The sequence below is a fragment of the Lissotriton vulgaris genome, chromosome 7, assembly GCF_964263255.1.
Source record: "Lissotriton vulgaris chromosome 7, aLisVul1.2, whole genome shotgun sequence".
NCBI lineage: Eukaryota > Metazoa > Chordata > Amphibia > Caudata > Salamandridae > Lissotriton > Lissotriton vulgaris.
The window spans coordinates 1,715,491,535-1,715,635,713 of record NC_141695.1 but is presented as its reverse complement, the minus strand read 5'-3'; the positions used below and the strand labels follow the sequence as shown (position 1 = coordinate 1,715,635,713).

General features: G+C 45.6%; 2 protein-coding genes across 3 annotated transcripts; both read left to right on the top strand.

Moving 5' to 3' along the window:
• The first annotated feature begins 27,550 nt into the window (after positions 1-27,550).
• On the top strand, positions 27,551-38,346 carry CD27 (CD27 molecule). Its single transcript, XM_086929074.1, has 5 exons — positions 27,551-28,600; positions 29,270-29,398; positions 33,562-33,693; positions 35,000-35,061; positions 37,558-38,346. The coding sequence occupies exons 1-5, from the start codon at positions 28,456-28,458 to the stop codon at positions 37,624-37,626; spliced, it is 537 nt and encodes a 178-aa protein (XP_086785200.1). The 5' UTR covers positions 27,551-28,455; the 3' UTR covers positions 37,627-38,346.
• Positions 38,347-45,105: 6,759 nt separating this feature from the next.
• Positions 45,106-107,159, top strand: TAPBPL (TAP binding protein like). 2 transcript variants are annotated; one of them, XM_086932882.1, is made up of 8 exons: positions 45,106-45,302; positions 62,989-63,234; positions 64,732-65,259; positions 66,195-66,533; positions 75,001-75,333; positions 76,406-76,498; positions 97,473-97,507; positions 105,860-107,159. In XM_086932882.1, exons 1-8 carry the CDS (start codon positions 45,215-45,217, stop codon positions 105,908-105,910), a joined length of 1,713 nt encoding a protein of 570 aa, XP_086789008.1. In that variant the 5' UTR covers positions 45,106-45,214; the 3' UTR covers positions 105,911-107,159. The 2 variants fall into 2 exon arrangements, with proteins under 2 accessions (XP_086789008.1, XP_086789009.1); XM_086932883.1 differs by having other exon boundaries at positions 97,656-107,159.
• The last annotated feature ends 37,020 nt before the right edge of the window (positions 107,160-144,179 follow it).

The window sequence follows — 144,179 nt, the reverse complement described above, 5'->3', positions numbered from 1 at the left end:
ACCCCTGGTGAACCCTAAGTAACGTCTATGGATCTGGGGATAATTCTGTGCAGCCTATCAGCTTTTTCGTACAGACGGCTTTAGCGGCTTGGTGATAGCTAATGCCATCACACACCAACACACAACAGACATACAAAACATGTACAAACATACATAGGCTACGTTTCTCTCCATATGAAAGATAGCGGGCTAAGGAAGTAGAAAAGGTGACTTTATTGGGTAGGACGGGTGCCCAGAGAAGAGGCTGTCCTCAAGTCCACTGTTACCTCCAAGAGTCCAAAAGTTACAAAGTCAAATGTAGTTCCTGGTGATAGCAGGTTTCAAAGCTGACTACCTATGCACAGGTAGAACACGGTAACACAGTTTCGTTCCAACAATAAATATTACATTAGACACCCCAAGTAAAATAGTAAATGCTGATACAACAACTTACACACCCAGAAAGGAGCGCTGGACATGCACTTTCACTCATTGGCTACTGTGTTCAACAAGTTTTGTCATTAGCTAAGCTGTCTGTCGTTGAGTATTGATAACATCCCTTGGCATTTTATGGCTGTAAGCACCTTAAAAGTAGTTTAATACTCGTAAAGAACCCTACCATCTCCCCGGCCTCAACACTGTGATCCCACTCTATTTATTAATCCCATCCTCGCAGACTTGTTTGTTGCATCCTACCATACCCTCCTCACGTTCCTTTCTTGAAACATTTTTTTGAACTGCTGCAGGCAAATGGGGCTAATAACAAAGGTGATTTACACGTGAGTAATTTATATGTGTAATTTACTCTTACACATTTGAGTAACTTTACTACTTTAGACTATTCACAAAATCAGATTATAAAGTTACTCAGAAGTGTAGTCTTACACTTCTCCACCCCCTGAAAAAGGGGATGGACACACATTTATGAGTGTAAGTTATTACTGTTAAACAAGAAACAGCAATAAGTCCAGCACTACACATTTCCAACCCCTGATACTGCAACCCCCAACCCATAGAAAATTATGGAGTTAGGGACTTATAATAAAACCCCACAGAAAAGTATGATACATTAAATCATTTAAAATAGTTAATATACATATCATTTAATGTAAAAAGAAAAAACCTATTAAAAAATAAAATTTATTTTTGAATTTGAAATTAATGAAACAATATTTTTTAGGGAAACATTAAACTACTTTTAGGTAACTATACATCACTTTTAATAATTAATGATACATAATAAAAAAATGTGTTTTACTTTAGATAGGAATTTACTCTTAAATTGAAACTTTAAAAACAATTACTTTAATTTATTGTATTGCAATTATTTTAAAATGTAATTTAAAATGAAGTTAATAGTGCTGTAGCATTCTACGATATTCTACATGTAAAATAAATGTATATTATTAATTTGTATTATTATTTAATATAAAACCTTCAGTGATGTTATTTGAGATAACTATAGTAATTTTATCAGTAATGCCATTTAACAAGTCATGAGTCTTGTAATGTGAGGTCATAAGCAGTTTATGGAGGAGCTATAGTTTGTTCAAGTATAATGTTATGTTTTATATTATTTCAACACATAACTATAACATCACTTAACTTTGTACCTTTCAGTGAATATATATTCACATATCTTACATATATAAATATTTGCTTAAAATGTTTGTCTGACTTTGTATGTGTGCATATATGTGTATATTTAAATATGAATATATGCATACAAAGATAGACTTAAATATTTTAAGCAAGCAACTCTGCTTTCCAGTGAAAGGTCGTTGGAATTAAGATCTCCCATTTCCTCTGATTTCTAGAAGTGACAAACACCCAACACTCACTGTCTCTGGGTGGGACCTTTCTTCTCTGTTTAGTAGGTCTTTGTAGAGCAAAGGTTTCAGGTGGTGTTCTGCGTCATGGTTTCTGTGGGGCTGACAATCTGAATGGTCAGTGATTTTAAAGGGTCATTAGTGGTGTTCTATGGCATGGTTTCGAAGAGGCAGACACTGTGAGTGAATCTTAGTTGATCAAAAGTCTTCTGGTATTGTTCAATGGCACATTTCTATATGGCTGACGTGTGTGGGTTGTATTTTGTCTGGAGTCTTCCCTTCATGTGTTGTTGAATGATATGGTTAATAAGACCTCAAAGATCAGAAAAATGGACTGCATGCTCTCGGTACTGTATAATAAAGCGCAACTCAAACATCTGCACGGTCCGACACAACACACGGCGGCCCTCTGGCATATAGCACAGGCAAGACTGGGCTGGAAAGGGAGGATCACCAAAATGACACCATTATGGGACACGAAATCACTGGGAAACCTTATTTATTTTTTTGGCAATTTTTAAAGCGCTGCAATTACCCGTGGGTGTCTCGGCTTAGAGGGTGTGCAGGGTTTGCACAGTGGAACTCTATAGGTATCTCCACGGTGGGGGACCTCTGGGACAAAGACACAGTAATACCGTTCCCACAACTCCAGCAGCAATATGGCCTCGGACCCACGGAAACATTTAGGTACATACAAATTAGGCACGCACTACTCCAAGCAATCCCAACGGGCTCTGATCTGCTGGAATCCTCACCACTTGAGGACAGACTATTGACAGACTTCATGCAACAGAGCGCGACTTCCCTCACATACAAAAAACTGATCAACAACTTAGAGGACCCCACACTGAAACTTAAAGACAGGTGGGAAGGGGACATAGGTGTGACGGACGAATCGGAATGGAACAAAGCTTTGGCCTCCCTGAGAGAAGTAGGCATCTCGGCAAAGTTCAGACTGGTGCAATTAAAAATTTTGCACCGCATCTATTACACCAGGACACTACTCCACAAAATCCATAGAGCGCCCCATCCCTTTTGCTTGAGAGGCTGCGGGGAGGAGGGAACACTATTTCATACACTATGGGACTGCCCACACATACAGGAATTCTGGAGGCAAATCATGCGCACAATCTCCCAAACGCTCAAGATTTCCATTTTACCAGAACCACGTAAGTGCCTTTTGAACATCTGGGACCCAAATCACCTAGATAGGTATGGGATAATTTGGACTACGCTAGCCATGACAGTGGCTAAGCGTGATATTGCACAGAAATGGGGGGCTCCGGATTTGCCCACTGCGAACAGATGGGCTAAGAACATGGATGTCCTGATGATCACGGAAAGAACTGTGTATGTCCTTCGAGCTTCCCCCCGCAAATGGAACAAGGTGTGGACAGCATGGAATGTTTATAGGGGTGAAGAAAAAAAAAAAAAGATCAGAAAAATATTATCAGACCTGTAAGTCTAGTGACTTGAACAAGCTACTCGACCTAACTGTAATGCACTTGGCCCATAAACTCATCTCAAATTGTGTGATCCTAGGCAAATATTTTATTTCACCAAGTCGCCATTTACTTCATAATTACAAATCAGAGCTCCTTCATAAATGTGAGTTCGACATGTCTGCTGTGCATAGAACTCTTGTTTGAGTTAACACACTAAACTATTGCTCCATGAATAATACAAATCTAGCCTGCATATGGGGTCCACATGACCCCTGATTAGGCTCCGAGTTCATTAATAGCCTTGTTATTGGGGTGGAGACAAGAATGCTTCTCAGTTCATATTTAAAAACTGTCACTTTTGATAAATATATTACCACAGCATGTGGTAGCACACTGCCATTTACAGACAGACATTTTCCTTTAAAATGGCAACACAAGCTCCACTGAGATGCAACTTTACTGATAAAATTTTATAGCATACAAACCATGTTTGGAAATCAGGTTTCAGCAAATATTTATCTTTTGGACATCACCAAGTAAAGATTTGCTTGACCTAAAATAAAAACATTCTTTCCATCTAAGTTCAGAATTACAAAAAACAGTGCTTTCCTAACTACTGAAATGTATTTTGAAATAGTTGTACACTTCATTCACAAGCTATTGAAATGTTGTTTGTTTAGCACACTTGTCATACAGTTCACTTTACAAAATCCTCTAACTTCACAGTCTGAGAAAGAAAAGTAAACGCCAATCTCCAGGATGAAACAAGCAGCAACTTTAAGAAGACATTTGATCTCAGTCTTTGAATACACACAGTAAATGTGACAAGATAAAAACAAAATCTAAAGACATCGTTATTGCTTATTCATTCCTGATGGAGCAGAGCTCCTCTTATAAGTCAGCTGGAGTTCACTGCCAGACCAGGCCAGTAGCCTCTAAAAATAGCTCATCCAGATAAAATCTGTCTCATGAGTGGGCGAATAGATTTCTCAAGGCCTGCGCGGGTTTCAGTGAGAAACACTCTGTGGCTTATTTACTAGTTTTTGACACAGGGCAGCGAAGCAACGCACTTTGCTGTGCTGCCCTGCGTCAAAAGAAAAGGGCAGGAATGCGTTGTATCTGTGAGATACAGCACATTCCTGTCCTCTTCCACTGCTCTGGCAACATCGCAGGCGCACTTGCAGTTAGGTGCAAGGGTGTCCAAGTTGTAGGAATTATTGTTTCCGTGCAGGAAGGGAAACATTCCTGAACAAACACAATCAATGGAGGCATTTTCCAAAGCAGCACACATAGAAGGAGGGAAAACAAGGAGAAATAGATTATTTCTCCTCGTTACATCTCTCTTGGGGAGGCGTAGGCTTTTGACACATTCTCGGGTTTACAAGTCCTTGTAAATCTGCGAATGCATCAAATTCCTTGGATTTTACGTGGGAACACCCATCGCAACACCCATGGAACACCTTTTTGATGCAAAGTAAAGCAACGCAGTGACTTGCGCTGCTTTGCGTTACTCTAGATCTAGGAGGCCATTAAAAGCAGCGTAAATTGTGTTTGTGTGGCCTCATGGATATGGGTCTGCACTCTGCACCACTAGTGCATCAAAAAAAGTGACGCACCAGTGGTGCATTGGGCTTGTAAATGAGCCCCTGTATGTGGGTTGTTGTTAGGCGGGTGCATTCATGTGTTGTTCTAAAGCAGTGATACTCAAAGTACGGCTCGGCCGAAGGCGGCCCTCCTGACCTTCACATGCAGCACTGGGCTGCTGTTCACGGGACTCAGCACTAACATTAAAACAATGTTAAATATACGGGCAAGCCTTTATTTAAAGTTTAATTGAAGTTGCAGCATGGATATATCTAGGTTGTCCTGCACCACTTAACTTTATGAACACCTTCATTTTCAAAGCCATCCTGCAGCAAAAGTGTAAAAATATGATACGGTTTCTTTGAAAGTTCAAAAAGTGTATTTCATTAACATGCAGAACCATTTCACCTTGGTATATCAGAATATAACTGTGTTTTGAGAAGTATTTTTTTAAGTGATAGCTTTCAAATATGGATTTAGAAGCATACATTCTTCCTCCACACTGACAACAGTGGCAATAGTGAACAAAGAGTCAATTCAGTTGTTATGTGCATTCTTAGGGTGGCCTCCTATGATACATGAACAGCATTATAGTTTATTAAATCAAACATAGCAGGAGGTTTTGTGCAATGTATTTCGAGGTCCTTTCATATGTGTTCATAAAACAAAAAGGAGGGAAAGAATTGCCTAGGATCACACAATTTGGTACAGTGGGAAGCTAGGATTAATCCCAGGTTTTTTGGTTTCACATTGTGCGATTCAGCCAGTTGATGTATATGCTTTGCTTCCCCGACACCCTCCATACCGCACCCCCCCCCCCCCCTCCACCCCACCCACCTCCTCGGATCTCCACCCTGCTGGCATCGATACGGCCCCCGGTCACATCTCAGGCCAAACTTTCAGCCCTTGGGGAAATGTCTGCGACTACCCATGTTCTGAAGCAGATTTCTGGTGGTTGACAGTGTGTGTTGATCATTTCGGGTCATGGGTCCTTAGATGGAATTTTAAGGCATGGTTTCAGATGGGCTGACAACATGTGTGGATCATGCCTGGGCAAGGGTCCTTAGAGTTTTTCGTTGTTGCTCTGTGGCATGGTTTCTGCTGGGTTGACACTGTATGCCGATCATTGCTGGGCAAGAGTGTTTGGCATGGCTTATGTGGAGCTGATACTGTGTGTGGACTATTTCTGATCAAGTTCTTCACTTGGTGATTTATGGCATGCTTTTGGGCTCATGTGGATCAGTGTGGATCATTGCTGGTGAAGAATCTTTAGGTGTTGTTCTACGAGACATATTTGCAGGGCACAGTGTGTGGATCTCTGCTGGTCAGGGGTCTTTGTGCTGCGTTCTAAGGCATGGTTTATACGTGGTTGACATTTTTCAAGGATCTTTCCTGGGCTAGGTTCTTTAATGATTACTCTATAGAATGGTTTCTGCAGGCCTCACAATGTGTATCAGAAAACCTGAAATGAATTGTTCGGGGTCCTGGCTTTGGTAATAGACTGGCCACAGTTGAGAAGGCCCATGGGGAATCTCCATTGTGGACTGTGTTCTCGCTGAAGATAAAAACATGTTTTTTAGATAAACTGAAGCATCTACCTAGGGGCTGCTCCCAGTATATGACTAGGATTACCTTAGGTTGCATTTAGTTCTACTGATTCCAGGGGTCCAATAGCCATCCACAAGAAGACAGGCAAAGTTCAGGAGGGATTATGGAGAAATATGGTGTTGTGGGGCTTTGTTATGGAGTTTGAGGTGTATGGTACGGCTTCATTGTGCAAACGAGATCCTGCAGTCTATAAGGTCCTGCTTCGTCTCCTCCAATACTGACATGGGCCATGGGGCAACTAACGTTCAACTGGAGAGTTTGTGCTTCAGCGCGGAGTCTGAAATATTTCCTCCCCTACCTGTTAAGAATTTAGTTTTGTGTCATTCACTGGAGCTGGTATTTCCAAAAACCATCACGTAATATCAATAACCGGCTTTATGAATGCAGCCAAAAGCCAAGAGATGGCTCTGTGGGAGTAACCTAAACTGGGCAAAGCAGGTAAGTTGCTTATTTTGTCAGTTCCCAGAGGCCACAGAACTGAGACTGTGGGAATTCTGCTGGGTTTTTGATACCTCTTTGATTCTCCCGGTAGCATTTGCCCTGCGGTAAACATGTAGGATCACAGGAATATGCTATCCATTGCAGCTTGTGGCCACTGGACACATCTGGGTTCACTCAAGGGAGTTGGAAAAGGGTGTATGCCTATGGAGATCATGTGTCATTTGGTGCTCTGCAAGACCATCTTTACCTCCATAGTGCCATTTCTATATTGCCACTGGCCACTCTGAAGCTCCTGTCCCCAGTGTGATGAAGCTAAATGGTGGGTTAGTCTTGGATGAGAATTTGGAGTTTTCTTGTTTTCCATGAGATGATATTACAGGCTAAATGTGCACATTGTTGGCTCTGCTCACATGCTGGTCATTCAAGTGAATGGGGGATATCCTTTCTTAAATTAAAAATCTATGATATTGATTAGACCAAGAGGGCACATTTTAAGAAAAATAAATTCATCATAGACCCTTCCAGCGCTAAATGAACTTGTCATCAATATCCGTTTCCTTTATGAAAGGTTCATGAAGGGAATGGACATTGATAAAAAGTTCATTCAGTGCTGGTCGGGTCAAAGATGAATTTCTTTTTCTAATGTTATTCTGTTGGTTTAACATATGTCATATTTCATAAATCAAGCAGTCACTCAAACACCATTTGTAAAGCGCAACACTGTCACCCCTAGGGGTATCTAGGGAGACCCTTTGGCTGAAATGGCCAGCAAATGTTAGAAGAAGGCTGAAGCCTTTTTTTATTGCTTCTGCAGTCCAGAGGACTTATGAATGCTTTAGGTCTAAATCATTAACACCCATTGTTTCTAGAAAGCATAGATTTCTTATTTCCCAGTCGATTAAAAAAAAAAAAATCCCACAAATTTCCAAGTCTTTAGAAATGTAAAGGTTTTTGGAGATTTTGCTCATACTTTTCATTGCTGACTGTATTTCAAGTCAGAGTGACAGCTTGCAAAAACACCACAAAGAAAGAATGATTGGGGCTAAGAAAAAGATTTCTTTTTTAAGTCATGAATGGAACCTTTGAAATAATCTCAGCCACTGGTGATAACTGAGAATTGCATTCCATTCCATCATTCTCGCCCACTAATCGACCAAACCAGCCATATACAAATCAGCCTTGTTCCAGTAGGACTAGATCAGTCCAGCCTGCCAGGCTAAGTGCTTCTGAGAGGGACCCAACCCCAGACAGATTAAAAGTTTCTGTCTATTTGGGCCTCATCTGTGAGGTGCAGCTTGAGTCCTATGTCCCAGCGAACACTGGACCAAGTCTGGGCACAGACGCTCCAATTAGGGTATTACACAGAGAAAAAACAAAACAGCTTGGAATGCTTGAACTCATCTTATGCACTGATAATTACTCAGAAGGGCATTCCAGTCCATCTTTTATTTTCGGTCTACGTTCAACTTCAGAGAGGAAATGGCTAAGTAGACAAAACCTACTTGTAGTGAGCACTGTTCCTACTGGAAAAAAGGACCTTTTCCAAAAATATAGAAAAACCTATTGGTAACTTAATCAGACCATAAATAATATAACATTTTGCGTTCTAATATTTAATTCTCATACATAGAACTTTTATGTAGCATAGATACATTAATACATTCTGTTCATGTATCCTGTTTATACATCCGTTCTAACTATAGAACAATCAACATGTTTTGCGTGGAGATGTAAATCGATACATAACAAATATTCTATTTACATGTTTCTAGACATTTGAGAAACCATGATTCATTATAGTACATAATTCAGTCTGAGGTGATTTTCTGAAGACACGATGCCCAATGCATTTCGGGACCAAAAGGTACCCTTCTTCAGGGGCGAAATCCTTGTAATTACATGCAATACGCCTTAAGATGGAATCCTAATGTTGAACTTGGACTAGCAACTTCCAAAATGGCCCATGTGGTGTAACCCTGGAAACTCGGCCTCTAAGGCACTGGTTGTCACTATGCGGAAATAGGAATTCTTCTACAGACATCGTGTGTGTGAGGTAACTTTGTTGTCAGGACCCTGAGTTCAGCCGGTAAATCAAATGGAACTTGGACTTTATCAAGTCGTTTCCCAAGGAACAGAATGTATTAATGTATCTATGCTACATAAAAGTTCTATGTATGAGAATTAAATAATAGAACACAAAATTTTATATTGTTTATGGTCTGATTAAGTTACCAATAGGTTTTTCTATATTTTTGGAAAAGGTCCTTTTTTCCAGTAGGAACAGTGGTCACTACAAGTAGGTTTTGTCTACTTAGCCATTTCTCTTCACTCGTTGTGCCAGCCAACACAATACCGTAGTGATGCACCCGTGGATGAAATTAGTTAAATATTTTTCCTAAGATTACATACCGAGTGCTCCTCTTACCCCTTTTCGCAACTTCAGAGAGGACCAAGTCACATGCAAAGTGTCTTGTACCTTCTCTAATAGAAACAGCCCTAGCCAAACTGCCTGTCCAGATCTCCTCTAAGGTTAAGAAACCTTGAAATGGTTTCAGCATATGTGAGACTCATCAGTAATGACCAGTAGCCATGATTATTTCAAGCGTCCAAAACTTTGTTCTTTGTTGAAGTAGATGCCCTATGTGTGACAGGGTCCCATGCTCACTGTATTTATTTGTTTGTGTATTTTATAAAGCATGCAGCTACCACAACGGGGTGTCCCGGCGCTGATTGATCAGAGGCAGATGGACCAAGACAGAGGCTTACAGGCTGAATAAAAAGGTTTTAAGGGATCTGCGGAATTCGGATTCCGATTGGCTCATCCGAAGGTACAGCGGAAGCTTATTCCAGCGTTGGGTGGCACATAACACAGCAGTCCATCTTAGTCTTCACTAATGAGGCCTAAATGGGCTAATCTCTGGTTGCTTGTGCTGCTGACTGGAGGGGACCCGACCTCTCAGTGCGCACTGGATTGTTCCTGTTCCTGAGATTTGCAGAGTGGTGGAGCAGCATCATTTAGGCTCCACCCTTTATAGGTAATAATTATACAATTATATATTCATATACAACATTTGTATTCAAGGTGTGGCTGAACTTTATTGACGTGTGATACATTTAAACCAATTATTGGAATGTAACCTTTGTAGTCATCAACAATCCATGCATAACAGTATCCGATTAATTGTTCAATGTAACCATGTTTTCTTTATATTCATTTCTCACATTTATTCTCAATATAAATGTGTGTATGCATAATCGTATAACCAAAGCTCGTGTTGACCATTTAGTTACCTAAGCCTGACTATAAGCCCTAACTGAAAATTGTGTTTTGAACCTTGCCAGTGTGTTGTTTCTTTCCTTTGCAGGTGCATGGTCATTTTTCTTGTTAGTTAGGGAAAGATTTATTGTTTGTATTTGATGACTGATAGTGAGGACTAAGGGGAGGAATCTGGCAATGAACTCAGAGAAACAATGGCCATCACGACCCAGAATGGTGGGGCGTTCACGATTGACCGCTGCAGTCGCTGTTTTGATGAGATGGGATCTTAAGGGCGTGTGGTGATGGTCTTCACAGTCAACAATTCGATTGGTTCCTGGTGGTATAAGGAGAGATGAATATATTTTTTAGGTTACTGTTCTATCCAATTGGGGTTCCATAGTTAGTAAGGCAGACTTTCCCCGAATCTGAGAGGGAACAGATGTCTCTTGTGGGCTTTTCCCTAAGTGTAAAAATTCCTGCTGAACACTCTTTTATTTTCCTAAACTTCAACTCAAGTTCAATTCTATGCTGACAACTTCTATGCTCCCTGGATAGAAATTCATTTCAGAGATTCTGATCTCTTATTTATGTTTAGAATAGAAAAGGGAAGTTTCTTTATGGAACACCTGTTTGCGACAATTGGCTTTATTCTCGTTGTGGCTGTTACCATTTTGTATCTGATATTATTACGATAAAACTTATTGAGACATTTCAGCCTGGAAATTATAGTGTTTTATTTTGTGACTTTATTTGTTTTCTATTTATATACTGGACTGATTTTATTCTAAAATAAACCCATTTAATCATAACTATTGATTCCTGGTCTTTTTTGTGGAGTCGCATTGGCTCCACGTGTTGTGAATGTATTCCTATTTTTATTTTCCATACGGGGCTTCAAGTCAAATAACAAAGGACCAAATGGGGAAATATATTTGATGATGTCCTAAGAGTTTGAGGTGTACATACCAGCGCGCCCTCAGCGGCCACTGGGGCTTCTGGTCATACCTTTGCCATAAAACACATGGGCACATTAAATTTCCAGTTGTGACAAACCTAGTGTTGCATGGCTTTATGGCTACCTGCAGATAGGTGGCATTGGGAGGCCTACTGGCACTGCGTCTGCCATACCAAGGTGGACAGATGGGAGCAGGGTGGTACCTCATCACCGCGCCATCCCCCTGCCATGCCTTAACCAGATGTGGCTGTCCACAGTATGTACACCTTTTACATCACTTGTAACTAGGATTGGGTGAAATATTTTTGGGGGATCCAGTGTTAACACAGGTCCTTGATGTTCATCGGATCGCCACCCGCCTACTACAGGCAAAAACAATAATATTGTGGACGACTCTTAACGCCTTAACTACGGCGGGCGTTCTAAAGGGTGGGCCGGGCTGCGTCGGCCAACAGTCGTTCGCAGCACCAGGGAGGGAGTGCTACCGTCGGCCGACTGGAGCACGGGAAGGGTTAAATGACCTTTTAACCGGTTCGCACATTACAGCCTAGAGATCCGCCAGGTTTGTGTATTTTAGCCCAATTTCTATCCATAAGTAGAATTTTAAAAAATTTGGATTTTACCCGGTTGGCCGTTAACCTAATTTTTTCACACAACCCTAGTAGTGAGTGCCATCTTTGTGCATGATGTCACAAATGGCCACACACTTTGTCAGACCCCCACCTCTTACTATTTTTTAACATCTGAAGCTTAATGGGAGCAAATGTTTAAAATGGCGCAATTGAACATACAATTAATTTTGTTAACCTCGAGGAACAATTGTTTGCAATCTAGTCAGAGGAAATTCCAGAGTCGGGACTTCTCAGTGACACATCCCTGTAAACCCCCCCCCACCCACCCACAGGGAGCCAGCACCAAACACACCTAACCGAGCAGAGCCTGGGGCGGTGAATCCCCGCCACAGACTCAGCTGTTGTCTTTAAACACAGACAGGGCGCGGGCTGTACCATCTCGGAGTGTTCAGGGTGTGCCTCCATTGTCTCCAGAGACAGCCTCTGACGTCTTCACGGGACTCTTTTGTTTTATTGAGGGCAGACTCCCGCCGACGCGTGCTCCTCCTATGTGGGCAGGTTCACCCGCCCTCCCTGCACCCCGCCTCTTGTTCGTGATTATGCAGGTCCGTTTTCTCGACTTCCTACGCACCAACCTCTTTCATTGTACCTGGAGCTGTCGATACCTCCCCCCACGCGCCCCCCTCTGCAAGGCGAGTCTCCTTTCAGGCTTTCCTGTCTATGCAGGCAGGGTCGGACTCGGACAGAAACATAGGTCTGGGCACCGAAATAAAAGTGGCCAACATTAGCAAAGCATATAGGTAAATAAGTGATAAAATATGGGAAATAAACAGAAAACACCGGCACACCTGGCCATAAAAACGCCCCCAAACTCCCAAAAACAAACGGCCCATACAGAATCTGTCACACTGGCCCATCAGGCACTGCCTGGTTGCCTTATAGGCCAGTCCGACTTTTCATGCAGGTTTAGGTCCCTTCACATTCGACCATCAGGCTATTCAGCCAGAGGGGTGGAGGGGAGTGGAGGGGGGAGGGTGGGAGGGGGGTGGCGGGGAGGGGGGGGGTGTGGCTGCTCAATCCACTGTTACCTTCCTATTTAAAATCCATGCACACGGTCCTAACAAGCACATCAACCCCCATAAGCAGTGATCTAAATGGGCCGGCACTTTTTTTGATTTTGAGAGGGAGGGTGCTGGCACTTCTCAAGCGAAATGTAATACTTTTGATTGGAGAGTACCAGCACTTCTCGGAAACAAGCAAGTACTTCTCAGAAACAAGCAGGCAGTAAATAAAAGCGCAGGTACTCTGTACCAGAGTGCCTGGCAGGCACTCTGGTACAGAGTACCTGCACTTTTATTTTTCCATTTCAAGCACTGCCCAAAAGGAACAGAACATCAAAAACGCAAAAACGCATAAAAGTGTGCTGCTTTGACATCCTGACATCCCTTCATAGTTGAAAGCTCACCTTTCGTACCTCTTACCACAGGAAATCACAACCCCAATTTCCAACAAATCGATCAAAAAGCTATATCATCAAGGAACGCAGCCCAGCATCGAGTAAGGTATTACACAATATTCACCCCCTTCTAACCCATGTTGTCCATAGATTGCTTAGGCATTTCTACCACTGCTGTTAATGCAACACTGTGCCTGGTTTCAGGCTGAAATTTAAGGAGCTTTTTCAGCCCCTTGAACACCGAGGCAGACAGGAGAGGTATCATTGGAGAGGGCAGAATCTCCCATTCCCAATGGTACCCCTCCCTAGTGGATCCCTGCTTGGGGATCGCGTCAGGCGGGCGATCCCCAAGCAGGGATCCACCCACTATGCACCAGGGTGGGGGTAGGGGCCCCTTGGGCAAAGACTTTTGCTCCCCTTATTATTTTGGGTGCATTAGGTCTTTCTGCCCCCCAACCCCCTCTGGATGTTATGTTACAATAAATAGGGTCAACCCAAAGAGTCACTGGGACCTGGGTATTTTGTGTTATAGAAAAGAGGGGTCCCAGAACATAAGGACTGATTTAGGAAAAAATACACAAATTCTTTATACACAAAACTTAATTTCATTTACTTTAGGAACACCATGTTGTTGTTTATTCACATAGTGTTCAAGGCATCCTCAATATGCATTTTCATTTGATACTTCACAAAAATTGGGTGCCCACAAAGGAGGGAAGGGGGTGGAGGTGAAGTGTTTGGGATTGGTGTAGTTAGGAGATGTGACAAGTCAAGCATACAATCTTTTTTGCAAAACAATAAATAGTGGCTTCACAGGGGAGCCCTACACGAGTTCATCAAATTACTTATTTCAAACGCCATCCTAAAATGGCCAGTGTTACAAATCACACTTATGCCAGGTGGCAGTAGGAAAACGGTCTACGTTTCGACCCTGAGGTGAAAGGGGTGTTATCCCTTACGGAGCGGGTCTTCTTCAGGACGGAGGGGGGTGGGCAAAATTCATGAGCGCGAATGCGCAAGTGCTCTGTTGCCTTTAACGCTGGAAAAATCCAAGAGGGGTCGGGCCTCGTCTGTCTTGAAGTGTCAGGCTAGGAGTGGAGGCGGTCAGGCGTACCGCATGGGCTGATAGAGAGACTCTTCTACCGATGCTCCAAACTGCCAAATGGTCCGCCGCTGTAGCGAGCGACCTGTTGCAGAGACCGTGGTTAACTTCCTGATTGGGCGGTCACCCCCACCCCCTTCCCTCCTTTGTGGGCACCCAATTTTTGTGAAGTATCAAATGAAAAAGCATATTGATGATGCCTTGAACACTATGTGAATAAACAACATAGTGTTCCTAAAGTAAATGAAATTGAGTTTTGTGTATTAAGAATTTGTGTATTTTTTCCTAAATCAGTCCTTATGTTCTGGGACCCCTCTTTTCTATAACCCCCTCCATGGAGGCAGATGGGGGCAATAGCCCCAATATGACCCCGGGGGGTGGGGGGGGGGCAGAAAGCACACTAGGCACCAGGGATTTATTTTTTTACATTATAGGGGTGGGGGCTGCCCAAAATGGGCCTGCCAATGCCCCCAGCCTTTCAAAATTCCATAGTCTTTCTGCCCCCCCCCCCGGGAGGCAGATGGGGGGAAAAGACCCCATCTGCCCTCTCTGGCGGGGGGGGGGGGTCAAAAAGAATACTAGGCACCAGGGATTTTTTATTTCTATGTATATAGCGGTGGGGGCTGCCTAAAATGGGCATGGCAATGCCGCCCTCCATAATTCGACAGTCTTTCTGCCCCATTGGGAGACAGATGGGAGCTACAGCCCCCGATCTGTCCCCCTGGGTGGGCAGAAAGCAGAATAGGCACCAGGGAGTTTTTTAATAATGTATATAAGGGTGGGGATTCCCAAAATGGGCATGCCAAAGCCCCCACCCCCCAAAAAAAAAATCCACAGTACCCAGGGGGCAGATGGGGCAATAGCCCCTGATCTGCCCCTGGGGGGGGGTGGCAAAAACCACACTAGGCACCAGGGATTGTGGTTTTTTTTTTTTATACATGGGGTGGGGGCTGTCCAAAATGGGCATGCCAATGCTACCACCCCCACAAAATTGCCACAGTCTTTCTGCCTCCCCCAGGAGGCAGAGGGGTGCAATACTTCTCATGTTTTTTTCATACGTAAGAGTGGGGGCGGCCCAGAATGGGTATGCTAATGGCCCCACACTCCAAAAAGTCCCCCCCCCCCCCCAAAAGGCAGATCTGGGCAATAGCCCCTTATCTGCCCTTCTGGGAGGGGGCAAAAAGCCCACTAGGAACCACAGATATGTTTATGGACATGTCAGGGATGTGCACCCATAGGCACGGGTGGCTCCCCTTTTTTTATGCACACACTTTAGCTGGTTGAGTGATATTTTTAGTCTCATCTACCCTGAAGCTGGGGCCTGAAAACCACTAGAAACCAGGGACAGTTTTTGTGTGTGTCAACTGGAGAATGGCTGACAGTCTGCGTGTGGCTGACCTTTGGCTGGCATTTAGCGGGTGGTGTGTGTGGGTTTGCACTTGACAAATGGTGTGTGTACTCTCACCCTGATGACGGTGTGTGTAGATTGGCGCTTGCCGGGTGATGTGTGTGGAGTGGCATTTGGCTAGCAGTGTACATAGACTGGTGCTTGGGTGATGGAGTGCATGGATGTTGCTTGGCTGGCGGTCTGCGGGGATGGTGCTTGGCTAGCGGTGGGCGGGGATGATGCTTGGCTGGCGGTGTGCGGGTATGGCACTTGGCTGGTGGAGGGAGGGTATGACGCTTGGCTGGCAGTGTGTGTGAATAGTACTTGGCTGGTGATATGGGTGGATAATGGTGTGCATTTAATGACTCTTGGCTGGTGGTGTGGCTTGCATGGATCCCCCAGCATTTTCTTACCCAGAATCCCCAGCAAACCTCCAATTTACTTACAAATTCACATTTGCCTCACATTTCTGTGTGGGTAAGTAGTAGGGTCTACGAACCAGCGGTCCCCTTGGTCTCCTGAGAAAAATGATACCTCACCTTTGTGGGTGCCCAAAGTAGCGCCAGCCTAAAAACATATAAACAAACTGCCCTTTTGGACCCGCTTTGGGCCCCCCTTGATCTGTACACATTTTTGTCCCTTCCATGGTATAGGCACTTGGCCCATCCACAGAAGTAAGGTATAATTTTTATCGGAAGACTGAAGGGCACGTTGAGTGGTAGAAAATGTGTGCTGTGCAGTGATACCACAGCTTTCCCACACAGATATTAGAGGAAAATTTGACTTTTCAGCTACATTAGAGGTTTGCAGTGGATTCTGGGAAGGAAAATGTTGAGGGATCAATACAAGCCACACCTCCCTGGACTCCCACAGGTGTCTAGTTTTCAGAAATGTCTGTTTTTCTAGGTTCCTCCAGAAGTCTACAAGCCCAGGACCAAAAACACAGGTGTCCCCATATCTATCACAAACCGACCTGGTTTTTCAAGGGGGGGTCACCTGCATTTTTGGTCCCGGGCTTAGCGGCCATCTAGGGAGACCTACCAAACCCAGACATTTCTGAAAACTAGACACCTATGGGAGTCCAGGCTGTGCGGCTCGTGTGGATCTCCTAACATTTTCCTACCCATAATCCCCTGCAAACCTCAAATTTAGCTAATAAAATCACATTTTCTTCACGTTTCTGTGTGGGAAAGTTGTGGGACCCCAGGCCGCCACAATTTCCCTGGGCTCCCCCGGGTGTCTCGTTTTCAGAAATGTCTGGGTTTGGTAAGTTTCCCTAGATGGCCGCCGAGCCCTTGCCAAAAACCCAGGTGACCCCCTTTGCAAAACCAGGTCATTTTGTGATAGGCCATTTTGATATCGCCTCAATATGTTTTGGACCCTTCCCTGCCGCGGGCACTGAGCTCACCCACACAAGTGAGGTACCATTTTTATCAGGTGACATTTGGGAATGTGGGATGGGTGTACGTTTGTGGATTCACACAGATTCCAGAACTTTCCATCACATTGGCTAAATCCTAGATCCCCTCCAGGGCAATCCACAAACCCAGGGTACATTTCAAATTCCTATGATGTTGGAAGAAAAGGACTCAAATTTGGCATAGATACCTTAAGTGGACAAAAGTTACAGGGGCCTAAGCGCAAACTACCCCAAATAGCCCAAAAAAGGGTTAGAACGGGGGTGGGGAGAAAAGCCTAGCAGCAAAAGAGTTAGAAATAAAAACATTTATTTTCGAAGGAAAATATGAAAAAAAAAAGATTTTTGTTAAAGTCTTGAAACCAGTAACCGATCAATCGATGCTAAGTGAATTCACAATATATGAGATGCACAATTTAGCTAGTTTGACAACCTTAGAATTAGACACAGAATTTTCAGAATCTGATTTTGTTGAAGAATTGCATATTGAAACATATTTAACCCTGGATAGGAATTTAACAAACAAAAGCTAGATTCATCCCAAACACAGGAGACGTTCAAATGATAGATGCTTTTGAATACAGCGTTGAATGTGAAAAAAAAAACTGGAGGAAAAAGGTCATAAAAATCTAAACAAAAAGGAAAAACCGACATTGGAAGATATAAAACACAATACAAGCATTGTGACAAAAAGAGCAGATAAAGATATAAATGTAATGCCGGATTTAAAGATTGGTAGAGGGTACTTCATCACAAATGTGATGGATATCAAGTCTGCCCTATTACAAGTACCATAGTGTATAAAGCATTTGTAATAAAGTGGATTGGATATCTGTCACATTTGCTAAGAAGTAACTCATCCGTCAAACCTCAAATCAGGCCCTTAAAATGTTTATGTATAACGAATTATGTAAAGACACCACATTTGAGATGAGAGTACGCACAAAGAAGTGAAGCTAGACCCCACGATCGAAGATTTCAAAATGCTAAATGATGTAGTAGATAAATGGCAGCAGAAAAGCATAATTTCTCAAGAAAAATGTGATTTCCTACTTTTACTAAAATTAAAATGAGCCAAATTTGATATTCTCCCGAAATGTTCAACACAGAAAGACTCCCATTGGTAAGACAGATTGTTGCGAGTATCAGCAACTGAGAATGTATGAAGGTGTGAGGATAATTTCTTGGTGCCCTTTGTCTTAAATCTGCCCTCGTACATAAAGGATACATCAGACTTATCAGAAAAGATCTATTGTATTGAACAGGGAAAAATATTTACTCTGGTCTCTATGGATGTAATGTTGCTGTATACAATGATTAATCTAGTTGATAAATAGAGAGCAGCCAGAAACCATCAATATATTAGGTCAGTAAGTTGTAGCGAACGCTCTGTTTTTTGTCACTAACAGCGTTTGAGTTGAAACACAACTACTTCATATTTGATGGGAAACGTTATATTAGGGGACTGCTACGGGTTATCACTTTGATTCAGTCTATGCATTTCTGATGTTTGGCTGGTGGGAAACAGAATATGCATGGTGCCATCGAGACTAATCTTTTCTAAATGTTGTAGTTATGTGGTTATACATTAAAGATAATATTTTTATCATATGGAAAAGGAGTCCAGAGAAACTGGATATGCTTGCAAACTTTCTAAATAAGAATTAATACAAAATCAAACTTAAGGTGAATCATAGTAAAGAAGAGTTTACTTCTTCGACACTAAACGGAAGGTAATGAACGGCTCCCAAGAAACTGCCCTTTAACCCCTCCCCTGCTGATGACGGAACCGCTCCGTCATCAGCTACGGTTGGGCTGTGCTGATGACGGAGCGGTTCCGTCATGGCCCGGCCGCCGCGCCTGCGCGGCGCTGATTTCGCGCCTGCGCAGCAGTTTTATTGAGCGGGGCGGGTCATGACGGAACCGCTCCGTCACCAGCACAGCTCAACCGCGGCTGGTGACGGAGCGGTTCTGTCACCAGCATGCGGCCGCCGAGCGGCCGCCCTGCCCACTTAGCGCTGCGGCGGAATAGCCGCCGCAGCGAAAGGGTTAAAGAAAAGGAATTATGGGCCAGTTGTAGGTAGCCCAATACCGGTCGGTAACGGCCGAAATTACTGAATTTCGTCCGTTACCGGCCGGTATTTAGGGTTTGAGATGTAGGAGGCAGGTTTAAGGATTCGGTAATTACCGATTCCTTAAGGAATCAGTAAAATACCGATTCCTTATTTTAAGGAATCAGTAATTACCGAATCCAAAAAGCTATGTAGGAGGCACTCAAGTGAGTTCCTTCTTGCATTCAGGATTCGTTATTTACCACCAACTACAGTTTGGTGGTAAATATCGAAAACCTTTGAAAAAGCAATTATGTGCTTTTTAAAAGTGCCATGTGGCAGACATACATGCCCTTGGGGCATGTATGTGTGTCACATGTGCACACATGCATGATTCAGGGGTGCAACAGCGTGCTAATGTGACACCTGCCACCCTTGAATATGTGCCCCCTATTACCGATTCGGTATTTACCGAATCGGTAATTGTGAATGGCTTCCCATTCATTCCTATGAGCCTCCAGGCCCATAGGAATGATTGGGAATTACCGAATCTGTAAATACCGATTCTTAAATACCGAATCGTACCGATTCGGTAATATTTACTGAATTGTTTCCTACATACCATTTACCGATTCTGAAATACCGAATCAGTAAAATTCGGTATTTTAGAATCGGTAAATGTAGATTACCTACATATGGCCCTAAATACCGCTGCGTACTCAACACTACATGCATCATCAAGTTATATTGAGATGAACTATAGAAACTATTCTTTAATGTGAAATCTAAGAACAGGGAGAAACTGTAGCACTGAGGCTGCTTTAAACAAAGAGGTTAAGAGAATGACAAAAAGATTTCTAGTAAATCATTACAAGATGAAATATCTGTGGAAAAGAATAAATAAAGTTAAAGCGCAAAGAAGGGAAGAACTACTTTTCGAAATAGAACTCAAAAGAATGAAGGAAAAATGTTAGTCAAGCAACAAGAATAGTTATAAATTACAACACTGATAGGAGATTGATTAGAAATATAGCTGAGAGATACTGGTACCTTTTGATGAAAGTTCCAGATTTGGATTCGACTGTAATTAAGCCATTACACCAGGTACCGTAATTGGGGTCACACACGTTTAATAAATCCTATTGTGGGATCACTGAAATAAGCTGGACAGAACACAAGCGGCCCTTATTGATAGAACTTGTGTTTTTTAGAGCAATGTGCATCAAATTTGGAAGTAAGGGCGAACTTCTGCTAAAATACCAGCACAAAATATTAGATTGCCTTCTATGTAACTTCATTTAAGATGGTTTATGAATTTTTATTTAATGAAATTAATTGTTACAGGATGGCTAAAAAAGCATAATGAAAAAAAAGTATTACCAGACTATAATGATTGCAATTACTGAATTATCGTGTTAATTTGTTCTACAATTAGTGAAATGAAAGTTAATATGCACAGTTGTGGAATTAGTTTGTGGGGAGAAATTACATGTAAGAATGTAATAATTCCACTAGATGGCAGAGTACACAAAATGTGACGTTGAGAAATATGCGTTAACTCCTGGATACTAGTGTGGCAGCTATAAGATTTACATATCTGTGATTTGATAATGTCGCTCTAATCGGAGATGTGATGCACGTGCATCATTGTAGTAACACTTTTTAGGATTGGCAGCCTGGTTTGGCTACCACTGCACTGCAGTAATACCCCAATGAAGGGCCCCGGATGGGCTTGAAACGTGGGTTGATTTGTAGTTGAGCATATATAATTTTAACTTTAACTTTAAAGAACTGAATCAATAAAGACATAATTTAAGATTATTGGTGAACAACTTGAGGAGTAGTGCTTGATGAGATCAGTGCAATACTTGCAGGGGTTGTAGCTATCAATAGTGCAGCAGGTGCAGTGGCACCGGGGCCCAAAGAGCTGAGCGCCCCAATTATCGCTGTTATGGGGGCCATTTTCCTTGCTTGCATTAGGTCCTGGTAAACCTTGGCTGCGTCGCTGTATAGCTGGAAGCGTCGCTGGCATTGATGAAACCAAACAAATCTGCAAAGGTGCAGGCCACTAAAACAACTAAGGCAGGGGAAGCCAAGATCTTCCAAACCATCAACCTAACCTGATCACATGACAACTCCATCTCAAGCATTAGAAACACTTGTACTGACAAGTACAGCACAGCCAGAAAAGGCCAATCCCCACAATTACTTAGCTCTGAACTACTTATTTTCAGAACAACTTAGGATACAGCCAAGCATTGTTAAGATCGAAGCACCTTTAATGACTGAAAGTTATGGATGTTTTGTTAAGGTTTCTGTTTTCAGTTTCTAACTTTGGAATACTCTGCAACCCTTTGGGTGCAGTTTGCACCATATAATATAAGGGATAAAGTACCCCCACTCTACATTATAAGGATATTGAAAAGTCACTCAGGAGTTCCATTACCATATAGAAGAATGAGGCCAAAGTTCATTTATAAGGTTATGGAACTCTGTGGTGACTTGCAATATCCTTATCATGAATGCAAGGGGGTACTTTATCCCATATAATACATGGTCATACCATCACCTTTGCCACAAACCACTTAAAAAACTCGGTGCATAGCTCTTTCATATGAGAGAGAGCCTGTTTGCAAACATAAAGATAACAAATAACAACTCTAGTGCAAAAGTAATAACCTGTTAATTGTTGCCAACATATTAGAAAGTGTTCAATAGATGTCAGTTTAAAAAAAAGCTGCACTTGCTCAGAATGTGTAGAAACATGCAGAATGATTCTAGTTTTTCTCTAATTATCTAAGGAGTGCAAAAAATAAACGTTCTCTCTGCTTGTTATTGTAAGCTAAAAAAGAAAAGCACAAGAAAGAGAAGCAACTTTCCAGTTTCTCTGTATTAAACAGCTGCTTCGATTATGCTCCGTGGCCTGACCTGCCTTTCACCATGGCTGCTGGCTCTGGCAGTAGGCATTGTGATGTCAAAACTGGACTGTAATAGATTATAATTTTCGAGTTCTGATGTCTCTTCTTGATAATCGGCGACTGTTTGCGTCACAAGTTGCCGATTACAAAGAAATTAAGTACAGAATCCCATGCATTACATATGAATAAATAAAGAGTCTTCGGGGCAGATCTGGTTATAAGCAGCCAGCGCTGGGCATGTGCGTATTTGCTTCCTGTATCTTACTCTCCCACCCCCAATATGCCCTCTATTATTTGGTTCAATGACCCCTACTCCTTACCCGCGTGTGGCGGGGGTCGAGTCACTGAAAGCTCAAGCTAGGCTCCAGCTAGATACCTAGCTCTTGCTGTGCTCAAGTTCCTCTTAGACAGAGCTTAATTTCTAATAAATGGAGTGCAAGTGCCCAAGGCTCTGGTCAGAAGCCTGTGGCTGGCAATATTACATGTTGGCACACAAAATACTAAGGCTGCTAATCTGGAATCCACCTAGTACCTCTTAAATCCACTACCCAACACTCCCTGCTCCTTTAAATCACGCGTGCACGTTCCTGCTTTCTCTCTTAGTGACTTTTTTTCTCCTATATTTCTATTCTATGGACTTTCCCCCAGTCGCGGCTGACATGTCCCACGGGCGGGGTGGGTGGAGCACACAGGGAGGGGGGTTTTAATTTAACAACAAAAAAAATACTTACCATTTCACCTGCTGGGTCCTGCGTCTTCTCTGCTCCTGCTCTCCTGCCGGGAAACATCCTTTACAACACAACTTTTACCAAGCAGTGCCTTTACATCGCAACTTTTACAACGCAAACCATTACAACGCATTGCACTGGGGGGCGCTCTAGGATAGGGAATAGATTTAATTTACTATCCAACACCTTCCCTACTATCCGCGGGGACTGGAGTTGGAATAGTAAATTAAACTATTCACTATCCAGCACCCCTCAACACTATGCGTTGTAACAGCATGCGTTGTAAGACTTGTGATGTAAAAGCATGCGTGGTAAAAGCATGCGTTGTAATGTCATACATACCTCCTGCAAGAATAGGAAGCAGGCAGCCAGGCTCCCTCTGGCCCCTCCCCAAAGTAAATCACAATGCTGCAAGCAGCGTTGTGATTGGTGGGGATGCTGCTCAGCCAAGTCCTTACTGGGCCACGTTCTCCAAGTAGGCTGTATTGCAGCCTTCATGGAGAAGGGCTAAGTGTGCGTGACCGGTTTGAGTGGCCCCAGAGGGCCGTCCAAACAGTGATTGCGCCCTCAGGAGTGGGCACGTCACTCCTCCCCTGCCCTGGCTGCTCGCAGAGCAGCATCACCCATCCGCCTGCCAGCATTTTATGTTTCTGCTTCTCACACTGGAGAAAGCAATGGGCCGACGCTCCTCTGCTCTAGTGAAGGAGCTGCCCCTGCTTTCCCCTTTGTGTGTTTACCTCTTTTTGCTCTCAGGAAATGCCCAATGCAGGAAATAAGTGGCAGTCCCAAAACAGAGTCCTAGGGGGGTCCACTGGCAACCACCAGCACAAATTAAGCACTGCTGTTAGACCCTTCATCTCAAAACAAGCAGAACTTTCATTGCCTGCCATCCAGACTGTAGCCTTCTGTGCCAAGAGTTACATTTAAAGCAGTAACCTGTGATGTAAAAGTGGCAATAGAAAGAGAGATTCATCCAGCAGGGGCCTCACTGTCATTGGTGCAGCAGGTGAAGTGGTATCAGGGCCAAGAGCTCTGAGGGGCCCTTTGAACCCTTATAATTGCAGTTTTTTTACTACCCAGACAGCAGCTACATCAGCCATTTTTCTTGCTTGCAATAGGGCTCTTGCCATCCTTACTAAACTTCTGTCTGGGATCAATCCCGGCTTCACCACTTGACCAAATTGTGTGATCCTTGAAAATATTTAACTTCTCTTTGTTATCGCATATGAGAGTGCCTTCAAATATGTGCGTTTAGGACGTGTGCTGTACAAAAACCTCTTGTGCATGGTTTAATAAATGATTAAGATGCTCCAGCAGTAATAAAGCCTTTGCCACATTCCGGGTACACATGGCAGCTGACTTGCCTCTTTATTCACTAATGGCACTGTCAGCGGGACGGGGGTGGCAAGGTGTAAATTTAAATTAATAAATGTAAATTAATACTTGTATAGCGCACTACTCACCCGCAAGGGTCTCAAGGCGCTTGTACGAATACCGCTGTGGAACCCATCCTGGCTTTCCCTGTGAGGCGTCCACTCCTGGGCACCCCCAAGGTGGAGGCCAGGCATCCTTAGCGTTGTGGGGGCCGTTGTGGAGATTAAGCAAGCTATTGCCCAGAGTTGCAGAGTGGGACTCCATGATTGGAATAGGCACCGAGGCGAGAATTATCAAGTCCGTGGAATTTTGAGCCCAGGACCCGCCGAGGTGGGGAATTGAACCCTGGTCCCGGTGATATAATCTGATGTACTAACGTGAAGAAGCGCATTTTGTTGAATTGTGAGACTTAATCATATTTTTTTTATGATCTTTGCTGTATGATTTACATGCTGCATACCTTTAGGGCTTGACTTGTGCACGTGCTGTTAGAGCCAACCCAGAATCTTGGCTCTTGCCATTCATTTATTGGCTCGCTCACCTCTACTCCCAAGCGAAGAGCTTCTCTGTGCTGGTCCCTGGCTGTGTTTCCCTGAGAGCAGTCTTCCTCACTTCAGAGAGGTGCAGAGTAGCCCCTCTGAGTCCATCTACCCTTGGCTCTGCTCTTCTGCTTTTTTTCTATGTTCATACGTGTCCCCTCCCCTCACCAGTGCTTAATTTGAGCCAGTGTTTGCAGGTGGGACCCATTGGCAGTTGTTTTTGGGGACCGGAGCACATTTTTAATAAACAAACTTGCATCCGGAGTGAGAGAGAAAAACAAACAATGGGAGAATATGGAGGAAAACAAAGGTAGAAAAACAGTTACAAAAGTGAGAAGGCAGGGATGAAAATGAACCTGCAAGAGTGAGCTAGAGATACAGAGTGTCTGGTGATGAATTAAAGAGACATAAGGCCAGGGGCGGCTCCTCCATTAGGGTGGAGGAGTGTCGCCCCATTGCTTTATCGCAGTACGAGAAGCAAAAACATAAAATGGTATTTTAAATACCATTTTATGTTTCTACTTCTTGCCCTGCGAGCAAGCAGAAGGGTATGCCTGTTTGGGAGCGGGCGGGTCAGGGTGGAGTGGCTTGTCCAATGCTGTGGGCCCTGACTGAAACCAGTCATGCGCACTCTGCATTTTCTCTATTTAGGCTGAAGGCAGCCGACGTAGAGAAAATGGCTTCCCCATAGGCGCCCGCCTGGGCACTGTCCCCACAAATCACAACGCTGCCATTGCCATTTGACAGTGGCGACCGGCATAGCTCGTGGGGGGTGGGAACAGGGGGTTGTGGGCGGAAGGGAGTGTGGGGGGTGGGCTCGATTACTGGAAGGAGCATAATTTAGAAAACATTTTTAATAACTTACCTTGCCATCGGGTCCTGCGGCTCTGCTCCTGATCTCCTGCCTTCGGCTTCAGGAATAGGAAGCAGGCAACCAGGTTCCCTCTCCAGAGCCAATCACAATGCTGCAATGCAGAATTGTGATTGGTATGAGTGCCGCAGGCATGGTGCTCAGCCAGGGGCTGGAGGGGTGGGCATGTTCTTCATGTAGGCTGTAATGCAGCCTGCATTGAGAACAGGGAAGTGCGCATGACTGGTTTTGGCGGCTCGAGAGGGCCGACCAAACATTAACTCTGCACTTAGCACTGTCCTGCTCAGAGAGCAGAGCAGCCCCGCCCACCCACCCGCCCGCAAAGCAGCACAAACATAAAATGACAATAACTGAACGTTATGATAATTTTATGTGTTTGAAAACAGTGGGGCGACACTCCTCCACCCTAGAGGAGGAGCCGCCACTGGTTTTTATCTTGTTCTACTTCCTATGTAAGAGATGTGCTTGCAGTGCAAGAATGCATGATTTACCTCGGAGTATTTCCACAAATATTGATTTCCTGGGAACTCACTAATTTGTATTTATTTAATTATTTTATAGCACTACTCATCCCAGGGTAGAGTTGCAGAGCGCTTTACATCTCAAACGGAATCACAATAAATCATACAAGTTTGAAAATCAATATACAGGTAAAGCTACATAAGACAATGGGGGTTATAAAGTGTAGGAATCACACGTCCTCCATATTTGTAGACATCATGTGTCAAGAGTGAATGGTGTAGAGAAACACAAAGTCAGGATAATAAACGGAAGTAAGACAGTGATTGTGGTTGTCTCCACTAAGAGGACCTTCTTACTCTCCAAAAGAATCATTCTTTGCAATGTTATATAACAACAGGCTGAGAATAAAACGAAAAGGCTTTAAACACGTCTTACAGTATGCATGCAGCCCCTTGACGCCAGTAAATAGGCCACTGAGCTATATTAGGAAGCTTGCAACCTATGAAATGGAAGTAACAGAATGTAGAACTCACGGAAAGCACATCAGAACCATGTGTACAGAAATACGTTTACACCTTGTAAATAAAATTAAAATAAAAAAATGTTTTGCTGAAACTGATAAGAAAGCCATTTACAGGAATATTATATATAGTAATGCTGCTATAAAAGGAAAAAAGAAAAAAAAATGTTTTTGCTGAAACTGATAAGAAAATCACGTACAAGAATATTATATATAGTAATGCTGCTACTCGCGCTGTATCACAAATGTTACGAATGTAACTGTGAAGCGCTCTGATACCCAAGGGTCATGTTTGCGCTATATAAAACTCTATAAATAAATAAAAAATAAATACAATTCCAGTGTCAAAAGCAGCAGCCCACTTACCTATCTAAATAAAATACAAATCTGTGATCTGTGTGTTACATGATGTGCTTTGCAGCAGGCGCATTAACCCTCCTTGCTACTTTATGAGTCAATACTGTGATTGGACAAAGCACAGAACTCTCGCAGAACTGTGTCAGCCACCAGAGTTATCTTACCGCTATTATCATCCAATCAAAATTGCTGGGCACACAGTGACCCCCGCAGCAGGTGTCTTAACCCTAGAAGATATTTTAAAATCCAGCCTCCGTGAGACCCTTTGAATGCATTAGAACAGGTGTGCTGTCTCGTAAATCCTTGTTTCCAATTTCTTTCCTGCAGATTCTGTCAGGCTCTGCATTTCCAGCCACGCCCCTCGTGACTCCACCCCCTTTCCTCTACCACTCCTTGACCCCCAATGCCAGCTTCCCTTTGTTCTGGATCCCCGGCGGTGCCCGAGGGCTGGGGAGATCTAATGATTCCTCGGAAGGGTTCTCGTTTCCCGGAATGTTTGCATTTGGAGCTTCGCCTCCGCCTTCCCCTCTTCTCTTCCTTCTTCCCTTTCTCTCCTTCTCCCCCTCCCCCTCCCCTTCCTCCTGTGCTCGCGCTCTCTTCTCTTCAGCGCTATACTCTCAGCTTATCTCTTTCATCTCTCTGACCCTTCCCTTATGTATGGAATTTTTGGCTTGCGCATAGGATGACTAAAACCGGGGTTTCCCCGGAAATAGAAAGCAGCAGCTCCTATAAATGCCGCTTCCCCGGCATGTCAGACCCAGGAGCAGGGAGGAAGAGGGAGAAAGACCTGGGCTAGGGTCCTCAGACTGACGGGTGGAAGAGAGCCCTCTAGCTGCAGAGAGCGGGACAGGGAGACGCACACCAGCATAAATACCTCAAACTGAGGAACAAGGGAAGGTCCCTGCAGCTGGGGTACAGGGGGAAGACTGCATGCCGAGGGGCCAAGGGAAGGACAGGGCGAAGTCATACGAGGGAGGAGGGAGACACACAGAGAGAGGAGGCGAGACAGAAGGAAAAAAAGAGAGAGAGACACACATAGGAAGGAAAAAGAGAGAGAGAGACACACACACAGGAAGGAAAAAGAGAGAGAGAGAAGCAAATAATTCCCATACTCTGAGACAAGGAGTGTGCAGAGAGATAATCTTATTACTGAGGGAGAGGAAAGAGGGCTCATATCAAGACCCCAAAACAGAGAGTAATTTCTAATCCTGTCTGGATATTCCACATTTAGTTTAGCAGTTGCTGCTCCCATAGCCCAATAGTCCTATCACAACACCATCCACGCCCCATCGCAGAATAGCAATATAGATCTTCGCTATCTCGCGATAGCTCCATCCATATCACAACTGCCGTCCATTCTCTCTCAAGAAAAGTATTGACCCTATCGCGATATCCCCAATACCCTAGCACAGACGATCTTTGTTCAGATTGTGATAGAGCCCATTCCCTTCACCTCGTGTTATAATTCACACATATCACAGATCACAAGTTGGCTCTCTTCATATCGTGATATACTTGCATCATTGGCCCCAAAGCTTCTCTGACTCAACGACCTAGCTGTGCTAGTGACATCACGTGGTCACGGGTGCTGCTGTTGTGACATGATGCCGGAAGTGACATGCAGAAAGCTCTTCTTGTTCCTGGTACCCATAATCCTCCTGGGCTCAGTGTCTGGTAGCCCTTCCTGTGCCAATGAAACGCAGTACCAGCTCAGCGAGGGGCATTGCTGCTCCAAGTGCCCACCAGGTGAGCAACACATGGTCCCTCTCTATGCCAGCGGGGATCACAAACCAATGCCTTTTCTTTAATGTTCGAATGTCTCCTCTGCTAAGAATCCTGTATCCCTGGTACCCCTCCTCTGGTATATCTATCTTTCATGTGCTTATCCCAAATGCTTGGTCCTGATTCAATCACTCACCCCTCTGTGTCAATTATTTGCTTTCACTTTCTCTCTACCCCTGCCGTCTCTCTCTCTCGCTCTTTAACAACTTCCGTGTCTCTCACCATTAATTCTTACTCTTTCTTTTCCAGTCTATCTCCATCGCTCTCTCGTGTCTCTCCATTCAATTTATTTTCTCTCTATCCTCCCCTCTTTTTTTTGCAAATCCTGTCTCTCTCTGAGTATCATTCTTTTACATCCATCTCCAGCAATTGGTCCCTCTTGTATACTCTCTCCCTTTAGCACTTTATCCTCTGTATCTGTGCTTTAGTCTCAGTTCATTACCCGTCCTCTGTAACTCTGTCATTTGTTTTTTGTACATCTGCCCTACCCTCTTACAGCACTTCAGTTTCTCTAACCCCCACTCTTTAGCATGGCTCGACACTCTGTTTCCTTCCCCCTCCCTGTACTTATGCCATCTCTTAAGCTTCTCTCAGCACATTCCTAAATATTCTCTCACTCCCTCTACTATCCAGGTCACTACATGGTCAAGCGATGCACCCCTCTCCAGGACACCGAATGCCAGCCCTGCCGTCAAGGAATTGCATACAATTCCAATTGGAATACCAAATACCGGTGCCAGCCGTGTCGCCAGTGTGTGGGAGGTAGGTGCCCTTCATCCTTATCTCTTTACAAGAACCACTAGCCTACTCTGCACACAAAATGCTCTTTACGATTGCGCAAGTGACTGTCATGTTTCTAACAAGGTTACACAATTCTTGGAAAGCCCTGGCTCATTTCCTGGGTGAATCAAACTTAAAAGTGGGACAGCCTCATAACTAGTCAACCGGATTGGAATTGTGAGTCATTCTTCTACAAAGTTTGGAAATGTAAAATTCTCATCAGACCATGTTAGGCCAGTGTATACACCTCCAGCAATTGCCTCGAAAATAATGTGCCGGGTCACTCACTTTTCACACCCACAGGGAACCCAACAAGCCGTAACTTGTTATGTCATGTGTAAACTTCCAGGCTTTCTATTTGAAAACCTGCTACAATGTATCTTTACCCAGTATTATTGTTACTAATGCAAAATTGTCTCATTTAGTTGTTTTATTTAGTAGACCCCTCCTGGCTCTGCCTTACTTGTAGAAAAAGTCCAGCTTTATGTGGAATAGATCCATGTGGGAGCAAGTCTTGTTGAAAAGTTAATTCTGTATTATTTTTTTGCCATAAGTCTCCTGAAAGTTTGCTTTGCCATCTTATAAACTCGAGCTATAATATAAATAGATTTTATCTGCAGAAATGTAGACCTTATTTCGAGTTGCTGAGTCCTACACTGAATGCCCTCTGTCCACCCAGCTCAGGAGCGCACATGTGACCAAGGAAAGAAAATATTGATTGGGTGATATTTCAATTTACATTTTTTAAGGTGTTCGGATGATTCTTTTTCAAAGTAACTGAAAGTAATCCATATTATTTTGTCAACCAAAAGTAACCTGATTAACTATGTGGGTCAGGTTATTTAAACGGGCTACTTTTTTCCTTAAAAGTAACTACATTAACCACTTGCCAAATGGATTAAAAGTAACTAAATTACTTTGATATTGTCAGACTGTTTAAAATAGCTAGCTCTAGGGAGGTAGCTGCTTCTCCTCACAGAGCTTATATTGTTGTGAGAGCGCAGAGTCAGAACATGTAAACACGTGTTCTCTTTTCATACAGTCCATGGTGTGTTTATCTTTCATGACGCAGGAATTTCATGACGCAGGAACCTGACACGTCGTCATTCTGTGTCAATATGGTCAGGGGCACACTGGCTTTCGTCCTAGTGGAAGCCCCGAGTGTCTAGTAAAGATACAAGTATTTATTGACATAGTCAGGGCTTTCCAAGGTTTGTGTAACCTTGCCAGCAACATGACGGACACTTGCGCAATCTTATGCTGGAATGCGTACACAGCGGTCAGGCGCAGGAATGTAGCGTGAAGGCTCGCACAGCCCCGCACAGCGTGACCATGATCTGTGCGGAGGGGCCTGTTATTGAATGGACCGGCAGGGGGCGCTGCAGCACAGAAGTTCTTCTGCTAAACGCCGTTTTATAAACAGTATTTGCCTAAAGAGCTCTTAATTAGAAGTAATGTGAACGCATGCAGCGCAGCAACCCATAATATTAGAGGACCGGCCCCAACCCAGGAGCACAGCCCTAAATCAGCAGGAGACCAGCCCCTGTGACTTTAATGCAGCCAGACCATCTGCTATCCATCACACTGAGTTGTCAGGCTGCCCACAGTTAAATATTGGTGTGATATAACTGATAATATGGTTAGATAGCTCACAGTTGATCACATAGAGGTCTGTGGAAATCGCTCAGTTTAACCCTTGTTTGGCTGAGTCTGCCCTTCTCTTTCCTTCAGTTGAATCACATCTCTAGATAACAAACAGGTCTTCGCAGTAGTTACTCTAAATAGGTGATCAACGATAACTCTCTACACGGCCTGCATGCTTCAGAGCGGCTTGCTTTCAGCCGGGGCTTTAAGTGGGATGAAAAAACCTGGGTGGCTGATGTAATTGGGACGTGTCTTAATAAGTAAGATAAACCCCTGCGCTTACCATAGTGTGCCACCCGACCGGCAATGTGCTGCTAATATCATTGCATCCAGATATTTAATACAACAAGTAAAATTACACCTACAACAAGCCAGGACTATTGGCTTTGCCAATGGTTGTTAGGTACATAAGATAAATAAGCAACAACTAGGACTTCGTTGTATAGAATATTGAAAATGCTTCAGTGCTGAAATAATGAGACTGAAAGGACTATAAGGAGTCTCTGAAGTTATCTCACACGCAGTGAAGGGTGGCACTGGTGCAGGGTTGAGATCTTTTTTTTTTTTATCATTCTGAGGGTGAGGGCAAACATGGAGAGCCCGATAGCGACCCCGCCTCAGCACCGGCAGGACCCGGCCCACTTAAAGTCCTGCATTCAGCTTATACTGTATTTATGGGATCAGAGAGTAAACTTTCTTCACTTTCAGCACTGGGATAGCTGCAGCAGACACATTGACCCTCTGGGTCCAGGCCATGCCTCGAGAGTCCTGAGGGTAAATCTTTGCAGTCGAGGCATTTCCACGCCTCCCTCCCACTTTGGAGGCAGAGCAGCCTCGAGATCAGAGCGCGCGCCGTTTCTGTGCCCGCGGCATTCCTCGCGCCGCCTTCGGCTGGCTCTCAGGCATGACTTGCACGGCAACAAGTGACGCGCGCGACGAGAGGCGTCGCGCGCGCTCCTGCCGCACCTGAGTGGGCGGGCGCTGCAGGGTGACGCCCCTGCCTGGCACCGGTACCTTGAGGAGTGGGCGGGCGGCTTTCTCTGGGGGCCCTATCAATAGGATCGCCGCAGGCCTGGTATCTCTACGCCGCCCCCTTTCCATGCCAATGGTTTCTGGAGTCAGCGGAATGCTATGTCAATCCCAAATGCCTTATTGTATATTCGACGGGGAGTGCCAGAGTAGTGTGCTGGTAGTTGGTCACAGTGACAGATCAGTGGGACCGGAAGGGAGTTGAGGGGTTGTGAATGCAGTTAGGAGCGCATTGGGTGTAACTGTAAGTTCGCCTTAAGTGAGAATGCATTTGTGGTTTTAACTTCTTCTCCGCCGGTCCTGTGCATTATCTAACCAACAAATATAGAAGAATATGACTTTTTTTCTCGACACTTTATTTAGTTATGCTTAGCTTTATTAAGCGCATTGAAGTCATTATACCTACCAGCCCAGCAGGCGCTTTACTAAATATTGCCACTCAATGGCAGGGGGCGCTGCGTGCCAAGTAAGAGGGGCATCTTCAGAAGAGTGCGTGCTAGCATCACAGTATTGGGAGAGGTCCGAGGTTGCTGCTTGACGTGCATTGACACAACTGTGGGGGGGAGTGGGAGGGGGGGGGGGGGCAACTGGTGCAGCATCTCAGGACTGGCGCGCATAGGCACGCCTACACGTGTGGGTTCGAGAGCTACAATGGGAGGTGTGCCATGGCCAAGAGTGAGGTACATTAGCAGAGTTGTTTGTGAGATGTTGTGCACTAGGAGAAGGGATTCGCGTCAGGTGCTTTTGCAGAACTGCCTCTGACTTCAATGACTCGAATAGTGAGATGTGATGCATTGCCGGTCGGGGATGAGGTACATTGGCAGAGCTTTCTGTGAGTCCTGGTACTAAGTTGCAGAGGTGGCGGGTAACGAGCTTACACATTAACAGGGAGAGTCGAGCTAAGGGTTTGGCTCGGATCTTAGAGCCCGTGCGCGAGCCGAGCCCTAAAAATGTTTCCTATGTAAGTCGTACAGCAAACAACACCATGTGAAATATGATTTAGTCTCTCCATTAAAAAAAAAAAAAAAAGTATTCAATAATTATTACAGTACAAATGGGCACCGTTCATTGTTTGTGAGCGGGGGAGATGACGTGGTTTGCCCACAATCACAGGAGCCGACGCCGAGACTCAACCTGGCTCCCTGGTACCAAAGTTGATAAGAGATTGTCATTAAGCCACATCCAGGGTACAGGGAGGCAGGCGCCCAAAGTGCCATGAAAGCTCGTTATGGGATCGAGGTTCCGACTGGGCCACGAGCTGAGCCAATGCCAGGAAGATTCAGGCTCGAGCTTTCAGTGGCTCGCCCACCTCTACTAAGTTGCTACAGGTCGGAGCAGGGGTGCATTGTCTGAACTGTGCATGGGTGGGACTGTAGGTGTGCTCTGGAGCAGGACTGAGGGACATCAGTGGAGCTGCGGTTGCCACTGACACTCATTCTAACTAAACACCTGCTTCTCTCTCTCTCCCCCAGTGCTGGAATACCAAAGCGAGTGCTCTCTGACATCAGACGCCCTCTGCACGTGCAGGGTGAGTCTGGGTCTCTCCTGCGCCACTAAAGACTGCTTGCTGTGTTTAAGGGCAAGGCACCACGCAAAAGACTCAGGTGAGCTTTAGAAGGCACTAGAAGTGGCGAGGTGCACGATGTACAGTACGCATGACGTAGAAAAGAATGTAACTGGCACGTTGTGTAACCTGCCCTTCTCTTACCACACGCCCTATCTGCTTCAGGGATGCGTTCCTACCCTGGGACACAGAATTATTTGTACTGTAATTGCAATTGCCTAGCGCTGTATACCTACCTTCCGAGGTGCTGAAACGCTTTATCAAACCGGGGGGCGGGGGCACACTATACCATGGAAGAGTGCTTGGGTGGAGGGATGTTGTACTCGCTGTGGGCTTTTGTGGGACGGCTTTTCGTGTTGCGCGTGAGTGGCTAGATTTGTGCGTGAGAGGATAGAGTGATGCGTGAGCGGCCAGAGTGGTGTTCTTTTGGTATCGTGGGTTGCAGCGCTCAGCAGTGTGATGGAGGAGGCTGACAAACACCCGGGTTTTGCAAGAAATCTAAACAATCACACACACACCCAGACCCAATGCTTCTTCCACAATAATGAATTAAATTGGTAAATTGGGCGGAATGCTACTCACATTACCAGTTACTGACAATGCCTCGCTCCTAGCTAACAGGAGCTTCCCTGCTTCCGGGTTCCAGACCCCTGCTCCCTCCTTTGAGGGTGGGATGTCTCCATAGTGATGGAAAGATGTCTGTCTCTATAAGCTAAACTAAAAGTACAACATTGGCCTACCATTCACACCAAGACCAAACAGCCCATCCATCATACATGTGATGGACTGCTTGGTTTTGGCATGGATGCTGTGTGTGAAATGTGAATGAGAGTGAATTGCATGACTGGAAGGGTTGGAGGATGAAAATTGTCTGAATAAACCAATGTTATACTTTTAGTATTGTATATTTAGTATGTTTGTGACACATATGGTATAAAGAGAAGAAACTAAAAAAAAGAAATATGAGAAGTACAATAAAAAAAGAGAATCTGTGTAACCTGTGAAAATGTTTTTTGTGGCCTATACACGGATTGCTGATTGAATTTTAGAAAGCTTGATTTGGAGGTGGGTTTTTTCCATCTGTATGACTTGACTGAATTCCCGCCCCGCTCCAATATGCATAATCTCCGGGGAACCCCCCCATTGTTAATAAAAATGAGGCAGTGAGTGTACTGAGGCACTCTGCAGGTATTGTGATGGAAATTATAAAGAGTCAATACATTTTCTGTAAGTGAGGTGGGAACAAAACCTCCTGTGACCCAATGTGAGGGTTTTTAAGGTGCAGGTATGTTGTAGACCCTTCACAGTGCATTCGAGCTGAATCTTTCTTGTTTCTCCATCGCTAGGACGCAAGGAACCACACGTGAGACCATCCAGAAGACAAACCACGAAGCCCAAGCCCAAAAAGGTGAACATTTGTTTTTGTATCTCAATAAAGCTGAGCGGGTGAGACTGCAAGGGGAGATGAGAGCGATGGATGAAGGAGCGAAAGGGAGGGTCTGCGCGAGGAGTGGTACAAGAGTTTGGAGTTTTGGGCTCAGTGTCACCATATGAGCTGATCCCTAAATCTTTCTTCCACTCACTAAGACAGAACCTGGAACTATTTTCCTGTCGGAGACAAAGAGAGTAAATATAGGAGAAGGGGGAGAGAGAAACATACAGGAAGGCAGAGGCTTCTTGAAGCAAAGGGCTGACATTAGGAGACCTCAAAGTCTGAAAGCATATGTTACCAAAATATCTCCAGAGACACAGTATTATTATTGATGGTAAAACTCTGGAGGCCTCTCATGATTTGTAAAGAGGGGAACTGGGAGGTATGGGGCGTTGTTGCACTGTTTGTAAAGATGGAGCTAGATATTTAAACACAGCAGGCTAAAGGGTCAGAGTCAGGAAATCCAGGGAGCAATCACACAAAAACATGGAATTTGAAGAGGCAAAGCAAGCTTGAGGAAGTGAAGGATGCTTGCGAATTACAGATGTTGGGTGTGGTGAACTGCACTGCTCAAACTACATGCGGCTCTAAGTGCTTTTAGGCAAAGGGTGAATCGCAACACTGGCTCTTATGCTAACCTCGTACGCCATAACCCAGAGGAAGAGGATCCATTGGTAGCCTCATGTCACTTTGGGTATGCCACCCGCTTTCACAAACCTTCCAGCCACTTCCGCTTGGCCAGACACCTACTTGCACACATTCTGCGAATACGGAAGAACAGATCCAGGGGTTAAACCATCTCCTACATCGCTCCTTAAGCATGGAACAACCTGCCACTGCACATAAGAGCCTCCTCCTCACTTATTGATTTCTGCAAGAAGCGAAAGACCTGGCTTTTCAAGTAGTCTCACTAGGCCCTATGCGTTCCTAGACTCACACCTGCTCAGCATCAGGATACCCTCCCGGCTGAAAGTGCACTCTAGAAATATGCACAACAAACCCGTGGGTGAGGATAGATCAGTCTGGATCTGAGAACAAAATAGTCTGGGACTGCTGCATTCATCGCTGAGGATGCAATACCGGCTACTCACCCCTGTTCCCTCTCATTTAGGCATAAGACAAACATATATCACCAAAATCATGGCACACAACAGTGAGGCAGCCCCAGGAACACAATCAGGAGGACGGTCAAATGGGTCAGGATAAAGCAACCAATAAAGATAGTTCTCTGTGATTTGATTTACTAAATTTCTACTATAATTTGTGGGTGATAAGTTTTGCCTTTGTGGTCTGGATAGTTGTGAGGCTTGATCATTTTCAGATGAAGTGACTATCTCTATTTGAGATCACCCCATCTAGGAGAACATTGGGCCAGAATTGTTTCTTCCAAGAATGTTGCAGACAGCTTAATGGCTCTGGGTAATTTTGTGAACAGAACAAAGTGGCCCAGTTCAGTCTGTAAGTCAACCACAACCAACAGGACAGTCTGTTTCTCCACATGTTGAAGCCATGATAACAGTAATCTACACCAAAGTCCATGGATTGTTTGGCTTTTGTCATAAAACCAAGTAAATTCTATGGATTGGGAGATCTGTTTTTTGTTTGCATCCTGGTGCCTCCTGAGTTCACATGTTTCTGAACTATGTCATATATTGAGCTCCCGGGTTTGTTTATTTTATTTTATTTTTTTACATTTCCTTCTGTATTTATCCACTCTTATTTTTTGGCCACCATATTGGTATTTTTCCATATTTGTTTTGAGAATACATTGATATGTAACATGGTACATTTCCACATGTATTTAACTGATAAATATGCATTCATAGTTTGAATTCTTTCATGTTTTAGCTAATTAACCCATCAAATATTCCAAAACACTACGCCCACATGTAAATATTACCATTATATATAAGTATTTGTTAACCTATGCCTGTATTTAAGGAAATTGTATTCTGTTTTTCTATTTCTCCATGTCTATCTGATCAGCTGTGGTCTAGAATTCACAGAACAGCATGGAGAGTCACTAACAAAAAGCGACAACTGTCTGTATTTTTCCACTTTTAAAAATAAATACATATAGAAAACTTCATTTATTTTCTGCCTGTATTTACCTGTAAAAATGGGAGCCTTGGTTGTGTACCTGGCACCGGAATGTCCAGGACAAGTGCCCCAGTCTTTTGTGGGACAACGTGACCACTTATTTGACAGTTTGCATCACTGGTGAGTCTTGACAGCAAGGAGGGGTGCCAGAGGGATTGGGGAATTGGTAAAAGGGAGTCATTCCAATGAAATTACCTCTCAAAGATAAGAACTGGGGTCAGTAGCTGAACCAAGGCTTGAACCAATGGTGTAACTCTTCCATTCCTCAAAGAGAAGAAATGTTGGATATGTGAGGTTGGAAGATGAGCTTCAGATTTCTAATTGCACCCTTGGAAGTTACCCTTGTAAGACTGTTTCATCTTTTCTTTGCAGGCACAGCCCTTCCGGAAGAAGAGAGGCAAGCAGAGAGGCCAGCTGAGGAAAGGACAATCACAACAGTGACTACTCTTTTCCACTTCATAGACTTACCTTATGGATGTGATTTTACCCTTCACGCTGAAAGAACAATCGAAGAACCATGGTGACAATATGACAGCTGTCTTCCAGGACATTGGAGTCCAAAGACAGAGATGCTCAGAGATGGCTGTCTTATGTACCAATGGACATTGAAAGTAAAGACTCCTTCAACATGTCTACCTCTTAGGACATCGGGCTGAAGAACCGGCCATGGACTCGCATTTAAACAGCATCTTTCCCAGATGTAGCCCTTTCTGAACACTCGACTGAGCCAGCTCTGGCAGTAAAATTAGATGCGAATACTCTCCCGCCTTGAATCCAGCATGGGACATTAGACTATCCTAAGCCTCATTCATAGCAGTAGGGACTTTGGTGGACTCCAAAATATGTTTATTCGAGGACGTTGGTCAATGTATATAATTTACTGCTTGTCTCTCAGCATGATTGTGTTGATCCATATTCCAGAGGCCTTAGTTCTGAATGCAGATCATCACTCGGATTCAATTTTGGGTGCAGGACCCAATGTTATCCTTGAAAAGACTTGGGAACATTTACAACAACTTTCTCTGGAGTCTCAATAACCTGGATAATGAAAGTCTACGCTGTGAACTGTTTTTGATCGTGCATTGTTAGTTGAAGTGTGTATGTCTGTAAGTCTTGAAAAAATATACGTAAGTAAACTTTTCAGAAGGATTTGTGTTCTGGAACCGGCTTCCTCATTTTTTTCTTAAACCGCATTACCTGGATGTCTCATTCATTCTTGTGAGTGTCTTGATGTCCCAAAATGTAAGAATTTCTTTTTTTCCTCAGGATCACATAAGTCCCCGGATTCCCTTTTATTGAAGGAAATCTCTTCACCTCTCTACTTCCTCCTTCCTGTCTTCTTCTCTCTCTTCTTTGTAGAGTTGAGCTCCAACACCCTTTTTTTCTATTTTCTGGTTTCCTCTTTTTACTTTTCCTTCAGTTACTTCTTTCTTACCTACCTGATGAATGTCATAAAGGCAAACTGTCTTGGCCAGAGGGATGGTGGGGAGGAGATTCCACCTCTGACTCCACCGTCTCCCAGCCTACCCTAGGTAGGGGTGTGGTCGCTCCGCCCACGTCTGTGACAAAGTGAGACAAGGTGGCGTTAGAGCCATGGCAGGGACCATGGCCTTGCCTCCCGCTTCAGGCAGGCCTTCACACCCCAGCTCCCACATTGGGATTTAAATTCTCAGAGCTTGGATGCTTGCTCTTTTGTGGGAATGGGAGGTGTAAAATTGTATGGTATTGTATTGTTATTGCATTTATATAGCGCTTACTACCTCATACGAGGTGTCAAAGCTCTTTTTTGGCGAGTGGCACGCTACTCCGGGACCCATAGAGGATTAGTGTTAAATTTGTATACTGAAACATGCAAGTAAATGTTAAATGGTGGATAAAACACAACACTTCAGGAAGGTCCCAAATCTAACAAGTGGTTAATGCAAAAAATAACCAATATCCAAGCAAAATAATAATTGAAATTTGGACTAGCCCATCCGCTCAAATCAAGTTAGAGCATATCATGCTAATATCCGTACATTGCATTTTTCTCTCAATACAAGTCAATGGAGATGTGGACACATGATAGAAAGGTGTTACCGCAACAAAACTAGCTAATGAGCAGTAGGCAAGATCTTCTCACGAGAAGGAATGCAAGAAGATCTTGAGGAGAGATACAACTACAACAACCAATGCTCAGTTCACTACTTTTCTGAAATTCGCCCCTCTGCTTAATAAACAGTGCAGAAAAATGTGCAATTGTACAACACTGAATAAAATGATTTCTCGTCCTCTGAAATAAATGAAATCTTTCAGACATATCAAAGGTAATGAGCTCTTCAGGTTGAAATAAAAAAAAAATTGAAATTCAATGACATAACATTAGTACATGTTATGGTGTACATTTGCAATAACATGTTCATTATAAAGCAGGTGGTATTAAGGTATGAAATAGGAAATTCTGCTTTGTTGTAGGGCCACTGTAGGCTGTCGCACTCCATATGTCCACTCATGAGGGCCGCTGAGCTCCCGGGCCTCACTGAAAGGGCGTTGGAGGCAGCTATAATTGATAGCTCATTTGTGTTGATTAAACGTTGCATATCTGCATTGTTTACTCAACCCGACTGGGCTTTTAATTGATGGTAGGGATCTGACCAGTGATGTCATGATGTTAATGGCTGTGTTGCTGTACTGATGATACAGAACTGGTTGTTCTCTGTGGATGTTTGAGTGATGTGTTTTTTCTGGGAAAGTTGATGTTCTGGCTTTTCGGTCCCTTCTGTCATAGGTAGCGCCAAGAAGCCTCCAGGCAAATGTTAGCGCTTTACAAAAATGAAATCAAATCAAGTCCTAATAATTAAATGGCATGCGCATATCTCTGTCCCAGCGCTTCTACTGCATCTGCAGTAGAAGACAAAACAGGCATCTGACCACGACTCCCGCCGTACGAAGGCTACGACTACAAGTGTTGTGTAGTGAAATTCCGCTCTGCACAATTATAAGTAGACCAGTGCTCCTGCACTTAGTTTCTCAGGTGTGCAAATACCAGGCCTTATTTTAGAGCTGCTCTGGCTTCTGACCATGGACAACACCACTCACACACTTCTCTGCAGCCAAACACTTAGCAATATCTCACTGTCACCCAGGAACACACATTTCACTCCTGTTGAAATCTTGTTCTGCAAATGTAAACACTGTACGTCCATATATTCATGGGTGCATGAGACAGGTGTGAAGGGACCCTGTCTTGTGTGCCCGAGACCATTGATCAGTCCGGACTTCTTCATGGACATAACTGCGTGGTTCTATCATGATGTAGAGTCACTCAAGTGTCACACATACATGAATTAAGTGTCACACATAAACACGCTGTGTTAGAAATTGGGTCTCTAGCTGGCAGAGTTATGAACCCTGTCCAAGTAGGGACCACAATACTAGTCAGGATAAGTCACAACACAACCTAAATTATCCTTTGGCAGCTTAGCACAGAGCAGGCAGGCTTAACTTAGAGGACAATGTGCAAGGTATTTGTGTATTAACTCATACAGTAACATAGTGAAATCACCACAGAAAGACGTCACACACAATTAGAAAAATAAAGTATGATTTTAAAAATAAAATAAGAACAAAATGACAAAAATCCAGCCAGTAGAAGTTGAGATATGAATTTTATAAGATTATATGCTAAATGTTGTGCTTAAAAGAAAATAGCGCTTCAAGAGTTCATTGCTCATGCTGGACTAGGACAAAGCCAAGATTTCAGGCTGCCCGCAAAGGAGCCCATGCCGGGCCTGCTGAGCAAGAGATGCGTAAATGATCATCACGCAGTTGGGGTGTTGTGCCGGAGTTCTCCACGCAACTGCAACAATCCATCTGGTTCCTTGAGCGAAGGGCTGGTTCCAAGGGCGTCAGTTGTGAAGGCAATGTGCCAGGCTCGTCCATGCTGGAGGGGCAATGTGTCGATCTCCACACAGTGGCAGTGATGTATTGGTTCTGAAGCAGTGGTTCTAGATGCCATGTGGACGTTAAGGGTGTGATGCACCAGGCTGATTGCCACAACAGCAGCAATGTGTTGATTCTGCTCTCGCAGCAGAGGATGCATCGGTTCCACTGGAGCAAACCCCTGGTTCCACTTCCAAGGGTCCAGGATTGGGAAGGTACCACTGTGCAGGACAGACTCACAAGTAGAGGAGCCAAAGGGCTGGAACAGGAGGGTTCTAATTCGTTTGTGTCCCTGAGACTTAGACAAAAGGAGGGTAGATCTTGGTGTAACTCTGGGTTCAAGTGATGCAGGTCCAGTCCTTCTCATCCAGTCAGGGAAACAGCAGGAAGCAGGGCAGCTCAGCAGGGCAAGAGCCCAGCAAGGTAGAGTTCAGCAGAGCAGTAGTCCTGCAGAGTGGCAGTTCTTTCAGCAGCACAGCAGTTCTTAGTGGCAGAGTAGTCACAACTCCAGATGTGTACTGAGCTGACGGTGTCAGGGGTCCAATACTTATACCCAGTTGTGCCTTTAAAGTGGGGGAGACTTAAAAGAAAAGCTTTGAAGTGCACGTGGTCCATGCTCTTCCTGCCCTGGCTCCAGACTCACTACAGGGGAAGTATACAGCGCTTTGTGTGAAGACAGGCACATCCCTCTTCAGGTGCAAGTGTCAGCACCACCCTCCCATCTAGTTCAAGAAGACCCACCAGCCAGGCGATTGACCATCAGGATGCGAATGGCCCATCAGGCACCCCTACGCTCCCTTTGTGTGTGGCTGGCTGGCTAGAGGGAATGCACAAAGCAAAGCCATCACCCACCCCATTCAGAGACAGGCAGAGGCACAGAATGATTAAAATAAGAAAATGACAACTTTCTAAAGGTAGCAAACACAACAAGATGATGAAACTTTCCAACCAGACACCCCCAGTCAAGAGATCAAGGCTGAATCCATTGTTCGTTTGCTCACTATGCCACCCCAGTTTGGACCCTGCTCCTCATGGGTCCCAAACTGCCAGGCTAGGTCCTCTCTGAATCCGAAACAAACATCCTGGGATAAGCTTCAGGGTATTCCCCCCCCCCCCCCTCCCTCCCAGCCAGGCGATCTTGAATCCAGTGGCACAGTGAGCAAAGGACCCAGGTTTGGACAAACCCTTGGTCGCTTAGGGCAAACATAGCAAACACAACAAGATGATGGACTGAGTGCTGAAACTTTTCAGCCACTCGCCCCCAGTCAAGAGATCTGGTTTAAATTGATTGTTCTTTTGCTTACTATGCCCACTCAATTTGGACCCAGCCATACACAGATCAGTCTTGACACTGCTCCTCATGGCAACAGTTCAGTCCATACTGCCAGGCCAGGCCTGCCCTGGACCGGAAACAAGCATCATGGGACAGGTTTTGGGGTATCACCCATCATCAGCCAGGCTAGCTTGAATCCAGTGATGCAGTTAGCACAAGACCCACATCTGGGCATACCCTTCCCACTGAGGGTAAAACTGGGGTGGCGTGATCAGCAAAAAAACAGGGTGGGGTGGTGAGCAAAAAAACGATGGATTAAACCTAAATCTGTGACTGGGGGTAAATGTTAAATTTGTTCAGCATTCCGTCCAACATTTGATTTTTGTTTTTTGCTTTAGTCGCCCTAAGTGGGCAGGGTATGCCCAGATGTGGGTACCATACTTAGGGGCTCATTTATAAGCCCCTGTGCCATCAATGCATCATGTATTCCCATATTAAAAGTGACGCACCTGTGGAGCAAGGAGCTTGTAAAGAAGTCCCTTGCTGTGCCACTGGATTCAAGCTAGCCTGGCTTATGAGGGGTGATACCCCAAAACTGGTCCAAGGATGCTTGTTTCCAGTCCAGGGAGGACCTGGCCTGAAAGTTCAGGCTGGACTGAGCCCATGGGGAGCACCGTCAAGACTGATTTACATTTAGTTGGGTCCCAACTGGGGTGACGTGGTGAGCAAATAACAATGGATTAAATGCAGGTCTCTGACTGGGTGAGTGTTTGAAAAGTTTCAACACTTCGTCCATCATTTTATTTCGTGACATTTTATTTTGTGACATAACTTTCTAAACGTGGCATTTTCAGACTTACAATTTAAAATACCACTTTACCATTAAGTTGTGGTTTTAAATTGTGAGTCCAGAGACACCAAACTTGAAATTTCGATATTGCCCCAACTGAAAATTACATTTATAAAATGGAATATGGTAATCAAAGTGTTAACCTATGGGGCAGATTGATTGATTGAATAAGGTAATCCCAAAGTTAACCTATGGGGCAGATAGGCCTTGCAATAGTGAAAAACGAATTAACCAGTTTTTCACTACCAGGACATATAAATATTAAAAGTACACGTCCTGCCTTTTAAATAAACTGCACCCTATCCTGGCAAGAGGGTTTACTTGCCAGGTCGACAAGCCAGTGCGAAACTGCACATACGGGCTCTGCAATGGCAGACCTGCGTCACTGTTAAGGGTCTACTTATGTGGGTGGCACATTCAGTGCTGGAGTCCAACTAGTAGCATTTAATTTACAGGCCCTGGGCACATGTAGTGCAATTTACTAGGGACTTATAAGTATATTCAATATGCCAATTGGGGATAGGCCAATGTTACCATGTTTTAGGGAGTGAGCACATGCACTTTAGCACCGGTAAAGTGCCCTAAAGCCAGCAAAAACAAGATCAGAAAAATGGAGGAGTTAGGCAGAAAGTTGGGGGGGGGGTAAGACCACCCTGAGGCTGTCAGGTCTAACACACTGCAACAGAGGAATGTCACCCAATAAATCTGAAACCTCTGTAGCTATGTTCACTCTGACCCAGGCAGGTCTGACTCCCACTAGCAGCAGGTGTGACCTCACTCTCTACTCCCAGCCTTCTGCTGGGCAGATCTCTTGCAGCCTGTCGGGTGGGTACCGTGGGCAACACTCACTGTTGTAGAGCACATCAGTTATATTGACCGCAAGCATATAAATCCATTCTGAAACAAAAGCTACAAGTGCCTAGTCAATGTAGGGGCCCTTCACTCAATAGACTATGGGTAACACATAAAGGGTCAGTTTAGGGCAGCCCCTGTAATGCTGGAAGGATTTTCAAACTGTTGGAGCTGCCATCAATGTTACATCCCTGATCTCAGGGATTCTTAAAATCCAAGCATCACATCACTTAGAACAAGTGTAAGTCCGAAGCACCCACTATGCAAGAGAGCGGTAAGGGTGTAGTATGTGGCTGGTGTTGCACTTTGGAGCACTCCGTCACAAATATACCACTAAAGCATGGTGTGGAAGCCACTGTCATTTACAGACAACACATTTTCCATTTAAAATAAATGACCACTAAATATGCACTAGCCTACAGTTCAGCTAATAGAACTAAGCAGCGCCCAACAGATGCGCGGAAATTGGGTTTCAGCACATATTTGTCAATCACAAAGTCAGGTGTCTTGATTTGTTTTGCTCCTAATAACAATCTTTGTTTCCATCACATTTCAGAATTAGAAAATAAAAGTACTTTGTGCATTCCTGTTTATTTTGAAATATTTGTGCACTTTATTTATATGTATTTACATTTTGGTGTGTGCTTGCAGCAAATGACACCCTCCAGCCTTTCCTTTCAGGCGAGCAAGATTGTCAGATAGTTCACTTTACAAAATCCTCACACAGCATTAAGAGAGAGAAAAGTGAGTACCAGCACCCGTGCTAAAACTAGAAGCCGCACGCTGTTAGAAGTCGAGCCTGGCATTTGACTTCGGTCTTTGAACACTCAGCAAATGTGACAAGATAAAAACTAAATTTAAAGTCCCCTTTAATAATCGTTCACCTTTGGGACTCCGGCACGGTTATTTCAGGGGTGTAGCAGCACCCCCTGCACCCCTACTTCCAGCGCTGGGCCAGCTCGAGAGAAGAGGAGGCTGCTGGGGGAGAGAGGCTGGTTTTAACCGTCTTCCTGTTCTGGAGCCTAAAAGTGAAAGTGAAAGTGTGCATCCACAGCAAGAAGCAGCCATGTAAGGTGCAACGACAGGGGATCTCCAGCCTTCTTCCTCCTGGGGCGGAAGACTCAGTTTAGCCGATGGGTCCCCGCTGCGGGGTCGTCCCAGGGGCCCCTCTCGGGCGCCTTCTTCCAGCAATCTTGGGTCTCGTCTTTGTTCCCCCGAAAGGTGAGTCTGACAGCCTGGCAGGGGTAGGGTTTAACTTGAGGCGGTGGGCTGAGGTCCCAAGTTACCCAGAGCCATACGCGAGGAGCTCGTTAAGTGAAGGTTTTTATTACTTTGTATTGGATTTGTAGTCCTCGTTTTACTACGGAAGAAATACAACCTACAAATCCCAGATAGCAGAAGCAAGTCCGTGGAGTGGATGACGTACTCACGCATGAAAGCGAGGAACTTGGCAGCTGTGATTGAGCCGGGGTTGGCTGTCATTGCAGGAAAGCAGGGGCCCGGGGGTGAGTCGGAGAGCCAATGAATGTTTCGGTGTAATGATCCGAACTTCCGAAAAAAAGTGTATAGAACTTCTATAGCAGCATGTGCAAACCTGGGCATAAAGCCCCGACTGCTCACATATAGCGGATTAGATGAGCAGGCGGGGTTCCGGGAGTGGGGGGCGGAAGTTGCAAAATGACTCCCTTCCTAGACACTTTCCAGTATTAATTAGCGTGGTGAAATTTTAAACTCCGCACATATAATTTAAAGAGAAAACTACTAGTCCCATAATGCAGTTCATCTGGCTAAAACGTCGCGGCCGGCTGAAGATGCGCACGCGGAATGGCGGCACTTGACAGCCAGGCACAGGGAGGCGCGTGATTGGAAGCGGGCGGTGAGACGAGAGGGACTGAAGGCAGAACGCCAACCCCAGTGCCCAGCGTTCAAAGGGAAGATTCAACGACGGTGTTTTCTGTGGAACTGTAGATGAGACGAGCTTCTTGTTTCAGGATGAGTGAGAGAACCAATGTCCCTAAACGACTTAGGCTCTGGCAGGGCAGTGCGTTCAACACGTGACAGGACATGAAAGAACGTAAAGGGCCTTGCTTCACCTCCTCAGCTGCCAATCAGCCATCTGTCACGTGATACCTGCAGCCGGGCTCTGTATTACGAGTGCCACTCCCTTGCCTCGTCCGGTATACTTAACATGTAAAATCCCCCTAGTGGCAGTGTAGTGCTTAGAAGTGTGATGGAGTACGGGTGAGTGAGAGCGCGCACGCTCAGATCACAGTACATGGCTGTGAAAGCTTTCTCTGCAGGTCCCATGGTGGCTTTTATAGTGATTATCGAAAGACTTTCAGTCCACTTCCTATACCCAGGGCCACTGGAATTATGCGGCAGAGAGGGCCAAATTATGCGGCATAGTTGAGTAATTTATATGGCAAGAAAAGCCAAATTATATGGCATACTGCACCACATTTTGTGCAGTATTACTGCTTTCTTTTCTCATTTTTAGGTCGAAGCCTACCAGACAGCGCACCTGTCTGGTTTGCTAACCACATCTTGGGGACTTTTGGAAACTTTTCTGGGAATACATTCTGCCAATTGCTTACCATTGGCTCAGTGGTTTGTAACACATTTGCTTGCCTTCTATTTGCTGGCTTTATTTGTTGTAGGCTGTCCAGCTTGAGTTCACCCCTTTCCTTGCCTAAATTCCATTTACTGTATTCTTCCATTGGTATTGAATTCATGTAAACTGGACTCTAAATCTTGTTCTTATCGTGTCACATCTGCTGTGCATTCAAAGACAGAGGTGAAATGTCATGCGCTGTCTTCCAGGGATCTTGGTGTTTACTTTTCTTTCTCTGACTTCAAAGTGAGAGGATTTATGTGACAACCCTGCTGGGTACCCATGTGAACGAGAGACGCACACCTGTACCATGAAGGACATTTCCTTATATTTAAGAATTTGATCATGAAAAATACATGTAGATAAATTGCGACATACAAATATTACACAAAGTGCAGTGTATCCCAAGTGAATAATAAACGAACCAAGAAAGTGTATAAAAAAGTGAACTATACAGGTTTCAGCTGTGAATATTTACAAAAAACAGGAAACTAGACTCTAAACCAATTATATCAACAAATGATTAGCCAGCTGCTATAAAATTATAGAAACTGTGTTGGTCTGATTTGTTTCCTGAGGCGTCGACGGCGTTTCGACCATTAGAATAAAGGTCTCATCAGGACTGGACAGTGAGGGACATCTATCAAAATACAGAAACAAAAATAGTTTGTAACTATTGGCAGTCGCCATGAATAAATAATATTCATGAGTATAGTCAGGAAGGTTTTGTACCTTGCACCAGGGTGTAGATAGCCCAAGCGTGTGAAAGTAAATTGAATTTACTTACAGTGAACCCGGCCGGGCACTGTCAGAAACAGGGAGAAACCAAGCGTCAATGTAATATATCTGAAAATGACTTAGTCATCAAAAAACGGGGGTGCCCTTCCTGACTATACTCAACCCTCTCTACTCCACTCTACACCACCCCATGACACTCTATGCCACTCCATTCTACATTAAATGTAAATCCAAATCTGTATTTGTAAAGCGCGAGCTACTCACCCTTATGGGTCTCAAGGCGCTGGGGGCCGTCGTGGAAATTAAGTGAGATATGGTGCTGAGCTGCCGCCGGAGCCGGGGATCGAACCGTGAACCCTGTACTCCGAAGGCACCTGCCCTGGCCGCTGCACCACATTTTTGTACTCCAGTCTGGCACTCTACGTCACTCAACTCTACTGCACTCTACACCCTTCCACCGTGACAATCTACCCCCCCCCCCTACAACACTCAACAACACTCTACACCACTCCACTCTATGCCACTCTACTCCATTCAACTCAACAACACTCCACGCCACTTTATGCTGCTCCATGACTCTCTACGCCAGTCTAGAACACTCCATTCTTCTCCCCTTTACAACACTCGACTGTACTCCACTCTCCTTTATCCCACTAACTCTTAGCCATGCCTACAACGTGGCTAAAACACATTGGCAGAACTAAAAGCTCTTGCACAGGCGAGAGCTGTTGGCTTTGCTTGTTACATTTGTTACTGTCTGGGCATAAGTTGCACCTCCATTAGGACCAGTTTATCACCCAAATATGGCTGTGAGCAACCAGCGACCAGCCAACCTTAGCGAAGGGCCATCCACTGAGCGGCACCACTCGCACTACGTTTTTAGTAACTTTTGAACCGCTAGAGCTAGAACCAAATCATTTTTAGCTTAAATCTGCAGATGATAGATTATGTGGAAAATGTGGCAAATCCACCGTTATGCGTAAGAAAACGCAGTGGCTGCACAATCGCATAATTCCAGTGGCTCTGCCTATACTAGATACAGATGTTAGGAGACCTACTAGTAGATCTGGTGTGTTGAGAGGACACATCTGCTTGAAGGTCGGTATTACAGTCAACTCTTAAATAAGCTGTATTGTTTTCAAAGAGTTTGTTGTAATATTTAAGAGTGTGTGGTTTGGAATTGGTGATGAAGGGGAGTGGCGTGTGCAGGGTCAGAATGTATTAAAATCCACGAGATGCCACAATGTGTGGCAGATCTCTTCGGCATTGATCTAGGTGGGTGGATGGTGGCTGGCTGACATTATAGGAGCAATCTATTGGTGGCACTAATAAAATACATGAGAACATTATTAAGCCTGGGAGGAGTTTGGAAGTTCAAAAAAACGTCTGCCGCACTACACAGAGCTCCACGAGCAGCAGAGTGCGTTAGATAAATGCCATTTGCAGTGATTTTCAGTGCCAGGTACTTGTTTGCACTTTGCAATCATTGCAAACAGCACCATGAACAGCACAAGCAGGCGCTGCTTCATTTCTGCTGCTAGAGAAGATTTTTACTTGAGCGACAGCTTGCTCAACGCGAGAAGTCGCAAGATTACTCGACAACTTACAATGCAAAATCTGACCCCCGCGTTGAGAAATCTCAGTGGGAGATTGATTTTCCACGCATGCTAATTTGATGTTGACAATAGCGAACAAGGAAAAATTTCGCCGGGAGCTGGATTTTCCTCGCTCGCCAACGTAACATTGACGAATGTGAGTGAGGAAAAAAACTCCTCTCCCCGAAGCGGTTTTTCGGAACTCCGCGAGCTCCACGTAACGCGGAGTGCAGAATACTCCGCAAGCGGAGTTCACCGCCCAGACTTAAACATTATATGGAGTCTGCCCAGGAGCGAAAGAGAGGCAACAGAGTTTAGACTCCTTGAAGGCACTGTAAAACCGTCCAGGGGTATTATATGGGGGTCTTCCCCAGACTGACGGGGACAACAGAGGAGTAAACCACTCAAGAGAATTATGTGGCGTCTACTCGGGAACGTTGAGGATTGAACTCTTGGTGGCACTTCTAAACCCAGAGCCACAGAGTAGCAAGCCCTTGAAGGCACTTTTAAACCACCCAAGATTATTATGTGGAGTATACCCAGGCGCGACCCATTAATGAAACTGGAGTGACAGGTCAATAGATAAACAACTCCTTAAAGCCTTAGTTGAACGACCCAAGAATATTATGTGGAATGTACCCAGGAGCAAACCCTTAATGGCATTGTTAAACCATACAAACATATTATGTGGAATATACACAGGTGCCAACTCTAATTTCACAGTTATATTATTCAAGAGTATTATGTGGGTCTACCTTGGATTGGTGGACAACAAGAGTGACGACCCCTTGTAGCCTCAGTTAAGACACCCAAGAATAATGTGTGGTGTCTACCCAGGACAGACAGTGGGACAACGGAGATGCACACCTTAAAGCCCCTGAAACCTCGCAAACACAGATAAGTAAGCCTTTGATGGCACCGGTCAAATTAACCAGGAATATTACATGCAGCCCACCCGGGATCGGCCCCTGTATGACACTGCTCAGCTGCCCCCTTTTGTACCGCTTTTGGCCGCCATAAGTGTGGCAGGGTATGCTCAAACGTGAGTCCCTTGTTCACTTGCCACTGGATTCAAGTAAGCCGGGCTGAAGACGGCTGGAATGTCAGAAACCGGTCCTCGGAAGCTTGTTTCCGGTCCAGGGAAGACATGGCTTGGCAGTTCGGGCTGGACTGTTCCCATGAGGCACAGGGTCAGACTGATTTGCATATAGCCATGTCTGAACTGGGGTGGCAGAGTGGGCTAAAGAACGGTGATGGATTAAACCCAGATCTGTTGACTGGGTGTGAGTGTTTGATTGGTTCAGATGCTCCGTCCATCACCACCCCCTTTTGTACCCCCCAAGATTATTATATGGCATGTACTCGGGAGCAACTCCTATAAGGCACTGTTAAATCACTCAAGATTATTATATGGAATCTACTCTGGAGCGATCTCTACATGGCACTGTTAAATCACCCAAGATTATTATGTGGAATCTACTCAAAGCGATCGCTACATGGCACTGTCAAATCATCCAAGATTATTATATGTAATGTACTCGAGCAACTCTTACATGGCATAGTTAAATCACCCAAGATTATTATGTGGAGTGTGCTCAAAAGCGACTCCTTCATGGCACTGTGAAATCACCCAAGATTATTGCGACCCCAACATGGCACTGTTAAATCACCCGAGATTATTATATGGAATGTACTCGAGCGACTCCTACATGGCACGGTTAAATCACCCAATAATATTATGTGGCTTATGCTCAAAAGCGACTCCTTCATGGCACTGTTAAATCACCCAAGATTATGATGTGGAGTACACTCAAAAGGTACCCCTACGTGGCACTGTTAAATCACCCAAGATTATTATATGGAATGTACTCAAGCGACTCCTACATGGCACTGCCAAATTATCCAAGATTATTATATGGAATGTACTCGAGCGACTCCTACATGGCACTGTTAAATCACCCAAGATTCTTATGTGGAATCTACTCGGAGCGATCTCTACATGGCACTGTTAAATCACCCAAGATTATTATGTGGAATGTACTCTGAGCGATCTCTACATGGCACTGCCAAATCATCCAAGATTATTATATCGAATGTACTCCAGCGACTCCTTCATGGCACTGTTAAATCACCCAAGATTATTATGTGGAATCTATTCGGAGCGATCTCTACATGGCACTGTCAAATCATCCAAGATCCAATCTATCCAGGAGCGAACCGTAGGTGGTACTGTTATATCACCTAAGATTATTATGTGGTAAACAAACTATCCAATCCTCTCGCCGGTTCTAGCACAGACACCTCCCAAACCCTCTGTAACTCCCTTGCTAACTTCTTCTCAGACAAAGTTACAGCCATCTACTCCAGTTTCACCTTGCACGCCTCCCCCAAACCCACCAATATCCTCCCCCCTCATCTCCTCTTCCCCCACTTTTTCCAACTTCACCCAAGCGTCCCCCCAACAAATCGCAGAACTTATCTCCACCATAGAATCAGGATCTCCTCTTGACCCTTGCCCACCATCCATTTTAAAACTCATCCCTCATTCCATAACTGCCTCCCTCACCAACGTCTGCAACTCAATGTTCAATACCGGCTGCTATCCCTCAGTCTGAAAAAAAGCTATCATAAAACCCCTGCTTAAAATACCTACCCTTGACCCCGCAGCTTCGGAAAATTACAGACCCATTGCCTGCCTACCATTCCCTTCGAAAATGTTCGAAAAAATTATGAATAGCCAATTATCGGAGTTCATTGAGCACAACCAACTATTGGACGACACTCAATTCGGGTTCAGGAAGGTCCACGGAACCGAAACGGCTCTCATCAAGGCAACTAATGAGATCAGGATGATCCTGGACCAAGGCGGCGCGGCAGTCCTCATACTATTGGATTTGTCCGCTGCTTTTGACACGGTCGACCACGCCACTCTTATCCACTGTGTCTCCTCCCTTGGCATCAACCACACTGCAAGGGCCCTCCTGGCCTCATTCCTTGCCGACCGTACCCATTCAGTAAAAATAGGTAACTTCTACTCCCCAGTGTTCACGCTCCCATGTGGAGTTTCACAAGGATCCTCCATCAGTCCGACCTTATTTAACATCTATGTGTCTGACTTGGCCAGGATCATCAAAACTCATGGGATGAGGCTAACCTCATACGCTGACGACACCCAATTGGTGTTAGCAGTGCACAACGACGGTGAAGCAGTGGCAGCAAGATTCCAGGAGGGAATGCTAGCCATCAGCGCCGGGATGTTGAGCAACTGCTTGAAGTTAAATTCCAACAAGACGGAGGTAATGACCTTCGGATCACTCACCCCAGGTTGGTCCACCACCTGGTGGCCTAACAAGCTAGGACCCCCTCCAGTACCAATCACAAAGGTCAGAAACCTAGGGATCATGTTTGATGACAAACTTTTGTTTATTCACCACGCCAACTGAGTCGTCTCCTCCTCTTTCTACAACCTAAAGAAATTCCTCCCCTTCCTCCCATCCTCTGCAGGCAAAACCCTGATGTCCACATTAATACTCTCAAAAATAGACTACTGCAATTCACTCTTGTTGAATGCACAACAGAAAGTCCTCAATAAGTTACAGTTGGTCCAGAACTCGGCAGCTAGAATCTTAACAGGCATCCTCAAGTTCTACTCCATCTCACCCACCATCCGCCAACTTCACTGCTTGCCCATCAGAAGCCGGACAAAATTCAAGGCACTATGCATTGCATACAAGGCAATCAATAACACGGGACCACAGTTCCTAACACAATCTCTAAGTCTATACACCCCCAACAGACCACTACGATACTCCTCTGCACACCAACTCCCGGTTCCCTGCACCAAGAAGGCCTCCTGGGGAGACCGACGTTTCCTAGTCGCCACAGCCCGACTCTGGAACACCCTTCCACTCCCTATAAAGACTAGCCCCACACATATCATATTCAGGAAACAATTAAAGACCTGGCTTTTCTCCCAGTAGTCCCACTCTCAAGCGATTATCCTCTGAATCTCTCCTACAGCACCGAGACACCCCAGGGTATTTGCGCGCTATATAGGTTGCCTAAACATAAACATGTGGAGTATACTCCAAAGCGACCCCTACGTGGCACTGTTAAATCACTCAAGATTATTATGTGGAGTATACTCAAAAGCGACACCTATGAGGCACTGTTAAATCACCCAAGATTATTATGTGGAGTATACTCAAAAGCGACCCCTACGAGGCACTGTTAAATCACCCAAGATTATTATGTGGAGTATACTCAAAAGCGACACCTACGAGGCACTGTTAAATCACCCAAGATTATTATGTGGAGTATACTCAAAAGCGACCCCTACGTGGCACTGTTAAATCACCCAAGATTATTATGTGGAGTATACTCAAAAGCGACTCCTTCATGGCACTGTTAAATCACCCAAGATTATTATGTGGAGTATACTCAAAAGCGACCCCTACGTGGCACTGTTAAATCACCCAAGATTATTATGTGGAGTATACTCAAAAGCGACTCCTTCATGGCACTTTTAAATCACCCAAGGTTATTATGTGGAATCTACTCGGAGCGATCTCTACATGGCACTGTTAAATCACCCAAGATTATTATGTGGAGTATACTCAAAAGCGACCCCTACGTGGCACTGTTAAATCACCCATGATTATTATGTGGAGTATACTCAAAAGCGACACCTACGAGGCACTGTTAAATCACCCAAGATTATTATGTGGAGTATACTCAAAAGCGACACCTACGAGGCACTGTTAAATCACCCAAGATTATTATGTGGAGTATACTCCAAAGCGACACCTACGAGGCACTGTTAAATCACCCAAGATTATTATGTGGAGTATACTCAAAAGCGACACCTATGAGGCACTGTTAAATCACCCAAGATTATTATGTGGAATCTACTCGGAGCGATCTCTACGTGGCACTGTTAAATCACCCAAGATTATTATGTGGAGTATACTCAAAAGCGACCCCTACGTGGCACTGTTAAATCACCCAAGATTATTATGTGGAGTATACTCAAAAGCGACCTCTACGTGGCACTGTTAAATCACCCAAGATTATTATGTGGAGTATACTCAAAAGCGACCCCTACGTGGCACTGTTAAATCACCCAAGATTATTATGTGGAGTATACTCAAAAGCGACACCTACGAGGCACTGTTAAATCACCCAAGATTATTATGTGGAATCTACTCAGAGCGATCTCTACGTGGCACTGTTAAATCACCCAAGATTATTATGTGGCATCTGCTCATGAGCGACCTCTACGTGGCACTGTTAAATCACCTAAGATTATTATGTGGAGTATACTCAAAAGCGACCCCTACGTGGCACTGTTAAATCACCCAAGATTATTATGTGGAGTATACTCAAAAGCGACCCCTACGTGGCACTGTTAAATCACCCAAGATTATTATGTGGAGTATACTCAAAAGCGACTCCTTCATGGCACTGTTAAATCACCCAAGATTATTATGTGGAGTATACTCAAAAGCGACTCCTTCATGGCACTGTTAAATCACCCAAGGTTATTATGTGGAATCTACTCGGAGCGATCTCTACATGGCACTGTTAAATCACCCAAGATTATTATGTGGAGTATACTCAAAAGCGACCCCTACGTGGCACTGTTAAATCACCCATGATTATTATGTGGAGTATACTCAAAAGCGACACCTACGAGGCACTGTTAAATCACCCAAGATTATTATGTGGAGTATACTCAAAAGCGACACCTACGAGGCACTGTTAAATCACCCAAGATTATTATGTGGAGTATACTCCAAAGCGACACCTACGAGGCACTGTTAAATCACCCAAGATTATTATGTGGAGTATACTCAAAAGCGACACCTATGAGGCACTGTTAAATCACCCAAGATTATTATGTGGAATCTACTCGGAGCGATCTCTACGTGGCACTGTTAAATCACCCAAGATTATTATGTGGAGTATACTCAAAAGCGACCCCTACGTGGCACTGTTAAATCACCCAAGATTATTATGTGGAGTATACTCAAAAGCGACCTCTACGTGGCACTGTTAAATCACCTAAGATTATTATGTGGAGTATACTCAAAAGCGACCCCTACGTGGCACTGTTAAATCACCCAAGATTATTATGTGGAGTATACTCAAAAGCAACACCTACGAGGCACTGTTAAATCACCCAAGATTATTATGTGGAATCTACTCAGAGCGATCTCTACGTGGCACTGTTAAATCACCCAAGATTATTATGTGGCATCTGCTCATGAGCGACCTCTACGTGGCACTGTTAAATCACCTAAGATTATTATGTGGATCTATCTAGGAACGAACCCTAGCTGGCTCTGTTAAATTACCTTAGATGATTATATGGATTCTACCGCAGAGCGACAGAGGAGCAACCACTGGGTGGCTCTTTTAAACCCCGTACCTAATGGCCTTCCAAACACCTTGGGCATATTGCATCTCCAACTCTTACAGGAACTCCTACTTTTCACCAGCCTGAGCTTGTTTGTTTTTTGTTCTGCAGCCAGGACCACCATTCCGCATGGTCTCTATCCAAAAAAAACACGTTAAAAAATGTAAGATTTTTAAAAGGAAATAATTTTATTGCCATTTTCAGCGATTACTACTGTGACAAAAACGTGTCAAGATGTACATTCCATAACAATCTATACAGTAGAATGGTATACAGTTTATTATATCTGGGCCAGCCCTCAGCAGGCCTATCAGTATAGGAGCTACATATATATGGTAGCAATAAAAGTATTCCCTACTAAGGACCGAACAATATCCATTACTATCTAGTCACTCCAAACTACAATTTCCACAAGTTCTAGATTTCTCCATGCTTATGCATACATCCTCTAGCCTCATATATTGGAGTTTCAGGAACATACACTTATACTTTGCAAAGCTCTGCCTTTGAGGCGTCACAGAAGTCCTCCAGTTCTGCTCTATGTCCCTCCTGACTATTATCCAAAGGAACCATCTCACTCCATGTCATGGACTCAGTTTGCAGTAGTGGACCTTTGTGTGTCAGCCTAATGCATTCTGGGTGTTGTAGTGTTGGTTTGCTTACATTGACATCATTTGATTGTTACTCCTTACACAGAGGATTTCTAGGAGAAATTTCAGAACTGGAAGCATTGTCCGCCCTACTATTACCAAACCCAAGTTTACTAGGGTGCTGCTATGCCTATCCGTATTTAGGAAGTCTAGAATACTGAGCAAAGCAGGTTGAGGTGTAAGCGAAAACTGCCACCCTGAGGCACCCGACAATGTGTCGGTAACTTCCAGCCTGATTCCTTGAGTATCAGAGCAATCCCAGGCCATGTGTAAGAAGTCACCCTCAGTCACATGGCCTCTGATACAGAACGGGGATAAGTCATACCCCATATACAAGAGCATTTGTCTAGTATAGTAAATATGATGTAAATAGTAGATTTGAATCAGTCTGAAGTGGAACAAAAATACCCTCAAAGCTATGAGGATATGTTGCCATTCCTTCACCTGTAATAAACCAATATCTGTTTTGTAGACTCTTCTCAGTTGCTCAAAGCAGTCTGGGTAATGAATGACCAATCTTACAGGTCTGCATTACTTCTAACTTGTCCAGAGTCCCAGTGTTCGGTTCGGCCTCGAGTGGGGAGAAATCTTGCAGATTTCCAGATACTTTAAAACTGGGCATAATGACTTAGAGACTGTTGTTATCTAAAGTAGTGTAACTTTTAAAGGCCAAACTCAGGTCGTAATTGTGAAAAGGATTCCAAGGCTGGGTCCTCCAGGATGTCCCCAGTTTTACAATTCAGTCTCCCAAAACCTGACACTGCCAACTTAGGGATCCTGGTCTGTAGGTGGGACCAAGACAGTGGGGTGTCCATGGTGAGCCATCCATGCCAGTTATCCTCCCGAGAGCCTCCTGCCCTAGTCTGAATGAAGTTTGGATAGGTAGGTGCTGAACATATGCTGGTATGCTGCCAAAGGGGAGACCTTCCCAAAACCCCATAGTTCAACTCATTAAGGAGGACCCATGTGGAACAGCCAGTTGTTGATAACCGCGTCGGCGCACTAACTAAATTGCCCCAGAGATGAAAAATAAAATGGTAATACATTGAATTTATCTCCATTGTTTTTTTTCAATAACCCAGTCTCGAGCAAAGCGTGAGGACTGGGGCGGGGCCGCTGCTGACTGGAAGCACAGAGAGCAGTGCTGGGCCAGGCACCTTAAGTTTAAAGTGCGCATGTCTCTTTGGTCGGCTGTCTTGCGATGGCCAGCCAGATGTCCATTTTAAGCCTCTCTAACCCAGCTGTCTTATGACCGATGGGTTAGAGAAAGGATAGGGCTCTACTCCAGTGTCCTCAGGAGCGCCGAAGTAGACCGCTCCCTCTAACCCTGGCGCTTCTCTAATGCTGCATGAGAATAGTGCCAGGATTGGTTAGTGCAGTTTCCTGGGTCCCACTTTGGAGCCTGCCTCAAGAGTGCCCGTGCGAGTAGGACATCACGCCAGGAACATAAGTGTGATTCTTTTATTTTTGTCCCACATTCCTCACCACCTTCCGCACATGCCAGCCGCCACTGGTTAATAACTAGAAGATGGGATGCACTGTAATAGAACCGAATAGCTGCAACTAACAGACCCCCCCTGAATGTTGATATAAAACACTTGGCTAAGGAGTTGGGAGAGGGAGTAATATACCCTGCAGAGAATATTTAACCTGGTCTCTCGGGAAAGTTTGTCTAGATTTCCCCATGTGGGATAACTCAAAATCTAAATCCAGGCGGTGGATCTTCATGGGCAGATTTGCTGCTGTGGAAATTTCTCACTGGACTGTAAGTCAGCATTTTGTGATAATGTGAAGCACAGTAGACATAACTTCCTGAATGAAGACAAACATCTTAAAAGTCCAAAGTATCCAGATCAGGTTTAATGAGAGCATCGCTGCTACAGAATGGACGTGTTAAAGCCCCCCCTCATTGTGTACAAACCTCAGCTTTATATACATGTAAGTGACCACCTTTAGCACTCCCTAACCTCCTTCTAATTCCAACTATTTCCAGACTATGTGATTGAGCATCTGAGACCCTCATCTGGAAATGTTACAAATCTGTTGTAGACCCTGAGATGTTGCTGACCGCAAAGATCCTGTATTTTAGCCCACTGTTTTCTTGTGAGATTTATGGCCCATATTTAGGGTGAGTGTATTTACAACTTGAGAGGGTTTGACCAGGCACAGCTGACAATTGACTTGGTGGCCTTTGCTGTAACTGAGAAACCTAGAATACCTTTTGTTGAGCTAGTGCTGGGCAGAGGTACACCCTGTACATTTGCTCTTACAGTAGTTGACATTCACACTTGACTTAAAAAAACAAAAAAAGGTACCACATATACTGACAATAGAAAATGATAAAAGTCATGCAATACCTTTACATATGATGAGGTCTATGTTCTACTTTCATCCACAGAGAAGTGCTCCTCAAATCAACACCATACGTCTAAAAAGAGGGAAGTGTATAATATGGGTAATTCTGAAGCATGTCAAGGAAATAAGTTCTCTAGTGGACTATAAAGGAACTGAGATAATATCCACAAGAGTTGATGCATTACTATAGATCACTTGATGATTAGTGCATATAGAAAGGTGTTAGGGGGCAGATGTATCAAACGTTTTTTTTGTCGCAAATGCTGCAAATCGCAAAATAGCAGCGTTTGCAACAAAAAAATCAAAAAAAGCGATGTATCATTGAAATTGCATCGCAAACTTAAGGAATCGCAAAATTTGCGATTCCTTAATTTTGCGTCAGCATTTAAGGAATCGCAAATTGCGATTCCTTAAAAGCTATGTATGAAGCATTCAGGTTTTGCGAATTTACACTAAGAAATCACAAATCACGGCCAACTTGTTGTTGGTGTTAATTCGCGAATTCTTTTACAAATGCATTTTTTGGCATTTGTAAAGGTGCCATGTGGCGCCCATACATGCCCTTAGGGCATGTATGTGCGCCATATGCGCACACATGTAACGTTTAGGGGTGCAGCAGTGTGTCCTTAAGACACCCTTGAAATTATTCTCAATTTGCGATGAGCAAATTGCGAATCGCAAATTCAGAATAACTTTCCATTCCTTCCTATGGGCGTCCTGGCCCATCAAAATGAATGGGAAATTATTCCTTAATTGCAATTAGCAAATTGCTAATCGCAATTAAGGAATTTTAAGAAATCTAAGAAAAATAGTGAATTTTTACATACATACCATTTTGCAATTCTCAAATGGCGATTCTCAAAAAATCGCTATTTGAGAATCGCAAATATGTATTTGGATACATCTGCCCCTTAGTCTTTAAGGATTCTGAGGCAATCCATAAGGACCCTATTAGTGACAGGGTACTACCAGAACATCAAGTTTGAAATATTATCCTACAGAAATAGTGCATCTAGAATACTGTGATGGTAAGTACAATGTTTTTTTTTAACTCCACATCTATATACCTTGATGATGTATACATTTTCATAAATCGTGTTCCAGCTTACTGAAGATGCTAGGATAGTTCCCTGGGCAAGCAGAAATAGGTGACAAGGTCACAAGTTTCGTAATGAATGAGGTATTTTGCTTGGCAAAGAAAGAAATGGGTCAGATCACCAGATGAGTCGACACATTGAAGGTTTTTTCTTGTGAACAGTGAAGCTGTGTTTGTAATGTGAATAGGAGCATTTCATACTTTTATGTGCGAACAACATCTGGGTACTTTTATGTGAGTCAAAATAAATACCATGGTGTTTTAGTGAGAGAACATTTTTATTTTATGTGAGCAGAGGCTCTGGGTTTTTTTAGTGTTAGGAAAAAAAGGGTATTTCATATTGGAACAAAATTACTGGTGAGGTTTATTATGTAAGTATAAATATTGCTGTATTATGAGCAGAGATACTGCTGCCCCCTTTCGTTTGAATAGAGAAATGTTAGTAGTTTTTCATGTGAGTTGAAACACTTTCTCATAATGTTGGTGAAAACACTTGTGTAATTTTTTCATGTTAGAAGAACCAGCGCGTTCTTTTTTATATGAACAGAATCAGTGTTTTGGTGTTTTGACCCATGTTACTAGAAACAATGGTTTATTTTTGTTGTAAGTAAAATCAGTGTTTTGATATATTGTTTCATGTCAGTAGGAACACTGGTTTATTTTTTCTTGCGAGTAGAATCAGTGTATTTTTTGTCACTAGAAACACCAGTTTATTGTGTCATGTGAGCAGGATCAGTGTTTTGATATATTGTTTCATGCCAGTAGAAACACTGGTTTATTTTTTCTTGTGAGTAGAATCAGTGTATTTTTTGTCACTAGAAACTCCGGTTTATTAGGTCTCGCCTGTCGATGCACATGTGCATCGAGCAAGCGAGACTATGGGGGCTTATCCACTCTTTATCCAACTTGCAAGGAATCGTGGCGATTCCTTGCAGTGCCCGTGACTTTTAAGCTCAATGCGCATGCGCATTGAGCTTAAAAGCGCGTGCACATGCCCCCAGCCGCCTGCCTTGCCTACTCTCCCGCCCCCTCACTTCTTGATTGCACGGCCGCTAGGCCGTGCCTCCCCTACTCTCCTCCTCCTACTCTCCTCCCCTCGCCGTCTGTTCCCGCACTCCTCCCACACCCCCGCTCCGCCCCCTCCCCGTCATGTCGCGTCGCATTTCTCCTCCCCCCTCCCCACAGCTCCCCTACTCTCCTCCTCCTACTCTCCTCCCCTCGCCGTCTGTTCCCGCACTCCTCCCACACCCCCGCTCCGCCCCCTCCCCTGCCTGCCATGTCGCGTCGCATTTCTCCTCCCCCCTCCCCACAGCTCCCCTACTCTCCTCCTCCTACTCTCCTCCCCTCGCCGTCTGTTCCCGCACTCCTCCCACACCCCCGCTCCGCCCCCTCCCCTGCCTGCCATGTCGCGTCGCATTTCTCCTCCCCCCTCCCCACAGCAATGATGACCCTCTGTCCTGAAATGTGACCCTTTTTTTGTTTTGCTGTAGCCCGACTCAACCGTATATGAGCCTATACATGAGCACCAGTTGCATCACACCTGGACAAATTCATTTTTGTGGTACTCACGGGGAGATTAAATAATTTGCCCAGGATCATAGCATGTTGAGCCACGCGGAGATTCGATCCTTATTCTCCCAATCCAAAATTGGCAGCCCGAGCATAAGGGCCACCTCCCTTCCCCCTTAGTCTCTGCTATTGTCTACTGTTTTCTTCTGTAACATTGTGCTCCTGAGCCCAATTACCTTGGCTGCTTCGTAACTCCTAAACTGAGCATCCGGCCATCCGAGAAACTGCCCCTCATGAGCGGTATCCCTGCACCCCAGCCTTCATGTGCCCCGCGTATGCATTATTTTACTATTATTCACCCCTCTCCCCCAAAATTGTACCCGGACCTGCCTACGCCCCACGTGCTGTCCGTGCGCATTTAAACTTCACTGCACTGGTCCCTTCTACCTGCACCTCAAAGCTCTCGGGTCGTGGCATGTGTGTGGCCTGAACCTGCACACTTTCAAACGCCCCTGGAGGGCACTTGAATCCCCGCTGTGCTATCTCTGGTATTTGGGAGCTCCGCCCCCTGCATTACACTGATACCGCCAACCCTACCACACGTTAAAGCAACCCGATCATTCTCACCCCCCCCCCCCCCAACCATCCCTACTGATCCGGTGACTATTACATAAAGGTAATTGCGAGAACTGCATACTATGTTTGTCCACTTGGCTCGTTTGGTTGCCGCTGAACCACACCACCGGTGTATGAAATCGCATTGTTGCATCTTTTAGACTACTCAGCAGGCCCTCTCGATTATTCTGACCGAATTGCCTCCTAGAGTGCATCTTTTGCTTATGTTAAATGAGGATTAAGATGAAGAATTATCGGCACGGCGTAAAACATGTGTGCAGGTCCGCAGAGAGGGATATTATTTATTACCATGGGGGGGGGTCGTGATCAACTCGTGCCCTCTTCCGAATCAACGTTAAGCTGCACTAGTTTATATAGCGGACATTTTTCCACTGTCCTACATCCACCACCCCCTCACACCCCCTAACCCTCACCCTCACCACCTCACACACCCTCACTCACCCTCACACACCCTCAAACACCCACACCCTCACCCTCACACACCCTCACACACCCACTCACCCTCTCACACCTGCTGCACTCTCCTGCTCTCTAGAGATGTGGCCTAACGACCAGAGCTGCCATCTATGTCACGTAAATACAAAACATGTTGCATTCAAAATGCTATAGGTGTCACATTCGCGAAAGTTATAACTATTGGCGTTGTAAATGACAAAGCTATCAATTTAGCTATTTGGAAAACCAACAAATAAATAAAATATTTGTCATTTACAAGACCAATAGCTCCAACTTTTCTAATGCGAGACCTATTGCATTTCCAATGCTTGTTGTGTCATGTGAGCAGGATCAGTGTTTTGATGTATTGTTTCATGTCAGTAGAAACACTGGTTTATTTTTTCTTGTGAGTAGAATCCGTGTATTTTTTGTCACTAGAAACACCGGTTTATTGTGTCATGTGAGCAGGATCAGTGTTTTGATATATTGTTTCATGTCAGTAGAAACACTGATTTATTTTTTCTTGTGAGTAGAATCAGTGTATTTTTTGTCACTAGAAACACTGGTTTATTTTTTCTTGTGAGTAGAATCAGTGTATTTTTTGTCACTAGAAACACTGGTTTATTTTTTCTTGTGAGTAGAATCAGTGGATTTGTTGTCACTAGAAACACCGGTTTATTGTGTCATGTGAGCAGGATCAGTGTTTTGATATATTGTTTCATGCCAGCAGGAACACTGGCTTGTTGTTTCTTAGGTAGAAACAGTTTGTCAGCTCTCTGCCCTCTTTCATGTGAGTAGGAGCGTAGGTGTAGGTTTGCTAAGTAGGCTCACCTGGCACATCTTAATCAGGAATTGTTTCTCTAGGTGTGTGGGGGGGACCACCCCCGGATCTCAGCCCTGGGGGGCACCGAGAAGTGGACCTGGTCCTGGACTGCTTGTTCCTGGAGGAGAAGGCTGGACACATGGGCGGATTTGCCTCTGGATTCAGCCATGACGCAGCCACGCTAGTCCTGCGTGATATCAGGGTAACAGATGGAGAGTACTTGAATGACTACACCGACTACAACCCCCAAGATGCCGCTGAGGACGCCATCATCTTTGAGGGCAGAGGTTAGTTGAATGTGCTGCAGGAAGAGGCCATTGCTAGTAGAAAGGGAAAAGTTACTATGAGATGCTTGGCTTCAGGCCACTTAAACACAAATGACGAGATGTTTCCCCTCACCCATGATGAAGGCCATCCCTGTAATAGATGACACAGGTTGGGGGATTATCCTACAGGTGTTTGGCACAGATCTGCTCCAAGGCAGTAGTAGAAAGACAGATTTACTAACAGAAATCTCATGGAAATGTACAATGTAGAAATCATACCATATTTAGGTCTGACTTGGCAGCACAACAATTTGCCCAACATATTTGTTACTAATTCTTTAAAATTTACATAGAGTGGGTTTTGGCCCCACCCAGAGGAGTATTACCCCCTCCCCCTCCACTTCATGCTATTTGGTGACCCTCACGTGTCATTGATGAAATATCCCGCGAGCAGGGCGTAGGCAGGGTGAAATCCTGACTTTGACCAGGATTATACTTTAGCTGCTCTTTTAGTGTGCTCACTTTGTGTACTTTGCTACTCACAAAGGCCCAGATTTACAAAGATTTTGCATCAGGTGTGTGTTACTTTCTTAACGCTAACCAGACGCAAAGTGTTGTATTGGGATTCACAATCCAAAGCAGATAGAGATTTGCGTTGGATCATAACCAAAGTACAGCAAAGCTTCCTTCCATTATTTTGCATCAAAGGGGCGTTCCATGGGCAGTACACGGGCGTTCCCCTTAACCACCCTTTGATTTTGACGCAAATCTCTAACTACAAAGAATTGTAGAACGGAAATTGTACAACCTCCTGTGCCTTGTTGAGGCAGGCGTAACGAGGAGGAAAGTTTTTCATTTCTCTGCGTTTTTCCCCACTTTGCCTGTGAGCTGAATTATACAGGATGCATATAAAGTAGGAAATGGCTTAAAGCATAATCTATACTTTTCACAATACAGATACCATTTTACTATGGTGCAAGAGTGTCTGTGTTGACACATGGCAGCTAACGGAGTGCCATCACCAGGAGAAAGCAGAACAACACTACATCTAAGTAGATATGGTGCTGCTCTGTTCTCTCCGTTCACGCAACGCAGCAACTTTACTTGCAGCCATGTATAGCGTAAGTTGTATTCAAATCAGGACCGCGGTTTTGTTGTATGCAGTATCTACTGGTCTCTCCAGTGCACGCGTTGGAGACCTTTTAAGTCATAGCTGTCATAGATGCACAATTTGCTTCATTACCAACTACAGCCCAAAATGGTGTCCTGCAAACTTGCCCGGCTTCCCTAATCAATGACACTTCTACCTTGATAAAGTGCACAAGCACCAGTTCATAAAAAAAATTCTAGGAGCTAAGTTTGTTTTGCTCAAGGTTTTCTTTGTTTTGCCAATTCTTGAAAATGACCATTGTGAGGCTGAGGTAAAGTTTTTTCAGAGCAGGCTGGAGGTCAGATTGTATAACTTTCCCTTAGAATGTTCCCTTTTCACCTCATTGGTTATTTGTTGCCCTTTTTCAGGAGCATCAATGGAGGTGGCAGAAGCAGAAACTGTCCTGCATGCAGACTGCAATGGGCAGGAAGTGACCTGTGAAATCAGCCGTTACTTTGGTCGCAGTAAACCTAACAAGATGAAACCTGTACAGAAAGATGCAGGGGTTGAAAAGGTGGAGGCGGACCAGGATGTGTCGAGATTGGATCGGAGCAACGTGGATCATCAGCAAGAAGAGACGGGGCCTTTACAGGAAGGGGCTGGACTTGAAAAGGAAGAGGCAAGGCCTGAGTTCAAAGAGGCAGGGCTTACGGAGGAAAGAACTGAAATCCAAAAGGAAGAGGTGGGACTTGAACTGGAAGAGGGAGTCTTTGAAGAGAAGGAGCCAACCCATTTGTCCTCCTGGTTCATATTTTACATTCAGATTCCAAATGGAAATATTAGCATCACCATAGTGACGAAGACCGCGACAAATCAGGACCAAAGTGATGGTGAATCCAAACTTCATCCCAGATTGAAGGTGCCACTGAGTGACAAGGGGACAATACCAGTACTAGGTAATCATAGGTGGCACAAGAATCCAACACAATGCTACACCAAGGGCTAGAATGGCGGAGACGCATAGCTCTAGCCAATACCCCCAGCAAATGGGGACCTCCTACTCTTGGATAACAGGGAAATACAGTCTCTATGTTCATTTAGTCTTGAGTTTTAACTCTCATATATGACGCTGCTCTACCACGGGGCATCATTGAGAGAATGTAGGGCTTAAATTAAGAAAGACGTCTTACAATCTGTCGATTTACACATATAGTTCAATAAAAGTACAATTGGGTATAAATGCGCATAATGGGATAAAGTCCCTGCACACAAACATGCATTCTAACATGCATGTGTTAGAATAAGCTCTTGGTGAAATGGGAATTAAGTCTAGATGTTGATTTAGTCGTGGATTGTCCCCTTCTTGTGCACACTGCTCCAGCATTAAGGCCTTCCATTCGAGTCTGCTTCCATTTCTGGGAACAAATGGAAATTCAGTTGCAATGCTCACTTATCGGCTGAGTGCCCTGTAAAATTTAGATATGTGCACTAACTCCATTTACCTCACATATTGGAATTCCGGAGCATGCACTGTTTGCTACATAGAGAATTTACAGGGTACAGTAAAAATTTGCCTCTCACAAATTCCTGCAGTCCAAACCTGATGCAAAATGCTGGGGAAAGGTTCAGTAATGAGCAGTCCATGTGGATTATGGTGCAAAAAGCATCACAATTCACATGCTAGTCCCCTATTTGCAGGGTTCAACTCATAATAGCTGCTATTTATTAATCCATATAAGTTTGGCATTATCTCATTTTATTGAGTAGTTCACTATTGACCCCAGTCCAGGGCACTCATCATTTTGGCCTTAGGCTGTGTGTTCTCTCTTTTGTAAACGTTTCATTCACACATCTCTTTTTTTTCTCCTGACCAACCCTATCTCCTTTCCAGTGGACCTTAGCGTCTTGACCCGCACCCCTTCTCTCATCACCAGCATTGGGAATACGGTGAGGCTGGACTGCGGTCTGCTGTCATCTAGCCTGGACGCGGCTGCTGTGGAGTGGAGGATCCAACACGAAGGCAGCGGTCGCACTATTCTCGAGCATTCGCCAGGCAATGAATCCAGAAAATGGCCAGCTCGTATGCAGATGGACCCACAGTTGCTGCTGGATTCGGGGGACGCCTCCCTCACCATTGCGGATGTCGGGGTGAAGGATGAGGGGACTTACATCTGCCTCATTACCACGCCTACGAGCCACGCGCAGCAGATCATTCATGTGTTTGTCCAAGGTGAGAAGCCACATGCCTGTCCTGAGCAAGGGATGGGTGTTCTGTCCATGTTAGTGTTAGTTTGGTCTCGCTGGAGAAGTGAAGCAGAGTTAGATAGTTATTTCTGATTTCTACCAGGGCTCCCTTCCTACCCAGTGATTTGTTCAAGCTCCTCAAGGTCTAGCAAGGTGTCTCAAAGGACCCCGGGCGGCTAGTTTCAAATGAGATGGGAAACATCCTTTACGACGCAACTTTTACCATGCAGTACCTTTACAACGCAGGTTTTTCAACGCAAGTCATTACAACGAATTGCGCTGGGGGGCGCTCTAGGATAGGTAATAGTTTAATTTACTATCCAACACCTTCCCTACTATCCACGGGGACTGGAGTTGGAATAGTAAATTAAACTATTCACTATCCAGCACCCCCCAACGCAAGTCATTGTAACGACTTGCATTGAAAAACCTGCGTTGTAAAGGCATGCGTGGTAAAAGCATGCGTTGTAACAACGTACATCCAATGAGATCAACTCAAAAGCTTTATTGCACATTTTGGTAAATTATGGTGCAAGTCAATGAAATAGAGCTTACACAATGCAACGCGCCCAGTTCGTAGTCATTTGTGAAATTAACATTGAGGTCCTAATGTTGATCTTAAAAAAAAAAAAGAGTTTATGTACCAGGTTAATTGGATCCCATGTTGAGTAAAAAGGAAACTAGCTAAGTTATAGTTACAAAGAAGTGTTAAGAGTAAATAAAAAAATGTGGATGCAGATAAATTCACCCCACCAATCAGGGTGCAGGTGTGGCGTCTTAAAAGACATTTTGCTGATTATCTTAGAGGTGTCCAAAGTCTCTAAGTGACTCTGAGTGCACATTAGGAGCTTCAGCAGGATGGAGCACTGAGGCCGGACTCAGAGGATGGCCTTCTTGAGCTGCTGCCGTTTATTCATAGGTCTGTCAGCCTGGGCTACGTTGTGAGTCAGTTTCTGCTGAAGATTTTCTTCTCGTTAGGTTTGCGTTTCAGATTTACAACTGTGGATTCTAAAGCGCATTAACAGATAACTAAAGCCCTTAGTCACACTTCTATATCACGCTTGTTCAGTTTTTTTGCATAGCCCTGTAAATGTGTGGCCATGTATATGCCTGGCTTGGAAAGTTGCAAGTCTGTGTATATTAACTAGTGGCTGCGGTCACTTGGTAATTATAGTTTTAGACTGCTTTTCCATAGACCGAGCGTTTTCTGGTTTCCTAATAACTTTGGCCCCGGTTATCACAAAACTTTCCCCAAAAATGTTCATCCACCTCAGCTCCTTCCTTGAAAGTTTTGGGTCCATCGGTGCAGCGAGGTCCGAGAAAAAAAGAGCGGGCCCAAAAAGCAAATTCCTCATGCATTTTTCATAGACTTCTTTAAGACTGGCTGCAGCAAAAACTGCTGAACAGAATTATACCAAATTCAACAGGAAGCTAGTCCTAGCTTAGTCCTCAGATTAAGCTTTCTGTGACTTTGTGTAAATCCGTTTAGCAGTTTTTGAGATATTAAGAGTAAAAAAAATCTAGATATTAGCACTATTGTGCTTGCGAGAATCTTGCGTGTGTCCCATGATAATGCAAATTAAAAAATGGAGCCCTGTGATTACGTGAGGTGCCTGTTTTTTCCGTGAGCCTTCACACTCTTGTGGGAGCGTTAAAGCTCCCGCGAATCTCCCAACAGCGAGCTCTCTGATTGATTGGCTGTAGCCGCCATTTCTGTTTACTGTGAACAATTGCAGGTGTTGTGGAAATGAAGTAGAAAAGCTGTATAAGCGGGCAGTAGGAAAGTATCTTGCTATTATGAAGATAAATGTATACTGTGTTTTTAAAAAACAAAATTACGATCCCATGGGACTCTAATGGTATTACGAATGGTAAAAAGGAGTAGGTGACTTCTCAATACATCCTAGTAGTAGAAATGCATATTGTGGTCTTTGTTATTGAGAGGAAGTGTGTAAGACATAAATAAGTACTGTGATTAATAGAAGGTAAATTCTTATTTTTTATGTTACGATCTTGGGAGACCTGCTGGATTGTGCAAAATAGACTGGAGTAGGTCATCTTTGATTACACTCTGGTAATCACACTTGTTACTGTAGAAAATAGTCCTATTGGAGCTGGTGTTTATCAGAGTCTGCTATTTATGCTGATCAGCTTGGGAAGAGTTGTGAGTAGACTTAAGGCTAGTCCCACACCTTACTATGCACACCCATCATCCGAGAGAGGGGTCTCTGCAGAGAGACCAGTCCCTCCACAGACTCTACTATTCACACCTACCATCCAATAGAGCGGTCTTAGCGGAGAGGCCAGTTCTTCCTCACACATTACTGCGCACACCCATATTTCAAAAGAGAGGTGTCAGGGTGGAGGCTAGTCCCTCCTCACACAATACTATGTACACCTGTCATCTGATACGAGGGTCTAAAAGGAGAGCCCAGTCCCTCCGCACACCGTCATCTGCGAGAGAGCAATCTCTTTCTATACCCTACTACTTGCACCCGTGATTTGAGATAGAGGACTCAAAGGCGAGGCCAGTCCATCCACACACCCTGATACACACACCCATCATTTGAGAGACAGAGGTCTCAAAGGAAAGGCCAGTCCCTCCACACACCTTACTACGCACACCTGTCATTTGAGAGAGAGAGGTCTCAAGAAGAGGCGGGTTGCACTCCATACACCCTGCTATGCACACCCTTCAGATGTTTAATTTTACCCAACTCCATGGTAGTCATGAAATTGACCTAAGAAGGATGAAAGGCTGAGTGGACCTGTCAGGATTTGAACCTGTGACCATGAGGTTGAACATGGGCACCTACAGTGGATGCATTGGACCACTAGGCCACCATACTCCCCGGCATCTGAAACAGGGGTCACAAAGGAGAGGCCAGTCCCTCACCGCACCCTACTGCGTACAACTATCATCTGAGAGAGGGGTCTTAAAGGAGAGGCCAGTCCTTTCTAGCACTCTACTACGCATTCTTGATCATCTGAAAGAGGGGGTCTGAAAGGAGAGGCCGGTCCCTCTCTGCACCCTACTACACACACCTGAAAGAGGTCTCAGCAGAGAGGCTAGTCCCTCCCATCACCATATTCTACACACACTTCACCTGAGAGAGGGGGCTGAAAGGAGAGGCCAGTCCATCCCCGTACCCTACTACGCACACCCATCACTTGATAGCAGGGTCTGAACTCAGCATGAGAGGCCAGTCCCTTCACACACCTTCCTATGCACAGAGAGGTTTGATAAGAGATGCCAATACCACGCCACATCCTACTATACATACTTGTCACCTTACAGACCGGTCTCAGCTGAGGCCAACCCCTCCCCACCCCTACTACCTAGACCTAGAGGTCAATCAATCTCGGCAGGAATCAGAGAACTGCATTGGCTCCCTGTGCAGCAGCGCGTGGAATTTAAGGCCCTATGCCTGGTTCATAAAGCATCCCACATTTTTTTTTACCCTACACCCCCGCTCGTGCCCTTAGGTCCAGTAATTTAGGACTCCTCCAGATTGATAGGATTAGGCTTGTAAAATGGGGCGGAGAACTTTTTCAAACTATGGAGCAAAGTTATGGAACAAAATCCCTATAGCCATGAGATTCCAATCAAATCGACAATCCTTCAGGAAGGATTTGGAAACGTGGCTGTTTACTTCGATCCAGCTCCCTAATAACACAGGCTGTATCACTTCCGTACACACCAGCACCAAGACGCCCTGGCATTCGAGCGCTATACAAACATATATCATATCCTACTACAGACACTCGTCATCCAAGAGAGGGGTCTCAGCTGAGAGGCCAGTCCTTTCAAACACCCTACTATGGCCATCCATCACCTGAGAGCGAAGTCTTGGCAGAGAGGCCAGTCCCTCCCACAGTCTACTGTGCATACTGGTCACCCGGAGGAGAGGTGTGTATTATACACTCCTGTTATACCCTGGAAACCTCTGAGCTGAGAGGCCACTTTCTCAACATACCCTAGTAGTGAGAACTATAAAGTTTAAGTACTGTAATGAAAGAAAGTGTAAAATCTATCCCCTGAAAAATTTTACAACTCTCAGAGGATTGTAAAAGGGTACGGAGCGGTAGAAATAATCTGTTTGACGAGAGAGAGGTCTCAGCAGAGAGGCTTATGCGTTTGCACACTCTACTACCCACACACAGAATTACAGGACTGTTATCCATGAGATATATGCTAAGTGTTTGAGCTCGCAAGACTCTTGCAAGAGCCTGAGAAATATGCGGGCAAAGGCAGGTGTTTGGGTGCTCCTGCTCTCACGAGAGTCCTGCGGTTACTGGCATCCTAAAAATAGCGGTTATGACATGAAAGAACCATATAATGTAGCAATAGGGTGGATTTAACAATAGCCTTTGTGTTTATAGTGTAGTGTTTAGTTACACATAGAACTGGATACATTTCGTAATGTTATTAGGGAAGATCCTATTCCCTTCTGCAGTCAAGGGCTCTTCATCTCGCCTATAGACACTTGGCACATCAAAACAGATATTGTTATGGTATATGGAGCCATGCCACGGTCACAGAGAAATGGAGAAAAATTTTTATTGACACGTTTTTGTGGGTTTTGTAATTAGGACAAAACTTTTTTGACCATTGCCATTTTTTTCTTTTTTGCTTTGACATATATTAGAATATACAAAGGCAGTGTGAGTAAATAGACACATCAATTGTGAAAAGATCTCCTTCATTTGGATTTCAAGTGCAGCTCCTGTGACAGTGCACTGTGGTGGCAATGACCTAAGCACAATCATCAGGTCTGGGTGCTCACAATCCAAAATGCTCTGAACCATTGGTATCAAGTGATGCCACTTCATATCTCTATGATTCTTCCAAGTGATGTCCAAGTTTTGAAATCTAATGCGAGTGATTAAGTTCCATAAGCAAGATAGAGTTATATGAGGAGAGAAAATATGGGAGGGTAGCAAAATGATATAAATGTAATTAGTAGATTTGTGGCTGTTACAAAAGTAGATTAGGTTGTGTTCAACTGCTGTTTGTATGGTGCAGTTACTTTACTAACAATTCAAGCTTTTCTAGTGGGTAATTTTTAAATTTTGGTAGGGTCTAGTGAGAATAAAGAAGGCAGCACTGCCCTGCCAGGCTCTCACGAGATTCTCACAAACCCTTGAGAGGCTCACGAGGGCCACCGACATTGATAGGCTTTTCCTGGCTCTCGCAAGAATTCCTAAGATGGAAAAAAACGAAACATACTACAAATAACATAGACAATTAAACTATAGGGTAGCTCTGAAAAGAGCTGCTTTTGTTAATGTCAATTTTTTGTGTGTTCTAACATAATACTTTTTTGTCTTTTTAAATTTTAGAATGGGGTAGAACTCAAACATACAAATTGGGAGGGAGGAGGGAATAACAATATCTAATGAAAAAGAAAAAAGAGACAATTCTGGAAAAAATAACTGTTTAAAAAAAAACGTCTGCCTATGGGGGCATTTGTGATCTTGGACAAGGTTGTCTTCCACTGACCTGCCTGTCTCTGATGAAAAAATTATCTGCTCACACACACAGTAAAAAGTGCTTTATTAATATAAGCAGTGTTGTTATCTGCTTCAACACTCTGTTCCTGGGCAGGCACAGTATCTCCATGTTGAAATGAGGTGGAAGCCCCTGAAGAGTTGTCTAGCTCCTCAGCACAAACAAGCAAACTCTGCCCAAGCAGGTCTTTGTGAATGCGTAGACCTGAGGTGCCTCCACATTCTTGTGGTACTCGTACTATACTGTTTGTTTCTACTCCCCCGGCTGAACTCCTTCTTGCAAAGTTTGCAGATGACCTACTTTGCAGAGACTTTTTTGCCATTTGGCCGCAGGTAAAATATTGTCATACCCAAGGCTCTTTGGCAGGCTGAGGTGGCTCAGGTGCTTCAACAGCACTAGGCTGCTCATCAGAATCTGATGAAGATATTTTTGTATGCCATAGCAAAAAGGCAAACCGAGCAAAACCACAAGGTCTACCTGCAGCAAACTCCAATAGTCAAATAAACCAAAAGGATCGAATCTATCTTTTGTAGATAAAGACAGCCATACGTGCCAATCACAGCTCTTGCTTGTGTTTCTTCTCCCGGACCTCTTGCGAGAGTTTTGCGAGAATCTCACGGGTTGTAAACACTGTATTGGTTTATATATATTGAATGGAACTATTCATAACAATTCTTCTAAGTTTATCAACATCTCTAATGTCTTACTTTGTTCAGTATTACAAGAAAACACTGTTTAAGTTAATTCCAAGTGTACGATCTTGCGAGATTCGAATAGGAAGTACAGCCTCCTCGGAGTCCACACAGGAATTGTGTGTTCAACTTTAATAAGTGTCTCACGACAGTTATTAGTTTGTAATAAATTAATAAATATAACAAACCTATCTAAATGACTCCCTTATTATAGATTACCATTAAACAATAACGGAACACATTAAAAACTTTATACAATACTTTGTAACAAAATGTATAACAAAATGTATAACTCGCATGTATCGCACAAGCTGCTCACAAGCCTCTCGTGAGAATAATAAAACACCTTAAAAGTAGATTTACATAGTGAAAACGAATAATATACATTATTTCTGAATTTTAATTATAACTTTAATGTAGAAACAGATATGAAGGCTATGAAAAGTGTGGCATTGGAATACAATTGAACTCCCTGAGAAGATGTCTTAATATAAAACTTGCAAAAACTGAGGAGCTGGACAATCAACACAAATATTGTTGTATTACTTTGTTTTATACTCTGACATAATTCTTTAGAAACATTCTGCAAACTGTGCACCCTTTTCAGTTATATTACACTACAAATGTCATTCCCTTTCAAAATAATGTCCCCACACAGTATATTATTCAGCTATTGAACCATAGATACACTCCAAAAATAATTAATTTAGTTAAAAAAAACCTACATTGCATGATACTGGGGCAGGATCGCTGATGTCCCGTCTACGGTGGTGGGGAGGCCAATTGACAACTCACCACTGCCCATTCTGTTGGGTGTCCTGAAGGGGGTGTGTGATGCCGGTGGACATAAGATTGTGGTGGGGATTAGAGTTACATTGAGAAAGAGAGATATTGCTAAAGGGTGGCAGCTCCCCTCTCCTCCCCCACTTGATACATGGAAACAGGTGATAGATTGGTGTGCAATACAGGAGAAGTTTGTATAGGAAGCATGAAAAGATATGGAAAAAATGGTTGGAGTACTGCAGTGCATAGAGATCTCCGCACGCAGGACTGCGATCTAAACCCTAGTTTTTTTCATGCCTGCCAAAAATTCCTTTGTAAATTCATGGCAGACACAAAAAGGTAAATTTGATCATAAACATACCTTTATGACCAAATTTACCTTTGTGAATAGACCACACTGTTTAATGAGTTAAAAACGCTAATTTGAAAGTTTCATGACCAATTTCACAGCCACCTTTACCGGACTGTTTGAGGGATATCACTTTTAAAGATGAGAACAACTTGAATGATCAATGAAATCAGAGTGATGTATGACAAATGTTTGTGTTTCCTTTCGTGAATCTCCAAATTTAAAATAAATGTTGTGAATTATATTTTTTACAAGTATTGATCTGAACGTTTCGATTGATATCTGCATAGATTAAATACATTATATTTGTATTAAAGAGAATAGAATTATATATGTATAAGGGGGATAACTAAGATAATGGAAAATTTATCAGAAACCTTGTTTTTTATTCATAGATGATGTATTAAATACATAAATTGTACATTGATTCATATGGGCGTTAGAAGACTTCTATTTAAAATAGGTTACACAATATAACAATGCATGTCTGGAAGGTTGATTGGTCGGATACCTTCAACTCAACCCTTCTTTCTTTCGTGTTAAATTGCTTGATCGGCATTAAAGGTGCCATGCAATCTCCTTGAGAAAAAGGTGGAAGGAATAAAGTAGCTACTCTTGACAATCTAGTATGGTAAAATAATTTAAAGATCTGCTTAATTGCAAGAGGAATCTGCAGTCAATTATTTTGTGTCAGGCCTTGTTATAGGCACAAGTATCTCTCAAGGTTCATTCTCTCACTTATTCTTGTCCAATTGACTTTTGATGCCTTTGATGGGACAGTTTCTGTTCTGTGTGCCATTGTGGGTTGTACGACGTTACCACGCGGTACATCACAACGTGGAACATCACAACGCAGCTTTTACAACGCAAGTCGTTACCACGACTTGCGCTGTAGGGTGCTGGACTTAGGAATAGTATGATTTACTATTCCAACTCCAGCCTACGTACAGTAGGGAAGGTGTTGGAATAGTAAATCACACTATTCCTTAGTCTAGAGCGCCCTCCAGTGCAAGTCGTGGTAACGACTTGCGTTGTGATGGTACCGCGGTGTTTTGACCGCGTAGTAAAGGTTGTTTCCCGCCATTGTGTGTTCAACACTGTCTTTTCTCTTCTACAGAACCTCCAAGGGTCACGCTCTCTGTCCTGCCTTACCCCGATGACCCAATCCCCAAAACTGTGCTCACCTGTGACATGATACGTTATTTCCCACTGGATGTTGAAGTGCATTGGACCAGAAATGTGCAACAGGCCGGTCTGACAGATGCACTGGAGATTGCGGAGTCATACTCCTCCAGCCACCGGCACAACCAGGATGGCACCTTGAGCATCAGCTCATCCGTTGAGGTGCTTGAGTCAGACTTGGTTAAGGGTGGCTGGGACTACACCTGCAGCGTCAGCCACATATCACTGAAGGAACCAATCACAGCAAAAGTGTTGCTGGAGCCTAGAGGTAATTAAGCCTTTTGATTCCATCAAGCTCAGCCTAATTCTGCTTTTGCCATACACACACACATGCACACCACCAATGTCTTATATAGCAATATACATATTAGCTAAGAGGGCTCTTCCTCACATTTGCGGGCATTCATTAATGAGGCTCTACTATGGATGCACCTGACTTCCCAGCCACATTGCTCTACCAATTAGAGTAAGCCCATGATGAACCTACCTGTTTCTGCACTGGTGAGTGCTTAGTTTGTGCCAGTGTTTGCAGGTGCTCATCACAAGCACTTATTTGCCAACAATGCAATTTATTTCTAACGGTCTACAATATGGTTGCACTCTCAGTCTATTTTTGAGCACTGCATATAAGCAGAGGGTTTAAGAGTTACATTTACACAAACTTAAAATTATAACTCAGCCAGGCCATTCTTACAGCTTTGGTGATACAGCATTATACAAATTGTCACATGTGTTAGCTTGTGATGGTTAGTGGGTAACAGTGGTACTGGCATTTGACATCCCTGGCTGGTTGTTCGAGTTCCAGTTGACTTGCATGAAATATCTTAGACCTTTCACTTATGTTTTTACCAATTAAGCACCAGCTCGTCCCCACTGATGCCGCGCGGCCTTGGAGAACATTCCTTTTCTACACACTGCAACACCAATAGAGCCCAGCATGAAAGGTGCCTCTTTCGCTATACTCTGGCTCCACCTCTGGGACCCAGTCATGAGGGAACCTCACTAACCGCATGCACTGTTCAGCCAATGGGGTTCCTTCCAGTAAGTCATGAGGGAACCTCACTAACCACATGCACTGTTCAGTCAATGGGTTTCCTTCCATTAATGGGTCTCTGTTGCCATATGAAGTTTTCCACTGAAAGATTGCTCCCCAAGTGGAGCTTCATCTACACAAACTGCTGCCACAAGGGGCCCAGACCCTACAATAACATGCCTATGACACCCTTCTACCAAAATACACTCACAGCCCCCAAGCACACACTGCTCTGTCCGCTGGTCACTTCCTACCGAAATGTCACTGTCTTTTTCCCGCCTTCACGTTGTGTATTTATTTCCTTCAGGAGCAACGTATATTTTGGGAGCCTGCATCCTGTCTGTTCTCATCATGCTGGTTATTATCACGGGCTACATGATCTTCAAACTCAGGAACCAAGGTATGAAATCTGCTTATGCCACCAGCGAGCACTTGTAGGATAACCGTCCCCTATCACACCTACGACATACACTGCTGTCCGCTCTCATACACGCCATACCTCAAAGCAAGAACTCCTACATCATTCATCAAAACCCATTACTGTACTCCTTACCGTCCCACAGAAGTTCAAAGCCAGCACTCTCACTGCATTGCAATCACCCAGTGCTTCAATAGAGTCCCCTGTAGCCAGGGCTCCTATGCAGTGCTCTACACCCAGCACTCTTATTCTAGCCCCAAAGACCAGTGCTTGAGAGCCACTCAGCACATTCTGCAACAAATCGTGCTGCTTCACCATCTGTGTTCGTAAGTATCCCCAACTAAACAGCGCATGCGCTGCCTGTCACTATACATATTGTGGGCTTACCAAGAACTTACAGGGGCTTTAAGCTCACCCATTGCTTACCATTGGTTTTCTTTCCCATCACTGTAATTTAAATGCTATCTTGTTTGTGTCCAAGCTTGCCGGTCTTGTGCCTCCTGTGATTAGCTGGCTTCTATGCTTCCACTGCTTGCTTTTCAAGCCCTACTTTTTTTTTTGGCTCAGCACTCCAGGAGAGTGCATGTGTTTTCAGCTGTCGTCCTGGTGTACTTTTCTCTCTATGCACTCTGTTGTGCCTCTGTTGTCCGGTGCTTGTCCCTACCACCCTCTACGTGGTAGTCCTTGTATACCTTCTCCCTGCTGATTTCTCCACGTTGCTCTCTTGCCCGTTGCTTCTCCTCCCCAACCCGCTACCCATGTTGCTTCTCTCACCGCAGTCTCCTCACTTGTTGATTCTCCTCCCCATAACATACTCTTCTCCCGCTGAAAAAAACAAAAGGCGCTTTTCCATGGTCCACCATGGATCGCAAATCAAACAGGAAAAAAAGTGCCCATGCCATTTCATAGACATGCACGTCAATGGAGTATGCATCTACAACATGACACATGGTAAGTCAAGTCAAGTCATAAAATTTGTATAGCGCACTACATACCCAGAGGGTTTCAAGGCGCTTAGGAAGGGGAGGAGGATTATTTGTCAAATATCCACGTTTTAAGCTGCTTTCTGAACGCTAGGTGGTTCTGGGTGAGGCGAAGGTAAGCGGGGAGTGAGTTCCATGTTTTAGCAGCCAGGTATGAAAAGGATCTGCCTCCCATGGTGGTCTTGTTGATGCGAGGAACAGTGGCGAAGGCTTGGCTGGAAGAGCGAAGTTGGCGGGAGGGGGTGTAGAAGGACAGTCGAGAGTTGAGGCAATCTGGTCCGATGTCGTAGAGTGATTTGTGTGCGTGGGTAAGCAGTCGGAAAGTGATCCTCTTATTGACGGGTAGCCAGTGGAGGTCTTTAAGGTGACCAGAGATGTGTTCGTTGCGTGGGATGTCTAATATGAGCCTGGCTGAGGCGTTTTGGATTCGTTGGAGTTTCTTCTGGAGTTTAGCGGTGGTACCTGCGTAGAGGGTGTTTCCGTAGTCCAGTCGGCTCGTGACCAGAGCGTGGGTGACTGTTTTCCTTGTTTCGGAGGGGATCCAGCGAAATGTTTTTCTGAGCATGCGAAGAATGTTAAAGCAGGAAGAGGATACGGCGCTGACTTGTCTGTTCATTGAGAGTGAAGAATCCAGGATGACGCCAAGGTTCCGTGCGTGGTCTGTCGGGATGGGTGCTTTTCCGAGGGCTTCCGGCCACCAGGAGTCGTCCCAAGCAGAGGGGGATGTACCTAAGATGAGGACTTCTGTTTTGTCTGAGTTCAGTTTCAGACGGCTTTGTTTCATCCATTCGGCGACTTCTTTCATTCCTTCGTGTAGGTTAGTTTTGGCGGTGCTGGGGTCCTTGGTGAGAGAAAGGATCAGTTGAGTGTCATCCGCGTAAGAGATGATGTTGAGGTTGTGTTGGCGGGCGATGGCCGCGAGGGGGCTCATGTATACGTTGAAGAGGGTGGGACTGAGTGAGGATCCTTGAGGTACGCCGCAGATGACTTCAGAGGCCTCGGACTTGAATGGAGGAAGGCGGACTCTCTGGGTTCTTCCGGTGAGGAATGAGGTGATCCATTCAAGTGCTTTTCCTTGGATTCCGATGTTATTGAGGCGTTGTAGAAGGGTGCTGTGGCAGACTGTGTCGAATGCTGCAGAGAGGTCGAGGAGGATGAGGGCGACTGTGTCTCCATTGTCCAGTAGAGTTCGAATGTCGTCTGTTGCTGCGATGAGGGCGGTCTCAGTGCTGTGTTTTGCTCGGAAGCCAGATTGTGAGGGGTCGAGGGATTTGTTGACTTCGAGGAAGGCGGCGAGCTGGTTGTTGACGGCTTTCTCGATGACTTTGGCCGGGAATGGAAGAAGCGAGATGGGGCGGTAGTTTTTGAGTTAGGTGGGGTCTGCTGTTGGTTTTTTCAGAAGGGCGGTGAGTTCAGCGTGTTTCCAGTCTTCTGGGAAGGTAGCGGAGTTGAAGGAGCAGTTGATGACGTCTCGGAGGTGCGGTGCTATGACGGAGTCTGCTTTGTTGAAGATGTGGTGAGGGCATGGGTCTGTGGGGGATCCAGAATGGATGGAATTCATCAGGCGGATGGTTTCCTCAGTGGAGATTGGGTTCCAGGCGTTAAGGGTGTTTACGGGGGGAAGATGGTCAGCAGATGGTAGGGTGGGTTGGTTTCCGGGTTGGTTGTCAAAGCTGTTGTGGATGTCAGCAATCTTGTTGTGGAAAAAAGAGGCTAGGGAGTCGCAGAGGGTTTGAGAGGGGGTGATGTCGTTGGAGTTGGCCGAGGGGTTGGAAAATTCCTTGACGATGTTGAAAAGTTCCTTGCTGTTGTGGGCGTTGTTGTCAAGTCGATCCTTGAATGCTGTTTTCTTGGCTTTTCGGATCAGTAGGTGGTGAGTGCGGGTGGCGCTTTTGAAGGCGTCCTTGGTGCTGGTGGATGGGTCTTTTTTCCAGGCCTTTTCAAGGGAGCGGCATAGTTTCTTGGATTTCTTAAGATCATCGTTGAACCATGAGGCCTTCTTGCTGCCAGGTTTGCTTTGACGTTTTTTCAGTGGTGCTAAGGTGTCGGCGGTGTTGGATAACCATAGGGTGAGGTTGGAGGCGGCTTCGTTGGCGTTAGAAGAGAGGGTTGGGGAGTTTCGAAGGAGCGATGCGGAGATTTGGTCCGTGGTGATTTTGTTCCAGTTTCTTTGCAGGGTAGGTTGGGAGTGGTTGATGGGTTTCGGCTTGTTGTAGGTGAAGTGAACGCAGCTGTGGTCGGTCCATAGGAGATCCGAAGTGTGGCTGAAGAAGACATGATTGCTGGAGGTGAAGATGGGGTCGAGTGTGTGACCTGCAATGTGGGTGGGGTAAGTGACTAGTTGTTTAAGTCCGAGGTTGGCGAGGTTGTCACGAGGGTGGCGGTGTTGTGGTCGTTTATCTTTTCAAGGTGAAAGTTGAGGTCTCCCAGAAGAATATAGTCTTTGGAGGGGAGCGCGTGTGGAGAGATGAAGTCCGTGATGTCTTCACTGAATTTTGCGCGGGGTCCTGGTGGTCTGTAGAGGAGAGTGCCTCTGAGTGTGGTTTTGGGGTCGATGTGGATCTGGAAGTGAAGGTGTTCGGAGTTGGCGAGGTTGGTGTCAGAGCTGGTTGAGATGCGGATAGATTTCTTATGGACGATAGCGATTCCTCCTCCTGTGTGGCTGGTACGGTCTTTGCGAGTGATCTTATTGTCTTCAGGGATGGCAATGGTGATGTCTGGTGCGGAGGAATCGTTCATCCATGTTTCTGTAAGGAAGGCGACGTCTCGAGAGATGGTGTCTAGTAGATTCCATAGGTCAATGGCGTGTCTGTGGACTGAGCGGGTGTTGAGAAGGATGCATTGTAGGTGGTTGGGGTCGGGAATCTGTGGTGTAGTCGTAGCGGAGATGTTGTCGGTGCCGCTGAATTTGCAGGAGTAGCAGGAGAAAGGTCCATGGGTGTGTCCAGGAGCGGCTTGGACGCAGTTGGGGGCGCGACCGGGGTTAAGGGCTAGGAGGGTGGCGGCATCGTAGGTAATGCGGGAGGGATGGGCAGCGCGAGGGGCAGGGGGTCTGGCGCTGGGCGCGGTCCAGGCGCGGACGGGCGTAGACAGGCTTACCTTTGGCGCACCTTCGGCGCGGATTGGGCGCGGTCGCTGCGCGTGAACGCTGCACGCGGGAATAGCTGTCATATATGGATAGTGGAGGGGGAGGGGCGAGGGCGTCTCAGCTGGGAGGCGGGCGGGCACACGAGGACGACGAGAACAACAAACAAAATGGAGGCGGAGGGGGGGAAGCACAGCGGAGCGCTACAGGTAAACGCGCTGGTAACGCTAGGGAAGCGGACACAATGGCACAAGCAGGCGGAATGAAATAAAATGGCAAAATACGAGCGCATACACAGAGCGCCAATGCAGTCTAATAAAATGGCAAGATACGAGCACACACACAGAGCGCCAATGCAGTATACAATTCAGGCAGGTAAACAGTGCGCAGATGAAGCTAAGCGCTACTTCAGCAGGCGAAATGAGAACAAATGGCTAAAACAGGCACACGTAGCAATGCAGCGCTGAGATACCAGATGTCTGGAGGGACACTGGGAGCGACCCCTCAGCCCGTGAGGAAGGAGCGAGTCACAGCGCTTGCAGGGGGAGAAGATCTATTTGAAGACAGTGGGAGGGCGTCTCAGCTGGGAGGCGAGGCGGGCACACGAGGACGACGAGAACAACAAACAAAATGGAGGCGGAGGGGGGAAGCACAGCGGAGCGCTACAGGTAAACGCGCTGGTAACGCTAGGGAAGCGGACACAATGGCACAAGCAGGCGGAATGAAATAAAATGGCAAAATACGGGCGCATACACAGAGCGCCAATGCAGTCTAATAAAATGGCAAGATACGAGCACACACACAGAGCGCCAATGCAGTATACAATTCAGGCAGGTAAACAGTGCGCAGATGAAGCTAAGCGCTACTTCAGCAGGCGAAATGAGAACAAATGGCTAAAACAGGCACACGTAGCAATGCAGCGCTGAGATACCAGATGTCTGGAGGGACACTGGAAGCGACCCCTCAGCCCGTGAGGAAGGAGCGAGTCACGGCGCTTGCAGGGGGAGAAGATCTATTTGAAGACAGTGGGAGGGCGTCTCAGCTGGGAGGCGGGGCGGGCACACGAGGACGACGAGAACAACAAACAAAATGGAGGCGGAGGGGGGAAGCACAGCGGAGCGCTACAGGTAAACGCGCTGGTAACGCTAGGGAAGCGGACACAATGGCACAAGCAGGCGGAATGAAATAAAATGGCAAAATACGAGCGCATACACAGAGCGCCAATGCAGTCTAATAAAATGGCAAGATACGAGCACACACACAGAGCGCCAATGCAGTATACAATTCAGGCAGGTAAACAGTGCGCAGATGAAGCTAAGCGCTACTTCAGCAGGCGAAATGAGAACAAATGGCTAAAACAGGCACACGTAGCAATGCAGCGCTGAGATACCAGATGTCTGGAGGGACACTGGGAGCGACCCCTCAGCCCGTGAGGAAGGAGCGAGTCACGGCGCTTGCAGGGGGAGAAGATCTATTTGAAGACAGTGGGAGGGCGTCTCAGCTGGGAGGCGGGGCGGGCACACGAGGACGACGAGAACAACAAACAAAATGGAGGCGGAGGGGGGAAGCACAGCGGAGCGCTACAGGTAAACGCGCTGGTAACGCTAGGGAAGCGGACACAATGGCACAAGCAGGCGGAATGAAATAAAATGGCAAAATACGAGCGCATACACAGAGCGCCAATGCAGTCTAATAAAATGGCAAGATACGAGCACACACACAGAGCGCCAATGCAGTATACAATTCAGGCAGGTAAACAGTGCGCAGATGAAGCTAAGCGCTACTTCAGCAGGCGAAATGAGAACAAATGGCTAAAACAGGCACACGTAGCAATGCAGCGCTGAGATACCAGATGTCTGGAGGGACACTGGGAGCGACCCCTCAGCCCGTGAGGAAGGAGCGAGTCACGGCGCTTGCAGGGGGAGAAGATCTATTTGAAGACAGTGGGAGGGCGTCTCAGCTGGGAGGCGGGGCGGGCACACGAGGACGACGAGAACAACAAACAAAATGGAGGCGGAGGGGGGAAGCACAGCGGAGCGCTACAGGTAAACGCGCTGGTAACGCTAGGGAAGCGGACACAATGGCACAAGCAGGCGGAATGAAATAAAATGGCAAAATACGGGCGCATACACAGAGCGCCAATGCAGTCTAATAAAATGGCAAGATACGAGCACACACACAGAGCGCCAATGCAGTATACAATTCAGGCAGGTAAACAGTGCGCAGATGAAGCTAAGCGCTACTTCAGCAGGCGAAATGAGAACAAATGGCTAAAACAGGCACACGTAGCAATGCAGCGCTGAGATACCAGATGTCTGGAGGGACACTGGGAGCGACCCCTCAGCCCGTGAGGAAGGAGCGAGTCACGGCGCTTGCAGGGGGAGAAGATCTATTTGAAGACAGTGGGAGGGCGGCTCAGCTGGGAGGCGGGGCGGGCACACGAGGACGACGAGAACAACAAACAAAATGGAGGCGGAGGGGGGAAGCACAGCGGAGCGCTACAGGTAAACGCGCTGGTAACGCTAGGGAAGCGGACACAATGGCACAAGCAGGCGGAATGAAATAAAATGGCAAAATACGAGCGCATACACAGAGCGCCAATGCAGTCTAATAAAATGGCAAGATACGAGCACACACACAGAGCGCCAATGCAGTATACAATTCAGGCAGGTAAACAGTGCGCAGATGAAGCTAAGCGCTACTTCAGCAGGCGAAATGAGAACAAATGGCTAAAACAGGCACACGTAGCAATGCAGCGCTGAGATACCAGATGTCTGGAGGGACACTGGGAGCGACCCCTCAGCCCGTGAGGAAGGAGCGAGTCACGGCGCTTGCAGGGGGAGAAGATCTATTTGAAGACAGTGGGAGGGCGTCTCAGCTGGGAGGCGGGGCGGGCACACGAGGACGACGAGAACAACAAACAAAATGGAGGCGGAGGGGGGAAGCACAGCGGAGCGCTACAGGTAAACGCGCTGGTAACGCTAGGGAAGCGGACACAATGGCACAAGCAGGCGGAATGAAATAAAATGGCAAAATACGAGCGCATACACAGAGCGCCAATGCAGTCTAATAAAATGGCAAGATACGAGCACACACACAGAGCGCCAATGCAGTATACAATTCAGGCAGGTAAACAGTGCGCAGATGAAGCTAAGCGCTACTTCAGCAGGCGAAATGAGAACAAATGGCTAAAACAGGCACACGTAGCAATGCAGCGCTGAGATACCAGATGTCTGGAGGGACACTGGGAGCGACCCCTCAGCCCGTGAGGAAGGAGCGAGTCACGGCGCTTGCAGGGGGAGAAGATCTATTTGAAGACAGTGGGAGGGCGTCTCAGCTGGGAGGCGGGGCGGGCACACGAGGACGACGAGAACAACAAACAAAATGGAGGCGGAGGGGGGAAGCACAGCGGAGCGCTACAGGTAAACGCGCTGGTAACGCTAGGGAAGCGGACACAATGGCACAAGCAGGCGGAATGAAATAAAATGGCAAAATACGAGCGCATACACAGAGCGCCAATGCAGTCTAATAAAATGGCAAGATACGAGCACACACACAGAGCGCCAATGCAGTATACAATTCAGGCAGGTAAACAGTGCGCAGATGAAGCTAAGCGCTACTTCAGCAGGCGAAATGAGAACAAATGGCTAAAACAGGCACACGTAGCAATGCAGCGCTGAGATACCAGATGTCTGGAGGGACACTGGGAGCGACCCCTCAGCCCGTGAGGAAGGAGCATCAAAGGCTTTTTGTTACTCTTAAGCTATGCCGCACAGCTAAAAACCATAGCCAAAGCCTATATGTCCGAAAGGCAAAACCTATTGGCTTTGGCAATGCCTGTTTTAAGTTAGAGTAGCCATGGCTTTTCCCATTGGGCTATGAAAGCTGGTCCTGCATGCATCCTGTGCGCACCTTCTAGTACAGCTGTTCTCTGCTCTGTAAAAGAAGAGAAAACAAAAAAGGCAATCTTCTCAGTCACCTTGTTAGTTGTTTATTGATTTTGTATTAGCAGGACCTTCACACCAGTCTCATCGTTAGGTCCATTCCTTGTGTGCAGATGGACCACTTAAACAGTTTGGGATTCTCACCTTTATTTGCGTTAGCCATCTGAGGGATCTGTGGTCTGTCTGAACCCAGAAGGGAGCACCAAACGGGTATGGTCCCGGCTTCTTTAGTGTCCAGACCACAGGCAAAGCCTTCCCTCTCCGTTGCACTCTACCTCTGTTCACGGGGAAGTACCCTCCTACTGATGAAGGCTACAGGTTGGTCTAGGCCCTCTTTGTTGAGCTGTGAGAGCACAGCCCATATGCCATGCTCTGAGGTGTCTGTCTGTCTTTACAGTGAACTGCTTAGAGAAGTCAGGAGCCCTGAGCATGGGTGTCAAAGCACTCTGGTACACCTCTATCTAGATCACTTGTCTGGACTGCTTCTTAGAAGTCAGCTCTGTCAAGGGTGCAACAATGGTGCCATACCGCTTGACAAATCTCCTTTGATAACCAGTGAAGCCTAAGAAGGCTCTCACATGTGTCTGGTATTTTTGGGTTCCCAAACCAGAATCGTCTCAATCCTGGCCTGAAGGGGCTGTAACTTGCCTCCTCCCAATTGATGACCCAAGTAGGCCACTGAACCCTGTTCTAGCTGGCACTTACTGGCCTTGATAGTCAGACCTGCTCTCTGCATTGCCTGAATTAGTTCCCTGAGGTAGCACACGTGGTCCTCCCAGTTAGCAATGAAGAATGCCATGTCATCTAGATAGGAGGCACTGCAGTGCTCCATCCCAGCCAGTACCTGGTTGGCCAACCTCTGGAAGGTGGCAGTGGTGTTCTTCAACCCAAAGGGCATTACTTGAAACTGGAAGTGCCCTTCTGGGGTAGAGAACGCAGACCTCTCTTTGCCCCCTTTGGTCAAGGCAATCTGCCAGTATGCAGATATTAAATCAAACATGATGAGGAACTTGGCAGGTCCCAACCAATCTATGAGCATTTCAGCTCACGGGATAGGGTGTGTATCAGTCTTGGTGACTGTATTGAGCCCCCAGTAATCCACACAGAACCTAAGTTCCGGGGTGGCACCTGGAGGAGCAGCCTTTAGGACCAGCACCAGGGAGCTGGACCAAGGACTGTTTGAGGGCTCAATAACCCCTAACCCCAGCATTTCAGAGACTTCTTCCTTAATGCTCTCACCTTGTCAGACAGCCTGTAGATTTTACTCTTCACAGAATCTGTCCCTAGTATCAATATCATGGGCGCACCATGTAGTGAGTCCTAGGGGGCGAGTCAAGCCCACACCTGCTCACCTGACAAGCGCCGTGAGGGAAACGGCTGGGAGAGGCTCCAAACCAGTCCAGTGACCGCCGTGAGGGGAACGGCAAAGGAACTCCTACACCCAGGAGCCCCGGGGATCACCGGCGCACCGGTGACGTCACTGCCTGCGCCCGGGGGACGCAAATAAACATCGGAGCGCTGAGCGCTCTCTGGGGGGCGAGTCAAGCCCACACCTGCTCACCTGACAAGCGCCGTGAGGGAAACGGCTGGGAGAGGCTCCAAACCAGTCCAGTGACCGCCGTGAGGGGAACGGCAAAGGAACTCCTACACCCAGGAGCCCCGGGGATCACCGGCGCACCGGTGACGTCACTGCCTGCGCCCGGGGGACGCAAATAAACATCGGAGCGCCGAGCGCTCTCTGGGGGGCGAGTCAAGCCCACACCTGCTCACCTGACAAGCGCCGTGAGGGAAACGGCTGGGAGAGGCTCCAAACCAGTCCAGTGACCGCCGTGAGGGGAACGGCAAAGGAACTCCTACACCCAGGAGCCCCGGGGATCACCGGCGCACCGGTGACGTTACTGCCTGCGCCCGGGGGACGCAAATAAACATCGGAACGCCTCTCGTCCCGCGAGGACGCGCGCGGGACGCGCCGGGCGGAGCCAGGGCAGAGGGCGGGCCGTCTGTGGCCGTCCGGGGACGACGAGGGACGGGACGGGCCACCCCCCTTGGCCCCAACGCTCCCCTGCTAATACACCCAGGTACTGCATTGTGTATACAGGGAATCTGCATAGGGTATTGAAGCCCTCTGAAAGCCATTAGCCAAACCCCTTTGACTTCACGCAAGAGGAGTGGCTGAAACCCACGCAGCTCAGAGGAGTTCTGATAAGGTAGGAGTCTGCAAGGGAACCATGTCTACCCATCCCAACACACGCTCGGCTGGGAACAAATCAAACAAAAGACCTACCCCTAAACCAACACGGGGGGAAATAAAGGAGGGCGCCCTTGCAAAGGGGAACAAACCCACAGCAATTGACCTAATGCTAAAGAAAGTTACAGGTGAAATTGAACGCATGGAACGGAGTTTATCCTCCTCGCCCAACCTTAACGCTATCACTCAAACACCCTCCAGAGAGGTATTAATAGTAGATAGTCCAAATACCCTGGGCAGTGTATCCCAAACAAACAATGACATAGAGGACGTCCCTTGTGCACAAACCTCAGGCCCAGAAACCTCTGAGCTCAATGACACGACCTTCCGGAAAAAAAGGAAGCGACTGGGGAGGAACAAGGGACACCAGAGACAGAGGAAAGCACTAGTAAGAGACAATTCTACAACACGTCTACAAGAGCATATAACAGTAGTAAATAACTCCCAAGTAGAATCCATTCCACCAGGGTGGATCGAGACAGTAGTTACAGATCTGAAAAAACAGCTAGAATCCTTCATTGCGCCACAATTAAAGCCTATAATAAGTAAGGTGGATAAAATAATGTGTGAGCTCACTAAACAATCCAAGGCACTAGAGCACACACTCGCAAAAACTCCCTCCGATCCACTCCAACCAACTGAGGAAGTCACAAATGATAAGGCAAATACAAAGAGAGTGCAAAATAACAACTGTGTCAGTCACTCTCAGCAAGCTATAGCCCAGATTCATGAGGCCCCCAAAATTGCCCAAAATCCTAAAGGGGGCACTAATGACAACCCTAGAGGGAGTCACAATCAAGGTGCGAATAATACACAAAGAGAGAAACCCACCCTACAACCATTAATGCAATGGAGACAGGAAGATCGCACTCAGAGGGAAGGGAATTATAATCACTGTTACGCAGATTCTGACCCCTTTTATAACACCAATGCTCCACACATAGATCTACCCCCCGAGGAGTGTCCTTTTGTAGTAATTTTTGCAGGGGTACCAGAAATTAGGCCCAACGAGAGAGAAACACAACACCAATTGCTTTCCAAAATCTCCAAGTGGCTAAACATTCACAGACCCTTAAACAAACGGGGAAAGAGGAGAGATAGCAAGCGTAAGAAGGGCAAACTGGATTGGGGGGAGAAACAAAGATATTCGAGGAGACTGTATAGTGGCAAACTTCACGGACACTAGTCTGGTTGAGTATATCCTGAAGAATTCCAACAGGAACCAAACCAGCACTATCTGCACACTCCCACTTTGGTATTTTTACTCAAGGTCCCGGAATAACAATCGTGGGGGTGACGAGGGAGGGTGGACGATGGTTAGACCACAGCACCTATATAGATTTAGACTAGCAAGCCGCCCCAAACAGCCCTATCCCCCTCGAGATTATGCACAATGGACAAATAGATTTGCTCCAATTCAATCATTAGAGGATATTGATTGACTCACACCCACAGAAAATAACATCATAGCAAGCCTGGCCATCACTAGCTGCCCTGGCCTAGAAACACGGGGCGAACGTGGGAGTGAGGAGAGTACACTAACTGGGAGACTAGACTCACCCCGGAGGCAGGGGGGAAACAAAATAACCAAAATAGACTCACCAATAGCTGGGGAGGATAGATCAATTGATACCCACATAGCAAAAGGCAAAGAGAAGAGGGAGGGTCTGACCATCCTATCTTGGAATATCGCAGGGCTGGAAGCCAAATTTAAAAGTAAGGAGTGGTTAGAATTTATAAAGCGTTTTCATGTTATAGCGCTCCAAGAAACTTGGGCAAAGGACTCGGGCCCATGTCAACTGGAGGTGCTATAAGTGTTTCTTTAGACCCGCCCAAGGAACAAACTCAGGTAGAGCAAAAGGAGGCCTAGTAGTATATGTAGACTTAGACCTGAAAGGTACCTGGTCATACGCAGACTGTTTGTCAGACAATATACAAGCAGTTAGACTTCTTCATAAGGGGGAGAGTCCACTGTTGGTAAATTTCTATAACTCCGGGCCGGTGGAAGGGAATTTCCCAATCTACGCGGAGCTGGAGAGCAGACTAAACGAGGAACTAGATCAAAGGACGACGGGGCCAGAACCAACTGTCCTGTTGATGGGGGATTTTAATTGTCACCTATGCCCCAAATTACTTCCTCTGACTCCTGACTGGTCAACATGTCCACTAGAAAAGGGCCCCCATTTTTCTCACAGCAAAGAGGGCACAACTTTGATGAAGTTACTAGATAATTTTGCCCTCACTCATGTTATGGATCTAGCCGATCTTAAGGTAGGCGAATCCCCAACACCGACATTTAAGGGCAAAGGTGGGGGGTCCATAATAGATTACATAATGATCTCCGCTTGTGCTAGAGATCAGATTTTAAATACTAGGACAGAGTGGAGTCCCTTTAGTGACCACAACCCCATTCTAATAGAAATTAAAGGGAACGATTTAACTAGAAAAGACCCAGGGGTGATCCACCAATCAGAAATTCAACCAATAGACCAAGGGAGACGCCTAAGGTGGTCAGTGATTAAGCCCCAGGAATTTTATGCCAAACTAGTGGATGAAGGGAAAGCTCACACAGAGACCTGTTTAGATCATACAACAGAGGATAGAGGAGTAGTAGAGGCGTTTGAATACTTAACTAAAATTATAGAGAGACTCCTAACAACCAAGAAGCCCGCAAAACAGTTATCCACGCCAAGATGGTTTGACTCTAACTGTTCCAAAGCGCTAAGAGATCTAAAACTGAGCCTAAAAAAGACCCCAAGGGACAAGGTTGAAATTACTCGCTTCAGACAGAACTATAAAACCCAGGTAAAGATCAGGAAAAGGACTCTCCAAAAAGAAGTCTGGGCAGACTTAAGGGAGGCTGGCGAAAACAAAGACTATGCCCAGTTCTGGAAAATTATAAATGGACCATGCTTTCACGATTCAAGCTCCCCAGTCATCAGCTCTAACATCCTGCCAGAACACTGGATCGCTCATTTTAAATCCCTGTACAATCAACAGGAGATAGACACTGGTGATGGAATATGGAGGGGGCCAAGGGCAGAAAAATTTGAATTATCTTTGGATGAAGTACTCAAAGCAATCCTAGGGCTAACACGAAACAAAGCCCCGGGTCCGGATGGGACCCCTCCTGATCTTTTTCTTAGCAATACTGAGCTATGGGCCCCAATGGTAACAAGAGTACTGAATGCAGCAATTAAAACGGGTCTGCCGAGATCATGGTCCACTGCGGTGATTGTCCCGATTTATAAGAAAGGCTGTAGGGACAGCCCGCAGTGCTACAGACCGATCTCGCTCATTGATGTCTCCGCCAAGGTATTAGGGAGCGCACTTCTCAATCGCCTACAAGATTGGACTGACACCCACAACATCCTGCCTCAACCTATACCTGCTCGCCGCCAAGTACACCAAGGCGTCTGATGGCACCATTTACATGGGGTTTATGGACTTAGCAGCGGCTTTCGACAACGTCAACAGAGCCAAACTTTGGATACTCATGTCTAACCTGGGAATTGATCCGGATCTTATCAACATCTTGAGGGAGCTTCATTGGAACACCACTGCCAAGGTCCGCTACAGTGCGGGGGGGGTGAGTACTGATCCCTTCCCGTGCTCTGGCGGGGTGAGGCAGCGGTGCATCCTGGCGCCATTCCTGTTCTCCCTTTATATAAATGGCCTGGAGAGCGACCTGATAGCACTGGGAACGGACTGCCCAAAGGTGGGCGCGCGTCACCTGCCAGTACTTTTGTACGCCGATGACGCGGTCCTCCTAGCCCGAACGGCTGTTGGTCTGCAACTTTTAATTAAGGGTTTCTCGGATTTCATGAGGAAATTGGACCTCTGTCAATATGACAAAATCTTTCATCATGATAGTGGGGAAGAAACCACAGAAGAAATTCGTATTCAAACTGGGTGATCATGTCTTGGACACTGTCAAAACATTCCCATATTTGGAGAGGGCGAGGAGACTAGTCTCAGCTAATGGGGCTATACTAAACTTTGCACGTCGAATGGGACGTTGGTCCCCAGAGCAGGTGATGACTCTGTATAGATCAGTCAGTATATCAAAGACCATCTACGGAGCTGAAGTGTGGGGTTTCAGAGATGCACAACTAATTCAAAGAGAGGAAGATAAATTCCTAAAAAAAATTGCTAAAACTTCCGCTGAGCATCCCCGCAGCAATAACACACGAAGAGCTGGGAACCACATATATAGCCGACCTTATTAGACTGAGACCCATATTGGCCTGGCTTAAAATTTGGTCAAACCCCAATGCGGAATTATCCAGACAGATCATCCAGGATTGCTTGATGAAAGAGAAATGCCTTCAAATCCCCTGGCTGAAATATGTTAAAGTCACTTTGGGGGATATTGATGAACAAATGCTATTCTTGGACCCCTCCAGGGTGGACATATACTCCAGACACTCTGTACAAAGCCAATTGCTGGATAAATTTAATGACAGGAGGAGGGAGCTTGACTCTACTAAACCCTCGGCAGTTGCTCATTCGCTTGTATCTAATCAAGCAGGCATGGAACCGTATCTCTTTTTAATGTACAGTCAGCACGAGAGGTTTTTAATGACTCGTTTTAGGCTCAATTTGTTGCATCATATTTTAGCTTATCCATCAGGTTTCACTCAAACTATTGAGCAGAAGGGTGCCTGCGGCTGCGACAATAGGTCTCCGCAGGACACCCTTCATTTTGTTTTATTGTGTTCTTTTTATAAAACACCGCGCCAAAGATTTTTAGTGGGTGTCTTGAAGGACTCAAATATTATCCATGCTAAATCTGCTTTACTGTTTTTGCAAAGAGCCACTGAAACACGAACTCTATTTGCTATTATAAGTTTCCTTAAAATTGTTTTTAAACTGAGAAACACAGGCTGATGAAATTGGTGGGTTTGGTACCTAAAATGTTACACGGGGTCTTGTATCACATTTGCACTCTGGTTTTACCATTCACAAAAACTCCTCTTTTTAACTGGACGTTTCTTCTTGTTTCTTTTAAACAAATGTCATGTTGTTCAGAATTTTTTCAGTTGAGATTATGTACTATGATTATTATGTATTTTCATGATGGTTTTTAACCTTCGAAACAAATAAACGAACTGAACTGAACTGAGTCCTAGGGTAAGGGGGAAGAGAGAGGCAAACTGTCCCAACAACAGGCAGCAGTCTCTGTGTTGTTCTAGGGTCAGTGTAGGGGACAGGCTGACACCCTCCACTGACCCATCCTGTTCCTTGAGAGAAAGGAGGTCTATGCGAGGTTCACTGTCCTCCTCCACGCCATCATCCATGACCAGAAGCATGGTTACTTCGGGCCTCGCAAACTGGGGTTTGAGGCGATTGACATGCAAAACCCTAAAAGGTTTCCTGGGAGTCTTGAGGTCTACTAGACTTTACTCTTGCGCTGTCATCTCATAGCGCCCAGTCTTGCATTGCCCTTGGGTCCACAGGTTCTATCACCCACACTTTTTGGCCAGGCTGAAACTCGACAAGATTGGCCTTCTGGTCATACCTCTGTTTCATGACCTCCTGGCTGGCTACTAGATTCTCTATAACTTTCCTCCAGAAACGGTTAATCTGGGTAAGAAGTGCCAGCTTGTATCTGACCACATCCTTAGGGGTCTTCCTGTGAGCTTGCTCACCAGACTGAGAGGTCCTCTAGCAGGGTGCCCTTACAAAAGTTCAAAGGGGCTGAAGCCAACCCCCTTCTGCGGTACCTCACTGGAAGCAAACAAAAGGAATGGCAAAAGGACGTCTCACTTCCGCCTCAAAGGCTCTGATAGGCCCATGATCCTGCCTTTTGAAGGGCCTTGTTGGACCTTTTAAAAAGCCAGTTTGTTTGGGGGTTGTAAGGAGTAGAGAACTTGAAGGTTTCCGGACACTTCTTCCACATGGACTTCATGTACACTGACATTAAGTTGGTACCACGGTCAGATACCACCTACTTGGGGAACTCCACACAAGTAAAGATCCCCTTCAGTGCCCTGGCTACCACAGGCACAGTCACCATCCTCATAGGTATAACCTCTGGGTACTGAGTGGCATGGTCCAACAAGACCAAGATGAACCTGTTGCCAAGGGATGTCTTTGGGTCCAAAGGCCCAACAATGTCGATGCCCACCTGGTTAAAGGAAGTGCCAATGACAGGGAATGGCTGCAGGGGAGCCTTGCGCTTCTCTCCTGATTTGCCACTGGCCTGGCAAGTAGAGCATGACCTGCAGAACGCATCTGAGGCCAGCTCATCATGGGGCCAATAAAAGTGGGCGACAAGCCTTTCAAAGGTCTACTCCTGCCCTAGACGAATTCTGCCAGAGGTTCGTCAAGAAAAAGCTCCAGCAGGAAGGCCATGTAGCACTGGTGAACCACCAACACACAGGTTGCACCAGGCCCAGGAACCTTAGGCTCACTATAACTGAGAATATTCTCCCCATAAATTAGGTGATCACCAGAAGTGTCATCAGCTGGCTGGGCCTTGGCCTGCTGTCGTAGGCCCTCAAGAGTAGGGAACTCCATCTGTGCCTCACAGAGCTCCTCTCTGGTGGAACCACCTTTCTGCTGCCAGTTGGTCACCTCAGGTAGGTTTCCCAGGGCAGCAATGTCCTCCCCTGTAGGTTCCGGGGCCTCACCATTAGGCTCCACCTCCTCCAGGACCATGGGCATTTCAGGAGCAGGCTAACCACACCCCTGCGGGGGTCCTCTTTTTGGCAGGCACGTGGGCCATTTTCTCCAAGCTCCAGGTCCTCCTTACTAACCGCTCAGATGGTCATATACAGTGTGGTCAGACACATCCACTTAGGCAATCCTAACATCTCCAAGTGTGACCTGAGCTCCACCTCCTTCCAGATGGTGTGCTATAGGTAATTGCCAAGTAGACATTCCACAAGCAAGGATGAACTCCGCTACCCTCTAGGAACCACTCAAAGGGAACCAGAGCCACTGGGTAGTGACTCTTATGGTTGTCGGCGGCAAAAACTTGATGGAATGCATTAGGGACTACCTGCTCTAAGGTCAACAGGTGATATCTGAAAGTTGTCATGCTGGCTCCAGTTTCTCTCACAGCCTCAACCCTTGGCCTATTGATGGTGACCCATTTCCTATATTTCCTTGTGTTACTAGGCATGTGACTTCTGTGCACCCTCTCTCCGTCTCTCCTGGGATGCAAGGGTAACCTCTATGCTATGCCTTACACAATCCGGGGCAATCTTCTCCCCAAGCACTACGCTAACCACAACTGATATCTGCCTACCAGTGGGGGGGGGGGGGGGGTTGAGTTGTGCCCACTTTTTTGCATGCCCCTTGTAGCGCCCAATCTGTTGATATTCATAGCACATAGCGTGTGCCTTCCGTGAAGACTTACTGTCAGGTAACCATTTCTTTTTTTGTTCTGGTGGGGATTACCCCCTTAGATCTAAATTTGGGTCCTTGAGAGAACTCCCTGTTTTTGTTTGTCCCCTGCCCCCTCTTTCTTCTGATGAGGACCTTGCCCACCCATGTGGTGAGACCTTCTGATGGACCCTGGTGCTGAGTCAGCAGTCTGCTTTCTTTGCAACCTCCCTGGGGTCAGTGAGCTTAATGTCAATAAGGTGTTGGCAAACATCTGCAAAACAAAGACTGAACATATGCCCTCTTCCGATCAAACGTACTGCCTCGATAATCCATTACTTCATTGTCCTTCACCTAACCTCCCAGTGTCTTGTAAAAGGAGTCCACACAATCCACCCAGGACTGCTGGGTAGCTTCTGGCTGTCCCCAAACATCTGCCTGTACTTCTCAGGGGTAAGGCCATACTTTCTGTCAAGGGTTTCCTTCATGGAGGGATACCTCATCTTGCCCCCTTATCTAGAGCAAGTAGGGCATCCCTCCCCTCACTAGGGATGCACTTCCAGAGGCTAGCCCCCCAATCCTCCGCAAGGATCCTATGCATCTGTATACCCACCTCATAAGTGTCAAACCACTTGTCAATATTGTCCCCCACAATAGGTAGACACCAGATCTTCTGGAATATAAAACCTCTTATCTCAAAAAGAAACTGCAGCTATGCTGCCACTGAGTTTGCTGGACTCTGCTTTCCTAGCCCTTATGACTAGCTTTCTAAGGCTCCTATCTTGAGCAATTTTCCTTTCTTCTCATTCCATAGCCAGTTTCTTCTCCCCCATCGCCAGTTTCTTTTCCTCCATGGCCAATTTCAGCTGGGCCATCTGCAGCCTTACCTCCTTCCCAGCCTTCCTGTATACCAGCTCCTCTAGGGGAAGGCCTTGAGAGAACATTCTGCTCTCTGCTGTGGTACGGAGTTCCAACTCAGGAGTCTAGTCATCCCCCTCAGCTGATGGCTGCATCTCAGGGCTGGTATCCAGGCCCTCCATATCATCGTCTCCATCCTAGTTCTCTGTGGTGACTGGCAACTGGTGGGCCTACACCCATGCTCACAAAGCCTTCTGCCTTCTTGGTGCTCCTTTTGGCGGGCAGCCCCCTCTCTTTGCAAAACTCCTGGAGCTCCACCACATTGTTGCTTTACAGGGTGGGGAGCTCAGATTTCACCTTTGCATGTGAAGCCACAGACACCAACAGTCCGATAGGATAGGGGTGAATGAGAAAAAGCAAAAGAATATCAAACAAAAAAACATTTAGACTTTAGTTAACAATCCTGACATGCCAACACTCCAACCTCAAACATATCAAATATAACAGGAAATATATAAACTTGAAACCCCCATTTTAAACTTCCAATGATCTAAAGTTTTATTTAACCTCTTGGATGCTCATGACGAGCTGAGCCCTTCTGAGCCACGGTGCTCCTGTGCTCATGACAAGCTCAGTTCGTCATGGCCCGTGGAACGCTCAGGTGCGGGGAGAATTCACCCCGCAGTGCTGAGCGTTCCACGGGAGGCAATGCACCTGTGACAAGCTGAGCTCGTCATGAGCACAGAAGCGCCGTAGCTCATGACGAGCTCAGCTCGTCATGAGCATGGGGCCGCTGTGCGCGCCCCCTCCCCCCCAGCACAGTGGGAGATTAACCAGCGCAGCGAAGGAGTTAACACTATCCAGGACACTTTATGCATGTACAGCTTTAGTTTATGGCACAAGCGCAATTGCTACGTAGCCTCTGTTTGCACTTGAATTGTCTGTGAAAGCTACAGGATTTAGTGTTTGGTTCTAAATCTCCAACATTTGGCATTTTCTTTACATTGATAGTTTGCAGGCAGGTACTTTTCTTCACAACATTTTAATATTTTCTATGGTTCTGACCTAAAAATTAAAAACCTTTCTCTTTCCTTAATACATCCACATTTTGTGAGTTAGATGAAAAAGTCATCATTATCCTGGATTAGCCGTATTTTTCGAATAGTATCTGAAACTCTGACCTGTACTTGAGCTGCCCTTATCTTTTGTAAGTTTATGTTAAGTTTAAGTTTAGGGCCCTATCATCGTTGAGCCAAAGAGTTGTCAAGTGCTGCTAAGGCTGTGCCTAGCCAGGTGTGATGTCTGCTAGAATTGTGACACAAACCTTCAAGAAAGCGCTCAGATCCAGAGCATTGCTTTGCCTTTGCTTGCTGCTGATGGAGTCAAAAAATTATCCAATTTGAAGTTGTAACATTGTCTTTAGGCTTCATGGTCCAATACTTCTATAGCTTTTCTATAGCTTGTTTAGAATATATGTTATAAAGAGTATGGAGAAACTGTTCAACAGAAGCAAAGTAATATAACTATAACTTAGAAGAAAGGAATTAGAGGGTAAATTATTGTAGGTTCCAAAAACTGCGAAGGACAGTCTTGTTTGGATAATGTACAGTCTCTTCTGCCTTCTAGGTCAAAGTGCTTGGAGACCTTTAAAGGACCTTGCAGGTAGATTCATCAAGCATTTTTGCGAACGCAAACTGTGCGAATCGCAAAATTCGGCCGTTTGCGCCCGCAAAAATGGCATTTGAGATTCATCAACGGTTCATGAACTCGCAATTTGACAATTCGCAAATAATTGCGAATTATCAAATTGCGATCGCATTTAAGGAATCTCAATTTGAGATTCCTTAAATGCTATTCATGAATCTTTTAAAATTTGCGAATTTGCAATTTCTGGCCGCTATTTACCGCGAACTCTGACTTCGTGGTAAATAGCGAAAACTTAAAAAAATGCACTTTAGTGCATTTTTCTAAGTGGTATGTTACACACACACATGTCCTTTGGACATGTGTGTGCGCAACATACGACTACATTTCCATTTCAGGGGTGCTACAGGGTGTCCTTTGGACACCCCTGGCACCCTTGAAATCGCATTCTTATTTGCGATTAGCAAATTGCTAATCGCAAATAAGGATTGACTCCCCATTATTCCTATGGGCCTTTAGGCCCATAGGAATGAATGGGGAGTTATTCCTCATTTGCGATTAGCAATTTGCTAATCGCAAATAAGCAGGCTGTAGGAATCGCAATTTATTTCGCAATTTCTACATGAATCCCGATTTTGCGAGTCCTTAATAGCGATTCCTTAATAATCGCTATTAAGGACTCGCAAATCGGGACATTGATGAATCTGGCTGTTGGTTCCTTCTAAAAGTATAGAAATATTCAAACCACCATCATATTTTCCTGAAACTAACAGAAGTTGTGTCATTTGTGAATTTGACCATTAGCTGTGCTCTATCGTTTCCCAACCTTTGAGATTGAAGTTGTGCCTTGTTTTTGTTACAGGCCGCGCAAGAGCGAGCGACGCCGAAGGGCAGAAGGTAATGCAAGCATGCTTTACAGAGGGTATGGGCTATTCTGGGGTATGCAGGGGAGGGTTAAGAGCAAAGGATGATAAATGAGAGTCCAGAATGTGAATGTGAGGTGTAGTAATACCTCAGTGATCCTTTTTCTCTCTATCCATTCCAGCTAAAATTAAATTAAAATAAGTAGAGAAGTAACCATAGAGCTGTCCTGCTGGAGATCTTCAGATGGTGCAGACGCAAAGCTGCAAGTAGAAACCTAAAGTGGAAACAACCTTCCCAGTTGTAATCATTACTACTGGCTTTAAAGACTAGTGAATGTTTTGGAAACTTGTAGTCCTCTCCTTGTTCCTGTACCTTCAATGTCTGCTGTTTTGTTTCTGGACATTTTTCATGCCTCTTCGCTGGACTTTTGGAAAAAATACACGGATGTTAACCAATGATGCCCACACCTATCTTGTTAATGCAGAATGGCAAATTAACACTCATGTGTTCTTATCCCAGAATAAAAGATATGTATCTGGTTCAGGAAAGGACTGTACAGAATTGACACTCAAGAATTGAAGAAAGAAACCATTGTTAGTGTTGTATGTTGTGACAGTGATGTTTCCCCTTCCTAGCCATGATGTGATGTATTGTTATGGTTCCCTGTGTGATGTCATGTGGTTCCCCAGGAGTTTGTGGCTGTCAGCGGGAACCTGTAGAGACTGAGCTTATGAGATCAAGCTCCTGATGGGGCACTGACTGCTGTACGGATCTACATGATAGAAAATTTGTAAATGCGGCCTCCAGGGGTAGATCTTTTCCTGTGTGCACTCATTCTTTGTTGTAACACTGGAAATGAGAAAGGGATGAGTGGACGACCGGTATTTGGAGCTTTAGATGTAGGGGGCCTTAAAATTTACCGATTCTGCAAATTACCGATTCGGTAAATTTACCGAATTGGTAATTTGAGATGTAGGTGGCACTGAAAACAGTGCCACAGGGCCTTAAGGATTCGTTATTTACCACCAACTATTAGTTGGTGGTAAATAACGAATACCTGTGTATATGCAAATCTGTGCACGTACACCTGTGCCATTTGGCACACATACATGCCCTGATGGCATGTATATGTGTCACATGGCACACAAGCCTGAATCAGGGGTGCAACAGGGTGTCAGTGACACCTTGTCACCCTTGACTATTCGGTAATTTTACTGAATCAGTAAATACCGATTCGGTAATTACCGAATCGTAACGATTCGGTAATTGTTACCGAATATTTACCTACATGGCATTTACCGATTTGTAAATACCGAATCGGTAAAATTCGGTATTTACGAATCGGTAAATGCCATTTACCTACATCTGGCCCCAAGTGGTTGGACTTAACTGTTAAGTTTTCATGGGAAAAGTTGTTTAGTTTGAGTGTCCTGTTTTACAAATCATCAGGATTTATGACGTTTTTAAGCAATATGCATACAGATGAGTATCCCAGTGATACTCTGGTACTCCCTGATACTCACTGGGAGTACTGTGCCATGGTTTGATGGCGTTTGTTCATTGTCTCTGTGCTTGTGTCCTTATGGCAAATGTTTAAGAAAGGTTGTGACTCTATGCTTGTGTTAGATGCACACTTCAGTTTATAAGTCTTGACACAGAAAAAGAAGGGGTGTATGGCTGAAGGTGTTTGCTTTCCAATGTTTGTGGTCATCTCTGAGGCTGGGCCAGTAGGGCAAGATCTGGTGATGTCACCTGAGATGTTGTAAGTTGGGGAGAACGTGGAGGGTCAGTTGAAGAGTGGCTCTCCAGTCGCCAGGCACTTGCAGGAGTAACCAGTGCTACTAATAATGATGGCACATTTATTCCAGTAGTGTAGGTTTTTTCTTGAGTGAGGTGTTACCTACAAGACATGGCAACAGGGATGACCTGTGTAGTAGGCAGGTTTCACCACAAGACCTGCATGTTCCTCTTGATGCAACGTGATCTAATATCGGGCAAATTTCATTCATCAGAGTAAGGGACCGTATGGTGAAAGAAGGTACTGTTCAGTTTTGTACTTGGCGTTTCCAACTTAAGGTACCCATAAGCTGGGGGTAAAGAACATCATTGTAACTGCACTAATCATGTACGTCTCCAGCGACACCAACTCGGTAGGCTGTTAAGTTGTGTGGAGTGTGACGCTGTTGTTCTCACCTGCACCTATAAGGATCCCTCCCACACTAGTGCATCTACAACACAATGTTCCTCTCATGTCACCGCATGCACACTGTTAAGTGTCGCTAGTGTGAAGTCATGTTAGTGCTACCGTGGATGGGCAGTTCAGAAAGTACCAAAGCGTAACACAGGCTCATCCGCTGAAAGTTGCAGGATCTACACTGCAGATGTTGCAACAGAAGTCAGAACATTAGTGTCTAGTGGAGCTCTCCAGCTGCAAGATAAAGAATAGAAGACAAAACCTGCTTACGTGGAAATGAGTCATGGGTGACCAACATCTTTATGTTTGATTTCATGGACAATTTCTCTTGAGGATGAATTCTGTTGACAGCACGGGCTGCATTCAGGATTACCTGATGATACAGCGAGTTGTTTGGACAAATTCTAGAACAGCTCTACTGAGAGTAATCTATACTGAACTTTTCTCAGCACTATGCATGAAGTCTAATTAGTTATTTTAAATTATTGTGTTCATTTGTTATGTTAATTATTTTAGTTTGTTTTGTCAGTTTGTTGTGTTTTCTAAAATGCGGATTGTTAAAAGGCTGCAGCCGATGATGTCCACACCACTGTTATTTCTCTCAGATGTGGTAGTTTCACGTCTTTCTTCGAAGCATTGGAAACAACTATTCAACTCCTACCTGATAGCTATAGATGGGAAAAATTTATCCACAATGTTGGCATCAAATCGAGGAACATTTATGAGAGGCTTGATGAACTGGCTATCAGCAATGGTGGGGGCGAACAGAGGGTTATTAATGAAAAGTTTGTGATAATGGTAGAGAAACAGTTTGAAACACGTAAATGTAGTCTTAATAAACGACAAACTTGATGTAAGCCAGCAGAAGACAACAATGTGTAGATGACTATGTTGCTAGTTTCCAAATCTGGCTTGAACATGTGAATTTCATGACCTGGTGGACTCTTTAAATTAGGGCCAACTGGTGTGATGCACTAATGCCCACAAAGTACAAGAAAAACTTTTATCAAAAAGTCAAAAGCTAAATAAAGTTATTGCCTTTGTACATGGCAGGGTGAAGGAGATGAATAATGTTGACAGAGTTATATTAATGTGGTAACAGAATTTACTGGACGACTGAGACTAGTTCTGTGGTGAAAGATAAATCAACGATGGTGAATACTGAACTAGAAAAAGGAGCAAGTGGAAGAATGAGTGAAATTAGGGCTAAATATTTAATAAGTATCTTATGATTATGTAATAACACTTGTAAATTTGCGAGAGATGCAAGAAGTGTGGAAGGCAGGAGCAATGCGCAAGGTTTTAAAAGGTTGGCAGAGTACAGCACATTGATGACATTCAAGATGTTGTAAAAAGGATAATCCTCATCTAAGTGTGACTGATTTGAATCCCATAGTCAAAGAGTGTGTCCTAAAGGTGGGTAGCCAGACAGTAATTGGATCTGAGTTCGCCTTACACTTTAATTGTTGACCGTAATTGAGAGAGAATTTTTTGAAGCAATGAACTTAAGTTGGCCAAACCAAACATAGATCTTGGAGGATATGGCAAGACTAAGATTGAGTTGATTGGTTATACTTGCATGAAAATTGAGCACAAAGGAAGGGTGACAGTAATCAAGGTCTATCTGATAAAGAGAGGTGACAATTTTTTGGGTCGGACACATCAGCCCAGTCTAGATATCCCACAAAACCTCAGTGCACCTCCTCAAGTGATGATGGTCATGCATTTAAGCAATGTTGAAGACATTCTAAAAAAGATACAGAAAGTCTTTAAAAATAGTTTGAGATTAATCAAATATTTTGAATATATGATTTGTGCTGGTCTAATCAGTAATAATACTTTCTGAGACAACAAAGGATTCTACTTCTACCAAGGGGAGTCCAACCCTTGCTAATTTCTGCCCTTTGCCTATAGATGATTCTTTGGCTGCTATTAAGAGTTTGAAGACGAGTTCCCCTTCCGACCCATGCCCTCCTGCAATGTTGGCTAAGTTAACCCAGGTTATTGACCCAAATGTAAACGGTGTATTAAACACCTCTCTACAATCTGGCAAGGTTCCGGCCCACTGGAAAAACGCAAAAGTCATACCATTACTTAAAAAAAACAGCGGATCATAAATTACCGGCCAATTATAGACTGTTTGGCTCAGCTTTAAGCACTACCCTGTTTAATGTATATCTTACACCATTAGTGGTATTGGTGTAGATTTTGGGAGCTAAAGAGATTTCATATGCAGATGACACACAACTTCTCTTCTACTGTGGAAAGGGAGAAGAATTTGCTGGGTAGGCTATTAAAAACTGCCTCTCTAAGGTGTTCCAGTGGTTGGCAATTCATTGGCTAAAATGCAACCCGGATAAGACTGAGATTATGATCTTCGGTTCATCTTCCCTAACCTATAGAGATCTTTCTGGCAGAAGGATGCTTTGCTTCCGGGCCCTCAACAGGGCTCAGTGAGGAGCTTAGGCATCAAATTTAACAGTGCCCTTTCATTCCAACCACAGATCCAGGATCTGGTAGGTTCCTGCTTTAGGACGCTGTGGATACTGAAAAAAAACTTGCCCAACTTGTCAGAGTCTTCCAAGAGAATGGTAATACAAGCGCTAATAACCTCCAAATTGGATTACGTGAATGCTCTCTACTTAGGCCTTCCTGAGAATCGCCTAGGTAGACTTCAGGTGGTTCAGAACTCGGCAGACCAGTTGTTTTTTAATCTCCCTCTGAGAACACATATGCCCTCCTATCTGGAGGCCCTCAAATTGCTTCCAATAAAACGGGATATTATTTAAAGATCTGGTTCTGGTACAAAAAGCCCTGCATAGCGCAAGGGCCAGCTATCTGAGGTAGAGGATCCATGACTATCTCCCTGCCAGGCTCTTCTTCAGAACACTTGGCTACAGTCCCAAGAATCTATCGACTTAAAGCAGGCGGCAGATCCTTTTCTTATTTGGGGTCGGTCACGTGGAACGAACTCCCTAGAAAACTACGGACTACACAGGATCTCTCTGCCTCTAAGAAAAAACGAAAGACTTGGTTCTTCCGTCAATCTGCGTAGGTCTTAGCTGTAGGTGGCGTTATGTCTGTTTAGCACCAGCACACTCTTTGGAGTGGCTACGTGCTGTACACATCTCTATAACATAACGTAACAACAAAGTAGGAGAAAATGTGTGTTCCACAATGTAAGGAAAGTTCCCAGTATGATTCTTGGCTTTTTAATACAAGAATGATATATGTTGGAGAAGATTAAAGCCTCTCAATGCCTTATGATTGGCGGTCTGGTGGAGAATATAAGACTATGTGGAGATTTTTCTGATCTGAATCCTAATTTGTGGGTAGACGGGCATCCGTTACCAAACATAGTGGAAGAATTACCGACGTTGAGGGTACACAACTTTTCAGAGTGATGGGTTTATCATTTGCATATCCTCGAATACAGTTGAAGGGAGGATGTAGACATCTTAACTCATTTCTGTCAGCTCCGGGGCTTATTGTTTTGTTAGGATGCCTTTTGGCTTGGCATTTGTGGTTCCATATTTCTGGAACGGGTCATGAAAAGTGCTCTGGCGAGCATAGATCAGGTGATATTCTTCCTGGATGTTATTTTAGCACATGACAATGATTGGGGAGACGACATTTGAGTTTTGATTGAGGTCCTGAAAAATTAGCGAAGACTAGTTCCACTGTAAAGAAAGAGAAGAGTCCGTTTTGTGTAGATCGAGTCACTTATCACACAATTTCTGCTGAAGGTATTAACCCAAAATGGATTTGCTAGATCGATAATCAATGCACCTGTTGCAATTGATAAAGACCAGCTAGGCTGATTTCTTGGCTTAGATGAGTACTATTCCAAATTTGTTCTGAACTTTGCACAGATGGCACATCCTATGACCGTGGTGACAATTTTCAGTGCCAGAATGATGTCCAAATACTCAGGTAATACATTGGTAGAATGTCCACTTTGATATACACTAGAGGACTGTTTTGAATTTGGACACTAGTTTGCTCGGATTAGGCTTTGTGAGTACTCATATTACTGTGAGGAAAGAGTGGTGGCATTTTCCACCTATTCCCTTTGGGAGGTGATTCCAACTACTCTATGATTTAGGGAGAAGCACTTGCTTGCTATTGGGTCATCAGTCACTTCAGATTCTTCGATTGGGGTGTACACTTTGTAGGTTGAAGTGATCGTCAAGCACGAGTTAAGGTGTTCACATGTAAGTGTATGGAAAGGTGATAGTGATTTCAGTTTCACAGTAGAGTATTTGCAGTGTTTGAACAACAAAGCAGCTCATTGCTTCTGTAGGCTTCCAGCAAATGACGTGTTTATTAAGACCCAGGCCATCTTTATTCATAGGGTGTGTCTAAGCCCCCGGATAACTGTATTCACAGGGTTTGTCTGAATTCAGTAGAGAAAATCGAGTGGGAGGGTGCCAGAGAAAAGGGAGCAGATAATATCTTAGTGGGTATTAGAAACACCATGGTGAAGGTCTGACCCAATTTTATTGCATTATCGGATATAGATAAGGTGTTTTGGAATATGAGGGATGAGTTAGGTTTATTTGGAGGTGAATTCTTCAGAGGAGGTAGATTGACCCCTCCAGTTGGTATGAGGGAAAAGAATTGTAAATCTTTCCCTTGAACACCATTTGGAAATGAATCGGACTAAGGCTTCGTCTAGGAGAGGTATTGGTGGCTCAACGTGGATCGCATGGTGGAGGATGGTGTTACATGATGCAGCTGGCACGCAAGGAGGGATACGTGTAGGGTAATAAGGGAGACTTCTTAGTCACCTTTTGATGTCTCCAAAGAAGTGGAGTCCAAACTGGGCTTGGCTATCATGAGTCCCTTTAATTTGTTTGACATGATGCTGCAGGTGGATTAAACCACTAAGTTGGTCGCCAGTAGATATGTAAGTTGCATCACCACTGGCACTGTTCTTGAATATTTGAGGTATGAGTTTGCCTCTGACGGTGTGCACAAAGTGTTGTTTACAGACAACTGTGTTCAGTTCATCCCTGATGCAATGGATGGGAATGCTTTTAGTTTTTGCAGTGTTCTCCACAAGTCTGACCTGTACACTCCGGAAACCAAGGGGTGGCTGAGGGTATGAATAGGTTAATGGGGAGATGTGTTCTGAGAGCAATGGAGTTAGAAAGCCCTTGAAGTAAAAGTTACATACAACACTTTGGGCTCTCTGACAGACACATGGTGACCACCAGTCACTATTCGTTGTGGTCCAAAGAGGATGCATAATACGTTTTGGTTTGAAATTGAAACCCATGTGGTTGAGGTGTGTAAGAAACCAGGCTGCACTGAAGAGTGTGTCTTTTGAGAAAATTAAACCACATCATGGCAAATACAGAGTTGGTTTGACAGGAGCCACTGGGTGAAGAATCAAGTGTGCAATGTGAGTGGTACACTGTTGGTAAAGAAACAAATGTGGACTAGGAAAGGATCACCTGAACCTTTGGCCCATTTTAAGATAATGGGTGTCAGAGGAATGTAATGGTGGTGGAATCGGAGATGTGTGGAGCATGTCTAGACTTGAGTGATACAAGGCGCCTTCTAGTAAGAATGTTCTTTCTGGAAGGAAGGTAGAAGTGGAACATGGTGTTTTGGAGTGCTGCAAAATGAGATCTGTCTAGCTTAAGAATCTTGTAGTGGGACCTATTACTCATGCTTAGATGGGTGCAGCTGTGATTTTTTTGTCTGGCTAATTAGAGCAACTTGGGTCTTTTCTCTTAGGGTACTTGCACTAGGGGTCAGAGTTGTTATATTATTTCTTTTGTTTTTCTTTTTTTGCTGTACATAAACGTTTACTTTAAGGAACTCTCTTTTTCAGTCTTAACTTTATTTCAGTACCGAACAGGATGTGTTGTAGTTAGCAGTGCGGCTGGGCATGTGGGTAGGAATGTGGGAAGTAAGAGAATGCAGATAGTCATTTTAGAAGCGATTGTCCAGTTGCCTGGTCCCTAGTGGTGTAACTGTGCCTACTGATAAAGATGGCACATTTGTTCTAGTGGTGTAGACTTTTCCACCAGTGAGGAGCTATCTGCAACACTTCACATTGATACATCCCTCAAACTTGGAGCATTTAAATTTACTGTGATTTAGTAGGTCTAATCTCGAAAGAAATTAAAAAATCAACTGCACTGAAATGGCTTGGAAGTTTAATTGTGTTTTCTCTTTAGCTTACTAGGTCCTCATTTGTGAAGGGCAGCGTGGGTCCTGGTGTACAGTGAGCCCTGGGCCAACGTCTGACCATATTCGTTATGCTTAGGACAACGACTGGAACAAGCAACCAAGAAATGGAAGGAATGCTTGAATTAATCTCACTCACTGGCAATCACTGTAACTGCACCCCTCTGTGCCACTCTGAAAAGACACAAGCCATATACAAATTACTCTTGGTCCTGTTCTTATAGGAACAGTCCAGACCGACCTGCCCCCTTCAGACATGAATGAAAGTAATCTTGGACTGTTTTTCCCCCTTTTGCACCTCATCAGTGAGTCCAGTGGCACACTGAGCACTGGACTCATTCTCTGCATTTTCCAAATCTTGCCTTCAGTTGCGAGAGCTCCTTCTTCCTCCGTCACAACCCACCACCCCCCCCCCCCCCACTGTGCTTATCTGTACCTCACAACATCTTCTGTTACATTCACCCTGCCTGGCCCAAGCAATAACATTTTGCTAACTGGCTTCATGGGGGTTCTTGTCAGCGTGAATGAGGTGTGTGTTCAATGTCAGGGAAAAAAGGGTATTTCTAGAAATGAGTTGTGTAAGGGAATATGCTTTTAATTTTTATTGGTCTATGTCGTAGACATTGAATTTTGTATCTAAATTAAAAAAAATACATATGCTAAATTGAGGGTTGAATAATGGCTTTCTGGATGAGTATGAACTACAATTGGAAAAGAAATTGCATTTGTGATGCTGGTGCAGGAGTTGAAGCATTATTTTGGGATATTAAAGGCAAAACAGAAAGTGATTTACAGGGCATGGCTGGGAATAATTTGAGCATTTCTTCCATCACTTTGTTGCAAGACATGAGGAGAGTGGAAGTAACTCTTGTGTTACTGGTGGCCATGGGTCTATCGAGTGTGCTGCACAGCAATGGACCGTGGCATTTGGTTTCAGCTTGTATATTTCAGTGTAAAAGTATATGTGGAACTGTTTTTTGAAATACACATTCAGGAGAAGCTCATTTTTGATGTTATGTACCTTGTTCAATGAATATATTTTGGTCACTTGTGGTTTTAGGTGTCTTTTCATATGCTTATGAACAGATGCTTGAGAGATATTACAAAGCACTAAAGGTTTACACATGTTAATGGTTGTTCGCAGTTTCATTTTTCAACCTGCAAGTTTTTTTTTAAACTAATTTGTCAGAAAATGTATATACAGAAAACTGTGAACAGATCTGTGGCTCTGACATTGAATTGGATGTAATAAAAATACATAATAAAAGCGCCTTTGCAACCTGTACAACATTTATATTGTTGGTCATTGAGTTGGATTTCTTATCATGTAAATGAGTTGGGAACTTCCTTCTAGCCTGTCAGAATTAAGCGCATGTTAACATTTGATAAACCAAACCTAAAGGAGTGCATAGTTCACGTCAGCCTGCCATTAAATGGAACCATCCTTGCAAATCAACCCTTAAGAAAATAAGTGAATAATTATACAAACATCAGGTGGCCTGCTTGATGAAGCAAGACCACAGGTCAACCTGAGACCTGGAACCTGACCCGGCCTGACCCGGCCTTACAGATGCTCTCCCCGGTGAGGGGTACTGGGGCTGCGAGCTGCGTGTAATTCATAACGTGGTGATTTTATTGACAACTTGTTTTATCCTTCACCAGCACTTGGAGCGTTTTTAAACCTGATTACATTTTACTATATTGGTGCGCTTTTATTTGGGGGCTTTCAAAGAATTAAGGGGAATGATTTTGTGAGGCACACTGACACTCTTACCATCCTCTAACGCCCTCACTCGGCACTGCCGCTTTTGCCAACACTCGGCGACGGTGGGCGCCATATTGAGTGAGGCGGGGAGAGCGCTCTAGTCGCGCCGTCCTCCCGCCCTCTTAGAATATTTAATTGGCCTTTTCCTCGCGCTCGGTGCCTTACAGATGCTCTCCCCGGTGAGGGGTACTAGGTCTGCGAGCTGCGTGTAATTCATAACGTGGTGAGTTTATTGACAACTTGTTTTATCCTTCACCAGCACTTGGAGCGTTTTTAAACCTGATTACATTTTACTATATTGGTGCGCTTTTATTTGGGGGCTTTCAAAGAATTAAGGGGAATGATTTTGTGAGGCACACTGACACTCTTACCATCCTCTATCGCCCTCACTCGGCACTGCCGCTTTTGCCAACACTCGGCGACGGTGGGCGCCATATTGAGTGAGGCGGGGAGAGCGCTCTAGTTGCGCCGTCCTCCCACCCTCTTTTCTCCCTATAATATGTGTAGGCCGGCCAGACGGTGCAGCGGGCTGGCGCAGCGGGCGCGCCGGACGCGCGCCGAAGCCGCGCCTAAGCCAAGCCCGTCTGCGCCCGTCCGCGACCGGACTGCGCCGGGCGCTGGGCATGCTGCTCGATTACCGCTCTCTATCAGGTATGATAACAAAGATTTACTCTCCCTACGTTATAAAACAGTCACCGAGCGTACGGACTGTCCCCCTATTTATCCCCTTATCTGCCCCCTTCTATGTCCCCATTGCAAATGGTCACCCCCTACAATAACTTCAGATGTACCCGACTTGACTTGCACTTCAAAGAATAACCTCACTCACTTTAAGGGAGGTCTTATTAATGCCAGATCTCTAGCCTGTCACTGCCAAGACATACATGATTTAATATTAGACCATGAGTTAGATGCTCTTTTCATCACTGAAACCTGGCTCAATGATTCATCCAACCCTGATTTGGCCACTGCCCTCCCTTCAGATTTTACCATCTTTAGGCGAGACAGACCCATTGGACGTGGTGGCGGTGTAGCACTTGTCATTAAGAAAGCCTTTACCTGCCATACTTTTGATTTAGGCCACCTTAAAGACAGCGAGGGCATAGGTTTTTCAATTAAAATCAACGCTTCCACCTCCTTTTCGGGGGGATTCTTTTACCGCCCTCCTGGAAATGCCACTCCTTTCCTAGACTCTCTAGATGAGGTTCTTGGAGCACTTATGGTACAGTACCCCAACTTCACACTATTAGGTGACATGAACCTACATTTGGAATCTCAGGTTGACCCCCACACCACTTCCTTTCAACACTCTTTAAACATCTTTGGACTATCCCAACGTGTCACCGCTGCTACTCACCGCGCTGGACATACTCTTGACGGCATCTGCTCTAATCTCTCAACCTTGACCACGTCCCTCCCGATACCTCAAATCTGGACTGATCACTGTTTTATCCCGTTTGATATTGTGCTACCAGCCCCTGCCTTATCCAGCACGAAGCGGTCCCACACCTCCTTCACAGTTAACTGGAAGAAGGTGACGGAACGCATTATGCAGGTTTCTCAACCTCTTCCTCAATCCCCTAAAGTCACTGGAGATGTTGTAGTTGATTCTCGCAATTTCCACACTTGGATGGACCAAATTGTTTCGGATAATACCGAATCTAAAAGCCCTCATGCAAAATGTTTTAAGAGAAAGCCTAACGCTCCCTGGTTCACTCAGACTTTATCTGATAGTCATCTTCTCTGTCGAAGATTAGAAAGACAGTGGAGGAAAATGTACGACGAGGCTGCAAGAGCACTGTATGTCAAACAGAGGAAACTTTATTTTGCCAACATAAAAACGGCAAAAAAGGAATATTTTACTAAGGTCATAAATGAAGCCCAGCAAAACTAAAAAACTGTCTTCACAATAGTTAAGTCTTTCACCCATCCTAAAGCCCTCATGCCCGAAATCCCACCTTCAAATCGCAGACTTCTTCGTAGATAAAATCGTTAACATACAGAAAGACTTTCCTCTTCCTCCGTCCAATTCCTCAGAGGTAACTGACAACCACCCCCCGCTTTCCAGTTTTAAACCTGTTTCCCTTCAACAAACAAGCAAGGCAATTCTGGCATGCAAATCAGGAGCCCCCACTGACTCCTGTCCTCCTATCATTTCGCATCACTTGATCGACGCAGTAACCCCCCACATTAATATCATTATTAATGAATCCCTCGATTCCGGGCTAGTGCCGAACGACTGGAAGAAGGCCATTGTTAAGCCCCTGATGAAGAAGCAGATCAAATCGCCTACGGATCTTACCAACATGCGCCCTATCTCGCTACTACCCGTCCTTAGTAAAATCACGGAACGGTTAGTACATGATGAGCTAAAAACATTTATAGAGGCCCACAACATCCTGCATCCCCAACAGTCGGGTTTCCGCTCCGGCCACTCCACTGAAACAGCCTTGATCGAACTAGCTGACTCCATCAAGTTTTTGCAGGATGAGGGTAGGCAAGCTGTCATCATCCTGCTTGACCTTACAGCAGCGTTCGACACTATCTCGCATGTCATACTAATCAACAGAATGCGAGAGATCGGCGTGACAGGCACAGTCTTGGCATGGATTACATCTTTCCTTTCCAATAGGTCCCAGACTGTGTCCCTGGGTCCCTTTCTATCCAGCGAAAAATCCATCACATCAGGAGTGCCCCAGGGGTCCATATTAAGTCCTCTCTTTTTTAACATCTATATGGCGCCCCTCCTCGCTGTGATAGAATCACATGGGATCCTCGTCACGTCATATGCCGACGACACACAACTTGTCGTCACCATCGACAAAAAATGGTCGGATGCAGATCTACGTTTTGAAAACTGCCTCTCTGATGTATTCAAATGGCTGAATAAGAACCATCTAAGATGCAATAGTGCCAAGACAAAAATCATACCGCTGGGTAAAGATCTATCTTTCTGTCCGAAAGACTGGTGGCCCACGGGATCGGAGGCCCCCCCTAGTGCAGTACCATCAGCACGGAACCTTGGCGTGCAATTCGATTCACTCCTCTCTTTCGACGACCACGTCAGGATCGCTGCTGGTCGCTGTTTTGGACTTATTAAATCTTTGAAATTTTTTTTTGATTTCCTCCCCATTGCAGCTAGAAAATCAGTCGCGGTAGCTTTAATACTCTCCCGACTTGATTACTGCAATGGATTAATGGCTGGAGTTAAAAAGTCCACCCTCAGAAAGCTGCAGAGCGTACAACATGCTGCTGCGAGACTGGTCTTAAAACTCCCCAGAAGGTCATCAGCTTCAGCTGCACTAAAATCTCTGCACTGGCTACCATTGCATAAAAGAATCCTTTTTAAATTGCTTCTCACTGTTTTCAAATCCATGCAAAACACAGGGCCTCATTACCTCGCTAATCGCTTTACGCGTTATAATCCCTCGAGATGCCTTAGATCCTCCGGGACAAATCTCATCACGATTCCCAGATTTAAATACAAAACCAAGGGTGGGAAAACCTTCACTGTCCTGGCAGCCAAGGCATGGAACAACCTACCAGCCAACCTAAGACTAATCGAAAAGGAGAGCCTTTTCAGAAAACTCCTTAAGACATGGGTGTACCAACAACCAGACACCTCCGTACTGGCAGCCATCTAGTTCCATATCTTCATCATATTCCATCTTTCATTTATGTACCGCAGACATGAAGAGACATTACATCCAAATTAAATAACATGTAGACAGGCATCTGCTGTATATGGGTTTAACTTGAAATAGTGGCTCTGCCTAAATTCAGGCTGTTGTGTGGTCTAGTGTGTGTTTTTTATTATGTGGTCTTGTGTTTGTGAGTTCTCGGTTTCCAAAGACACGTTCTCCTGAGTTTTCAAGGCCTATAGACCCAAACCTCTGCTGTGAATAAGCCCCGACAGTTATTTAGTAAAGCAATCCCTACTATATTACTACCGCTTTAAGAATTCTTTCCATTTTCGAGAATGTGTTGTGAACTGACCATAAGAAATTGAAATGTACACAGTCTTAATAGCTCAAACAGGGGGAGAAAAGATATTGGATCTGAAAACAAGGACTATAGACATTGCTTTCTACAAGAGTCATTTCAGATGCTGAAGATAAATAAATGGTTGAGAAAGTCATGCATAATACCTTTTCTTCCAAAGCTGGGTGCTTCAATTGCAAACGCAATTAATAGTGAATGCTGGCTACCAGAAAAGATGATGGAGAAGGTGCCTAGTAATTAATGGATGCAATCTGGGAGCATTTTCTACCTTAAGGAACAGACCTAATACTTTGCATCTCTCATTGGCCCTCAGCTGACAGCTGTTGGAGTCACAGCTAAGATGCATGCGAGGCAATAGAAAAACACCTTCATTCATTAAATGACTCATACACGATGCAGCTAATTTAAAGCTTTGTTTTACTGTTACTGTGAGCTTTGCATTGGTGTATTGCTCTCCATTGTGCTGTGATGTGATAAATAGAATATGTTTGTGTAAGCATATTGTCCCATTTGCTCACCCTTAACTGTGTAAGTCATTGCTAGTCTGGTTTATTGTGATTTCATGTTAGAATGCTGGGGAATTAAGAGATGGTTGACAGAGCTGGAGGAAGGAGCCTGTTCCTGCCTCTGTGTATTGCTGGGGACTGATAGTGGAATTAATGGTTAAGAGCAATTTCCGTGTTTTCTCGTTACTACGTTTTGGTGACGAGGATGGGGTGGGACTGAAACATACTAAGGGATAATCTACATAGCACCCGGAACACGGCTTGAAGACATGAATTAAATATAACACCTCCTCAGCCTTGGAAGAATGGGAAGAAGGACCACAGAGCCCATAAAGTTCAAAGACTATTTATGTAAATATTAGTAAATGCAAATTTGTTGCCTTTATTCATATGTGGCTTTTTATCCTATGAAGGCACATATATCATGGTTATTGTTTATTTTCCAGGTTTGTTATTTATAGGATATATTATGGGTTTCTGGATATTCTTCTGTGACATGAAATGAAAATATTTATTGGGAAGGGGATGTCCTGTGATTTAATATAGCCTTATAGCAAGCCTATTAAAGGCCCGCTCCAGCGTTAAAAGCCCAAGCCAAAGTTGACAGCCTTTAACAAGGGATTGGGACTTTAACCCGTTGACTGCGACGCGAATTCCGCTGCGGTGCGGGTGATTTAATGAGTGGATGTATTTCGGACAGCCCCCAGCCGTCCTCCGCACATGTCCACTGTGACTTGGACTGCCGGGGGCCGTCCGACACACCGGGAGGGTTAATGCTGGTACAGCCATCTGCTTAGGGCTATAAGGCTATTAAAACATTCTGCCACCAGAGGGCAGAATGTTCTAACAAATGAAACAACGGCCTCACGGAGCCCGAGGGGACTGAAATCCTATCGGGCTCCGTAAGGCCTTTGTTCACAGGAACAGCTTGAACAAACATTGGAATTTTGAAGCTCCGGGCTTCTACCGGCCATTAGAAGCCTGGGAACTCCATTGTCTTCAATGGAACTCCCAACATTACAATGCTCTAATAAATAGAATATGTTTATGTAAGCAATTGTCCCTTTTGTCCACCCGTAACTGTATAGGTCATTGCTAGACTGTGGGTTATTGTGATGTAGTGTTAGAATGTTTGGGACTCAAGAGGTGGAGGAAGGAGCCTGTCTCTACTCTCCGTGTATTGCTGGGGACTTATACTGGAATACATGGTTAAAAGGGCTTTCAGTGTGCTCTTGTTACTACACATTCTTGTTTCCTGCAATTTTGTATCCTCATCTAGTTCACAACCTCTCCTTTCCATGAATGCAATGATGCCTAATCTCTTCCAATGCTCTGTTCTTCACGCCAGTCCTTTGCGCAATGCTAGAAAGCTCATACTAGTTATGTCATCTAAATCCTATTAATTGGAGTCACCACATAAGAATCTGAGTAAATGCATGCAATGATTTCCCAGAGAACATAAGATTACACTTAATAATGAATTAACCACTGGATTTAACTACTAACCTCGAGCTTGTGTGCTCCTGACCATAAAGTGCTTCAACCTCATCATGGGTAGTAAGTGCTATTTAAGTGCAATTTACAATCATTAAAATACAATTAAAAGACAGTGTTCTATTTGAGCCGTGGTATGAGACAAACTCACCTATCAATTTTGATCTCTTTACTCTTTAAATCTGACTCCCACGAGTGTGAATCACAGAACCACGTAGGCTATATGGTGATCCAGAGTCTCGCGCTTTCATCCCCTGTGTCTATTGAGTGTGTGTACATGTGTAGCGCTTATACAGTGAATGGGCTGTGTGTCTGAGTGAGCCTAAGTACTGAGTCCTGTGAGCTCTATTTTGGGGATGTACGTTGTTACAACGCATGCTTTTACCATGCATGCTGTAACAACGCAAGTTTTAAAACGCATTCCATTTCAACGCATTACACTTGGGGGTGATGGATAGTGAATAGTTTAATTGACTATTCCAACACCAGTCCCCGTGGACACTAGGGAAGGTGTTGGATAGTAAATTAAAACGATTCCCTATCCTAGAGCGCCCCCAGTGTAATGCATTGTAATGGTTTTCGTTTTAAAGTCTGCGTTGTAATAGCACTGCGTGCTAAAAGTTGCGTTATAAAGGTTGTTCCCCCTATTTTGGATACCCTTGGCCGGGCATATCACAAGATGTAGGGCGAGGGCTGCTCTCCGAGGCAGTGGAAGTCTTTTGCCTTTATTCCTGTGGCTAGAGGGTGGAGATGCTAACACTGAAGTGAGGAGACTGGAGACCGGTCTGGTAGAAAAAAATCCTTAAGGCATTTCGATAACAAGGGACTGCTGATTAGTTCTTCTTGGGCAGTGCTATTTGGTGTATGGTAAGGATGAGAGGTGGGAGCACAGTTTCTGTTGGTGAGGAGGTTTTTAGGTTAGGCCTACACTTTTCTCCACCCGTTTACTGCTTAAGCTGCAATGATGGCAGCTTGCTGGAGAAACCTCACACTTCACTGTGAATTTGTTGCACCACTGTTGAGACAGCCCCAGTGCTGCTTGCTGTGAGAAGCATCACTCTACACAAAGGTTGTGTCTGGAGAATAGCCTGAGGATACTTGAAAGGAGAAACACCCCAAACCAGTTCCTGGTGTTTGAGACAGTGAATCAACATCCCAGGACAGGAAAATGTGTATACGAATGAGGCCCAAATCACCCCATTTTATTCTAGGTTTAAGTCTTTCATGAACAGGGAAGCAAGTGCTTCAAAGAGTACTCTAGGACCTGCAGGGGGAATAGGGCAGGTGTCTGTCTGCCAGCCAGTCTGCCAGGAGTGAGGAGACTTCACCTGAACCCTGCACTTTCTGGTAGAGGAGCTAAGGACCTGCCTGCAGTACCAGAAGCCTGCCTTCCTGCAGAGAGAAGGGAGTCTGTCATGCCCTGCAGGAGAAGAGATTCCCAGGGTTTATCGGTGACTGAGGGACATCCAGACAGAGAGCTGACTACCTGAGAATGAGAGGTTCGTGGTGCAAAGGGTCTCATTGGATTTCCAGCTGGTTCCTTATGGGAACTGTTTTAGGTAGCTGGAACAGAGCTTAATCTGTAGTGGTTACTGAGTCGGTCCGAGTGGAGATGCAAGTGTCTACATCAGTAAACAACCAACCCACTGTCCGAAACAGCCAAAGCAGTCGTGCGGCACCTGCAGTCATAGTACAAAGATGGGCGATCTCGTAAACAGAACCATCGCCCGCGCCTGGCCTACCCTGTGGCACCTGGCACGGTCTTCGCTTGCAGCAGGCCCAACCTGCAGGAGTGCTGTGGGCCAGGACATCTGCTTCATAGGGACCTGGCCACAGGCCCTGCTATCTAGAAGCCACCAGGGAGGCAATTCGTCTAAGGGAACTCAATAGGAGTAGTAGAGGTGGGTGAGCCAGATAATTCCTTGGAAGAGCTGAGCCAGAGTCGAACCAAGCATCCAGCTTGGCTTTAGAAAGCCTACATGCAAGCCCAGCCCACGATTTTTTTTACATGGGAATCCTGAAATAGTACATTACAATGTAAACAAAATCCATACAACATAATAGACAGTAGTTGCTTAGTAAATAATAGGCAGCAGCTAAAATACATAGCATACCCCTGCTACGTAATATAGCAGTTACCTAACAACATGGATAGCAGCAGCTACCTATTACGTAACATAACATAACCTTCACACAACATAGCATAGGACACACCTGATACATAACAGATAGTAGCTGCTAATTACATGGCGTGACAGCATAGAAAGCAACAACATACTACATCGCATTGACTGCAGCCACAAAATACCATAAGATGGACAGCAAGTAGGAGGAAGGGAGAGGGGGAAGGGCTCACTTAAATGCAGGTGTGTGATGCTGCAGTTCTGGATAATGATGAATGGGCCAGGGTGCAGAGTTCTGTTCTAGCCAAGTGCTTTGTGAAAGCCCCTTGCCGGCTCCCCCCAAGCCCCCACCTTTCCATATGACTCCGGTATGCTATCAGGAGGATAATCAAATTAACACAAATCCAGCAGCCTTGAATGTTTTAATGATGGCGGGTAACCAAAGGATGGTCCAGCTTGTTACATCCTCTTTAGGTGACTTCCTTGTGCAAGTGCTCTGCAAAACCCAGCATGTTGTTCTGTTCTTGTTATGATTGCCCCATGGAGGGCCATCCCTGATGACGCGCACAATGGCCAGTCCTAACAGGGTGGGGGCAGTGAAGGTAAGTTATAATTCAGAGAGTTGCATTCGTGACCCCAGCCAACACCGCTATCGAAGCAGGGGGCGAGGCTGGAGCTCAACGTAGCTGTTAACTTTCACCCTATTGCTGAGCCTTTTTTGGCTATTTGGGGTAGTTCATGCTTAGGGCTGCATAACTTTTTTCACATAAGGTATTCAGGCCAGATTTCTGTCCTTTTGTTCTAATTGTGATTCTAAAGGTACACAGGGTTTATGGATTGCCTTGAAGGGAACCAAGAAAATGGGCAAAATATACCAAAAATGTTGAGTTTTGTGGGAATATTAGGAAAAACGGTTCTGGAAAAAGGTGCCTGTTTTCTTCCTAAAAATGGCATCAACAAATGGTTTACTGTGCTAAAGACACCATCTTCCCAGCTTTCATGAACATGCAGATCTGAATAAAAACACAGTTTTCTTTCCCACAGCTATGGCATTTTTCAAATAGGAAGCCCATCCTTCCTATTTTTTGTGCTCTCAACAAACCTCTCTTATTTTGTGGTGGAAACCAGTGTAAGACCCAAGGGTGATACAGGAAAGCTATAGATGTTTGAAAAGTAGACAAAATTCCAAATTCAGAAAGGGGTCATATGTGTAGAACCCTCAAGGTTTTTCCAAAGAAACTAACTTTCAAAATAGAGAAATATTGAAAATGGGTAGGGATGAAACGACCATTTGCAATGATGTTTTCATTTGTAACTTGCTGTAACAATGGCCAATTTACAAAGGCAATATACCATTACGTCCTCTAGACCCTTCTTGTTGCAGGTATATAGGGTTTGTAGATTGTTATGTGAAAAAGTTTTATAGAGTGCACATACACCAATTGGTTTCTTGGTGCTGTTTCTGGGAGTAGATTGAGCCCTGTTACTTATTCATAAGCCTGAGTAAACAGCCATGTCGTGAGAAGTCTCCTAAATCTTGCGAGATCGGTGCCGGATTTGATGTCTAGTGAAAGTGTATTCCAAAATCTAGGCGCCAGCAATGCAAACCTACATCCACCTACTCGCTTCAATCTGTAGGGGGGTATGACCAAAAGGTGCTGATCGCAGATTGCCGGTGGGTATATGTCTTTGAGTAAGACTAGAGATATATTTTGGACTGGTGCCATGCAAGGATTTGAAGATGAGGCAGCCGATCTTGAAGGCACAGCGTTGTTGTATAGGAAGCCAGTGCAGCTCCCCCACAAGAGGAGATACATGTTGCCGTCTTGGCTGCTGGAAAAACAGCCTAGCAGACTGATTCTGTGCAAGTTGCAGCCTTTTGGCTAGAAATAATGGAAGGCCAAAGTACAGAGAGTTGGCATAGTCTATGTGTGATATCACCATGGCAACAGCCTGCACCAGTGCTTCCCTAGTGAGAAGTCTACTGATTTTCCTTATCTTTCTTAGCTGGAAAAAAGCAAGTAGAGATTACCGACCCAAACTGAGTTTTCATAGATAGGACACTGTTAATTGTGACCCCAAGACTCTTAGCAGAGGGGGATGGAGTCAGGGGGGGGGAGCCCAGCTCAGCTGGCCAGAAGCGCGACCTCCAAGGGTTCTGCCTGCCCCCTGTCAGAATCAGTTCAGTCTTCAACAACCCAAGGTACCCAGTGCGAACAATTGAGCTGCACCATAACATGGTTTTTCATTGTGCACCAAGTATAGACTAATTCATATGGAGTAAAAAATGGGTATGAAGGTAACCAATATTTCTGAAATGGGCACAAGGTATGGAGTTTAAGAGCAGTGGTTATTTGTCTGAATGTGTCTGAATTTGTGGGTACCAGTACTAGCATATGATTTAGAGGGTATTTTTCAAAATGTCTTCTTTCTTACACAGGCTTACATTTAGAAGGGACAAATGCAGCAAAATTGCTAATAATAAATGTTCTATTCTCTGCTCCCGTATGTCTTCCAATAACAATGGTACCTCACTTGTGGGGATAGACCTAGTGCCCACGACAGGAAATGGCCCAAAACCTGGATACATCAAATTCTCAGAATTTTGAGTTTGCAAGGTGTTTTGTCTGTTTTCTGCCAGTAAGTAGACTTTTGTTTCTTGTACCCGGTTGTCGCTGCCTTCAGCACTTCTTCGTATGGAAAATGGCTCTGAGTTACGCAGTGATGCAGAATCTCTTCTTTTGGCCTTACCAGTAGGCTTCTGGTGGGCTTTTTGACAGTGCCCCTGTGTAGGGCATGCACTATCTTTGAGGGCCTTGTACTAGCTAGAGCAGCGCTTTGACTGCACATACAACAATCGTAGCTTGCTTCTTGGGGATCACGTGGAATGCACAAGCAGTTTGCTGGATTTCGGCAAACTGTCAGTGAGAGCAGTCTTATTTAATCGGGGTGTGTATCTCCTACTCATCACCAATTGTACCATGTACCCTAGCTCTGGAGCACACCAATGACTACGCCACACACGAAGCCCTGAAGTACGTCTTTATTCTTCAGCATACAACCGTTAACTGAACGCACTGTGTCATAGACTTTTTTAACCACACCCAGACACACCCCAAATACCTTCCAACTGATTACTTAGCTTTGTAAGGAGTTCACGCAGGACCCAAGGGACCTACTGCACATAATCACAAAACACTGCAGCACCTAGGGGAACCTAGCAGACTTACACATGTTTGAAAACTAGGCACCTGGGAAAATGTGTCCACTCAAACCTGACCCTTTGTTTGCAACATGGGTAGCTGTGGATTTTGTGCGCTAGCCCAGCCTGACCCTAAGGTACCCTAGCAAACTTGAAAATTAGACACCTGGGAGAGACTAGGGTGGGGTCACTTGCATGGCTCACACCTGTTTTTTTTACTCAGAATCCCTTGTAAACCCACAAATTTGCCGAGAACCACACATTTTACTCACATTTCTGAGATGGGAAGTTATGGAATCGGCAGGGACTGAAATCCTTCTTTCAACCCAACATTCCCCGAAGTATCATGATAAAAATAGTACCTCACTTGTGCGGTTAGGCCTAGTGCCTGCAACAGGAAACAGGTCCTAAAATGCAATATGGATACATCAAATTTTTCCACACAAAAGTGACCCTTTTCTTGCAAAGTGGGTAGCTGTGGATTTTGGGCACTAGTTCAGCCAGCAGGTAGGGAAACCTAGAAAGCTTGCACAGTTTTGAAAGCTAGACACTGGAGGAATCCAGGGTGCAGAGACAAGCGTGGCTCTCGCTAGTTTTTTTTTTTTACCAAGAATCGTTTGCAAACCTTAAACTTTGAATAAAAAACACGTTTTCTCACATTTCTATGATGGAATGTTCTGGAATCTCTGGGAAGCCGCAAACTTCCTTCAACCTAGCAATCCCTATGTCTCACGATAAAAATGGTACATCACTTGTGTGGGTAGGCCTAGTGCCCACAACAGGAAAGGACCCAGAATTCAACATGGATTCTTCACATTTTTCCACCCAAAACTGATCCTTTTTTGGCAAAGTGAGTAGCTGTGGATTTTGGGCCTCAGTTCAGCCGGCACCTAGGGAAATCCAGGGTGGGGTGACTTCTGTGACTCTCTCCAGGTTTATTTTCACCAGAATCCCTTGACAACCTCAAACTTTGAATAGTAAAACACATTTTCCTCACATCTCTGTTAAGGAAGGTTCGGGAATCTGGGGGGAGTCACAAACTTCCTTCCACTCAGCATTCAATTTACCCTTGAGGGTTCAGAAAGTCCACAACACACCAAGTAATTTTAAATGGTGACAAACGAAAAAAAGGATTGTCCATCATACCCTGCCATCAAGCCATACCCCTGCCTCAGAAGGGGAAACAATATCCCCTGCTGGGGCAGCTAGGAGGTTTTCCCCAATTGGGGAAAGTCTATTGGGCCACAATGAGGGGGAGAGCATGGGCCCATGCTTCAGGGGCTCCATACCCCCAAAATAATACTGAATAATCCCCCCCTGTATTATGTTTTCCCCTGGTGTCTCAAGGACTTTTTGCCCCCGGGGGGGGGCAGATTGGAGGTAATCACCCTCATCCACCCCCCAGGGGTGTAGAAAGACTGTAACCATATTTATTTTTGTGGCGGGGGATGGCCATGCCCACGGTGGGCAGCCTCCACACTTGTGTTTATTTTCATAATATGCCCCAGTGTCAAGTAAGCTTTCTGGCCAGGGGCAGATTGGCGGTAATCACCCCAACACCATGGGGTGATTGAAAAACTGAGGCATTTTTAGAGTGGGGGCATGGCTATTCCATGTGTGGGCGGCCCTCACCCCTATGTACCTTTTTAATATATTTCTATCACCTTGTGTCTAGTGGGCTTTCTGCTACCCCCCAATGGGGGAAGATTTGGGGTGATTACTCCCAACCGCCCCCTGGTGGCAGAAAGACTATTGAGACCTATTTGTGGTGTGGGCATGGCCATACCTATGGTGGGCAGCCCCCACTCCTATATTTTTTTATATAATTTCCCTGGAGTCTAGTGGGATATCTGCCCCTGGGTGGGGGAGGCGGCAGGTTGGGGTTAATCACCTCAGCAACCTCCCCTGGGGGACGGGGCTGAAAGAATGAGTCCTTTTTGGGATGTAGACATGGCTGTGCTCATGGTGGGCAGCCTCCACCCCTATATTTTTTTATACCTGCTTCCTGGTGTCTGGTGGGTTATCTGCCCTCCTACAGGGGGGAGGGGGGCAGAAAGACAGTTGAGTCATGCCACCACCCCTGTATTTATTTATTTTTATATTCCCTATCATCTAGTGGGCTTTCTGCCCCCTCAGGGGGTAGATTGAGGTTAATCAGCCCCAACCCCCAGGGGATGGGGGGCAGAAAGACTTCAATATTAGGTGGGGATAGGAGAAGCACAACCCCTTGCCTTAGGGGCTGCTCCCCCATTTCTTCAGTGTCTAGTGGGTGGATCCCTGCTTGGCAGGGATGCCATTGGAAAGGGGAGATTCTCCCCTTTCCAGTGATATCTCTCCCAAGATGATCAGTCTCTGGGGCTTAGATATGCCCCGGAGCATGATGCAGTGAAAATGAAATGAGCCCTCCATCATATTTTACTTTCACTTTTGAATGTAATGACGTCAGCACGCCTTGCTCACTGATCGTCAATAAAAAAAAGGATTTTTTTAAAAAGCCCAGGCTGCTCCGGAAGCTCTTCCTGAGCAGCTGGAACTAAACTCAGGAAAATGGAAATCCTTAATAGCTCTCGCCACTGTCTGCTAATGGCCGATAGATGCACTTAAGGGAGTAAAATTAGTCAATGTCAATTGAAAACACGACTGTAGCAGCCACACAACGCTTCGAAACCCTACAGTGCCATCTAGTGGGCAAAGTGAGTAAGATCACCCTAACTAGAATTATCATAAATAAGAAAGCACAAAATAGCACAAAAAAACCTAAAGTTCGAGTGCTCCGCAACCCCGGGATTAAGAACGGCGAAAACAACCAGCGATAGCCCTCGGTCTCCCGTACAAAACGGCAGAGGCTGTAGGGGAACACTCGGAGCAGCAGATGGAGAAGGCCTGAGTTAGCAACAAACGGCGTAGCAACCAAAAACCCCACTTTTCGGAACACTGTAGTGAAACCCAAGATGGCGGAGGCGTGAAGAGACAACTCAGCCACAGCGACCAGAAGTAATAAGAAGCATCCCAGTCAGGAGCAGCGGGACAACGTGGCAGAAAAGCAGCAGAGGCGGCGACGACCACACGGTGAACCGGACAGGCGCGCACTAAATAATAAATATCCAACCTGAAGGCAAACTAGGCGGCCATCTTGATCGCTAGGCAGAGCGCAGCAAAAGGCGCGGCGGTCAACAGAAGCCGTCTCAGCACCGGACACTTACCAAGCGAGTAGGCGCGGGAGGTGTGCAAGCGGACTGCAGGCGGCCGGCAGGCGGCCACACACAAGGCAAAGGTGGGCGGCGAAGCTCGCAGCAGAGGGTTGCACAAGTGGAGCAGCGGGGCACCCCCCGAAAGGGGCAGCGCGAGCACACGAGGGCAGCTCCCGTAGTGGAGAGAGCAGCACTGTCCGCCAAGCACCAAGCGGAGCGCAGCCTGGGCAGCGGCCGGCGAAAACAGGGAAAACCGGGGCGATGCACAGATGAACGGCAAACGAAACGGTGGCGGCCATCTTGAGAAGGGCAAAGAACGACGCTGAGGCAGCCGCAGCAGCGCGCCTAAGCAAGCAGCGAAAGACGAGTGGCACAAGTGGCACACGGTAAGGAGCACTACTGGCCTCTCAGTAGGCAAACAGCCACAGCAGTCAGTTAACCCTAAATCGACAAAAGGAGAAGTGACAAAAAGGCGGCGGCCATCTTAGAAGGGGCAGTCCGACCAGCAAGCCCAGAGCGCATACGAGCACGAAGACGAGAACAAAAAAAGGCAACCGCATCGCGCACAGGGCAGCGCTAGCCGGAGGATCTGCTAACAATCGCGGTCCATCGAGAATCGAGGCGCATCAAACGGCAGCAGGAGATCAGGAAGGCTCAGCCAGGAAAGAGGTGGGCAAAAGCGGCGGCCATCTTGAGAGAGCCAATCCCTTCCAGACCACATCAGGCCACAGTGGCAAGCCACCAGCAAACCGCAATTAAAGCACACGCAGAGCAGCACTGTCCGCCAAGGACCAAGCGGAGCGCAGCCTGAGCAGCGGCCGGCGGAAACAGGGAAACCGAGGCGATGTGCAGATGAACGGCAAACAAAACGGCGGCGGCCATCTTGGGAAGGGCAAAGAACGCCGCTGAGGTAGCCGCGGCAGCGCGCCTAAGCAAGCAGCAAAAGACGAGTGGCGCAAGTGGACACGGTAACGGAGCACTACTGGCCTCTCAGTAGGCGAACAGCCACAGCAGTCAGAAGCATACACTAAACCCTAAATCGACAAAAGGAGAAGTGACAAAAAGGCGGCGGCCATCACAGAAGGGGCAGTCCTACCAGCAAGCCCAGAGCGAACAAGAGCGCGAGGCGAGAACAAACAATGCAACCGCATCGCGCACAACGCAATTAGGGCAGCGCAAGCAGGTCACATACAAGCCGTAGGCGACGACGCTCACGAGGCGAAAGGGCAGCGTGCCCCAAGGCACACAGGGAAGGAGGGCTGCAACGGGAAGCAGAACACAAAGGTAAAGAGCGCGGTGGCCAAAAACTGTAAGTCAGCACCAAGCTCTGGAAGGCAGCCCTGGCGTCCGGGAAAACAAGAACCAGGTCGATAAAGTGGCCGAGCAGGTTCAATTTTGGCAACACAGCAAGGACAGGCACAGCCACGTATATCAAGAACGCTGCACCGAAGGAGGAACAGCCCACCCAGAAAAAGAAAGAGAAACTGTCCATATACCAAGAGAGAAGAGGTCTAGAGATGCTGAACGGCGATACAAAAAAGATAAGGAAAGACCTGGACTCTCCGATCAAAATGAAAGACCTGAAAAACACAGAATCTGCGATGGACCTGCTCGTCAAGAAAATAACGGAAGCTAATGACCTGGCCAAGGCCACAAAGATCTCCATGGACAACGTCCAGCTAGAACTCACAGCCATACGTGCAGATCAAAACAAGATAGCGACTAGAGTAGCGGACACAGAGAAAAGGATTAGCGACATAGAAGACAAATCAGGCATCATGGAAAAGGACATTTGCTACATCTCCAAGGTCTCCAGCGAAGTACAGAGAAGGCTCGCGGAGCAAGAAGACAAAAACCGGAGGGGGAACATCAGGATCCTGGGCATACCAGAGGACGAGGAGGAGGAAGCAGGCTCCTGTGCGGCACTACTTGAGATACTGATACCTAAGCTGACCGGCATAAAATTTGAGAAAGCCTTGGAGATTGACAAAGCCTACAGAATCCCCGCCACAAAACAAGTGCACATGGAAGGCCCAAGAACGATCATATGTAAACCACTAAGATCCAGCCACACTGATGCCATTTTCGCCTTCGCACGGAGGGGCCAAACCCCTACCTGGAAAGGCAGAAAGATAATCTTCACCCAAGACCTTTCTAGAGGCACGGTGGAAGCAAGGAAAGGTTTTCTTGCACTAAGAGACGCCACGAAAAGAGCAAGAATAACCTTCAGCTTTGTAGGCCCGGCAACAATGAAGATAATAGATGGCCAGGACATACGTACGTTCGACGACCCAGCGGAATTACGCAAATACCTCAGGAAGCCAGAACAGGAAGAGATGGAACAGACGAACCCCGGCACGGCAAAAAGAAGAGCCTCATCAGACAGCTCAGGGGCGGAAGATAAAGGGGCAGCAGGTGGCAGATAATACCCCAACTCAGTAAGCAACAATTAACCAGATGAGAATAGAGACCACCTCATCAGAAGAAGAAACTACCTCACCAAGAGGACTAGGTCGAGCGGTTAACCCAGGAACACAAGACCTTCATGCCATGCAGGGGGTCATCGAACTCAGGGAACATAGACTACCTCACACAGAAAACAAGGACTCTGTACACTTGGAACACTATATCCATAACATAAGACGGAGGGAACAGAGACCACCTCATCAGAAGAAGGATCTGCCTCACCAAGAGGACTAGGCCCGCGAATGACACAGGAACATAAGACTCTCGCGCCTTGCCAGGCGTCATCGAACTCAGGGAACAAAGTCTACCTCACACAAGATCAAGGACTATGCACACTTGGAAGGCTATATCCTTTACATAAAACGGCGCAGCACGGAGGGGGGGCCATGAGGTGTTTCAATTGCTTCATACGGACCGGGGGAGCGGAGGGCGGGAACCGTTGCTGTCGCACGTTTACAGTACGTTGACAAGGGGGAGGGGGGCAGTAGGGGGGGGAGGGGGTGAGGGCAGGGGGGGAGGCCATGTAGCACGGACAATCTTAGCCTGGTGGAGGCACTACTCTTTCTTTCTCTACTTCCCTATTTCCACACACAACCCACCACCCCATCCCACATCCCAGGGGGGCGCCAAGGTCATGGGGCAGCTGGCAAACAAACACAGACCGCAGAGCAGAAGCGAAGATCCCTCTCTAAGGCAAAGCGAAATACGAACACACCATGACGTCACCTGACACTAGCGGCCAGGCACAGATAGCCTCGGACATAAAAATAGTGTCTCTTAACGTCAAGGGCCTCAACCACCCCGTCAAGCGACGGAAAACATTAGAATACCTAAACAGACTGAAGGCGGACATATACGTCCTCCAAGAAACTAGAGTGTCCGAGGAAGACGCCAGCAGGCTCAAAGCCAACTGGATTAGCGAGGTGCTGTGCTCACCGGCAGTCAACAAAAAGGGAGGAGTCATTACCATAATCAGTAAGAAAGGGAAATTCCAGGTGCACGATAATAACGCAGACACCAAGGGGAGAAGGCTGATCACATCTATTAAAAGAGGTGACGAAATAGTACATATAGCAAACATATATGGACCGAACACGGCAGACAAAAAATTCTGGGAGGATCTAGAGAACGAACTAAACAAGATCCCACTGGGCGAACTACTAATCGCGGCAGGGGACATGAACCAGGCAATGGATAATGCCACAGACAGACATCCACACAGACCCAGCCACACGTCACAAGAACAGAACATACTCAAAAACCTATGCACCAAACTCGCACTAGCGGACCCGTGGAGGCTACAAAACCCTAGTGCCAGAGAATACACCTTCTACTCGCACCCCCACAACTCTTACAGCAGGATAGATTACATACTCATGTCCGACACACACACACACTTGACTGACACAACTGAAATAGGGCCCATAACAGTCTCAGACCATGCACACATATCTCTCTCACTAAGTGGCAAGCACAACGAAACACCAAGCAGGAGGTGGCGCCTTAACAGTGACATACTCGAGAACCCCGCCAACATTACCGAGATAGAGGCAGCGATCAAAGAATATCTCCAGTACAATGATACAGAGGACACAGAGGCAGCAACATTGTGGGACGCACTCAAAGCAACAATAAGGGGAAACTCATCAATATTAAAGCACGCATGAACAGGGGCAGGAACAAAATCATCAAAGAACTAGAGGAGGAGATTAAGGATTTAGAGAGGAATCACACAGCCAATCTAAGAGACAGGAACACACTCACAGCTCTAACAAAAAAAAATATGAGCTAAATAGAATCTTAAGCGAGAGAGCCTCCACATGGATCAACAAATACAAATCCATTAACTTATGCTCGGCCAACAAAGCAGGGAAAGCCCTGGCCGGGTACCTGAAGGCCAAGCAAAGGCAACACGTAGTAGCAGCAATCACTGACGCCGACAACAAGACACACACAACCAGCAAACAAATCCTCGAGACTTTCAGGAAGTTTTACAAGGACCTATACACAGCTGATGCCTCACTGGAGGCAGACGGCGGAGCTAAACTGCTAAAGAAGCTCGAGCTACCCAAACTAAGCGAAGAACAGAGAGAGGCCTTAGACCAAGACATAACAAAAGCAGAAGTAAGGATGGCCATAGACGCACTAAAACCAAACAAAGCCCCAGGGCCGGACGGTTTCACAGCCGCTTTCTATAAACAATTCCAACCGTTACTCAATGACACCCTAGTCAGAACTTTCCAGGCATGCGCAAGTAAAGGCAATATGACTGACTCAATGGCAGAGGCAAACATTATTGTTATCCCCAAGGAGGGGAAAGACCCCCAGTTCCCACGTAACTACAGACCAATCTCCCTAATCAACGTGGACTGCAAAATCTACGCAAAAATCATAGCAGCGAGACTTAACACTTATCTCCCCTCGCTCATTCACAAAAATCAGGTGGGCTATCTGAAAAACAGACTCTCGCAAGACAACACCAGACTGCTATGCCATCTAATCAATCGCACGGCTAGCAGTACGGAGAAGGCCGTCATGATCGCATTAGATGCAGAAAAATCCTTTGACAGAGTCTCATGGCCCTTCCTGAACCAGTGCATGATCAAGTTTGGACTGGGCGAGAAGTACAGGGGAATGATCATGGCCCTCTATAAAAACCCTCGGGCTCGAGTGGTGGTGAATGCAGCCACATCTGACACATTCACACTAGGCAGGGGAACAAGGCAGGGATGCCCCCTCTCACCGGGGCTGTTTCTGCTGGCCCTGGAACCACTCCTCCACATGATCAGAACAAACCCCCGGATCTCGGGGGTGCAGATAGAGGGGCAAGCCTTCAAGCTAGCTGCATATGCCGATGACATTCTGATCACCACAAACAACCCACAAGAGTCGATTGAAGCACTCGTACAAACAATAGAGGAATACGCGCATGTCTCAGGCTACAAGCTGAATAGGGAGAAATCCGAATGTAAACCTATGAACTGCCACACCACCAGGTCTGTACTGGGCTCGTCAGGCCTAATGTGGCAGAAAAAACCACTGAAATACCTAGGCCTACTCTTCGGAAGAGACCTAAGAACAACACTAGACCACAACGAGGAGGCGATGTTAAAAAAAATAAAGTCCAGTCTAGACACGTGGGGCCCCAAATTCATAAGCTGGTGGGGAAGAATTGAGACAATAAAGATGATGATCACCCCCATGCTAAACTACATGCTCTCCATGCTGCCTCTCACGCTCACAACCGATTTCCACAAACGCATAGACAAGTGCATCAACGTTTTCCTCTGGGGAGGAAAAAAACCAAGAATAAGCCTAGCTAGACTCAGACTTAAAAAAGAACAGGGCGGACTGAATCTCACAAACTACAAGGCTTTCCAGACGGCATGCCTTGCCAAACAGGGACTACACTGGATAACCCCAACACCAGAGTACACGCCGGTATGGTTGGACCTGGAAAGAGGCATTCTAGGTGGCGCAGATCCGATCATGGCTCTTACGGCGCACAAACACCCAGAGGCCAAAAACGCGATAATCCACAACACAAAGACAGCGCTGCTGAGAGTAGACAGAGAAATGGCAGTGAGTATCAAGGGCACCAAATGGGAGTCACTGTGGCACAACACAAAAATTACCTACAAGGGGAAAACACTTAACAACAAGGAATGGTACAGCAGAGGCATCACAATGCCGTCACAACTAGAAGCAGGTAATAATCCGCTCACCTACAAGGCAATACAGCAGACAACCTCACTACCGAACAAGGAGTTCTACGAATTCCTCAAAATCAAAGCGGCGGTCACCAAAGCAAGCCTCTCGAAACAGACACCCACCATCATACAATACACATAAAACCTAAACAAGACAGGCCACCAAACAGCGTAAATTTACAAATTAATCACACCGCGCACCACATCTCTGAACAACAAGACACTAGCCTTCTGGGAGCAGACCATACAAAGACCCCTAAACGAGGAAGAAAGAGCCAGGCTATGGATGGCAGCGTCCAAAAACAAAATCACGCCACAACTAGCACAGACCAAATACTGGCTACTCCATAGGCTGCATTGGACACCAGCGAAACTAGGGAAAGTGGGAGCGAGCGAGAGTAGCACATGCTGGAACTGCCAGAGGGCAACAGGTGACTTATCCCACATGCTATACGAATGCCCCAAAATCAAAACTTTCTGGAATAAGGTCTATAACCTCATAGACACAGTCACAGGAAGCAAGACGCAAAGAGGACTAGCGGGGATAGCCACCGCCTTCCTGTCAGCAGAACTTCAGTCCAAAGAAGTACGTGACCTGGTCGACGTACTTCTGACGGCTGCGGTGAAAACTATCCTGGGTAACTGGAAGGACACCAGCAAAGCCACCTTCAAACGCTGGTTCAACTGGGTCACGTTCCTCCGGGGGGCTGACAATATCACTGCCAAACACAAGACGGCGAGTCACACCGCTAAAGATAACATGTGGGAAGCTCTCGACGCATATCTAGAACAGTGACCAACACCCCCCCCTTTCTTTCTCTTCCTCTCTTCTTTTTCTCTCTAATGGCCCCACCAGGCCGCAACCTTGCAAGATCGGTACAAGTTTTTACGAATGTTTTGCCTTTGTTTTGTATACAAAATTTACTTTCAATAAAGAATATTTTGAAATAAAAAAAAAATAAAAAAAATAAAAAAACCTATGTTTCATTTTTCCCAACAATGTAACCAGTTGTAATGCAACAATCACACTGAATCTGTATAGACATACTGAATGGAAAGATTTAGGACCTCATTACGAGTGTAGTGTTCCACTGGACCGTCAGACTCGCGGTGGCGTGGCGAGAACCACAGCGCTGGCGGTCTGAACGCTGCATTACGAATGCAGCAGTCCCACCATCACAGGACCACCGCAACCAGTGGAGATCCGGTCGGGCCCAGCAATATGCTGGCATGCCGCTGCGGCACTGCCAATCATATTGTGAGTTTCTTCACAGCCAGAGTTTTCATGGCGGTGAGCCTGCCATGAAAACTGTGGCAGTGAGAAAACTTAGGGGGCCCTATGGGGCCCCATCTTGCCTCTGGGCCAGGGGATGCCTGCAGGGGGCACATGGTGTGCCCCCCTGTCTGCATGCACCCCCAGTTCCTGCACAGAATGGACTTTATAGTCCATGCCATGCAGGAACGTGCTTTAGTGCTCCCATTGCAGTGCCTTTCTAACAGGCAGCACAGTGGGACTGCCAAAGCTCCATCCACCAGACCACTAATTAACTCGTAATCTGGTGGGCGGTGTGCGGATGAGTTTGGTGGTGTGGGAGCAGTGTGTGGTGTGGTGTCCCGCTCTTTCACCGCCAAACTCATAATTAGGCTTAAAGTCTCTAAATAGAAGTATTAAACTTTAATACAAAATACAGGAGCCTTTGGAAATTTCAAAAAGGAAAATAACTCAGTTTAAAAATGTGTTAATTAAACAAATATAAAAATTCAAAGCAAAAAATGGTCATAACATAAAATATTCTTTCACAGCTCCTACGTATTTTCTTTTTTTATTCAACAGGTTGGAAAATGGGAATACATTAACATAATTAAAAATACAATACTTATGTAAAAACATAGCCTCTATCCATTTCAGAAGCATCCAAAGAAAACTATTTAGAAGACTAAGGAGAATATTTGTAAGACAATTCAGCACTTGTCAAGAGTGGCCATAAGTGGAGCAATAAATTAAAAAGTTATAATTGTATTTCGTAATTTTTTATAGGTAAACTTGAAAACAATTTAAAACAAACTATGTTTTATATGAAAGTGAAAATCAACCCACTCAAGTAGAGGCAAACTGAGTCAAGGGTTCATTGAAAATGTGTGGATTATGTCTCTACTCATCGTAAAGGTAGAAGGGTTACTGAACATTACCACCCTGCCTGCAACAGAGTTAGACGCGAGAGGAAATGTTGAACAAATAAAGGCCTTAGAAGCTACTTCCAAGAGACCTGTGGTTCAGGTCAATGGGAAGGAGCAATGAATATCTCTCAACGGGAGAAATATCTGCAATTCCAAATGTAAAATGAATGATTCACTGAAAAGAAGACAGGAAATTGGCATACAGTCATAACATTGAAGTAACATTAATATTCATCCTGAACCAACAGAAACCTACAACCATAAACCATTCCTTTCAATGATAAAAAACACCTCTCAAACTAATACTATTATTTACCACAATACATAACAGTTTTAGTCTAGAAAACAGTGAAATCTGGATGATGAATGAGACATTTAAAAGAGGCCTTGTGTATTTATCCATATTAACACTGTAAATAGTTAAATAAAGAGTACCACATTGCCTATGATTTATGCTGTACTGCCAGACAAGCCACCCCCAACATATAATGAATTTGTATTAGTAATAAGAGAACAAGCATTTACAATGCAATGGTTTTGCCTTTGTTAAAGTTAGAGCTATTGCCATTGCTCTTGACATTATTTTTATTTATGTTTTTTTAACATAAATAAATGGCATTGTCATTTACAATGCCACTAGCTTTATCTATCGCAAATGACACACACAAACACACACAGAGCCGCCCCACACACACCCCCACACAGAGCCCCGCACACACAGCCCCCCACACACACAGCCACACAGAGCCCCCCACACACACAGCCACACAGGGCCCTCCACACACACAGCCACACAAAGCTTCCTACACACACAGCCACACAGAGCCCTCCACACACACCAACACAGCACAAGCAGGCAACAGGGGCAGACGGAGGCACAAGCAGGCAACAGGGGCAGACGGAGGCACAAGCAGGCAACAGGGGCACACAGAGGCACAAGCAGGCAACAGGGGCCCACAGAGGCACAAGCAGGCAACAGGGGCCCACAGAGGCACAAGCAGGCAACAGGGGCACACAGAGGCACAAGCAGACAACAGGGGCACACAGAGGCACAAGCGGGCAACAGGGGCACAAGGAGGCACAAGCGGGCAACAGGGGCACAAGCAGGCAACAGGGGCACGAAAACGGAGGCACAAGCAGGCAACAGGGGCAGGTGGAGAAAACACAATTTTCAACAGCCCACTTGGCTCTGCAACAGTTGCCTTTGAAAAGCAATACGGCGTAATGGGCATGATCAAATCCCGTCCCCTGCATAAAAAAAAACATCAGCCTGAGGCGACTGCTAACACAGATGTAGTACAAGGCATTACACGGCAAGGGTGCTGCTGCCGGCAATTATCCTGGTATTTAAACAAATCTCTCTCTCTCACACACAGAGCCGCCCCACACACACACCCACACAGAGCCCCGCACTCACAGCCACACAGAGCCCCCCACACACACAGCCACACAGAGCCCTCCACACACACAGCCACACAAAGCTTCCTACACACACAGCCACACAGAGCCCTCCACACACACCAACAGCACAAGCAGGCAACAGGGGCAGACGGAGGCACAAGCAGGCAACAGGGGCAGACGGAGGCACAAGCAGGCAACAGGGGCACACAGAGGCACAAGCAGGCAACAGGGGCACACAGAGGCACAAGCAGGCAACAGGGGCACACAGAGGCACAAGCAGGCAACAGGGGCACACAGAGGCACAAGCAGGCAACAGGGGCACACAGAGGCACAAGCAGGCAACAGGGGCACACAGAGGCACAAGCAGGGGCACACAGAGGCACAAGCAGGGGCACACAGAGGCACAAGCAGGCAACAGGGGCACACAGAGGCACAAGCAGGCAACAGGGGCACACAGAGGCACAAGCAGACAACAGGGGCACACAGAGGCACAAGCAGACAACAGGGGCACACAGAGGCACAAGCAGGGGCACACAGAGGCACAAGCAGGCAACAGGGGCACACAGAGGCACAAGCAGGCAACAGGGGCACACAGAGGCACAAGCAGACAACAGGGGCACACAGAGGCACAAGCAGACAACAGGGGCACACACGTGCAAAAGACACCCACAAGCTGACAGCCCAATTATCTTGAGCCACAAAATGTATACAGACCCTTAATTCAAATGTCATTTTTAATTTTGAAATTCCCACTGGCCAGCAGATCACGTTCTGCTTCAGGATCTTAGAAATCTCGCATCTCTTGCCCATCCACAGTAAGAAAATGGTGGCCCAGCCTCCAATTAAATCCCGTTACTTTATGGGAATTCTTTGGACATGGGGGCTTTTAAAACCTCTTCAGGTTACACTTCATATCGTTAGAACATGGTTCACACATTTTATGCCTCAAAAGTAGATTCATTGGGGGTGGCGTTGCCAACAGCATGGCCGGTAAAGACTCACATCTCCGCTCCGGAGAGATGATCTGAAGCAGACGTTAGGAATTGCCTGAAAAGTCCCGATTTCGGGGTAAATAGCCGGCGGAAGGTCTAGACGCCACTGGAGGACCGACACAGGAATACAGCCGCCTAGAACCTGGAAACACGGGGGCAGTAAGGCCCAAGATGGCGGCGAGGGGCGCGTAACAAGCAGAGAGGTAAGGGCCAGAACAGACACCCGAGCAGCCCCAGCCGCGAGAGCCAGACTACACCACCAAGACGCGGCAGCAGACAACAGCATAGGGAGAGAGGCACAGCGGCCGACCGCCGACACCCAGAGCTGCGCCCCGGGGGCAAAGCACGGCGCGACACAAGCTAGGCAGGAAGAGCGGACGCAGGAGCCCGACGGTGAAGCCAAGTGCCGAAGCGGGTGAGCGATATGGTCCAGACGCACAATTGAGCTGGTGTGAGGGACCCAGAGGCACTGAGGGAGTACAGCCGCCTAGAACCCGATATCACTGTGGGAGCAACGGGACGGGACAGTCAGCTGAGCAGCCCTAACCGCGAGAGCCAGATCGCCGGAGCTGCGCCTCGGGGGTACCACACGGCCCAACAAAGCTAGGCCTGAAGATCTGACCCAGGAGCCCGGCGGTGCAGCTGAGTGCAGAAGCGGGTGAAAGACATTGTCCAGGCGCATGACTGAGCTGGCGTGGAGCCCCGGAGGCACTGAGGCGATGGACGACGGGGGGGGGGGGGCTGTATCTGGTGGAACACTCCAGGGGCACCACGCAGACGGCATCATCGGGAGTCTTCCCACTGCGGGAGAGAGGGTGGACGTTTTCCTGAGCTCCTGCCCGCCGTCCATCGTCATTAGCATCGTATAGGCCCAACGAGAGTGGAGAAGCCTGATTTTGACTTTGGAGAGCTCCCCTGTGCCGTTGCTGCCCTTGACGCCCGCTTTGAGATCCGGCGGGGGCTGAAAGCAGGCAGCGGAGCCCATCGGAGACGACAGCGTCCTGCCTCGTGGAGATTGCAAGGCGGCAGCGACCTCGCTTAAGCGGCGGCCCGTAGCGACGAGTGAAGGTAGGAGACAGGGGGAGAGAGGTTGGGGCAGGAAGGCAGGGGAAGAGAGGAGGGGAAAAAAAAACCAAACAAATCGACTCACCTGCACCTTGCGACGGCGGCACTTCTCCGGTCTCCCTCTTCGGCATGGGAGACCGGCAACGTCGACAATCTCTCTGGCACTTCTCCGGTCTCCCTCTTCGGCATGGGAGACCGGCAACGTCCTCCGCATCTCCCGGGGTTCCCTCCAGGCCACGGGAGCCCCGCGGGCGCCGCCATACTTCTTGCCGTCTTCCTTCTTCCCCCGGGCTGCGGGGGGCGGGCACTTCCGGCCGGCCGCGCTAGGATTGGCCGGCCGGCCAGTCACGGGGCGGGAAACGGGGGAGGAGAGACGCAGAAGTGCCGGCAATGCCGGAACAGACTCGGGGGCGTTCCCGGCGTCGCGTGACGTCGGCAAAAGCCAAAGAATGTCAGGAACGCCCCCGTGTCTGGTCCGGCATTGACGGACAGGCCCCTCGTCCAATGGCTAGGCTCCATTTATGGAGCCAGCCAATGAATGACGAGGGCCGACCCAAAGCACACTACAGTTCTCATCAGGTTTTTGCCTGCGCGAAAAAGCTGCGCAGAAAGCGCAGCTTTCGCCAGGCAAAACCTAAAAACCATGATTAAAAGTCCTTGGAAAATAATAATTGATCTTGAACTTGCCATGATAACCACTGTTAATAAACTATATGCTGAAGCACAAATTCAAGGATTTTGTTTTCCTTTTTGACAGGCATTTTGGAGAAATAAAATATCCTTAGCAGGAGAGTATATCTCTGACAGTAAACTACAGCTCGAGGTTACAAAATTAACAGGTTTGTGTTTTGTATCTCTTGAGCATGTAAATGAATACTACACCTCTATTGTTCAGTCAGACTTCTTTGCACAAAATGAGGCAAAATTGGCAGCATTACTAAATTACTTTGAAGAGACATGGATTGGCCATCTAAACAGATTAGGTCTCAGAAGAAAACCACATTATCACAGTGAATGGTGGATCTGTTACTAGACCTGTTCAGTGGAATGTGCAAAAGCAAACAATAGTATTAAAGGTTGGAATAACTCCTTCTCTATTTCAACCTCACCATAATTTCTACAATTTCCTGGGAATTTTGAAAATTCCCAGAAACTGAGACCGCTGCAATCTTTTTGCATGTATTCTGCAGCCCAAATGATGTAAAAAAAAAAAATGAAAGAAGTGACAGAGAGACTCCTTTTTAAAGTTGAGCAATTTAGAATATTTGGGGTACCCGACTATCTGGAAAACAAAGCATACATACTTCATTACTGAAATTACGAATGCAGATTAACATATAAACCAATGCTCTATATTAATCTCTTGTTTTGAAAAAACATGATTGGCTATAACAATATTATTTACTACCCCCCTTAATTTTAATTTTAAATCAGCTTTACATATTAGATTAGTCCTACCCAGAGTCGTCTTTCGGTAACATTTTAATTTCTTTTACCAATACTCTAAGGTAATCCGGATATAAATCCACAAAAGCAAAGCCAAACTGAAAAATTGTACAAAAGTTATTGAAAACAAGCATTAGAAATGCAATAGGTCTCGCAGCATTAGAGTTAGTGCTTTTAGAATTGTTAATGGGTTTTTTTGTAAATCTTTAGCATGAGGTTGAGGGTGAGTGAGGGTGAGTGTGAGGGTGAGTGAGGGTGAGGGTGGGTGTGAGGGTGAGTGAGATGGGTGAGTGTGAGTGAGGGTGAGTGAGGGTGAGTGAGGGTGGGTGAGTGTGAGTGGGGGTGAGTGTGGGTGAGTGTGGGTGAGGGATTGAGGGTGAGGGGTTGAGGGTGAGGGGTTGAGGGTGAGGGAGGGTGAGGGGTTGAGGGTGAGTGAGGGTGAGGGGTTGAGGGTGAGTGAGGGTGAGGGGTTGAGGGTGAGTGAGGGTGAGGGGTTGAGGGTGAGTGAGGGTGAGTGGGGGTGGGGTGAGTGAGGGTGAGGGTGAGTGAGGGTGAGTGTGGGTGAGTGTGGGTGAGTGTGGGTGAGTGTGGGTGAGTGTGGGTGAGTGTGAGGGGTTGAGGGTGAGGGGTTTAGGGTGAGGGTGAGTGAAGGTGGGTGAGGGGTTGAGGGTGATTGAGGGTGAGGGGTTGAGGGTGAGTGAGGGTGAGGGGTTGAGGGTGAGTGAAGGTGAGGGGTTGAGGGTGAGTGAGGGTGAGGGGTTGAGGGTGAGTGAGGGTGAGGGGTTGAGGGTGAGTGAGGATGAGTGAGAGTGAGGGTGAGTGAGGGGTTGAGGGTGAGGGGTTGAGGGTGAGTGAGGGTGAGGGGTTGAGGGTGAGTGAGGGTGAGTGAGGGTGAGGGGTTGAGGGTGAGTGAGGTTGAGGGTGAGGGAGGGTGAGGGGTTGAGGGTGAGGGAGGGTGAGGGGTTGAGGGTGAGGGGTTGAGGGTGAGTGGGGGTGAGTGAGGGTGAGGGGTTGAGGGTGAGTGAGGGTGAAGGTGAGTGAGGGTGAGGGTGAGTGAGGGTGGGTGAGTGAGGGTGAGTGAGAGTGAGGGTGAGTGAGAGTGAGGGTGAGTGAGAGTGAGGGTGAGCGAGAGTGAGGGTGAGTGAGAGTGAGGGTGAGTGAGGGTGAGTGAGGGTGAGTGAGAGTGAGGGTGAGTGAGAGTGAGGGTGAGTGAGAGTGAGTGAGAGAGTGAGAGTAATGCTTAAAAAAACAGGCTTATACCCCGGAACAAATGGGGTGCTTAGTGCGAACACTCCAGCCCTGGCCAGGTCGCTGTGACAGAGGCCCCCTGTCTACCGGTTGCACAATTGTGTATCCCTCCAGGCGCCCGAAAGAAAGAGGCAGGGTCCTGGAACACTAACTAAATCAAGTTCACAATCTCATGGTCTAGGCCCCTCTCTTAGTAGCAGGGGCGGCTTGTAAGGAGAGCCTCGCTCTGTGTGTGTGTGTGGGGAGGGGGCACGGGGGGCAGGAGCTACGTCACCCAACCAGTTAGCTTCGGCTGGGTGCTGTTAACTACACCACATCCAACAACATTCAGCTGAGAGACTCCATTATTGTGTTTCATCTCGGCTCAGTGGCTCTCGGGGTGCTGGGGGAGGGGCGCGAAGACGGGACGGAGCATCCAAATGATTAAACCAACTTGACACGGTGACAGCAAGATGCGAACACAGCCATTAGTGACAGGAGAGAGACCACTATGGTGTAGTCCTTTTTCTATTTCCGTGAAATGTCCTAGTTTTTGGCTTTAAGCAGATGAGGTGAACGAAAGGGTGTCTGGGGGTGTGATGGGGAGAGTGAGTAATCCAGAGCGAGGGAAAGAAATAGCTGAAGGAAAGAGGTGCGTGGGAACAGAATGGAGGTGTGAGTGAACACAGGTGCGCGAGGACTCTGGGGAGGGCCGTGAAGAAGGGAGAGGGAGAGAACGAAGGGCAGCCGGCTGACCGGACAGTGTGGGGTATGAGGGGGCGAGGGGGAGACGAAAGGAGAATAAGGATTATTGAAATAAACCTGAAGATGGGGGGCAGGGGAGTCGGGGGGGGGGGCATGGGGTGATGTGGAGGAGTGAAGGAGGCAGTAGCACAATAAAGGGGGGTTCAGAGAGGATTGTGAGGGGTTTCCGTCAGGGTTTGGGGGCGCCTGGAAAGGAGCAGACGGGCGAGAGGAGCGTTTATTGTAGGGCCTGAGGGGAGAAACGAAAGAAGAGGACGCAAGTAAGGAAGGATGAAGAGCGGCTTTAAAACACCTTCCATTTAAAAGACTGGGGGCAGTGTGTAGACAGCTCGGCAGAGGGGTGATAGTGAGATTGCAACAGAGCACCTCGTAGCCACTGTTCATAGACTAGACAGAGAGACTGCGGCAGGAACACATAGGAGACCTCCGTTGTCAGGGCAATAAGACTGCCAGCATCACTGCCATGGAGGGTGTGAGGCTCCAACAGAACAGACCAGACAAAAGTGCCCACCGGAAGTGCAGCGAGACTGCCCAAAAGCATGCTGCAGACATTCTACCAGTACCCAGAGATTCTGAGAGACTGACGAGCGCAACTTTCAGGGGCGGCCCACAGCGAGGACAGTGGGATTGCCTACAACAGCCCAGACAGGTAGAGTAAACGAAGCCCGAGGCTACCCAAAGGAGGTCACGGATAAGCTTGCTGCATTTCCAACAGCGCTTTGGCTTGGTTCCTCTGCGCCTTTCTACAAAAAATGCGACACGGCGGGAGGGGGCGGGCAGGGGAGGGGGCGGAGAGGGGAGAGGTGCGACATGGCAGGAAGACGGAGGGAAGAGAGGGGAGGGGGGAGGAGAAATGCGACACGGCGGGAAGGGGAGGGGGCGGAACGGGGGCGGGGAGGGGAGAGAGAGAGTAGGCAAGGGTAAACAAACACGGGCGGGAGGGGGCGGGCAGGGGAGGGGGCGGAGAGGGGAGAGGTGCGACATGGCAGGAAGACGGAGGGAAGAGAGGGGAGGGGGGAGGAGAAATGCGACACGGCGGGAAGGGGAGGGGGCGGAACGGGGGCGGGGAGGGGAGAGAGAGAGTAGGCAAGGGTAAACAAAACACGGACGTGCACGCGCCCGTGACTTTTAAGGTCAATGCGCATGCGCATAAGCTTAATGCGCATGCGCATTGACCTTAAAAGTCACGGGCACTGCAAGGAATCGCCACGATTCCTTGCAGTTGGATAAAGAGTGGATGAGCCCCTATAGTCTCGCTTGCTCGATGCGCATGCGCATCGACAGGCGAGACCTAAAAAGGCCCATTCACAATGGGTAAAAATATGTAGGAAAGAAGATTAATTTGAGTACTTTCCCCAACACCCACCGCCATCTGTTGAAAGTAATGCAATTCAATCAGTTTACACAAAAAAAAGCCATGCTGGAAAAATCCAGAAAAAAATAAAATATGTATCCCCTTTAGCAAAGGTAAAAATACATACTAGACACCAATATGTCTTGGTAAAAAAAATATGATCCCAAAAATATAGATGTGACTAAGCACTGACTACAGTAACCTGTTCCCAACCAAACATGTTAAAAACAAACAGTAACACTATTACATTAAAACTTACCTTAGACATCTACCATAGACTTTCCTTACTTTAAGCATAAATGCCCTACATTTTTAAAATGTAAAAAGTTCTTATATGAATGACACCGCGACCAACCACTGTTTCTCGACCGCAAACACGTAAATATGTGGAAAGTTATATACTAAGTATGTATTAAAATTAGTGAGTGATAAAAAGTAAGTGTGCTATTATGTTTATAAATTATTTTAAATATTTATAAATGTTTGTAAATGTAATAAATAATTTTTGAAAAATAAAATGATTTGTTCTAATAAAATCAATATTTTTTTTACACTTCTTTTTATTAAATAGTCAGCTTGTATAATCATGAACTTGTTCTTAAATTGAGTTACATACAATTTAAATGGCATACAAATTCTGCTTTACAAAAATATGACATGATACTAGTAGTTCCTCTTGATTCCAGCTGTCAGATTTCCCCCCTCCCTGCCTCTCCCCACCTAACCAGTCTATACCCCCCGAACCCCCTATAGTCTTCCCACTGTTGCCAAATGTTCTCCCATTTCTTTGGGCATCCCCAGCTTTTGTAGATTTTCTTTTCGGCCGTGCAGCACCAGTCCATATCTTTTTCCCACTGGGAGACTCTAGGAGGCTGGATCGCCCCCCTCCCCCCCAATCCCTGCCAATGTTCCTTTTGGCTGATATTTAAGCCAGTTCAGTTCACCCGACACACACAATATATGCCACCTGGCATCGAGGAGGACTTCTTGTTCCAACACCCCTGACATAATTCTGACCACTTTCCTCCAATATTTCTGTATGATCGGGCAGTCCCATAGGATGTGAAAAAAAGTCCCCCTCTGAGTACACCCCCTCTGACACTCTTCCATTGAGATGCGCCCTAACTTATACATAAGTGTGCTGGTGTAATAGGACCTATGCAATATCCGCAATTGGACTAAACTGAATCGTGCCCTGATTGCTACCTCTCAGGGACTCTGTCCAGCCTCTACCCAGTCATCATCCTCCAACAACCCACCTCGGATTCCCATGCTTCTCTGACCTTGATTAGTAGGTCTGGTGAGTTGTTCATAGTTTTTTTTATATGTACAGGACAGTTTCTTCTCCAATATCGGACCCAATAATAATCTATCTTCTAATGGACTATACTCTGGCCTGATCCCCATCTTTAAGATGGCTGCCCAGTGCATGTTTCAATTGCAAATATCTATAGTGCTCTTCGGGTGCCAACTGAAATTCGGTCTGTAGCTCTGAAAATGACATTAACGCCTTTCGTTATGTCACATCCCCTAAAGTACAATGTCTATCAGTTTCCATTTTGCAAAACCCTGCAGGCGACCCACCTCCCGAAGCATGTCACTGGTCCATAGAGGAGTCTGCTCCATCAGCCTTCCAGCCCATCCCAGGAATCGATTAGCCTTAGTCCATGCCATCTGTACTATTCGGGTATGCAGAGGCATTCCGTCCTGACACTCCCTGTCGTATAATACCCGCAAGTAACCTCCAGCCCTCATCGCCCAATGATCGACTCTCTATGCCAGGTCATTCCTGTCTCCAAAAGCCCAGTCGTTAATGACCATGAGTTGCAACGCCCAATAGTACTTTGAAGATCTGGGATAGCTAAATCCCCCTTGTACTCCCCTTTCTGCAATTTGGCCAGTGCGATCCGCGCACCCCCGTCCCACAGCAACGTCCTTAACTCGCTCTCTATCTCCCTGAAGAATTTTTCTGGTATGTGACAGGAGGTGTTCTGTATGATTTACAAAATCATGAAGAGAACCGCCCTTCCCATCAAGGAGATTAGAAGCTACCTCCAATGCATGACATCATTTTTCATCCGATCCAGCTGCGGCTTTAGGTTCCTTGCCAGGAACGCTGTGCCTGTTTTCTCAATCTGTATACCTAGATATTTAAAACTTGTTATGGTCTGGAAAAAGAAGTTATTTTTCACAAATAAATGTGTCTAATATTATAAAGAAATTTCTAAAGAAAAATAGGAAATGTGAAATAAATAAATATGCATAAACCATTGTTTTGAAAGGGCCAAAATGTTTAAAAAACTACCCACCGTATTCCCCTATAAACTTTACATCCTGCTCCTATAACATGCACACATAATAAAATAAAAATGAAAACTATAGTATTACATTTAAAAAGGTAAAAATGTATACAAAAATTAAATCCCCACATGCCAATGTACACCCCAATATATAAATAAAATCCAATGTAAAACACGTCCCATCCTATTCCCCTATAATCCTTATATCATCTTCCTGAAACCATACAACATAAATTAAAGAAGTTTAAAAATAAAATAAAAACAAAGAAAATAAATAACTACCCACACCCCAACAGTTTATACAAAAACAAATTTAAAACACTTCTCAGCCTATTCCCCTATAATTCATGCATCCTAAAACCATAAAACAAAAAGTATACAATTTTTTAAAATATTTTTTTTAAATTAACAAAATAACTAACCACACCTAAAAAAAAACACCCACACCCCACTATTTAAATTAAAGCACTTCCCACCCTATTTGACTAAAAACCCTTACATCTCGCTCCTGGAACCATTATAACAAAAAAAGCAATGATTTATAAAAAACGTTATTTACCACTTTTTTCTTTTGGGGAGTAAACCCCACTTAAAGCCTGAACAAAAGAAACCCCATTGTATCACTTTTTTTCTTTTATGTGTAACGCATAAAACCCCCTTTATATTCAGATCCCTCTTCACCCCTACTTGCCACCACCCTACACCTACATTTACCTTTTTGTATTTTGAGGGGTAAACCCTTACAAACCCCTTTTAACCCAATACCCACCTACAACCCTATTTACCACCACCCTAGAATCTGATTTACCAATTTTTCCTTTTTTTGCATAAAGCCCACAGCCCCATTAAACCCTAGACCCCTGCCCCTACACACCTATTTACCCTTCTTTCTTTTTGGGGTATATTCTCTCCAGCCCCATTTGAACCAAAACATTTTGGCCAACCCATACTTACCAATACGATACTTACCATGGTGAATACATGCTTGGTAAAGGTCATTGCACAGTAAAAGATGTGTGGTAAAGGTACCATAATATAAACAGCATTGCTAAGGTAAAACACCAGTTTTATTGTGTAGTTTCAGGTACTGCTGTATGATTTAAATGTATTTTCTGGGATGGGCATTAAAGTTATTGTGGGTGTTGGTTGATTGTTGAGTGCTGAGCTCGGGCACCATACACTATCTCTCTGAGAAGCCTGGGACTGCTCACTCTCGCTATTCTGAGAGTCAAGTGTGAAAGGTATTGCACTTGGCCCAGTTTACAGAGACACAGTAGGATAGATCCCAGGACAGCAATAGCAAATGACCCCAGCCACCATGATTGGGTAGAGGTGGACGAACCACTGAAAGTTCGAGCCAGAATTCAGTCTGAAGCCTAGTTCTTGCTCAGCCCAAGGTCCTGTTGGAACCTCGAGCCCATAACGAGCTGAGCTCTTACCTGGTTTCTGCGCCGTCCTCATGCATAAAGAGGCACAACAAATTATTAACATTTGAGGTAAAAGGAGAGACACACAGATACACATTTAGCTGCTGATTTTAACAAAGTAAAACCAGAAAACCCGGATTATTCGTGGCTTCCCAGCTGAACTAAATTGTGTGATCTTAGGCAAATATTTTATTTTACCACGCCTCCCCATTCTTCGCTGTCACATAGGGAAGTACCTTCAAATACGTGAGTTCAAATACCAGCTGTACAAAGACCTATTGTTTGACTTAATAAACTATAATGTTGCTTTGTCGATACGAATCTGAGCCACATGACAGCAGTCTTGCCTCTTAGTTCACTAATGGCACTGTCACTAGCGCGAGGGCGGGTGCTAGAATGGTTCTCAGTTCCTGATTAAACACTATGGGCTTGATTCACAAACTGTTCAAATGGAGTGGGAAACCAATCTACCCTTGCAGGTATGGGCAATGACATTTTCAAACAAGAAAGTTTACCTACAAGGGATTTTGTTTATCTAAAGTTTTGACTGCTTTTAAACAACTGTTTGAAGTCACACCCTAAATAGTGGTGGAAGGTAGAATGAATCTAAAATAGAAATACCATGAAATCACAATTTATCAAATGAATCATAAATCATACATGGGGCAACAAAATATCTTTCAAAAAAGCATCCATATATTTAATATATCTATATATTTAAAAAACATTTTTTATATATCAGGGAAAAGCAACAAAACATAGTATGTAAGGTGACGTCAAATAACCTATACAAAAACTATGTTGACACCTTCTCTATATCATTCCAACAATAAATGTTCTACAGAGATAGATATTTGAGTCGACGTTTCGGTCTGTCAAAGGAATAAAACCATCAGACCAGCTTCAGGACAGAGTGTTGACTGTAGCTCCCTATATAATACAATGTAAAATAAACAATATTGTAACACTGCATAAGAAAACTAAGTTTAAAAAAAGTTTTAAAAAAGGCACCCGTGTGAAAAAATTACGAAGAAGGTGGTTGAACTTAAGCCATCACCAAAGGATAAAAGTTCTGTTTGATTAATTTAAACAAGAGCTCTTATTTACATTACTTACACAAACGTTTTCAGCTGGACTATAACCTGTTGTATTTATTTAGCAGGTGTAGTTATTGATTAATTTTTGCTGAAGCTGGAAATAGATACAACGAATTTTACTATCTAAATTCAAGCTTATGAAAATTTCCTGTGATTGTGGAGAAAATAGTTCTTTACTTACACCAAGAAACAAAACTGTCGCGTTTCGTCAAACAGGTTTTGGGTGTTGGTCGAACCGTCTGTTAGCGGTATCACTGAAACATGAAAGATAATTGTGTGGGATTTGATCAATATGTTATAAACAGATCGATCACTGTCATAGTTTATATCAAGATAGAAACTGAAGCTCTTTATTTGGTCCATATATGTTGGAATTAAAGTGGCCTGCTTTTTGCTTCTTGTATACTGAATGTAACATCTCGTTAACTTGGAGATGTTATTTCACAAAGTTCCAACGGACCATGTACTTTGGACCTATTTAGTGCTATCTTTACAAACTGAAGAGTACTTAGTATTTCGTTGAGTCAAATATTTTAGAGTTCTGAAAAGGTGGTTTGTATTCTATATTGAATCAATGAAAATAGCGTGATTCTTACTTT

Bases quoted from the DNA above. Each gene is read 5' to 3' on its own strand.
- TAPBPL (XM_086932882.1), top strand. From the start codon at position 45,215: ATGGGTCCCCGCTGCGGGGTCGTCCCAGGGGCCCCTCTCGGGCGCCTT. The intron at 65,260-66,194 runs GTAATCATAGGT...TCTCCTTTCCAG, and splicing joins GGGGACAATACCAGTACTAG to TGGACCTTAGCGTCTTGACC. The intron at 76,499-97,472 runs GTATGAAATCTG...TTTTTGTTACAG, and splicing joins CTTCAAACTCAGGAACCAAG to GCCGCGCAAGAGCGAGCGAC.
- CD27 (XM_086929074.1), top strand. From the start codon at position 28,456: ATGATGCCGGAAGTGACATGCAGAAAGCTCTTCTTGTTCCTGGTACCC. The intron at 33,694-34,999 runs GTGAGCTTTAGA...CTCCATCGCTAG, and splicing joins GCACCACGCAAAAGACTCAG to GACGCAAGGAACCACACGTG. The intron at 35,062-37,557 runs GTGAACATTTGT...TTTTCTTTGCAG, and splicing joins CGAAGCCCAAGCCCAAAAAG to GCACAGCCCTTCCGGAAGAA.